The 144,179-nt window shown below is 36.1% G+C and overlaps 1 protein-coding gene and 3 non-coding genes across 5 annotated transcripts; 2 read left to right on the forward strand and 2 right to left on the reverse strand.

Annotated features, from left to right (window-relative positions):
- Window positions 1–29,576: 29,576 nt before the first annotated feature.
- On the forward strand, window positions 29,577–29,648 carry Trnaq-cug. The gene has a single exon. It is a non-coding gene; the product is annotated as a tRNA-Gln (tRNA).
- A 455-nt stretch (window positions 29,649–30,103) lies between these two features.
- Window positions 30,104–30,175, reverse strand: Trnaq-uug. Its single transcript has one exon. It is a non-coding gene; the product is annotated as a tRNA-Gln (tRNA).
- A 1,709-nt stretch (window positions 30,176–31,884) lies between these two features.
- Window positions 31,885–31,956, forward strand: Trnaq-uug. The gene has a single exon. It is a non-coding gene; the product is annotated as a tRNA-Gln (tRNA).
- A 3,174-nt stretch (window positions 31,957–35,130) lies between these two features.
- On the reverse strand, window positions 35,131–115,334 carry LOC123865201 (zinc finger protein Gfi-1b). Of its 2 annotated transcripts, none has more exons than XM_045906089.1 (6): window positions 115,099–115,334; window positions 86,067–86,177; window positions 68,642–69,287; window positions 67,984–68,153; window positions 37,809–38,066; window positions 35,131–37,285 (listed from the first exon to the last, which is right to left on the reverse strand). In XM_045906089.1, the coding sequence occupies exons 1-6, from the start codon at window positions 115,232–115,234 to the stop codon at window positions 37,200–37,202; spliced, it is 1,407 nt and encodes a 468-aa protein (XP_045762045.1). In that variant the 5' UTR covers window positions 115,235–115,334; the 3' UTR covers window positions 35,131–37,199. The 2 variants fall into 2 exon arrangements, with proteins under 2 accessions (XP_045762045.1, XP_045762037.1); XM_045906081.1 differs by having other exon boundaries at window positions 67,984–68,165.
- Between the last annotated feature and the right edge of the window lie 28,845 nt (window positions 115,335–144,179).

Genomic DNA, 144,179 nt, shown 5'->3' on the forward strand with positions numbered 1-144,179 from the left:
AGAAAAATATAATGAATTTAATGTTCTGAACTTTAGAACAAGTTACAAGAATAGGAAATTCAATGACCTCAATGTGTCAACGCCTAGATAAGTATATGTTTAGGTAAGTACTTACTAAGTACTTGTAGATAAAAGTATTTATATTTGTATTTTTTAGGTGTTAGATTTGCAAAATAGGTTGAAAATGAATTGAATTAAAATATTTTTCCAGCTAAGACATCACAATAGGGTGAAAAATTATAATAAGTAGATATCCTAGATTTTACTTTTGAAAATCAAGTGAAAATACAAAATAGAAAATCCTTGCCCTGCCGACAGTGTTGGAGTGAAAATCGCAATCTGAAAAGCTCATTAGCAACAAATCACCGAAAAGGTTGTTTAACATGTGAACGAAAACCGACGATTTGGGCAAAACAAATCCATTCTATTTACTGGGCAGGGTTACTAAAAAGATCCCAAATAAAGCATCGACGATTTTCCATTAAAGGCCTTGTCTGCTGAAATCGCTAACGAGCTGGGCCTACATCACTATCTTTTTTCACCTATGATCTTGATATAAATCCATCCCACTCACACCCCAGTGTGAAATCAGTCCAACAAATTAAATCCCGCCTCAGATTATTACATAGCTCAGTGACTGTTCATAAATAACCCAGGGGGTGGCGAAAATGTACTGAACGCGCGGCTCTCTGAAATTATTTGAATTTGGAATTCAACTTTTTTAATGTTAAAAAAGTACTTAATTAAATAGTATTAATATGTTCTTTTATATTATTCCCATACTATTATTAGGTAGGTAGGTATCAATTTTACGGGCAAAAATACGGTAGGTAGTTAGTTACAAATCAGATCAAAAAACAATGAATACTTAGGTACCTAATAATAGTACCTACCTAATCTTACTAAAAAGTGAGAACAGCGCTTGAAGTTGTTTCTAGTGATTTCAATTTTAATCAAAAACTAAAGAATTATGGAAGTATAAAAAAAAATTGAAAAATCCTGATCAGAAAATATAAAAAACTTGTTCTGGGGGCGCCATTAGTATAATTATGGTCTAATATGGTCACTAAGTTGCAATATGGCGACGTATTTTATTTTTCTGGACAGGCTTTAAAAATAATTTCTTTTAAATTAATTTCCACGGACAACCAAAAATTTCTGAACGGACGGCCAGTGGCACCGAAATCAAATAACGCAGCGTTCGAAATTCAAATTGTACGCTGGATTTGGAGCGTGCATTCCAGTGCGACGCTGCGCTGTTATATTATGCCAGTGATTTATTGCATCGAATTCTCTTCGGTAATTAGTGCGAGCTTACTCCCGTTGGAACGCTATATTGCTGGATTTACGTACTTACCTATACCTACTTTAACCAAAGCTTTTTAATCAATTGGATTAATCACTTTAATCAACAAAATATGAATTAATATAAACGGCTTAAATTAATAATAGGTGATTAATTTTTTACTGTCATCTGTGCACGTTGTTATTTGGGAAACATTGTATGATCTTTTTTAACCCCCGACCCAAAAAGAGGGGTGTTATAAGTTTGACGTGTGTATCTGTGTATCTGTGTATCTGTGTGTCTGTCTATCTGTGTATCTGTGTATCTGTGTATCTGTGTATCTGTCTGTGGCATCGTAGCGCCTAAACGAATGAACCGATTTTAATTTAGTTTTTTTTGTTTGAAAGGTGGCTTGATCGAGAGTGTTCTTAGCTATAATCCAAAAAAATTGGTGCAGCCGTTTAAGAGTTATCAGCTCTTTTCTAGTTTTCTTGTAGAAAAGAAGGTTACATAACCGTTAGGTTCATAATATTATGTCAATTGACAAGTGTCAAGCTGTCAAGATGGACGTTGCCTTGATATATAATTATTTATTTGAAAATGATGTTTTGGAAAACTCTGATACTTTGGATCGTAGGCGCGGAATAGTCCAAGAAAATCGGTTCAGCCGTTTGAAAGTTATCAGGTATTTTCGATCTTTTCTAGTTACTGTAACTATACTTGTCGGGGGTGTTATAAATTTTTAATTTACACTTGTTGACAATAATAATAATTAACAACGATTAACAGATTAGGTACATTGTTTACATTGTATTTAATTAAGTATCAATTTCGACCAATGATCGGCCGCAAATGCGATACCCTCGCAAAATACTGGCTGGACCTAGCTAAAATACAGGAATTTCAAACTATTTAACTTTATAATAAAGGTAACTTATTATAGGTAGATCCACAATGGCCTGCGTGGTTGACTATCATCCTGAGGAGACCAATATCTCAGACGTAAACTGGTTGATCATGGTGATGAAATTAGTTCTAATCTATGGCCGATTATTTAAAAAAACACCAGCCACCAAATTTGAAATTACGATTTAGGAACTGTTCGAAATTCAAAAATACAGTTGACCGGATTCAGGGTGTGCGACTCTGCTAGTCTGCTGGTGTATTATGGGCGTGATTTATTGCATGGAATTGTTGTCGGCAATTAGTGCGTGCCTCTCCCGAGCGCCGTGCTGCCGGGGTGGTGGATTAATTACTATACTGACTGCCTTACCTAGCCCTGTCGCTTTGATTACTGAAGCGAAACTTCTTTACTGATGGGAGATAGAACATATAAACTACCTACCCAACGAAACATTATCATAACATTAGAAGCGCTCATCAGAACACATGTGTCCAACGATTAGTAAAAAACCCCCAGTCACCAATATCAAAGTACGATCTGTTCGAAATTCAAATACTTAGTTGACTGGATTCGGGTGTGTGGCTCTGCCAGTTCTGCTGGGGTGGTGGATTAAATTACTATACTGACTGACGTATTTGAAGCGAAACTTCTTCACGTATCATTATCGTCATGACAACCCATCGCTGGAACACTACTGAGTACGGGTCTCCTTTAGAAGGAAGGTTTTGGTCAATAGTCAAGTACAGATTGTTTGAATGGAGAATTCTCAGGCGTGCAGAAATCCTCACAATGTTTTCCTTCAACATTGCAAGTGATATTATTATATGATAGTGATATAATTGCTTAAAACGCATTTAACTCCGAAAACTTAGAGGTGTGTGTCCCGGATCGAACCCCCGACCCCCGAACAGGAGGCCTTGTTAAAAGGGGATAGCCGAGTCGTTAAGAAAAATCTAATCCTGGTAACAGATACTTACTTACGAAATTCTTATAAAAGGTATCTTATAATATTAGGTACTCGTAGGAAAATGATAACGTGAAGAATTGCAATTTCCAATTTTTCAGCACTACTTTGTGGCGTCGGTATCGATCACCGACGTCGAAATTTCATCGGACGAGCGACAAAAATCCCTTTCAGCGATGATTATGTGATTGCGCGCAGGTGTGTACATGGCGTAGTGAATTACACGAGTGGAGCGCTAAAATGCTGCATGTACGGCCTTTATTTTATTCAGTTACAATAATATACAAGAGGATTAAGCCAGGTAAGTGATGATGCAGTCTAAGATGGAGGCGGGCTAACCTGGAAGGGGTATGGCAGTTTAAACTCATACCCCTTTGGTTTCTACACAGAATTGTACCGGAACGCTAAATCGCTTGGCGGCAAGGCCGGTAGGCTGGTAACTAGCCAAGGCCGAAGCCTCCCGCCAAACCGGATCGGTGATTTAGAAATTATAAAATTCCAAAGCCGGCCGGGAATTGAACACGGGAACTCCCACTAATAAAACCACAACGCTTTCCGCTAGGGAGGTCGTCAATTTTTACTTATAATTTAAATACTGTGACTTTTATTTCGTCTTTTTATGGAATACATTAAGCCTCTTAAGTATTCACTGATTTTATACAGCTTTCATGTGATATAGGTAGGAAGAAATTTGATAAGCAAATAAAATGCTCGACTGGAATAAGCAGCATTTTAGCGCCCTAGATCAGCCATCGCTTCCCAATATAAATCATTCGCTGTCGCAGCGTATTGGATTAAGATTTCGACCGATGTATTGGATGGGAAGGCTTCATCTTGCCGAGTGACAGCGGGAAATGTTATATTGATACCGAATTTCCCTCGAGGCACATACATCGATATGTAGATTGAGGTTTTACAACGCTACTTCGCGTAGCTATCCCCAATCTACGTAAAAAAATAAAAAACCCGGCCAAGTACGAGTCAGACACGCGCACTAAGGGTTCCGTACTCGGGTATTTTTTCCAACATTTTGCACGATAAATCTAAAACTATTGTACATAAAAATAAATAAAAATCTGTTTTAGAATGTACAGGTAAATCCCTTTCATATGATACCCCACTTGGTATAGTTATCTTACTTTGAAAATTGAAACACATTTTTTTTTTAAATGATGTAACCACAGATTCGAGGTTCTCAGATTTATTCCTGTACTTGTGCTATAAGACCTACCTGCCAAATTTTGATTCTAGGTCAACGGGGAGTACCCTATAGGTTTCTTGACAGACACAACGGACAGACGGGCAGACAGACAGACAGACAACGAAGTGATCCTATAAGGGTTCCGTTTTTCCTTTTGAGGTACGGAACCCTAAAAACAGCCAAGTGCGAGTCGGATTCGCACATGAAGGGTTCGCAGTTATAACAGTATGTACCAACTTTTTTTTAAATTTGCATCCTATGTCAGTCTTTGCATATTACACCATTGCACTTCAAACTATAGGTAAACCCCCCAAGGTACTACTTACATAGCACCTACTTAATAATTCTATGAAAAACCATTACAATTTTACTTTAGATTAGTCTAAAGTTAAATTATAAGGGGTTTTCATAGAATTAAATTAGAAGGGAATAAAAACCTGACAAAGCAATGGTGCCAACATGATGGCAAGGGAAAAGTTATAGTGAACGGTCTTGTACTCAGAAAGCTTGTATTAAATTACTTGTTCAGCCCCACTTCATAGCAACAAACGTGAGTTAAGTTGACACAATTGCTTTAATCCGGCCTCCCGAGGCATTGATTAATTGTTGCGCGACAATGGCGCAACTAGTTATGCGGATTCGCTCCTAATCTCTACTGTCTTAGAATATTAAATTACATCATAAGGGGAAATTATTATTTCTGCTACTAATAAGGCTTTTATGCAATTTTCATGAAATAAATCATCAATTATCATGATCAACCTATCGCCGACACACTACTGAGCACAGATCTCCTTACATAATGAAATGGGTTTAGACTTTAGGCCATAGTTCGCCACGCACGATGGCCCAGTGTGGATAGACTTCACATACCTTTAAGAACATTACGTAGAACTCTTATTCATGCCGGTTTACTCACGATGTTTTCCTTAATCGTTATAGCAAGTGGTAGGTACTTATGTAGGTACGTAATTAGAAGCGTACATAATTTAAGAGAAGCGCACTTGTTGGTAGTTCGCAGTGTCTACAATTATTACTGCGCCCTCACTGAAGTGCCAAAAGAGCCTTGTCGGACTGTAGTTAACTGTGAAAAAAAAGTTTCTGCTATCATATTCAAATCGCGTTGCAAACATACCACAGGATGTATCATAGCTTCAATATTGCGGAAAAATTTTGCGTTAAAAAAATAAACGGGTAAAGAGCAAAGGGCCGTTGAGACTTGAGGCCCAGGCTCCATGTACATGAACCCTTATTTTATGCCTTCGACACAGTTCACGACAGTAAGGTAATTAGTAACAAAAAGTCGACGCTTTATCTACACTGGCAGGCGTCAAATATCACCTACATTTGACGCTAGGTAGGCCATGAAACGAATCTTTGGTTTCACGTCACTCCTAACCTATTAATTGACAGGTCGATTCATGATCAAAACCGAGAGTTACCTCACTCTAGTTCACTCTGTCTTCGATTCTAGAATCTAGACTACCTATATTTTTAACCGACTTTAAAAAAAGGAGGAGGTTCTCAATTTAACGGAATCTTTTTTTATACTTTTCAAAGATCGAGCTCATGAATCCAACCCGCATAATTAAACATCCTAACGCAAACACAATTTGAAATTGGAACTCCATTAGTGATGCGACAGTTACACTTGTTCTGTAGGTGCTGTAGGGTTGTCGCCACAACGCGACCTAATGCCGGCCTTGTTCGGGATAATCCCGGATCACGAATCATGACACTATTGTTGTAAGTGTGAAACCGACACAAATAGGCCCGCGGCTTTACTACGCCCCGATGTAGGGTTGCCATACTTATTTAAATAAAGTATGGTAGGTACGTCCAGCAGGAAATAATAAATCGTCTCCATGCAAAATCCGTATGTAATTTTTTTAATCTCTCTCAGAAAATGCAAAGGTCGTAGACCATACAGCCTGTTATTTTTTTAGGTTATCGTTTCTGTTGTATTTTTGTTCGGTTTTAAAAGACGCGAAACGCAGGAACGCGTTCTTTAGCTTGTGTGCAAGATCAGGAGAACTTTTTTGTTCTTAAATTTTGATCTAAAAGTAAAGCAAAATATTACAAAAAAAAAAAATAAGTTTAATAGTCTCCTGGAACTTATAATTTTCCACATAGCGGTATTTTCATGTCAAGCGACACATCGAACTTTAGAAAGAGATAACGGTTTAGTAGAGTGTTGTCTCTTTTGTTGAGACCGACAAATCGTTACATGAAGCCTCTACCACGGTAATAATAGATAATATTACCGTGCCTCTACGAAGCCGAAATCTTTTTCTAGTTCCGCGTTCAAATCCCAGTTCATTGAGTTTTGTATTGCTCTTAGGCTCGTAATGCATCGGTATACCCTATTGACACTTTTACATAATATTTAAAAAAATATCTGATCTACAGAAGCAGAAAAACCTGGCCCTATGGTAACCCTACTATAATGTCACCCTATTATAGACTCTTTTAAAGAAAATTCAATTCTGTGTACGTATGAATAAAGTTACAGTTTATTTTAGCAATAATTTCGTGGTGACGTAGGTGAAATGAAAGCGTTTTATTAAAGATTTTCGAAAACATTACCATGAATCTCTATCTTAGGCTAAGGAACATAAGGTTAAATTTTGCGTAAATTGTGTTATGTATTTAGGACTGTTGGTGATTTGGTCGTTTATTTGTGGAACAAGGGCTGTGCTTTTGAGTGAGTTTTGTATTTTTAAACGTTCGTTGTAGGGGGCTAATAACGAGATTATTATTTGTATTTGGGGACATTGTTCAAATATTTCTGTTACTTGTTAAATGAAACGACAAAATTTGACCTTAGTTCGGCGTATGTCTTTATTTACACGGAAAATAAACATACCTACCTAGTAACTAACTTCTTACTTTGCAACTAACAAAGTCATAACATACCTAGTTAGCTACCTACATTCACCAATTGCCTGTAAGAGATTGGTTTAGCAATAAGGCCGCCCTTCCGCCCTTTTGTATAGTTTCTTCTGTATCTTGTATTGTTTTTCCTGTATATATTGTGTGTGCAATAAAATAAATAAATTTATAAATTTTCATACAATTCTGATAGAAATCTAGCAAGGTAGATAGATACTGTAGGTTTCTGTATATATGTAGTTCTATACTTTAATTTCCTTAGGTACAGGAGGTTTGCTTGAAAAACAAACGAATCGCAAAAATCTCGATAAATGCCTAAGCGACACAATTTGCCCAGTGCTTTAGACCTTCTGGAGTTAGGACTTTCAATCGTCTCATGGTTTCATTGTCAGTTTGCGGTGGTCGTACTATGGGCGAACAATGCCCTTTTACTTATTTCAGCGAGAAGCTCTTCTTACTTGTTTACCTTCTAAGTAAACTAAGGAAAACTAAAGTAGGTACATATATACCTACCTTACTTATAAAAATCGCGTTCTCTCTGAAACATATAATGTGTTTTTGTGTGCAATAAAGATTTTCTATCTATCTAAATGTTCTAACTCAGAATACTTCACTGTGGACACTTTTTCAACTTTGTTGTTTTATAATGTGTTTATTGTGCGAAATAAAAGAACTTGTGTTGCTCTGAAAAGAGAAACAACAATCGAAGCTGTTACTCCACACTTTAATCAGATTCCAATATCCAAATTACATTAAAAACATTCGGCAAAAATAACGTTCATTTTCAACACTCGCACAACTCTTGACAGTTGACAGTTGACACTTGTGACGTGTGCGCGGCAAATCCAAATTATGTTGCCATCTAAATGAAGATCTTCATTTACAAACATATAAGTGCCTACGTTTACAAAATAATTCATTAGGATGCTTTGTCTAATTGGCCACAAATCCTAATAAAAGTCTATTTTATTTTACCGGCAACAAATTAATCTGATGAATAGAAAGGGAACTTTACTCTCTTTAAATCTTCGTTACCTCCTCGAGATGACTTTGAGCACGCAAAGGCGTATCCAGTGGACAGAGCCGACGAGGGCCAGACCTTCATTATTTTATAAATAAATAAAATAAATAAATAAATAAATATATATAAATAAAAACCTTCCAAGTGCGAGTCAGACTCGCGCACTGAGGGTTCCATACTCGGGTATTTTTTCCAACATTTTACACTATAAATCAAAAACTATCATACATAAAAATAAATAAAAAAGTGTATTAGAATGTATACTTAAAGCCCTTTCATATGATACCCTACTTGGTATAGTTATCTTACATTGAAAATTGAAACACATTTTAATTTTTTTTTAATGATGAAACCACAAATTCGCGGTTTTCAGATTTATTCCTATACTCGTGGTATAAGACCTACCTACCTGCCTTTCATGATTCTATGTCAACGGGAAGTACCCTATAGGTTTCTTGACAGACACGACGGACGGACCGACAGACAGACAGACAGACAGATAACAAAGTGATCCTATAAAGGTTCCGTTTTTCCTTTTGAGGTACGGAACCCTAAAAATTACACTCTATACTTTGACGTAAGAATTTTTTCACCTTTTAAGGTACCTGTTATCTCCCAAAGCCACCATGATCCAAACTTATACCTCTATCTGAATATTGATCTTTAATTGAAATATTTCTTTGCAAAATCGAATCAAACCGAATAACCGATACATTGAGTATGTAAAATGAAAGCAATTCGTATAATGGTTGTCGTTGTAGCGAATAATAAAACACGGTATTAAAGTGTTCCGTCTACGCCACGGGGCCCGCGGGTGTCGTCAATGCGGTATTGCCGATAATTATCGAACGAATATCGTTTTGAGTGCATTGCTAATGTACGATACGATATCGATCGAACGATATGTCTATGCGACATAAATCTTAGTACTGCAACGTTGAATGGATTGGAGAAAAAGCTACCCGACCATGTCTGAGTGATTCAGATAAATTTTCGAAACGTAGACTAATCCAAAAGACTCCAAGCCAATTTGATTTATCTGTTTTTAATGCGAGTGTCGTTAAAACTCATGGTAACTACATATAGCGTAGAAATTAATCAGAGACAAGGAACCTAACAAATAAAGTTTAAACATGAAACAAATTCATCGTAAGCGAATAAGCGCGTCATGGAACCGGTCCTCTTCAATAAATTTATTTGAAAAATAGAAGCTGAAAATTATGGTTCTCTAAAATACATCTCTAATAATGCGCATGCTCAATACTAAACTACGCTACATACCTACTCACTCATTTATGCAGCTACTGTTTTAGCGAAACTGTAAAACACAACTATGTAATACCTACGATCGCACCTGATGTTTGAGTTAATTACACACAATGTTTCATAGATTTGATCGCAATCGGGTCGTGTACCAATCGTAACGTATAAACAGTTCCCCCTTTAGGCGTAGGCTAGCGTCGTAAACGTTGACGGTTACGTTATGGCCCATAATCTTTAGTGGTTGTTTGCATAATACTGTCAGTTGCATTTACAATTATATCCTAGATGCTACGCTGTATATTTTTATTGACCAGCTTTTATAAAAGTTGTCTTCAATATATAAAACAAATACGCGAGAATGAAGTGGTAGGAAAACTTTGTTGTCTTAGGGTTTTGCTGCGATATAAGTTCTTTTCAGATATAAGGTCACCTTTTTGTTCTGTTTAAAGTTATATTTATTATGTAAGTGCCTAACATTCATTAAAGTGCTTAAAATAAGTACTGTTAGATATTAATCTATCTACCCATTCATCAAACATTACTGCTTGCGCCTTGCTTCCACTGTTGGACATGCTAAGGTCTGTTAGAGAGCGCTCTACCAGACACGATAGCGCTGACTTCGTCATCCATTCACGTCCTGCCACCTTTTTAAGAGGGGTCTCTCCGTCACTTGCTCCATACAAACGTAGTTCCAATTTCATTTGAATATTAAGCAACCAAAGTCCATTAAATTTTGCAGACATATTCTAGAAACTAATATCTATGCCTGTGGTTTTCCAGATTTCCGTTAAAATATTCGGTTTCAAAGTTACGCGGTCTTAAAAATTCACATACGAATCTTTGAGCCCCTGTAATTTTAAAACTACATATTTTTAGAAAAATCTAAAACACCATAGGCACAGATATTAGTTTCTAGAGTATGTCGCAAAATTTCATGGACTTTGGTTGCTACTTGCTTAATATTCAAATAAAATTGGAACTAAGATTGTATGGAATAAGTGACGGAGAAAGCCCTGTTAAGATCGTCGATCGTCAAACGTCCCTCTACATTGTGCTTAGTGGGTACTTGGGCACCTATCGATACGCGGTCTACACTTCAGAACGTTTGTTCTGTATTTTGAGTTCAGAACGCGTCTACCCTAGCGTCCATCAGTTCTGCGATGGACATGGCCTGCCTACTGCCATTACAACTTGCTTATACTGTGGGCTATGTCAATTATTCGAAAGATATAGTAAGATGTAACCTGGGAAAAACTAAAACAAGTAAGATACTTGGGCTTTGCCTAAGATTAACGCCTGCGAAAATATACGATGCAATTTGTGCTTACTATGCTATGCCACACACTTTTGTTATCCTAATACCTCTACTTACGATTTTCATTTAAATACAAATTGGGTACCATTGTACACGTCTTTTTGATTGTAAGATAATGATGTTATGATGATAATTAATAACGCAAACTTAAAACTAATGCTACGAGGGTTTCAAACATTAGCCGTATTATTTCGTGTAGAATAATAATGGTTTTATATCATAATATATAGTATTGTAAAAGGGTTAAAATTAACTATTACTTCCTACTAGAACTAAATCAGATATCACCGACGTCGCATGCCACTACCCCATACCTCACGTCCCATGAGAGCTCCGCGCCGTCAATTATTCTCGCTAACTACCCTACCCCGCTACCTCGCTACCTCGCTAATACACGAAGCTCCACTGGCTATGTGTTTCAATTTTCACCCGATAACTAATTGTAAGTACCCGATAATTTATATTGATTAGTTTTGTGGACCCTTTTATTTACTTCCTAACTTCTAAAGTAACCTTGGGTCAATCCACATCAATATTCATTGGCTTAAATTATTAATTCGATAACATCTTGAGGCCCTAGCCTCTTGCGTAACTTTTAACGTAAGTATAACGTAAATAGTGCTTAAATCTGTGTGTTTGTATTGGCGGCAAAACCATAAATTTAGTATGTACTAGATCAACAATGACAGATTACCGGTGTTACAAAAAATGAAACGTAAATGTGTGCGTGAAATAGAGTTGTCCTGACTTTAGCATTTGTATTATCGATAGTCTTACTGGCGAAATCATAGGATACTAATGAGTTAGTTTAACGAAGTGAAGTAAAAAGCATCTTATAATTTTAAAAAAGTCAAATACATTTCAAATACACAAATAGTAACAAAGCTAAAGCTAGGTAACAGATTATTATTTATTAATGAAATGACTTGGTGCAGCTACTACGAAATAAACGATTGATAAATCTATATGTATAGGTATATAACGTTGTCAAGAATATAAATGCGTAAGTATGGATGTTTCTGTGTGTTTGTGTTTTTATTACCTCTTCACGCCTTTATTTTTTTAAAGGGTGCAAGTAAATTTAATTTGATTAATTACAATAACACTGTGATATAATGTCTAAGTGACAAGTTAATAAAAATAAATAGTATATATGGCGCTCAATTCATAGCTAATGACCTCCCCGATAAGCACTTAAATACAGTAAGTAATGTACGGGGTTACCCTTAACCCTGTATATGAAATCTAAGTCACGCTAAATAAAATAAAAATTAGTATAAATATTTATTTCGTTCTTTTCTTTTATTGGAAAGTAGTGTTTTATATTGTATTTTACATACATCACATGAAACCTATCACATCAAACCTACCGGTAGACACGATTATCGACTATCGATACTTGTGACGTCATTACTTTGTCAATCCCTATCGTAAACAAACGTTTTTAAATTTTACACAAAATATCCAAAAATTCTTCATTTAGCAATGTAATTTGATGATAAGTCTTAAGGGAAACCTATTATCTAAGCTTCCAATAGCTATTTTGCCTAATTTTCAAACAACAAATGATGAAATAATGATTATAAACAATAAGTATAAATAATCAGTAATTACCTGTGAAACGTGTATTTACGCGGATTATAACGTCTTGTAACGTCACATTCGCTCACTGAACAAGACACCATGGTGGCAGAACATAGATTTTACGTTTTAATCGTAAAATTATTTAGTAAATGCAAAAAATCACCTCGACTTGGAACAGGCCGAACTCATAAGGACCGACACTCACGTAAATAATGACTTATCGGCATCTTGTTTCGCTATCTCGCTTTCGCTCGCGGCAGTGGGTCTTATCTAACTACTCTCGCTCCCTCGCTTTGTCAGTCTTTGAGCGAAGCGAAAAATCATAGGTCTATGGGCAAAACCTTCTGATTTGACATTTCGACGGATTTACATGTCAAACTCCAATGTCATTGGAGTTTCAAAGTTAAAAGTAGGTATTTTATCGCATTTGAAAATACTTAAGTAATTGTAATATTGGAATACGTGTCCATGCAACATTTTGCTCCTTTTAACAGGGCTCTCTCCGTCACTCGTTTCATACAATCGTAGTTCCAATTTCATTCGAATATTAAGCAACCAAAGTCCATGAAATTTTGCAGACATATTCTAGAAACTAATATCTGTGTCTGTGGTGTTTTAGATTTTTCTAAAAATGTGTAGTTTTAAAATTACAGAGGCTCAAAGATTTGTATGAAAATTTTTAAGACCGCGTAACTTTGAAACCGAATATTTTAACAGAAATCTGGAAAACCACAGACATAGATATAAGTTTCTAGAATATGTCTGCAAAATTTCATGGACTTTGGTTGCTTGATATTCAAATGAAATAGGAACTACGATTGTATGAAACGAGTGACGGAGAGAGCCCTCTTAAACTTAGCGCTATTTCAGTTGCCATGTTATTAGTCTGTTATTAATTTATGTATGGTTGTGTGAAAATTGTAAAACTTTGTTTCCAACAGAAAAGATTTTGAATATAAAAATATTCAAAGGAAAATGGACTTTAATAATAAAAATATTTTCACTCTGGCCTGCCTGTATAAAAGTAATACCGAAAAGAAATTTGATATCACAACCTCACCTCTAAAATATCCCTCCATAACACACCCATATAAAAATATGATGATTGAGTATCAAGACCGAATGTAAAGTATCAAGAATGATTGATTTGTATCGCGGTGTCGCATAAAAAATTGATACTGTCATAAAAGGACCCTTCGCAGTTTGACCAGGCGAGCTCTTTGCATAATTTTCTGCTTCCACGCACCTTGATTCTCGAGGGTATAGCCTTTTAAGTGTCCTACTCCATTTGTGGGGTTTCCATTTCTTTCACTAGCATCTTGCCCGTTTCTTTGGCTATCAATGCTTTATAGTACCCGGAACCTGTAGGATATACGAGTAGATGCCACCGGCACTCTATTAGGTAGGTACTAAGCCTCCGCTATCCGTCTGTGTGTCTGTCAGCGGGCTGTACCTATCTCATGAAGCGTAATATTATAGGTAGAGGTCTATAGCTATGACAACAAATAATAAAAATTTCAAAATGGCCGCCATGCAAATTAAAAAACATTAAAGAGTACACAGTGTTAGGTATATCTTGTACGAAAGTGTAGAACTCTTTCTAAGCGAATTTGACCCGCCTTTGACTGGGTTTTTAACCCCGACCCAAAAAGTGGGGTGTTATAAGTTTGACGTGTGTGTCTGTGTATCTGTGTATCTGTCTGTGGCATCGTAGCTCCTAAAGTAATGAACCGATTTTAATTTAGTTTTTTTTGTTTGAAAGGTGGCTTGATCGAGAGTATTCTTAGCTATAATCCGAGAAAATCGGTTCAGCCATTTGAAAGTTATCAGCTCTTTTCTAGTTACTGTAACCTTCACTTGTCGGGGGTGTTATAAATTTTTATTAATTTACACTTGAACTAAGTATACCTAGATGCCGAAATCCTAATAATTATTATGACAGATTACTGGTCCCACGAATAAATTTAAAAACATAACTGAAAGCTCTCATAAAAGTTTATTTCGAGTACTTTCAATAATACAGCGAGTGGCTTTCAAAGAAAAAAGATATTTACTTTTAAAAGACTTTTACTCCTTTGACGCACGTTAACTGAAATAAAGTTTATCGTCGTATCACTTAATATTGAATAGCTTGTCATAAATATTAGGGTTTGTCGTATTTACGACGAAATATAAAACTGTGCGCGATCGACGTTTTATTTCAGTAATCACTTTTCATGAGAAATTCGTATGTTAAACTTTTTTCTTGGCCTTTATATAAGATCTAGCGATCCCCTCCGGCTTCTCATGGGTAGCTTAAGATAATCTAAGTAGGTATATTATAAACTAGCTGTGCCCGCGACTTCGTTCGCGTGGAATAGTGAATTTGAATCCTTATGGCAGCGGCGCGGCTCTCAGCGCGCTTTATATAGCCACGGACGCTCAGGCGCGAGGCGTGTAGTACGTACTCTGTACGTTAAAAATGTTCGGCGTGATTCTTTAAATTGACATAACTTTTTTATTTATGAACCGATTGACATGAAATAAACACTAAATGTTAAGTGAAGCTTACTACAATACATTAGTGAAAATTGTATCTAAATCGAATAAGCCGTTTCTGATATTAGCATGCACAAACACACAGACAAACAGACAAAAAAAAATTAATTACAATTTCGGGTTCGGCATCGATATAATAACAACCCCTGCTACTTTTTTTCATATATTTCCATTGTACAGACACCACTTTTCTACAATTTTATTATATGTATATAGATAATCTATCTCTATGCTTGAGAGGAACTACCAGGATACATCCCTTCACAGCGCACGGCACGGAAGATCTCAAACGGGAAGGGGTTTTCCGATGTAAAGCGGAATTGCGAAATTCGTCGTTTACACGTGCAGTTGAAAATGAAATAAATTTCGTGAAACTAATTTCATGCCACTAATTTCGTAATGTAAATTCCGCTTAATTCATAATTTTTGATCAATACCAACAATCTACATATCGCTATGTTATATTAAACGATGCGCTGCTAAAGCGAAATATCTACTAGTATTAAAACCTGCAACAGTCAACTTTAAAAATTCACTTGCATTACATTTGCATCGTGTAGGTAAATATTCAACTCGTCTTGGCGGGGGCACTTCCGTGCCCCCTGATAATGCAGCAAGTCAATTCCTGCTAGTTTTTTGTATAACTAGTGGACACTTCGCCTAACATTAACTTGAAAAGTTACTCTAAAATTCAATGGTCAGTTAAGAACACACAAAAAAATATTTAAATTAAAAATCATTTAAACATTCCAATATCGGAATCCGTAATTATTATCCCCTCAACCAAGTAGGTACTGTGCCTAAATAAAGAGCCATCTTCCCGTCGTCTCCATCTTGCCCCGATTTGATTTACAGCCGTCACGTTGGGCTGAGTTATATCAGTTTAATCACTCATTGAAATTCAGGGGGCACCGCAACGAATCAATTACGGGGGGGTACATTCAAATACGCCCACCGAAGTAGGGTTGACATGCGTTGAGGGGTTTGCTGGATCAGTCTTAAAAGTTCGATTGAGTTTGCAACTGGAAGGCAATAGGTGTGTTTTCGTATAGTATAAAGTATTACTAATTTGAGACAAATTTTGTCTTAAAATTAGTTTAAAACTTACTCATTTATTTTATTAGCTTTCAAACACCAAAGACATGACGTTATCAAGTAAGGTAACAAATAAAATAATTAATCAAACACCTACTTATCATGAGAAATAAACAGATTTTAACTTTAAAACGTAACTAAAATTTTTCGTTCCGTTCTAATCCATCAGCCTGTATGCGTCCACTGCTGGACATAGGCCTTTCCAAGAGCGCGCCACCAAACACGGTCCACCGCCTTCCTCGTCCACCCGCTTCAGGTTATCGGTCAGCGGTCCAACAAAACTTATATTTAAATTGAATTTAAAGTTCTTTAAATCTAATTAAAAAAATTATCCTGAATTTTCCAAACGCGCAGTAGCCCTACCTCCACTTCACTCCTGATAGAATTGTTATTAAAGAATGTGCGTGTGATAGAATGTCAGCCAATATATTCACCGACGTGTTCTCACTGCTCAGAGCTTGTCTTTAAATGTAAATGTGATGAAGGAAGCTAGTCATCATCATATCGTTCTAAGGGTGTGTTCGACTTCGATTTATAGATAAAGACAGAGTAATGTTCTTTTATTTTTACCAGCTTATGGCTGCAATTTCATCTGCGTGGACTACACAAAGTTCAAACCTCTATTTTAGCCCCGTGGGATGAGTATCCAAAAATCCTTCCATAGCGGATGTCTACGTCATAATATATATACCTACTCGAAGATAGCTACGAGTATATATTATTATATGCAGATAACTGCATGCCAAATTTCAGCCCGATTAGTCTAATAGTTTGAGCTGCGCGTTGATAGATCAGTCAACCAGTCAGTTATCTTTACCTTTTAAGTCCTCGGTTTAGATCGTCCTATATTGTGTTTTCTGGTTTCGACTTTGGAACGCGTTTATTTCACTGGCTGCAGACTATCGGTACGGTGGCAGGACGTGGGTTGATTTGCGTGAAGTGGGCGGAAGACCCGTATGTGGTGCCATTCTTTCGAAAGGGATTATGTCTATCAAATATAATATGTATGCAGTCTAGGATATTCTTATCAGTAGGTATTTGATTTTATTGCAGTAGATACTTACCTACTAAATCCAATCAACAATCCAGTTATAAGATATTAAAGTTAAACCAAGTCGTCTTTAAATTACTGGACTGGTTTCATGTGAATTGGGCTCTCTATAGTCTATACGTTGTTTCGTTTTTGTTTCTATTTGAGTTTAAGTAATAAGGTCCAAGTTAATTCAAGAAATGAAAAGGGTAACAGGTATAAAGGTAACAGAAATCCATTTATTAGGGAGCAATAGCAACAAACAGGAGCAGCGGGAGTGCCATTATGTAAATAGCAAGATTACGACGTCTCTGCAATGGATATTATAATGGCTTCGGTGGCAGCTTGATGCGATTGGACCGAGAGGGCGCGTAACTCAATACGCAACTTGGACGCCTCTAGAGGTGGCTAGAGATGGGACAAGGCTTCATCGAATATCAATATTATTTTTGGGTAAGGTCTGACGAAATCACAAACACAATCTTTATGATAAATTATTACACTTTTATTTCATATTTAAATTTATTAACTTTTACATTTGTGTCAAATAAATGTTGTTCCTCTTACGTTAGTATATTTTCGAATGTCGTCGTTTTAAAACCACTCTTACAGGTAACCTCTCCACGTTTATTAGCCACTCCCCTTTTTATCTTATCGTTATCAGCCAATCCAAATTGTACAATGAATAAACTTAGTAACTAATATACAAATCATCAAGCTCGTTTAACAAATCATCTAAGTAATAAAGATGTTTTCATCTTATATATTGATTACAAATATTATCCTTTATTATGCTACAATTCATCAACTAGAAACTATAAGAATTTTATATACAGTACGTTTATCGATCAGATGTTGAACAACTTCAGCCAATCAATGACGCCTTCTAATATGATGTTATGATTTGTTATGATTTGAGTGGCGCCAACTATCTAATCAGTAACTTCTACACGTTTATAGATAATTAATATGGGCCAAGCTTACAGCTCGGCCATCCTGTTTTAAGCGAGTCTCATCGCTTTTTTAAAAAAAAAAAAAAAAAAAAAAAATTAAAACTTAAGTAACATGTAAACTTCACAACCAAAATGACAAAGACTTAGTTCAACAAAACAAAAAAAAATTAAGATAGTAATTAATTAAATTAATATTCTTGCTAACCTTAACTAGAAGGAATATACAGTTTTATTGATACATTGGTATTGATTATGATTGCAACTTAATTTTAGAGCACTCGCAGCAACCCTTTCCATCCGATATAATTAGAAAATAGCAGATAAACTCAATTCAATTCCAAACTATTTACCCTCGCAACTTTACCTGCCAGTCTACAGTAGCACTCAAATTTAGCCTTTAATCTAAAATTCATTTTTCTGTTCTCTTCCGCTAATTAATTAAAATAAAAAGATGCAGACACTCTAAATTTATAAATAATTTTTCAAAAATCATAAAGATATCAAAAATTGCGAGACCAGTAGCAACTAAAGGAGGCCTCCATTTAATCAAAGAAGGTAGGTACATGCATAAAGTCCGAAGTATCAATTATAACTCACAAGCCAATATTTTACAGGAACACTCAATAGAGATTTGGGGATGAGCATGTAAAACTAATTACTAAAAACTACTTTAAAGGGTTTCAAGTATCTCAAAATAAATTGTTAAAAGTTCTGTTCCAACTAGACTCTCCTTCCCACTAAAGAATTATGTAAGAAAACTGATGAACTATATTATATAAGTCAATTATACAAATTCAAAATATGTCTATTTGTTAGGAAAATACTATTAAAGTCCGTACATACACGCATCACTTTAAAGCTAAATCTCATAAATATGGTACACAAAACGAACATACCTATTATGCTACAATTACATAAAGCTAGGACTAATTATGGTATGTAAACTACCTAGCTCTACTACATAATGTACTTGCCGAAACTCATACTGGAGGAAAAATCTTTTACAAAGTTTAAAGTTTAATCAAACAGTGTCAAACACCATAGATATCTTAGCTAGATGTAGGTATAGTTTGTTAACGAATATAACGTGTTTTGACTTTTTATATTATTGTATAGTCACCATACCTTTAAAGATTATGTTTTCTTCTATATTTATATTTAGAATTGGGAGCGATTCTTAATATGAATATGTGTAAGTGAACTTCTTGTCCTTTTGATAAAATAAACTCTCTAAACTTAAAGTTAATCGCCGCCAGTTCTCGATTTAAATCACAAAACATTTTCATACACTTTCAACACAATAGTTTTACGCACATATTTTCTTCTTCCCTTCTTATTGGAAAATCGCGGATTCCGAGCCTTGGCGCGTCTCTCTTCTACCGGGATACATATATGATTGTCCTTATTTCCCTCCAGATCCAAATTTTTAATGACCCTTATCCTAGGGTCCTTTCCCTCCAGATCCAAATTTTTAATGACCCTTATCCTAGGGTCCACCTCCTTCCTCCTATAGGACTTTTTGTCCATAGCCCGTAACCTCGGGGCTTTTCCATCCTTTCCTTCCTTGGGACTTTGTGTCCCTGACCCATACCTAGTTTTGGGTCTTCCTTTCCCTCATTTGTTCATTTCCAACATCCTTGGATCCTGCAAACATAAAACACTTTGAGTAGACCGTTCATTTAATTTTGTTTCATAAGCATCCATCATAATACAATCCGACCTAAGAGAAGTAATTTTACTTGGTAACCTAGAAAACCTATTATCATTATTTTAGTTTTCTCCAGTTCCGTACCCCTCGAAGGGTGCCTACGAGACCCTATTTTCTAAACCTCTGCTCTCCGTCCGTCTGTCCGTCTGCACGTGCGTCACGGCCCGAACCGCGAACGGCGTATCGTGAACCGTGATAGATAGAGAGTTGAAAGGAACGTGATTACGGATGTATGAAAATCCTATGCCTGGTTGCTTCCAATTCAAACTTTTTCTTTTAATGCAGATTACGCTTCCCATATTTCTTACAATTACCTATTGTTTTTTTTTTTCTAGCAAAATCCACATTCTGAAGTACTAATGGACAATGTTAAACAAACGCCAGGGTACAGTAGTTGCGTCACTTGTGCCTCTTAACCATATAATATCTACATGCAAAAAGAATCTTTGATTTATAATTTCACATGATACTTATATATTTTATTTTAGCCATAATATGCACCATATGGCGTACTTTGTCGTTTCGAGTAACATAAGCAGAACTACCAAATTCGACCCTGGGAACGACACAGTCGCGACTCGCCGCCGAATGATACCTATTAGTTTATCATTAATTCCTTTTCATAGAGAAAAGCGATATCAACATAATAGCAGGAAAAAAAATGAAATAAATATTCCGTTCGATACATCTCTATTCTCTACGACATCAAGATCTCTATCACAAGCTGATCGATCATAAAGATTAGAAGAAAGTAGGTACCTTATACATTATTTTATATGTTAATCGTAATGACCCGCATCTGTTCGATTTCCCTTTATTCGTTTCGTAAAAGATTCATCCTCGTACGTCCATCATCATCATCATCGTCATCTACATCGTCATCATCATAAGGTCACTGTTGAACATAAACCTTCCCTAGTAAGCACCACACGTACTGTCCTCAGCCTTCCTCATTCAACCCCTGGTTCCTATTGATACAAACCACTAAACCCCCCCCCCCCATCAAATGTGTACCTATCTACATCCATCCATCATACCCAAATGCCGTGCTGGTTGATGTGATGAGCGACAAAGTGTTAACCTCTTCAATACGTCATGGAACTGTAGGAATAGCCATGGAAGACCTCCAAACCGAACGTTGATATTTTGTGTAAGTGGTCCCACGAGTCAAAAAAAAATATTCTTGTCCATAAAGGAACAAGCCACGATATAGATTCTTCTAACGGAACTTAAATATTCCAATCACTGCATGCATTCCAACTAATCAGTTTGCTACTGTATATTTGAAGTTGATAATAAATAAAAATGTTAGCTTAATTAAATTCCTATGATAATTCGATTTTTGGTGCATCAACCAGCTTCACCTATTATGTAAAATTAAATGTATATATATATTTTTTTTAATTACCGGCTGTACATTTTAAACTAACCTAAGCAAAATATACTTTCTTACTAATAACTTAATCTTAAAAATTTTCAAGAGGATCCTTCCGCCTCAAATTAACTCAATGATAAAAATGAACAGGAAACTTTAAATGTTGTAAAATCCAGCCAATGCTTCGTACCTTGCTTTATTAATCCAATAGGTACTTCTTTGGATTTTGTCAAAACAAAATACTTTTACTTGTTGAGTGTATAATAAATAAATAATGTAATAAATCAATTAACTGTTAAAGCTAATAACTTTTACAGAAAGCGAACCTCATGATATCTCTTATGAGTTTTAAGCGTAAAATTACCACGCCGAAAACAAAACATGAGCTGACAGTATTCTTATTTGATATACGTAATCCAGTAATACTATATCTATCTACATAATTCGTAAATATGTATGTATAGTTTGTAAGTTACTATTTCACTTTATGCTGTTTCAATGCTTTAAGTTATTATTTTTATCTTTGTCTCATTTTTTTAGTTTAGCCTCATTCTATTTTTAAACTTACTATTTCGCTATAATATTTACAAGTAACCTCATCGAAGACTACACGGTCTTCTGATAACCCAACAAGCATTTATCCAACAGCTATCGCTTTCACCCGAACGGAGGTTCCCTGAAATATACTGAGATAACAAGCTATGACCCCCTCTAGTCATAACTATCTTTATGATTGTAACATTTCAAACAGTGAAAGTATGTATAAACGATTTCGTCCATAGGACATGCGCTCTAAAGAATGTTAATATAATTATCAGCAACTAAAAGCTTGAAGAAACTAATAGGTACAACTTGTCTTTGAAGTATGAAAATATGCACATTTATCAAGTATACCAGTTCATCAAACATTAAAGTACGCATTTATAAAATGATAACTCATTTATTAATCAAGATAACTACCTGTTTATCAAACCTACCCTACCAAATATAAATAACTACTCACCAAATGTAATACTTTATAACTTAAGTAAAAATATGAAACAAATGTGCATCAACCACATACATACACTCTTCAAATTCATCCATTTATCAAAATGTTATATAATATAACCATTCACCAAATCCATTATATACTTAGTTCATTAAATAGTTTAGTCAAACTTTATTCCACTTGCCACGATTGCAAATTTTCAAACCAACCAGTTTAAACCACTGTGCCTCCAAAATAATCGGCCGCAAACATTGCAGCTCATCTCACTTGATAATGCATCCCTCCCTCAGAAAAACAGGCATTAGGAATGTCTTTCCAAGACGCGCGAGAGACAGCCACCGTGGCTTTTCGCGAGATTTAATCCAAATTGAACTAATGCCTAAATAAACAATTTAATTAGAGGGCGATTGCTTTTGCAACCTCTAACCGTCCAATCAAACACCGAAAGTATTCAATAATCCGAGACGTAAATAAAAACCCGTCAGAACACCGTATTTAAAAAAAAAAGACAAGAAAAAGATTCCTCCTCGCAATAGATCGCGTGACATCTAACAAGTGAATTATCGACTTTATTACACAACTTATCCTCAACATGTTTTACATCATTTCCTACAATTGAAATCTTTCTATTTTAAATACCCTAACTACAACTTCATAATCCAACCAAAAATCACACTAGATTTATCCCTCGGTCCCACATCTTTAATGCTTTTTTTTTTTCTGTTTGGGTAACTAAAACAAAAAAATATATATACTCATGTTATAAAACGTTGTCAAAGCTTTCCTGAACGCGCTAAATAAGCAAAAACATAAAATCAGGCGAAATGCCAGACCAGCCGAAAAACCTTCAATGCTTAATCAGCCTAAAAAAAAAAAATTATGATCAATATTCATATTATTATCATGAGATACTACCGGCGCTCCTAAGCGAAATTTATAAGGCACCGCATTTCGATTTTATCAAACAGACTGATCAATTTCGAGAGCACAACAAACGTGGTTTCCTGAGAGTTTTGTTAACTAAATGCATATCGAACCTGAACTATCGCGAAGCGAGTCAAGCGAGCGTGAATTTTTTTTTTAAATATATTTCTGGGATAATGTCATGCCACAAACGCGAGCGTGTTGCAAAGATATTTGCCTAAAATTTCTTTCGTACAACAAAGAAAATAGTATTTTGGTAGTAGGTACTTATTATCGCGCCCTGCCCTAAGGGCAGTACTGTAGGTATATTACCATTAAAAAAAAAACTTACTCTAATTTTAATAGAACATTTGCCAGGAATTTAACCCGCCAAGCGATGTTAATCCAATAAAAACAAAATCATATTGCATTTAAATGCGGCAGTACACAGTTAATTGCGTGAATACAGGTAAAAAAAAAACCCCGCTGCTCATATACTATACCTACCTACTACTCGTAGTACTCAAATTATTGTGCCAGTATTAAAAGTAAATTAGCTGTTATCTAGCGTGGTAGACTACGGCCTAAACCCTTCTCATTCTGTGAGGAGACACTTGTTGCTCAGTAGTGGGCCGGCCATGGGTTGTTCATGGTGAGCTGTTGTCAACAAAGTTATGTTTGAAACTCAAACATTACGCGTTTCAAGTGGTAAAAATAGATAAATGAAAACATTTCTCCTCACTTTTGTAAAAAAAAACACTTATTTATGCACCCCGTATTTAAAACTATCTGACTACCTACCTACCATAATTTTAAATTTAGTTAAAGAATAACCAGATAAGATAAACCTACTTTTACACCCATTTTAGGATTCATATTTCTCAAAATGCTCAATTTATTAACCCTGGTCACTATTACTTTATTACAACGGATCACCTTCATTTTTATCAATTAACATTTTATATCCCCAATCATTTAGTAACCATTACAAGTAGAGACGGATTATTTCACTGGCAGGCGTAAAACGAAAAGCTATTTCATGTAACTTTTTCTACCTTATCCTAAAGCGGTTTACAAAAAATAATAATTTCACAAAACAACATTCAAGATGCCCAATGAGTGCTGTGTGATAATATCGCGTCACTGTGTGCTAGAAAAAGGAAAACATCTATCTATACAATGAATGCAGCAAACGATTGAACCTAAATCCAGAAATTCACCTTCCGTAAAACAAAACCACTATGTGAAAATAAATCCCTATCGTAACTCTTAACCAAACTAATTCGGCACACGATTACAAGTGTGAAGATTGAAATACCACGTTCCGTGAGATATTCACCTGTGAAATCATTTAATGAGAAATAAAACCCCGGCAGGACATAGTAGATACATCCTGAAAACTATTTAAAAGTAACAATAACGCCCATCATTAAGTAAACCACACTTTTTATATTGTTTAACACTATGTTCACTATCTATTCCATTGTACCCACGATACAGGATAACCTAGTGCGGGTACCACCAGACACAGGAAAATTGTACAAGACTGTATTTTGTAAATAAACATTTTTCATTTTTCATTGTAAAATAAGCCTTCTAAATACCTCAACGTTATTTAAACCACAATTTGAAGGTCGATCGCATTTGTATAACCAATATACAAGATGAATTATAAAAATGTGGGTAATTCTAGGTATCATAACGTTATATAATTTCCATTCCAACTCGGAGCAAAGCTTTTTAACAAAATGATAACTAAATGTAGAACAAACAAAACGAAAACCCACACAAATAAAAAAATAAAAAAAAAATTACCATTAATAGGTATCAATAAAAATAAAATCATGGAAAGATCCTACCCGTTTATCCAGAAATCCTTTGATGCCATGACTAGGTACTTTGATATATTGAGGCCCAAATATTGGCCTTGTGCTCCAAAATGTCTGTGGTCTACTAGACCTCCACTTCTTTCTCGTTCCTCTGTATATTTCCACTTGTTTCTCTGAGTCGTGAGCGTGACAAGAAAATATTATATTTTCTTGATATCCCACTTCTGACCTTTTGGGTAAGGTCTGACGAAATCACAAACACAATCTTTATGATAAATTATTACACTTTTATTTCATATTTAAATTTATTAACTTTTACATTTGTGTCAAATAAATGTTGTTCCTCTTACGTTAGTATATTTTCGAATGTCGTCGTTTTAAAACCACTCTTACAGGTAACCTCTCCACGTTTATTAGCCACTCCCCTTTTTATCTTATCGTTATCAGCCAATCCAAATTGTACAATGAATAAACTTAGTAACTAATATACAAATCATCAAGCTCGTTTAACAAATCATCTAAGTAATAAAGATGTTTTCATCTTATATATTGATTACAAATATTATCCTTTATTATGCTACAATTCATCAACTAGAAACTATAAGAATTTTATATACAGTACGTTTATCGATCAGATGTTGAACAACTTCAGCCAATCAATGACGCCTTCTAATATGATGTTATGATTTGTTATGATTTGAGTGGCGCCAACTATCTAATCAGTAACTTCTACACGTTTATAGATAATTAATATGGGCCAAGCTTACATTATTAACTTGAAAATTATTGAACGTCTTCGCATTGCATATCACAATGACGTCAGTGGGAACAATTCTGGATGCCTCTGGAGACAGCTTGAAATATGACAAAGTTCTATCACGATAATGGTATCAACCGAATTTTTGTTGAAACCAAATTCTCTTTTATATGCCCACTGTTTTTTTTTAAATCTTAGTAGTTTTTAGTTTCTTTTGTGCCGCATGAGGCAGTGCTTTTTATCCGACTGCTGCAAAGCCAAAATAAAGCGTTATGATTTAAGCAGTCTATGTACCTATTTTGATTTCAAGTTTTGCATCAGATACCTTGAGATTAGATTGAAATGACATTGAATTTTGTTCTCTCATACTGAACACGTGTCTTCTACCCAGACTCATCCTGAGCCGGCAATGGGTTGAGGTGATGACAGGGATGACTGTGGTTTTTTTTTTCAGCAGCAAAATTTACGTTCTGTAAAGTAAATAGAAATAGAAAGAACTTTTTATTCAAATAAACTTTTACAATTGCTTTTGAAACGTCAAAAGAATCTGCCACCTTGTACTGCGAACCAGTGCAAGTGGCAGATTCCTACCGAAAAGAACCAGCAGAAATGAAAAGATTTTCGATAAAAAGAAAGAAAAAGAAGGAAAATGTTGCCGATACACTTTGTCGTGGGACATCACTATATCTATCTCGTAACTCGTGAAAACTCTAAACGGATTCGGCGTCTCAACTAAGCGACAGTTTTAAAGTAACTCCGCCCCTAACTTGATTCCGATGCGTCGCAAACTCACCGTTCGTGCCATCTTTATGTAAATTCGGCAAAGTTAACTTTGCGAGCGTCGAACGTAAAATTACACTTTGCAGACGTTACAAAACTCGTTTATTGGCAGCAAAGGAAAAATGGCTGAAGCGCGCGCCTTAGGAATTTCATCTCATTGGTGGCGTGACGGTTTTTTTAATGTCAAAGCATGTGTTAGTTGATTTGCAATGGATGGGAGTGTATGTATATTTCTCAATAGGTATATTAGAATGTAATAAACAGGTACTGTATTTACTTAGATATAGGTAGGTATGAAACGTATTTTTTTAATGAATGTTTTGGGGACCACTGCTTATTAAAAACCCACAGATAAATGGATAGCTATAATAAAGGCCTGGAGAGTAACATAGGCTATGAACACAAGGGCTTTATTAAAACGTCTCCTGAAAAATTACGTTTTTGTAGATAGCCGTTTGTTGTTTGCGATCGTCGATATGATTTCATTCCAAATGAAATATTGAGGAAGTGTTCAAGATTCAAATAAATTAAATAACACTTTTCTTCACAAAAAAACCTTCCTCGCCAAGAGATCACGTCGCTAGCTTTTAGCAAAGGGCGTTGATACAAAAGACTCGCAGACATCTCCATTTTGCTTTCTCAAGACACTACGTATGCACTTAACTACCCACTTTTATGCGCTTAAAAATAAAGTCGAAAATCCCTTGACAAAAACGTGAACCACTGCTAAGAGAAAACGGATGTTACTTTGAGTGGAATAAGAATTCCTTATCCATAATCATATACCTATTGCTATGTTCGGAATTGAGAAAGGGCTTATGCAATTCAAAATTTTACCCTATTTTGATGGCTTAGAGTTTATTTTTGAGTGGCGCCATCTTAAATCAAGGTTGCCACGTTAGGAAAACAAGGCAGTTACTTTGCTAATAGCAACAAAATAAATAGTGCATTGTAATATTTCTTTAAAGTAATAATAGTTAATACTTTACACAATATTTAATTCATGAATGTGAAAGTGTGTTTATTTGTTGGGTTGTCCTTCAATCACGCTGTAACGGAGTGATTGTTTGTTTATATGTTTTTTGCCATTTTTTTTAAACTATTTACCCGATTTTGATGCTGTTTTTGCATTGCATAAGAGGTCTAACTACCGTAGTTTGCCAGTTAAAGTGTGACAGTCTCAATTGGCAGTTGCATCGCAATCGCTAAAATTGCGATTGTAGCATTGATTGATGCAGCTTTTTGGTAATCGACCATTCAGGTGTCACTTAAGAGCAATTTCTTAGACATACGTATCAACTGTGCATTATATTATGCTTACCCTACCTTTTTGTGTCTACACTTTAAGTTTTATTTTTTGTAACCTGTCATATGTGTTTCGTGGTGCAATAAAGTATATATATACATTATACATACATACATACATACATGTTCACATATTCTATCTGCACTACATGTACAGTGAAAACTAAGCAAAGTGCATTTTTTTTTTCACTTGGTTTTGTCTTTTTGTGCAGGGTGGCAACCCTGTGGCAAGCGCGACAAAATTGCGGCGACGACAAGGTACAATTTGAATAAATTTGATAGCTCTGCCGCTATTGTGGAAGGGTGATATCGGAAAGTGATATCGTGATGAAATTGGAGCCGACTGCGGATTATAAACCTTCATATTGAATTGACTTCGTGGTTTCATATCAATAGGGCAGGGTACCTGCCTAAGTGAGGCTGAAATACGTTACGAACGGGACCCGAAGCTTTCGTTTTAGGGTCCCGTACCAAAATAGTAAAAAAGATGCCCTTAAGCCGAATTCACATTACGAAACTTTTATGGTGCGACAACATTTTGTTTGTGTCTTTCACAGCTGCTTATTTCAGTACTAAGTTTTAATTTTAGGTTTATAAACCTCTTTGTTGGCTTATTCTAAAATATATTTTACAAGAGGATGCCCGCGACTTCGTCCGCGTAGATTTAGGTTTTGAAAGATCCCGTGGGAACTGTTTGATTTTTTGGGATAAAAATTTGCCTATGTCAAATAACAGGGACCAAGCTGCCTCGGTACCAAATTTCATACAAATCGGTTAAACGGATGGGTCTTTAGGAATCCCGTGGGAACTCATTGATTTGCCGGGATAAAAAGTAGCCTATGTCCATCCCCGGGATATAAGCTAACTCTATACCGATTTTCGTCAGAATCGGTTAAACTGTTGGGCCGTGAAAAGGTAGCAGACAGACAGATAGACAGACAGACACACTTTCGCATTTATAATATTAGTATGGATTTTGATTTTAATAATGAAAAGTTAAAAAAAAGTATTATTAGGTCAATAATAACAACCCTAGGCTAACCTACGTATCACTGGTTTTTAAAAAAAATTTACTCTTTATTTCTGTGTTAGGTACAATTTTCACAAATTTTGCAACATAATAAATTAAATAAAGTACAAGTGTAAATTAAAAATTTATAACACCCCCGACGATCCAGAGTATTTGAGTTTTCCAAAACATCATTTTCAAATAAATAATTATGTAGCTAGGCAACGTCCATCTTGACAGCTTGACATTTGTCTATTGACATAATATTAAGAACCTAACGGTTATCTAACCTTCTTTTCTACAAGAAAACTAGAAAAGAGCTGATAACTCTTAAACGGCTGAACCAATTTTTTTAGATTATAGCTAAGAACACTCTCGATCAAGCCACCTTTCAAACAAAAAAAACTAAATTAAAATCGGTTCATTCGTTTAGGCGCTACGATGCCACAGACAGATACACAGATACACAGATACACAGACACACAGATACACAGATACACAGACATACAGATACACAGATACACACGTCAAACTTATAACACCCCTCTTTTTGGGTCGGGGGTTAAAAAATGCAGTAAGCATTACATTTTTTTTTTTAATTTATTAAGAGTATAAGTATACCAGGGAATACAATAAATACTTATTACAGTTGCCAAATTCGTCTTCCCTAAAACCTTGTCTATAAAAAATGATGCTTTACAAAACGCAGTTTAATTAACCTAAATTAAAATAGTCTGTAGAGTATTGAATGTCTAGATTCAGATTTAGAATTTCGTCAATTTTAAATACTTATAGTTACCATGTTTTTGCATAATCAACTTTAAACAAATTGGTTGAACGGTTTCGTTATAATTAATTGGATAACTTTCTCATCGGTTCCATGGTGTAATGGTTAGCACTCTGGACTCTGAATCCAGCGATCCGAGTTCAAATCTCGGTGGAACCTGACTTTTTGGATTCTCGCACTCTGTTATACTTACAAAGTAGCTGAAACCTGAGTGCAGGGTTCGCTCAAATTGTCTTGGAGCCTGGAAATACTGCGTTTTTTACAAAATAAGTTTGTGGAGGTTTTTTCCATAAAATATAACATTTTGTAATACAAAGCTACGTAGATAGCATTTTATTCTATTGATCTAAATACCTACTTCAAAACTCAGCTCGATAGTAATAATATGAAAAATTACTTAATTACTTACGAGTAAATTAATGAAGTATTTGAGAGACTCACGCGGCTATTAATTAAAAGTAAAAAAAAAAACACAAAAAATGCGAATATTTTGATATCCGACATACGGTCTACGAAATATGTACGTATGTTTATGACCTATACTGTTCTAAACTTCAAAGGTACCAACGTATTTAATTCATGTAAGTAATTCTTCTAACTTCAATTAAAAAGTCAGGTTCCACCGAGATTTGAACTCGGATCGCTGGATTCAAAGTCCAGAGTGCTAACCATTACACCATGGAACCGCGTATCCATTCCGCCAAATTTATCGAGTGTATGATTCAGCCTTTCACTCGTATATCTAGAGTTTGATGGCGTCGTGTGACCCAGAGGCCAGAGCGCAAGGTTGGGAAAGGAGGACGCAACATGAATCTTTGCCTGGTGAAAGTATTTGGTAGCGGGTGACGTCGCTGTCTTAAGTTGCCTTCAAACTACGGAAATATATTATATAATGTCACTGTTCACACAGTTAGATGTAATAATATTACATCTAAGTGTGAACAGTGACAATTAAAAGTAGGGTGAGCGATATTTATATAGACCTATTATATTATATTCCGTAGTTTGAAATCAACTTAACGTGTCTACATGGTCTACACACTACCCACCATCTACACACCTTGTACTTTGATAACAGGACGTCATTATAGGCCGAATGTGTATTTTAGACGTAACTACTTATTATTTTATTATTACTAGCTGATGCCCGCGACTTCGTTCGCGTGGATATAGGTTTTTAAAAACCCGTGAGAACTAATTGGTTTTCCGGGATAAAAAGTAGCGTATGTGTTAATCCAGGGTATAATCTATCTCTATTCCAAATTTCAGCCAAATCCGTCCAGTGGTTTTTGCGTGAAAGAGTAACTAACATCCATCCATCCATGCATAGAAACTTTTGCGTTTATAATATTAGTAGGATAATAAATGCGAAATTGAGTTCCTCATTTATTATAATAATATTATAAAAAAGGAGACCAAATTAGCAGCATATAAGTTGTTCATTGTAGAATCATGTAGGTAGAAAAACATGCGTAATATATTTTTCTGTTACCCAAAGCTGGATTACAGTAAATTGGGGCTGAAATCTTCGTGAATCTCGCGAGGAGCGCAATCATCGTCCGCCGAACGGCGCATTTATTATTCACAATACTGATTGCGTACGGACGCACGTGGGTGATGCTGCATTATATATGAGCGGCGATCCTGACTGTGCAGGGATGGACTACCTACCTACAATGTGCACTGAAAATTTATTTAACAAGTCATTACCTACCCATCGATAGCCGACTGGATCCATGGATGGTCTGGATGGATGACTGGATGGATGGATGGTCAGCAGTGGGCCATCGATGGGTAGGTTATGACTTGTTAAATCTAGGCCATAGCACGCCACGCTAGCCTAGCCCGGATTGGCAAACTTGACATACCTTTTAGAACATAGAAAACTATCAGGTATGGTTTCTTCAAAATTATGTTTCGGGCAGTAAAAAAAGTTCGTTTTCATTCGTGAAACGTTTCTGTAAGATTATTCAGCCTGGTTCAATTGTGCCTAGTAATACCTAGGTATGTAAAGTTGGCAAGATTTGATGAAAATGAATAAAGGTTGTTGAAACTATTAAATACCTACATAGGTACCTAGTTTACCTATGTATTTCATGATTGGTCGATGTTTTACTTGACTAAGTACCTGCTTATGCCATCTTTCTTTTGTAATAAGACTCTGAACATGGGTCTACTAAATCTAGTCTAATACTAAATTACTTACTCAATTTTTAAAAATAATTATTATCTTCAAACAGCTGGTATAATCTACCTTATTGATGACGCACAAATATTATAATGAGTTATGAATTAAATGACGTATTCTATAGCGTAGCAAATGCTCATAGAAATTATTATAATATGTAAGTACTTAGTAGAAATGTAAGTAGTTATTTCTGTATCTACAATAAGCGGTTCCATGGTGTAACGGTTAGCACTCTGGACTTTGAATCCAGCGATCCGAGTTCAAATCTCGGTGGAACCTGACATTTTGTGCAAAAAATATGCAAATGACATTCAATTAAAAGTAATTAAAATACCTACCTGAGCGTAGAAAATTAATTTAATTCTGGATAAACTTAGAATTCAGTTTTTGGTTTTTTATGGCCATCTTATCGTATAATCATACCTATAAAGCATACTTATATTACAATCGATTAATGAACCTCGGAGTAACGGCATTAAATTAATAATGTAATAACTTAATTATTAATAATGTAACATTTTAAAAGTACTTGTAAAACTTTAATTATTTACTTACTTTACTTTTAAAGTGGTCAAAAGCATCTACCACTGGTCCGGAATGCCTTTCCTACTAAGAAGAACCAGCAAGAAACTCAACGGTTTTTTTTTAAGGTTTGATATACATTACTATCCATGTACGAGTATAAAAGTAATAGGTAATTAAAATCCCGCACATTGGTGGAGTACGTTACTAGGGTTACGAAAAAGTAAGTATCTGATTTTTCGCTTATTTCCAGGGTCCGTGCCTGTGGAAAACAATAGCGTGAACGGGTCCAATACGCAGCAGTGCGTGATAACAGGCGTTTAGCGGCCACCGCTCTCCCTGGGGGCGGGCGGCGACTCCTTGCTGCTTTATTGCCAAATCCAACTGTAGTTTTGTTACTTTTTAGGGTTCCGTAACTCAGAAGACTGCAACCTCGTACGGAAAACGCAGTGTTGAAGGACCACAGACGACATTAAGCGAAGTGCAGGGAGCCGCTGGATTCAGGCGGCGAGACTGTGGCGTGTAGAAGTCGCTACAAGAAACCTAGGCCCAGCAGTGGACATCTATCGGTTGCTAATGATGATGATGATGATGACCAGCTTGCTCGTTTGCTGCCTATTCATAATAGAATGTGAACGGGCCATTATGCCTACCATCAAGATGTAAACCTGTCATAGATAAAAGTAGCTATCCAATCATCCATTAGCATTTTTCAATCACCCAGCAGCGATATCGATTAGCGATCTGATATTAATCGAATAGGTCCGATTCTGATGTTTGTTCGTCCGCAACTATGTTTGCGGAGTAATGATCGATTACTCGTGTTATCTATGGATTACTCATTAGTTTAATGGTTTTATTCCACTATGTTCTACCTAGCTAATCGGTTTCTAATTGCTAGGTTTGCTGGCTTTAAAAAATTGCTGCAATGGACTTTGAGGCTTATACTTACTAGTTAGTACTAGTAAATTCAATTCAATTCACTGGCAGTGGATTATTATCTGCCAGGTGAATTGTGCCTTAATGAAAGCTTAGGCTGCCAGTCCTATGAACCACGGGAAGTCAAAGCGGAGCGTGGAAGTGTGTATTTCAAACAAGCTGATTTTCGAGAAATGATGGGATAAGGTTATGTAAAGTACTGTGGTGTACCTATGTAGGCGTGTTTCACTACAGGTACCTAATCAATAATTTGATTGATCAATCAGTGCATATCTCCACTCGCCTCCACTATTTTCTACTCTACAGAACATGCAGCCTTAACTGTATCATACGTAAAAGTAATAACATAAACAGACTGTTAGCCAGGTAGATAAAACTTATACTTAAGTACTTACTTAGTACTTACCTAAGTCGTAAGGAGCCGCTGGATTCAGGCCATTGCCGCCAAGACCGTGGCATGTAGAAGTCTCTATAAGAGAACTACGTCCAACTGTGGACGTCTATAGTTACTATACATATAAAGTAAGTATAGTAGTTTACTGATGATACATAAAATTGTTATAGTATTGAATGTCGCAGATTTCAGAGGTCCGGTCTTGTTTTTAACCTACTTCGAAAAAAGAAGGAAGTTCTCAATTCGTCGGAATCTTTTTTTAGGTTATCTACTTCTATAATAACATGCTAGCACAAACAAGGTGGACAGTAACAGTGTGTTTCAACTGAAGCGGAGCGGAGCGAATACGAGTGTTTTAGGCCAATGGGGTTATTGTTTGATGACGTGATAATCCTATCACGGCATCTCTCAATAATGGAATTGATTGAAAACGTGGTTGAAAACACATGTGTCCACTACGCTCTGCTTCGGTGGAAACGTAACCCTAATCTGTACATTTAGCCTATGTTCAAAGTTCAAACCTACGATCTTTTGGATTACATCGTACCATACTTAATATTGATCTTAGCAATGCCCACCAATGATAGGGCAAAAATATTAATTTAATTTTGCCAATACTAGAGTAAGTTATGAGATTTGAGTAGACTTCTCATATTACAGAGGGGTAGTAGCTAAGTACTATTATATCCAGAGCCAGTAATAGGATAAAGGAAACTATAATAAATATAACTCACTAGATGATGCCCGCGACTTCGTACACGGCGATTTAAATATTTTTAAATTCCGATGGGAGCTCTTTCATTTTCCGGGATGAAAAGTAGTTAATGTCCGTTCTCTGAGATGCAAGATATCTCCATCAAAATTTGTTAAACGCATGCGTGAAAGTGTGACAAACAGATAGACACATTTTTGCATTCATAATAATAAATTATGATTATGTCAGTATTCATTACCTTAAGGTTATTAAACCTGGAGTTATGCAACTCAATTTGTTTTTATGGATCGTCAGAGTTTAATGGTACTCTAACTGTAATTTTCTGTCATGGAACAGAGTTTACTCACAGGTTCTGTAGTTTCGGAGATATCGAGCTAAGTCAGATTTTTCTATTATTAATAACTCTATATGATATTTCTTTAAAACATAAGTAGGTAATAAAACATAGCACATTAGCAATCAGAACATTTCACAATGTTGAAAGAAGGGGTCTCTCCGTCACTCGCGCCGTACAAACGTAGTTCCAATTTCATTTGAATATTAAGGAACCAAAGTCCATGAAATTTTGCAGACATATTTTAGAAACTAATATCTATGCCTGTGGTTTTCCAGATTTTTGTTAAAATATTTGGTTTCAAAGTTACGCGGTCTTAAAAATTCACATACAAATCTTTGAGCCCCTGTAATTTTAACACTACATATTTTTAGAAAAATCTAAAACACCACAGGCACAGATATTAGTTTCTAGAATATGTCTGCAAAATTTCATGGACTTTGGTTGCTTAGTATTCAAATGAAATTGGAACTACGATTGTATAGAGTAAGTGACGGAGAGAGCCCTGTTAAAAGTTTTAAAATGGTGTAATGGAATAAAACAACGATATAAAATACATCATTATATATTTAAGTGACAGTTGCTTAAACAATAAAAGTTTTAATGACATTAGGATTGCACGTTCGTCTTAGGGTTTTGTTTACACTAATTTTTACATTATTTACAGACGTTACACAATAACATTGTACTAAATTTGTTTTAAAATCTTGACACATTAAATATATTTTACCCTAAATATACATAATATATTACATACAAACATCTTAATACTAAAACAATGAGAAAATTACGGAATAAACATTCAAATTTTGAAATGTGTAAAACTTGTAAATCTTATTAATGTAAGAAGTTTTATAAAGTCTATAGATAATGAGTTGCAGCAGCAAATTAAAAAGAATTAACACATTGCCAACATATTGGACAATTTATCTAATAAACCAAAAATTGGTAGGTACAGTTATTTTTTAATTGAACATATTGTATATAAATAACAAAGCATAACCGAAAAATAGCCTTATTTTGAATGTTTCACATTGTGTCACAAAATGTATTTATTTTAAAATGACTTGTGAATTTTTGACAAATTATAATATTTATTATGTAGTAGGTAAAGAATATCGTATACAATTTTACGTATGTAACTCAAACAGTATATTTAAAATATTGTATTTACAGAAATTGCCTATCTATACTTTTTTGGCCTAAGGGATTTCACAATATTCACTATAATAGGTATAGCTCACACAGATGCAGCGTAATTTATAAATCTGTTTATTCACAAGCATGTTCTGCATTTTTATTACAGTTACATTTAATTTAAAATTGTTTTGCCTTAAATGTTTATTCATGGCACCAATAATAATGTTACACAAGCTTTAAATATAAAATTCTTTGATCAAATAATTAGGCTTTGTGACAAATATTTTACAATTATATCGTGATATAATTTATGTCTACAATATTTTAATTATTATTTACATTTACTTTGTGTACATAACAGATATTAATTTTAGTGACGTATATTCGTTAGGGTGATATGCAAAAACAATATTAAATTGACTTACTATAACGTTTTCCTAAGTGCATTGAGTCATAAAATCTTGTATATTTACAAAATATTTCAAAAATAACAACAAAACTAAATTTTTCTTAACCAACGGAAAAATATTCTTTTTTATTCTTTGGAATGATTATTAAGGAATAATCTAGTATTTAATAAATTATTAAGTAAATCTGTCTTTGGATTGGAATTCTTGCCAGTTTTTATTACATCTGTAATAGTTAATACCTAATCTTCTTTCGGAATGCTAATAAACAATAATATGGTACTTAAGTAAATGTGAAACAAAAACAAGAGACAATGTATGGAAATTAACACAAATTTCATTATAATTTTAAATAACTGCATTAAATGAACTAATTATTACATTGTTGTTACATCTCTAATCAAGCCAAATGTCTTTATTTTTGAATGATCAGTTCGAATAAAACATTAAATATTACTGTCGATGCGTTAACACAGCAACTGAGATCAACAACTGAAGTTGTACAATAACTTATGATTTTCTTCATCATTTACATAATATCTACACTTGGAAAATAAAGAATAATCCCTAGAAGGATATTTTAAGACTATTAAGTCTTTGGTAAGGTAGCTATATTTAGTAAGAGAAGGTATACCTCCTACCTTTACTTAATCGTACTTTGAAATTATGCAGACAATATAAAATTTGGTTTAATTTATAACTGAAAATAAAATATTTATGAAGATTACACTAGTTTTGTAGAATTTACACAATCGTTACACTTTTTTAAAATACTAATTAAAAAATTCTTGGCATAACTTAAAAGTATATTAAATCACAAGTGTCTTTGGTATTACGTTTGGTATTTTGACTAATAAACAATTCACGATTCAAATCGTAATTTTGATAGTTTATTAATCTAAGGTGATTAGTTTTGAAATATAACTTGACAGTTCTTAAATTAATAGCAATCATTACAGGCCAAAAATCACTTTTATCTATGACTTTAATGCCATAGAGACCTAGGTCATGTTATATCACTTACAATAGATGGGTGATGCCTCAGCGCCAAGGCGCGAAGGCGGTTGAAGTTCAGGAGGGTAGAGGTTGGAGAGGGGGCACCGCATTGGACATTCTAAAATCAGGCTGCCGAAGATCGGGATGTGGGGGACGCATATCTGTAGAAAAAATATATTAGTGTAATTAATAGTGATGCTTTATTTAAAAAAATATTCTAATACATGTTTCAATTAAATGTTAGTTAAAAGAGCCAGATCCTATCTTCTTTTCCTACGTTTTGAGAATTGTTAAAGGTTTTAGAAGGTTTAAATAAAGTCAGATCGAAATATCTATAAGCATATTTTGTAAGCAGAGACGAGTCTCCGTGATGCAGTGGCGAGCGCTGTGGTCTTATAGCCTCGCACGGGATGTGCGGGGCTCGATTTATAATTATATAAATTGAGGCAGCGGTAATTTATAATTTCTAAATTGACTCTGATCTCGGAGGCCTCAATGGCGATGCTGCAAAAATTAAGTAGGCAGGGGTATATATTATGTCTTCCTAGTTAGCTCGCTTCCATCTTAGACTGCATCATCACTTACAACAAAGTAAAATTGCTTTCAAAGGTAGTTGGTTATATCTGAATAAAAAAATGAGATTTATCTTGTTGTGTTTAAATATTTATAATTTATAAAACTCACCTATTCGATCTCCAACATGCATGTCAGGGGGGTGCATTCCATGCACGTCCGTATGCGGGGGTTGCATGTGCTGTGGGGGTCTCAAGTCTGCGTGTTGCGTCTCTCGATGCCGTCTCAAGTCCACTTTCCTCTGGAAGGCTCGTCCACACAACTCGCAGGCGAACGGTTTGAAGCCGGTGTGCTTGCGTGAGTGGGTGATGAGATTGGAGCTCTGACTAAAGGCCTTACCGCATACTTGGCATTTATGTGGTTTTTCACCTGTGGACAAACATAAATTGGATATTAGATAATAATACAATTAATTTTATCGGTACAAGCGAAATGGCTACGTGTATATCTAAATACTTTGGATTGATGGATTTGACTTAAAACTTAGACCATTAAATACCTACTTCTAATTTAATTATCGGACATCGGTAATTTTTTGCATGAATAAGTATAGTTAAAAACCTGAATGTGGCAAAGACTATTTTTTTATCTCGGGAATGTTAGTCGGGATATCAAAAATTCCTCACGGGATTTGTTAACAAAACAACTAATGAAGTGAAGTGATTGAAGAAGATAAACATTTTATAAAATATTGTGATACCAAAGGCTATACACATTTTAGTTATTAGCGTAATAGGTAAGACGTAAAACTATAATAATATCACGGCTCCACGTGATAGGTCGCTATGTAATCTGAGTCTCAGATATCCGAGTATCGATCTGCTGACACGTGAGGCTAAGCGAGGATGAACCCGTCCTCACTCTGTAGGGTTGCGAATGGTGATTATACTAATAAAATACTCAAGGGAATGTGATTTATACTGAGAATTACAAATTAGATTGCATATGATAAATAATAATAATGTAACATTTTAAACTTTTCAACAAAAATGTTTAAGTACTATTAGGTACCAAGTTAATTATAATCTTGTACATTTACAAAAGTTACATAGGTAATACATTTTACGATTTTTACACAAAAATGTTTTGTAAGTTCTGTAAATATTTTAAACAATGTTTTAAACTGTCTATTTAAAATGCATATACTTTACAAAATATGACTTATAAGCTGTTTTTATTTAAGTATTTAGATAAAAATCAATTAATTCATAATATTTTACATTTACGAAAATTCGTACAGTTAAGTAATTTACAAATTGTGTACAAAACCAGGATTCCTAATTTTTGTAAATGTTAACCTAAACTGTCCATAGTTTTCGTAGATTTTTTTAATGTGAAATTAATGCTTATTGTAAAAACCCTAAAACGTCGATAAAAGTGCAAACCTTTTCGGTGCTGTTTTTCTTTTAATTTCAGCTTTCATAAGCTAAAACCAATTTTTTGTAGGCAGCCCTGAATATGTGGATATCGAAAGTCTTCATAGGTATTACACACCCGTAATCACTGCCAAGTACGGCGCCGCAATACGAATTCACAGCGCACTTCGCCGGACAAACATTTTAATAGTAGGTATACTAGGTTTAGATTTAGGTTTTTAAAGATCCCATGGGAACTGTTCGATTTTCCGGGATAAAAAGTTGCCTATGTCAATAACAGGGACGCAATCTACCTCGGTATCAAATTTCATACAAATCGGTTAAGCGGATGGGTCTTTAGGAATCCCGTGGGAACTCTTTCATTTTCCGGGATAAAAAGTAGCCTATGTCCATCCCCGGGATATAAGTTAACTCTGCACCAACACTGTTGGACCGTGAAAAGGTAGCAGACAGACGGACAGACAGACACACTTTCGCATTTATAATACTAGCCGATGCCCGCGACTTCGTCCGCGTGGATTTAGGTTTCAAAATCCCGTGGGAACTCTTTGATTTTCCGGGATAAAAAGTAGCCTATGTGCTAATCCAGGATATTATCTATCTCCATTCCAAATTTCAGCCAAATCCGTCCAGTAGTTTTTGCGTGAAGGAGTAACAAACATACACACACACACACACACACACACACACACACACACACACATACAAACTTTCGCCTTTATAATATTAGTGTGATTAAGTGTGATTAGTCTCTTATGTAATTGTATTGTTGCCAGCCCTGAATATGCGGCTATCCCACGTCCTCATAGGTATTAATACACGCCCGTAATCTCTGCCAAGTCTGGCCCCGCATTACGGATTCGCAGCGCACTTCGCCGGACTACAAAAATTTATAGAGCGTTATATCCGCGACCATTACCAGTTTATGTATCGTGATTCCAGATCAGGAATTTAATATCGCCCCTTTTGTTCTGGATTTCTTTGCCTGTGACTGGAATAGGTACCTACTTTGCGAGAGTTAATACCAGAAGTTCCCTTTTAATTAATAACGTGACACAGTATACTTAGGTAGTATCTACTTAAGTACATACTTTTCTTCCTATTATTTTTAACCCCCGACCCAAAAAGGGGGGTGTTATAAGTTTGACGTGTGTATCTGTGTATCTGTGCATCTGTGTATCTGTCTGTGGCATCGTAGCTCCTAAACTAATGAACCGATTTTAATTTAGTTTTTTTGAAAGGTGGCTTGATCTAGAGTGTTCTTAGCTATAATCCAAGAAAATCGGTTCAGCTGTTTGAAAGTTATCAGCTCTTTTCTAGTTACTCACTGTAACCTTCACTTGTTGGGGGTGTTATAAATTTTTAATTTACACTTGCTAAATAAAGTAATGTAATACCTACTTAGATACTCAGGTACCTATGCTTATTTAATATTAGCTATGTGCTAGCTCATGAGCTTTTACCAATTCATACCTCTAGGTATATCGTGTTTCCAGATCAGGGATTTAATATCATGTCTTGCTCTGGATTTATTCGTTTGGTAGGTTTTCGGTTCAGAATACTTTATGAGACAATATGAAGTTTGGTTATTTTTTCGTTTTATTAGACAAACATTTATAGATGATGTCCGTGATTTCGTCTGCGTGGATTCAGATTTTTAAAATACCTGTCCTGTGGAAAAGCTTTGATTTTCCGTCATAAAGAGTACCTAGCTTAGGTACCTAAGTACCTATCTCAGTCTTTGGGATTCAAACTTTCGTCAAAATCGGTTAAGTGAACCTACCTAACAGACACCTAGGTAGAGCGTAGTTTTATTGCTATTCTATTGTACCAATTTATCGGCAACTTTTAAACTTACCATTGATCTTATTTTATTTCAGGTTTAAAAGTGGATCTTACAGTTTTGATAGCGCTTTGATTCGATCTCGGATTTTCATACTAGATTTCAACTTCACTAATTTGAAGGGACCCAGGTTCCTTAAGCATTAGAAATATTGCCCACTGGGCAGTTGACCTCTCCAGCGAGCGTTAGATTTAATCTAAGGCTACCTATAATAAGTTAATGTAGGGTCAACACCTAAATATGAAGCATTTTATTAGGTAGGCTCAATCAAAACAATAGGTTCAGTATATTATAATATTATAATCAGCAGGAAAACGGGGACCGACCAATGCCGGCGCAACATCCTGTGCGGGCACAAATCACAGCACCGAACCGATACCTAGCAATTAAGGTGCTGCATTTCGAAAAAGGGCCGTAGAGTCCGTCAATCAAGGGGTCTGGCGACTGGCGACTTCATTAGAGCGAAAGAGAGGAAGGTAGCCAGTTTTATACTGGCATCTCTGTTACACATCAGTGTCGCGTTGGGAGACCAATTTATATCCGTCGTGCCATTGGCCGTGATTGCGGCGGCTCCACCCCAGCGTCGCATAGCAACGGGAGGGGGTTCCCCTTCCCCAAAACCCCCCCACCCCGTTATGGATCGCAATTTTCCTTTGAATTGGAAATCAGAGTTCGCAGCCCTCGTTAGTCGTCCATCTTTGAGAGCAGATTTTTAGTGAAGATGTTCCTTTTGCGAGCTTTCATTTCGTTTGAAGCGGTTCCGTTCGTTCGTTGAGGGGTGTATTTTTTTTCGGATGCGAATTGGTAATGATTGTGATGTACCTACCTATTTAAGGTCTACTTATATAAACGCAAGAAACTTATAGTGATTGTTTATAAGTTCCGTACCTTAATAGGAAAAATGGAACCCTTATAGGATCACTATTCGTTGACAAGTTATCACTAACTAGGAGTATTGTACCCATATTATCACTACCTAAGTAGGGTAGGTAGTAGGTAGATACCCATACCTATTATAGTTGGGAAAGTGTTTTTGTTTGTTAATTTATTAGCTTGTTGGTTTGTCCTTTAATCATGCTGCAACTGAGCAACGGATTGCCTTTATTTTTACATGAATATAGTTGAAGACCTGTTTAGAGTGATATGGGTTACTTTTTATCCCGGAAAATTAAAAAAAACCCACGGGATGTTTGAAAATCTGAATTTACGCGGACGTAGTCGCGGGCACCGGCTAGTAAAATATATACTTACTTACTATATTCTAACGACTATAGTCGTCATTACTACGTCTAATAAACGAGAGCATCCTAACGGTTATGCTCCTTGATACGAGTTTCTATAAAAATCTGTGAAGCTTCCAAGTTATATTGTAGCCTGGTTTATAGTTTATGGCACCCATAACGCCTTATGGAAACGATTTAGAATAAACCTTGAATATGCCTTTAAATCTTTAACTTATTTAATACCTAAAACGAAAGTCTGAAATTGTTTTAAAATTATTTAAAAATTTTAACATGATTTAACCCTTCCTCTTCCAACTAAGTACTTAGGTACCTACTTAAGAATAAGATAACATGTAGTGCCAAGATTAGGTAGAATTTTGTTTTTAGAACCTTATTTTGACAAAGGTCTCCCCTCAGAATGAGAAGGGAAGAGAGGGAATACCTATATAGAAATTGTAGGAAGGAAAATGAACGGATTTTCCAAAAATAATTTTTTTAGATCTCTAAACTTTCGGATCAAAAAATTCACAAAATTCGAATCGTTATTCGGTATCCGTCTACTTAAATTTCAGTGCGAAACTCTGAACAATTAAATACATCCTTCCTCACTTCGGGGTCGCAAAGACCGAAAACACAATTTAACGCACCCCTCCGCGCCTGTAATTACACTGTTAAGTCTCGGGACTCGAAGATTTTACGCACTTGGTGGACTTACGGCCGTTACAACTTTAGGTAATGGTTGCTTTGTTTTGTTTATGGTCCTATCGTGGCTTCGATGTTGTCTTTGGGACAGAGTTGAGACAAATTTTAATGTTATTTTTTTTTAAACATCTAGTCACACTTGAAGGCTCCCTCTGTTGCAGTGGTGAACGCTGTGGTCTTTTAACAGGGAGGTCTTAGGTTCGATTCCCGGCTGGGTTAGTTAAGAAATGGTCATTTACCATCTTATCGATAAAACCGTGCCGCCAACCCCACCAAGTTCCTTTTCGAAGTTAGTCCGCTACCATCTTAGACTGCCTCATCACTTACCACTAGGTGAGATCACAGTCAAGGACCAACTGGTACCGTACTTATCTAAAGGAATTTAAAAAAAAGAAAAAAAAGTAATTTAGCGTTTCGGTAGATAACAAGTAGAAACCGATTAGAGTTTAATAAAATTGACAACCTTGAAAAAGGTATTTCAGGTCAGCCCGCTTCCATCTTGAAAAGCATCATCACACCGCCAAGTTAAATGGTCAAATTCAAGGGCTCTATCAAAATGACTAAGTAGTCTAATAAATAAATTTACATTAGTTATTATTAAATAAATAAATAAATCAAACGTTCACTGAGAAAAATACAAAAACAAACCAAGAAAAATTAACTACTAAGTAGGTATACCTAACTGTTTTTCATTCATTGACCAATACTTTGTAATTTAACCAAAAGAAAACTAGGTATTTACTAATTAATAGAGCCTCAATAACTCAGCGGTTAAATGAGCGGACTGAAATCCGAAAGTCGCCGGTTCAAACCCCATTCGTTGCACTATTTGTCGTACCTACTCCAAGCATGCTCAGAGCACAAACTTTACGCTGAGTTGGATGGGAAAGGGGAATATTAGTGATCATGATGAACTTGGCTAATATAACTTTTATAAAAAAAAAATTAGGGATGGTCAGGGCATTAATTGTTAGGTATCCTCGGATTCACAAATGTTTTAGTACCTAATACCTAAGTATTTTACTAGATTCTTGTCATCTTTTTTGTGTTTCAACCTCGTCAATATAGAAAGTAATGAAGACACGAAAGTAGAGCTTCTAAAAAGTGGAAGTGCTTCTAGCATTAGGTATAAGTTTTGGTTGTGATTGAACGGAGCCGGGCGAGCTATAACCGTAAATCCCGGGTATACGGAACCCGGAAACAATCCACGGACGGATCGTACTGGTAGATATTTAAACTTTTTTTCATTCGTGTCTGACATGAAGTTTGTGTTATGGGTATTTGTGTTGTGTAGGTAACAAGTGTAAATTAAAAATTTATAACACCCCCGACAAGCGAAGGTTACAGCAACTAGAAAAAAGCTGATAACTTTCAAACGGCTGAAGCGATTTTCCTGGATGATAGCTAAGAACACTCTCGATCAAGCCACCTTTCAAACAAAAAAAAATAAATTAAAATCGGTTCAGTCGTTTAGGCGCTACGATGCCACAGACAGATACACAGATACACACGTTAAACTTATAACACACCTCTTTTTGGGTCGGGGGTTAAAAAATAATGTAAAAGCAACTCCCACAAACTGCCTCAGGAAGGTCCAAAAGTCATTTGTGGGAATGCGTCATTGGGTCATAATCTTTTATAACAAAATTCCGCAATCAACTTTGGACTTGTCTTTACACAAGTTTGAAAATCTATTAAAACTTTGCTCCTGAAAAAACACAAGTAGATAGGTATACTATACAATCGAAGTGGATTTGAGCTGAAACTCGCTCCAGCAATGTGCGGACTTCAAATATCTTTACACATGGCAACCTTGGCAACCTAATATTGTGTATCAAATCTTCAATCGGTGAACAATCACCGAGATTTTCAGGAAAGGCTTTCGGAACCAATGGTAAGTAGATGCAATTTACGATTCACAGGTAAGTACCTACTTATAATTTAATTGAATAAAAAAAATAAGTATTACCTACCTACCTGGTACCTGGGTTACCTGGGAGAGATCACTTTAGTGATAAGGTCGCCCTTTGCATTTCTAAAATTGTATCATTTAATCTTTGTATTTTTTGTGCAATAAAGCTGTTTAAATAAAATAAATAAATAAATATTTTGATTTTGTACCTTCACTTATAATAATAAATAATTATTGGCCTACAAAAAAGAACAGTCGCACTCAGATTGCTCCAAATCGTAGTCGTTATCGAGGCGGTTGCGAAGAGATTGCCAATAAAACTGACATTAATATAATGAGATTACCAAATTCGGCCCTGCGCTCATCTGCACAGCGTCACATGGATTTTATGGAGACGTAAATTAAATATAACTTCTCGTAGTGAGCCCAGATTTTACTAAACAACATTATACTGCTTCGATAATTTATTTAAGAAGGTACGAGTTGGTATGTATAAAGTTATGACATATCTACTACTAATTGATACTTTACTTTGTTTTCTTATGCTTAGTACCTACATATCTATTGTGTGTAAAGGAAAAACATTCAGCAGAGAGATGTCATAGAAAAATATGGCCCGGCATCCACCTAAGCGGAGCGGAGAGCTAATGAGAGCACACACACACACACACACAAACTTTATATTATGTGTGATGTGATAAGTTATTGTTGATGAGTGTGATATTAAAATTGTCAGATAACAAAAAAATCACTCGAAACTTTTAAACAGGATTGCCGAAAAACTATACAATTTCCTTAGTCAGTGATAAATATTAAAAGAAAAAATAATATTTAACATAATGTCTCCAAATCCGTCCCTGGTCTCATCTGCACAGCATCACGTGGATTTTTATAGCGACGTGCTTTTGCGGGCTTGAATTAAATATCACCCCCCACTTAAAGTGCTTCCGAGAAAGATTTCACGAAATATGGTTTTAGGGAGCGGGAAAATTAAAAAACCGAAAAGATGCGTAGATAGGTAGTACCTACTCATGCCTACAGTACTGTAAGTAAACCTATTTTTAACCCCCGACCCAAAAAGAGGGGTGTTATAAGTTTGACGTGTGTATCTGTGTATCTGTCTGTGGCATCGTAGCTCCTAAACTAATGAACCGATTTTAATTTGGTTTTTTTTGTTTGCTTGATCGAGAATGTTCTTAGCTACAATCCAAGAAAATGGGTTCTAACGTTTGAAAGTTATCAGCTCTTTTCTAGTTACTGTAACCTTCACTTGTTGGGGGTGTTATGAATTTTTAATGTACACTTGTGTAACGATGCTTTACTAAGCCTTGAAGGTTCAAGGAGGTTTAGGAAAGCATTTATAAATTCTTGTAGTAACTTGAACTACTTACTTTGTTACAAGGACTTGTTTCTTTATCGTACAGACCTAAGAGTAGCGTCGGGGTAGATTTAGGTTTTAAAAGTCTAACATTTCCAGGATAAAAGTAGGTAGCCTATTTTTTCTTTACTCCATTGTGGGCGTGATTAAAAGAAAAACCAAGAAACAACAACTCTTTCGCAATTTACAATAAGTAGGATGAGAATCAGACCCCTGACCAATAATTTTACCCGGAAATGTTGTATACTCCCAGAATCAACAATGAAGCGAAATCAAGCAGCTTGGGATAAACCGTACGGCACCCGGGACCCGCCGTTTTTTAGCGCTAAATTATTAACCGGAGGAGTCCCTCGAATTATTGTTATGGCCCTCCGACTCACTCCGATGCGTCAGATTCTGTTTTAACTGGCTTGAGAAAATGAGTTTTCCGAATTTTCCATCGCTACCATTTTATAAATGCGAAAGTGTGTTTGTTGGTTAGTTTGTCCTTCAATCAAGTCACAACGGAGCAACGGATCGACGTGATTTTTTTGCGTGGGTATAGTTGAAGACCTAGATTCCAGAAAGTGACATAGTAGGTTACTTTTAATGTGGCGCAGTTATTTGATAAGCCTTTTTTTTTTTTTATCGCTGGGAAATGCTTTTACGCATCCCTTTTGATAAGCCTACTGTATTCTATCCCAACTAGGTCAAACCGTACCTACGTTTCATTTTCTTTATAAAACTTTCAGTACTCAAGATGACATTTAAAGCAAAAAGCGCTTTACTGAACATAAATAAAAAGGTGTTACGCTTGCTAATTCCAGTAAACACTCTCGGTTCTGTGGAAAGCGCTGCAGCGCTGCACTTAGCGGGCGCAGCTGGGAGATTAAAAGTGCACTCATTACCAGCGAGTCATTCTTCGTTGTAGACTTACAACGTTTTGTGCACTTTTTCATGAAATTTTAATCAATATGGTACCGATTTAAAAGCACCTAAATCATAATAGAGCATACAGCTTAGCCTAAACTTTACCTAAGTTTCATTGCATGTAGAGGCGATATTATGTGCTTTTTTTTAAAAAAAAAAGAAGGAAATTGAAATTATCAAAAACTAAGTGTTCAATACAGCAAGAACATTATTTATGAGAGAATGCTGTTAATTTCAATCAACTAAACTATGACAATTCTAAAAATAGTGCTAAACTTTTCCGAACCGAGCATTGTGATAAGGATAGCAGAACTTTTGAAAGGGTCTACTTGACAGATCTATCTGTAGTTTAATCTATAATCTGTGGTTCATAGATTGTGTACTACTTCCTATATTCCTACTTACATCTCGAAGAGCACACAATTTTCGCGTTGTTTGCGTAGCTCTCAAGACAAGATTGCTTAGTTTCCATTTTCCATTACAGTCTCGAGTCGAGTCGAGTGTAGAGCGAGTGATTGGAGTCTCCCAAGTTTATGTTAGCCTGGTTTGTTTGCGCCGCTAAAATTCCGAAGATTGCCCCTGTTGAACCTTCTGATGGGTACCTTAAGAGCTTTTTGCTTTTATGTGCTCAAAGATTTTTGTCTTCGTGTAAATCTACGTGAAACTTGTGCGTTGCTTACTACAATCATGGCGATAGGAATAATTTTTGAGTTGAACACGAGTATGTATATGTATACATGTAGGTACATTGTACATCTAAAATTTTTATCGTCCCTACACCTGACAAATTTTAATAACATTTTGGCAGTTTTGTATCTTTATACATCAAAATAAGGTCAACTTGACATTGTGTAATTGACCTTAAAAGGTGTAGAAAAAAAATATGTCCTAATAAGGTCCTAATGGGAATATTAAACGACCTCTCTGGGGTCTTAGAAGTGAGGAATCGCTGATTCGTTTGCTGGTAGGGGCAATTTGGAAAATAATCAATTCTATGTTGTTTCTGGTCTAGTCTCATGCAGAAGGCTCGGCCTTGGTTTACTATTCCCTAAGGCCAGAGATTTAAATTCATTATGTTGCGTTGTAGAGCAGATCAGGCCGTTTCCATTTTGAATCGTCCGCATCACACATCAGTGAGTTAAGGACTAACTTGTTATCGAATAAAATATGAATGAAACCCACGAGTTTCTGTTCCAGATCGACCAGTAGATTGTACATGTATTTTTCCACGATTTTAATACACACACCAGTCGTACCCGGTCACAATTCACAGGCGTTCGGGTCACAGACGTTTACGATTCACTCCGCCAGTCGGAAAGATATGTGTTGTGTAAATGCCACTTAGGGGGGTGATTTATCGGACCCCACTACTATGTACGTCCTCTGAACCTCGTATATCATATCGTATATCGCTTTTTTACAGCGGTGGTTTTAATGACTTTTAATTTAATGGATTTTTGATTTTGTTCTTTTTAGCTCCCGACGCGCGACGCTGACATAGGCGTGTTATAATTTTAACGTGTGTACCTGTGTCTGTCTGTGGAATCGTAGCGCCTAAACTGATGGACTGATTTGAATGCGATTCATTTTATTCGAAAGCCTGTTTAATCAAAATTGTTCTTTAGCTATGTTTGATGAAAATCTGTTCAACCTCTTGAGGATTATTATCAAATGGGGCGTGAAAATGTAACGGACAGACACACTATCGCATTTGTAATATTATTTATTTATCATTATTAACATAATATCGTCTTAATACATCTGTTAAGCGAATAATTGTCTTTTATCTCACAGTAACTCTTGCGTCAGAAGATTTTCTCACAAACCTAAAATAATTTTGAAAGTACAAGACGTGTACAATGATTAGTCGTTTGTTACGCTCCGCTCATTTATCTATGATTTGAACCATATTTGAACATGAAATTTGTAACGCTTTTGATGATCCAAGATTAACTCATATAGGTCCAAAATGATTCTCAAAGGGTTTAACTATGAGAATAACGTGAATTTACCACCTGAGCTTGCTTTGTTTTGAAAGATTTTCAGTGTTTTTCTCAGTAGCACATATTACTTATACCTACCGCATATACATTTCAACAAATCCTCAGGCAGGCGTGATTCCGAGGTCGGTAGTGAAGTGCGGATTTCGTAGAGAATCCCGGTTTACGATCCAACGACCCGTCCTCCCATCTCCCTTCCGAGGGGGTGGAGGCTATAATAATGTATTAGGTGTATCTATATATTATGAAAAATATGCTGTATATACATACAGTACAGTTAATTTTGTGTAAATCATTATTATCGTCACTTTGCAATAGGACATTGTAAGGTCTACATCACCTAAGGATGCTCCGGTGTCGGGGCGAAACGTGCGACGAGTGGTTTTGGGATTTGCGTGGTGCTGCGTATTGCTTGCTAGGTGGCTGGCTTTCCCTGCATGTTTAGCAGTGGGAGGGCGGGCGGTGCATGTCGCATGCGGCATGTTGCACCATATTGTCTAGTTTAGCGGATTATAGCAAATTAAGCTTTTGGTTCCTTGTAATTTAGACTTCCGCAAAGTAACGCCTGCTTGCTTCTATACAACATTTTAATGCGATTAACGATGGTGATAATTTTATTCTGAAATGCATAATTTAATAATATCGGAAAATGCCACCCTTAGGTTAGGTTAGGTTAGGACATGAGTTGCAAGTGAGATATTTGCCTATTTAGCTACTATTGTAAAAATAGTAGGTAATATAGAAACATTAAGATGTTTTTTTATTCAAATAAACTTTTACATGTACCTACCTATTTTTTGAATTGTCAAATGCATCTACCACTGGTTGTGAAATGTGAATGCCTTTCCTTCCGAGAAGATCCATCCAAGAAACTCGGCTATTAGGTATGTGAATGCCTCCAAGACTCTCTACCCATGTGTTCACTTAGTCACTAATCTCAAAAAGCACTTAACGGAGTTGCAAGTTTTCGCTAAGTAATTCAGGAGATCCCAAATGCATACCTACTACACAGTACATAGTGCATACTGCATAGTATCACCTGATTCTTATGCAAAATCATAATAAGATCATTTCACTTTCCTGTGAAGTGGGAGGTTTCGGTCGTAGATGGAAAAAAAAATTGGAATTCGGCCATGGCTAATTACCAGCCTAAATTAGGGAAATAGGTTAAAACTATAGGCTTAAACTGCCATAAGTCTTCCAGATTAGCTCGCTTTTTAACCTGTCTATCTGCGTATATAAGCTGTGACTGACTAACTTACAGACAACGTGCGGCCTAAATCACTGGACCTAGAAATTTGACAGCATGACATCCAGTAGACACCCTAAGGGTGAACTAAGATCCTTAAAAACTTAAATCCACGCGGATGAAGTCGCAAAAGTAAGCTAAGTAATGCCTTAGATGTGAAAAACTACAGATGTTTATTTTAGGTCGAAACAGAAATAAAACAAGTGAACATCACGGTGAAATAATCGCCGACGTACCCTCCTAAAACTAATAAGATCCACACACGTTGACAGTTGACAAATTCGTTAATTCCGGACCCCAGGCAGGGTCGCTAAGTATCTCACATCGTAGGAGGGAAGTGTAGGTACCTATAGGTACGAATACTTTTCTTGGAGTCTTTGGTAAACATTTTCGACAAACTTACAGACTGAAATATCAACGTAAAACGACACATCACTGGTCTAGAAACTACATGTAGGTTCTCTTTATCAAATAGACCTCCAGTAAGCAAGGATTTTTTAAAATTCCACCCAAACAAAGTCGGGAGGCCTCAGCTAGTAATTCGTAGCTAGTATAGACGTCATAATACAGCTACGTGAAGTGTCTGACTATTAGCTACGAGGTTGTTGCTACGATGACTACGCATTGCTACGCTACATTTCTTTAGGTACTAGCTGACGCCCGCGACTTCGTCCGCGTGGATTTAAGTTTTTCGAAATCCCGTGGGAATTCTTTGCTTTTCCGGGATAAAAAGTAGTCTATGTATTAATCCGGGATATCATCTATCTCCATTCAGAATTTCAGCCAAATCCGTCCAGTAGTTTTTGCGTGAAGGAGTAACAAACATACACACACACACATACAAACTTTCGCCTTTATAATATTAGTGTGATGCCGTGTTCATAAGGCAGGCAAAAACTTAGATATATTTTTTGGTAAGATTGTCCAGCAGAATTGCCCTGGATTTCTCTCTTTGCAACAATTCTAGAACTGCTTTTTTGTATATAAAAGAATATTAGCCATGCTAATCATGATTTGTACTCCCCTTTCCCATCCAATTAAGCGTAAAGCTTGTGCTAGGAGTAAGTACGATAATAGTGCAACGGGTGGGGTTTGAACCGCTGACCTTTCGAAATTCAGCCCGCTCCTCAACCGTTGAGCTATCGAGGCTCTAATTTTTAACCCCCGACCCAAAAAGAGGGGTGTTATAAGTTTGACGTGTGTTTCTGTGCACCTATCTGTCTGTAGCATCGTAGCTCCTAAACGAATGAACAGATTTTAGTTTAGTTTTTTTGTTAGAAAGGTGGCTTGATCGAGAGTGTTCTTATAGCTATAATCCAAGAAAATCGGTTTAGCCGTTTGAAAGATATCAGCTCTTTTCTAGTTTTCTTATAGAGGTTTTTGTGTCAGGAGTTTTTAAATTTTGAGTCATCATTGCTCAGCTTATCACTAAAAGTGCAACGTTTTCATAAAACAAAACGTATTCGCAGCCCGTAATCAAGTGTAGGTCGTAACACTCGCGGTCAAGTATGCAGTAAGATTGTCCCGGCGGGATTGTCCCTGGATTGCTCTCAACAATTCCAGAATGTTCCAGTCACTTTGCTTATTGCGATATATTTGCGACGGGCGCGCTGGAATTCGGGATTTTCGGACAATCACCGGACGTTTATCGTTATTGTGTACCCGGATGTACGTTGCAGCTATTTTTAAATGGATAAGATATTTTTAACAAGTATCATGAGTAACATTCCCAGTGTCCTCTTCAACTAAGTGTAAGGTTTGTGCCTAAAGTATGACTGGCGTTAGTACTGTACTACCATTGTGCAACGGGTTGAGTTCGAACTACCGACCTTTCGAATTTCAGTCCGCTCTTTTAACCGTTGAGCTATTGATGCTTAATTATGTAAATTATTCGAATTTTCTATTTCGAATATATTGGATGGATATCTTAATAAATTAAGCTACGTGTATGTAGGTACATTGGGTCTATATACCCTTGCTGCTGATCCTTCTAACTACATAAGCTAATGTCAAATTTTTTTGTTTGTTTAATATTTATTAAACAAGGTCCTTAAAAAGTTTCAGTCAAAAGTCCAAGATAAAAGAATTTAAAGATTTTTTTTTTTTGATAACGGCAACGGGTGGGGTTGGAACCGCTGACCTTTCGGAATTCAGTCCGCTCCTCAACCGTTGAGCTCCACCTAAAATCATATTGTTTTTCATTTGTACCTAAGTATATATTGCCATGTCCAATCTTTCCTAGCGCAGCAAGCAGCACAGCCAAGCTCGCGTGGAATGCGACAGTCACCGCCCTTATTGCAGCGTGACAATTGATGTTTGTACTGCCCGCTCTTTGTCACCGTTTCCGTCCGGACCATAGTTTTTAAACTCCGAAAAATCGACTCAAAAGAAAAAGAATAGTTGACATGAGTCCCTCTTTCCCTTCCATTTCATGAATTAAGGTTGACGTTCCAAGGTAGTATCGCCTCTACGCAACTCTGGGGTTTCCTGTGCGATATCTCTATTATCTTCGTAGATGGACACTCTCAAACCCCAATATGCCCCTGATCAGCCTACTGATTTGTTAACTCAGTGTCTAACACTGAATGATAGCCACCGAGCTCATTTGACACTTATTTTTAATTCATTGAAGATTTTCGTCAAAGATTATTTTGAACCACTCAGTGAAGCAGCAATGTAGAACCGATCAATGTCAGATGAGTTTGATGGCTATCATTAAGTGTTGATCACAGAGTTAGCGCACCCAACAGGGCCCCATGCTTTCAACGCAACAGGGAGCCTTTAAAAGCATTCAAATTATTATTAATCGATAGTGGACATCTAAACAATGTCAAGTTGTAGTTGCTATCGAGTACTCGTACGAGTGCTCTTGAACAAGTGTGGCCCTTCTAAACTCTAAACATGTGAACAATCAAAACAAGCCTAAAATGGTAGCCATAGTTTGCTACGCCGCGCTGGCCCAATGTGGATTGGGAGACTTCACACACCTTTGGGAATGGGAAAATTATGGAGAACTCTCAAGAATGCAGGTTTCCTCACAATGTTTTCGTTCAACTTGAAATTGAAACAAGTGATACATAATTGCGAAACGCATAAAACTCCGTAAAGTTAGAGGTACGTGCCCCAAATCGAACCCCCGATCCCGATTACCGACTTCGAGGCCGACGACTTAACCACTAGGCTATTGCGTTTGCCATAGCACACGCGTATTAATAAGCAAGCAATAAGCAAATGAGTTTCAATAAAGTCTATAAATCCAAATATATCAACCTAGCTGGATATTATTTGGATTACGCATCACAAAATGACACCCCCAACATTAATATCAAATTCATATTCAATTCTAATAATATGACACCCTACACCACTAATCCGGACTATGCGCTATTACCCGAATCCAATATAAAACGATGACAAAATAAATTGCCACTCGACCGATGGAGACAATGGGAGAGGGTTGGGCCTATCATTTAGTCGGATTATACGTAATGCCAATAATAGGGCTTGTTCTATCATGACTGTTGCAAGCACGCAACTAATTCTGGTGAATGGTGATTACCTATTGCTTCGTCAAGAGTGAAACGCTTTTTAGGTTTCCATACCTCAAAAGAAAAAGGAACCCTTATACGATCACTTCGTTGCCTGTCTGTCTGCTTGTCTGGCTGTAGGGTCAATTCAGGGGAATCTTCTGGTTAACCTAGAATCATGGGCAGGTAGCAATGTTCGTGTTATAAAATATCACATATTTTTATTGTTAAGAAACACATACTACTGGTTTTACGTTTTACTCAATAAGAATATCTTTCTTATCGCGGAATCCGCAGAAAATCTGCCTTTGGGAAGCACGTTAGATACGTGATCGTACGTACAAAGTAATCTCGCTAACAACTTGGCTAAGGGCACAGATACACAATAAATGCAGACATTCTATAAAAACCTTTCTGTGATTGTGAAAATTCCCCTGGTTAAGCCAAACTTATCGGTGAACTAGCTTATGATCACACATATTTACACCCCCCTATGTTACCCTTACGGGTGGAATTTTCTAAAATCCTTTGTTAGCGGATGTCTACGTCATAATAGCTATCTGCATGTCAGCCCGATCTGTCCTGTAATTTGAGCTGTACTTTGATAAGTAAATATTATTTAGATCACAATTCACACTAATATTATAAAGGAGGAAGTTTGTATGTGTGTGTGTGTGTGTGTGTGTGTGTGTGTGTGTGTGTGTTTGTTACTCCTTCACGCAAAAACTACTGGACGGATTGGGCTGAAATTTAGAATGGAGATAGATTATATCCTGGATTAGCACATAGGCTACTTTTTATTCCGGAAAATCAAAGAGTTCCCACGGGAATTTTAAAAAACCTACATCGACGCGAACGAAGTCGCGGGTATCAGCTAGTAACTTAATAATAACAAAAGTGAATGGAAACTATTAGTTCTTATGTAATTTATTGCTCAGTTCTTCTCGATAAGGTAGAGCATCTACCAATATATCTACTTTTTTTTTTAAAATTCAGATACAAGTTAAATTGACTGCAATCTCTCCTGGTGGTAAGTGATGATGCAGATATCTACTCGATGAAGAAAACGTGTGTATTCTACTTGAAATTAACGTTATATTTTCATTGCAAATATTTTTTTTAACTCTCAAATCTAAAACGATTTGATCAAACAAATGGGAGAGACATTTGGCGCTGTTATCATTGCACTCGACTGCACCATCATGACCATTACCTAACGTATATCCTTATAACCTCCATTCTCACCTTTACCACCCTCGCAATAAGGGTCACAGTTTAACGTGCATTTCGGAGAGCTGGTTTAAGAAAACACTCAGCATCTGCCGCCATTGCTGTGAATAACACTCGCAGCGACCAATCAAAACACGGATAATTTGATTATTGCACACGTTTGTTTTCAAATGAATGTGTGAGCTTTTGAGTTAAATTTTCGTGGTGGAAAAGAGCGGAATAAATCCGGAGTGGATCCGTCAAATGGATCCACTGATAATTTTTTTATCAAAAACAAATCTTGATAGAAGCTGGTAATTTTATAAACTCGTATTTCTAACATTGAATTATTATGTATTGATTGGTAGCATGGTTTTGCCTATTGCATAGGACTAAATTGGCAATTTATTCAGAAACCGACTTTAAAGTAATGAAATAGTTAATAATAATTAAAAATTAAAATCCAATCAATTCAATACAAATTAGATGTAGAGTAATCTTTTAAACATTCGTAAAATTGATTGATTTGATGATAAAAATATATTTGCAAATCGGTCCAGAAACTTCGAAAAAAATCGGTTGCAGGACCTGTACCGATTTTTTCGAGGTTTAACCCGTTTTTTTAATGTATGTACTATGTATTATAACTGATATAATTTATTTATTTATTTACTATAGTACCGGCCACAGAGTTACACATTTTAATTATACATTTTGTTCCTTACTTTCTATTGCTCTTATGCAACTCCACTTACGGGCAGTCACAGCGTGCATTAACATAAACATAAGTCGTACAGTAAAATATAAAATATAATATAATAGCTAACCTAAGGACTATGAAAAAATACCTAAGTTATAAATTTTAAAAGAATATAATAAGATGAAAATTAAGTTAAAGTAAATTTAAGTTTAATTTAGTTAATTTAATACCTACATAAACGAGCTGAATTGAAAACCACCTTCTTTTTGGAAGTCGGTTAAAAAGTATTAGAAACAGTAAGCTTATTAAGAAAAGTATTGCAAAAGTTCAATAGAGTAATCTGATAATTGGTAAAAGGAATAGAATAAAAAGGTTAAAGCCACGCGCGGGCCGCGTGCCCCGCCCAGGACAAACGGGGAATTACGTTAATTACGACGGATACGATAAAAGATAGTGCAATCAGAAATCATACCAGACTTTAGCAGCTTATAAAATATTTCAATAAAATTTGTATTTTTTAGCATTATCTAAGAATGAGACATTTTCTGTTTAATAGAGTTCATTAGAGGTGCACATAAAAATATCAATTAAAACGGTTGCAGATAAAATAAAATTCAAGAACAATATATTGCATGTAAAGGGCTTTGTAACCTTTATCAAAACTTTAAAATATAGTTTACTAGGGGATGCCCGCGGCTTCGCCCGCGTGGATTTCGATTTTTTTAGATCCCATGGGAACTCTTTGATTTTCCGGGATAAAAAGTAGCCTATGTCCTTCCCCGGAATGTATTCCAAGTCTGTACCAAATTTCATTAAAATCGGTTCAGCGTTTGGGCCGTGAAAACGTAGCAGACAGACAGACAGACAGACACACTTTCGCATTTATAATATTAGTATGGATTACACCCTAGTGCGGTAATTAGGCCACCTTCAAACGTAGCCAAGGATTAATAAGACAGACAAATGATTTCTTTAACAAAGACGTAAATAAATCTCAACAAAGAATTATGTGTCAACCACCAAATAAAAACTTTCCGCAAAATAATAATCAAAGGTGGTTGCACGGGTTTTAAAAATGTAATGTTTTATGAGCCAAGTGATATCGCTATTGATCGCATCACATCACACTAATATTATAAAGGCGAAAGTTTGTATCTGTGTGTGTGTGTGTGTGTGTGTGTGTATGTTTGTTACTCCTTCACGCAAAAACCACTGGACAGATTTGGCTGAAATTCAGAATAGAGATAGATAATATCCTGGATTAGCACATAGGCTACTTTTTATCCCGGAAAATCAAAGAGTTCCCACGGGATTTGGAAAAACCTAAATCCACGCGGACGAACTCGCGGGCGTCAGCTAGTAATTAATATTCTAAATAAGTACCTATAGGTTTGAGAAGAAAAAGCGACTGACTGATTGATTGATCTATAAACTTTTTGGCATGCAGCTACTCGTATAATGACGTAGACATCCGCTAAGAAAGGATTTTTGAAAATTCAAACCCTAAGGTGATAAAATATGGAAATATAATTAATTAGTATAGTACCTACCTAGTCCACGCGGAAAAAGTCGCGGGCATAAGCTAGTCATCTCATAATCAGAAAGTGATTTAGGCCGCTCCACCAGATGGCGTTGCACGGATTAATATCTATAAAACGTCCGGGTCGGATTTAAAATCAAATTTATTGTTTAAATAATGACCGAACACTGATGCGTGGCACGCGTCGTGCACGCGGCGCGAACTTTCCGATTGGTGTTCTGTTTCCCACTCAAGTTCATCAAAAACCTCCCTCTTTGGACTTTTTGTAGCTTTTTAATGCTTTTACTGAGCTGATTGATTTTGATTTTGTGCTTGCTGTAAAACATTCGTAGATTAGGAACTCAAATTAAACCAATCCTATAACTACCACATTTTTTTTTCATAATGAAATTTTATTTTTTTCTATTTTTATTTTTACATTAGTTTCTTTTTTAACAAGAAGATTTATTTACAAGCAAATCGCTTTTGGTTTACCTACATATCATTTTAGCCACAAATGGATTATACTTTTAACCATTAGAAAATTAACATACCTTTCCAATACGTACAGTATCTATTTCGTGAATTTTCATGACATACATTTTCTAATAAACAATTATTTATATAGGTAGACATAGGCACATAAAATTTATCATATTGAAATATTGTAACTAGCTTAATACAATATTAGGTGTTATAGCAGGTAGCTTAATATTTTTATAACGAAAATCAATTATTATTTGTAATATAAAAAAGTGCAACATTGTTTATCGAATGAATCATTTTCCATATTTTTCTTACTTATCTATTACTTACTTACATTAAAATTTTATTATACCTAAAAATTCAAAATTTTTCAAATAAGTAAGTGGAAATAAATTGTATAAGAAAGTAGGTACCTAGTCGTAATCTGGGTTCAGCTTGTATGAATAAGTACTACAAGGGTTACTGGTATAGCTCATAAAACATTTCCCTATTTTTCGAAACTCATAATATTAACACAAGGGGTACCATTGAACATGAAAGCAAAATATAACCCTAAACTGGCACGGTCAATTTGAATAAGACCTCATGATTAATATCAGGGAATCATCCGTCGAAATCTGTTCCTTCGGGAGTGCTTCGGCCGGTCGTTCGGGCCCACTAGCACTATTGCTCGCTGGGGTCGTATGGACCCAGCGGGGTTCTCACTAGCTAATCGCGATAATGTGTTTATTGAATTAGCGGCGCGTGCGTCCGCGCTACGGTTGCACATGGGTTGATTCTTGTTAGGGTGATCGATGGTTCTTTTTTTCGAGTGGTTAAAAAGACCCGCGAACATGACACGGGTTAACATTGTGGCAGGTTAAAACGTTTTATGTTTGATGATCATTTTACCTTTTTTACATTATTATTGTACTAATTTTGTAGCTTTCTGGCATGCATGCAAGCTTTTCTTGCATCCAAGTTTCCTCACGATGTTTTCCATCACCGTTAAAGCAAATAATAGATATTTCTATGCTTAAAATACACGTAACTCCGAAAAACTAGAATTACGTGCTCGGGATCGAACCCTTGACCTCCCGAATAGGTGGCTATCACTGTTACAGTAAGTAACTTATAATATATTAATCACACAATAATATTATGTGTTTCATAAAAAAAAAACAAGCATATTAAGTAATCCAAGATAAAAGTAAAATAATCTCGAAAAAAGCAAGAGATCAAAAGGTGTTATCGCCGTCTCCAACCATTTCCCTCTAGTACACAGCAATACGTCACCAACAGTTAGGCATAGATAAAGAAAAACATAGATGGAGCCTTCGATAATAGTGTAGTTCATAAAAATGGAGCAAATAATGTAGGTACGCCCGCCTCATGCGTCCAAGCATTCAGCAGTAGGACATGCAGTTTAAAAATTGACTAGACCTGTTTGATTTTTCTACTAATAATTACATGCAACAAAGTAACAGCCTAAAATTCCTTCTGCTATGAAAAGGCCTGTCAAGACGAAAAATATAAATCTTAGACGAACTGCCTGTGCAAACACTCCATTTTCACAAGATTTCTTCACGATGGTGTGGTAAAGCGCGTCATGAATTATTATTATAACTCTGAGGTGTCCCAGAAACCTCCCAGAAATCGAGTCTAGTCTAGTACAATCTATCTCTATCTATCAATGGCTGTATAACTTTAGCTTTAATCATACTTTGATGTTAATTTAGTGTTTAACCACGAGGCTGACATATAAGTCACCTATAAAACCCCCCTAAAAATATCCGATTGAAAATCAATCTTGGGCTGGTAATAATGTATCTTCTTGCCAAAACGGCCTTATTCCTTAGTCTATTTTTTTTGTCTGTGTACGTCACCAACAGTTCCAAAGTAGAAACAATGCAGGTGTCGGATTACTGGAAACGAAACGCGGGGCAAAAGAGGGTAGGACATTAATTTAATTATGCCCCTCTCCCGGGAGCGGCTAATATTGTATAGGAGTGAAGCCGGCATACAAATTCGGAATGTCACTTTTTCGCGTGAGAAAAGGAATCGTCAACCTGATTTCTGTAACATCCCTAGCGAGTGGAGATATCGAGTTACGGGAACGCAAAATATAAATCTGGTGATATTTTTTTTTGTAGTTGCTATTCGGTTATTTCGCTTGTGCGAATTCGATTTATGTTAAAACATGTCACAATAGAAAAAAGAAAAAAGAAAAAAGAAGGATTTAGATAGAGTACCACATCGCCTCCACCACGTCAACATTGAGACTAAAAATCACCTAACAACAGATGAAGCGCCGTGGGAGACATAGATGCGTTGGTTTGATCAAATCGTTGGTCTGACCAACTCATACGTGTCCCTTCCTTCTGCCAATGTAGTCAAAGTAATCAAGGATCTTCTGAAGACGATTGATAGCTTTACTTTTTAGTATTTTAAGCTATTTCAGTCACGATGCGTTAGTTCTGCCGTCTATCCAAGCGACAAGCCTTTTATATAACCCTTAATAAATTAGGAGAGTATCAATAGACTACAATGAATCTGGTTATACTGTGCTAGTGTATTCTAGAATAAGTGACAAGAACCTTTACAATGGATCAATTTTTTCTCGCAGAATTACAGCTGATGTAGTTGTAAAGAATATGCGATGTATTCAGTGAGCATATTGTATTAGGTACTGCTAAAAAATTAATGTTTAAACTTTTACCGGCACACAGGTCTTATTCGACCTCATGAAATACACAAAGTCATTGTCCCAGCGAAACGTCGCAATTGAACCAAGAGCATTCAATAGGAAGTGTGTTTAAGGAATGGAAAGAAAACGCCACTAAAATCGAAGTATCTGAAGACCCTCTAGAGTCCTTAATTAAACTCAAGGCACGTAGCACTCCTTGATTCAGTTCCCCCGGGCGTCGACCCCCCACCCCCCCTTCCTTATGGACCGCTTAGATTTCCACCCAGCCGGTAGTGTGGACGGAATTCTCTAAGACTTGAATCTTGTACGAAGAATTGGTTTTGAGAGATTGGACAGTTACTTTTACTTTGTTTTTACTCTGCACCGTATGATTAACTCGTTTGTTCAGTTTTTGTTTTAGATGAATTAATACTATTAGGTACCTAATTTTTGCGCTTAGATTGCGATTTCATCTACTGCACGTAGCTTGAAGATTTATCGAAAATGGAACTTAATATATCGATCGATTTTAGACTTGCAAATATATAGACCGGTGATTGCCCAGTGGTTAACGCCGGCATCCTAATCGAGAGGTCTAGGATTCGATCCCGGACACGTATCTCTAACTTTCCGGAGCTATGTGCAATTTAGTAGTTATCACTAGCTTTCACGGTGAAGGAAATCAGCGTGAGGGAACCTGCATGGCTGAGAATTCTCCATAATGTTCTCAAAATGTGTGTGAAGTCTGCCAATCCGCACTAAGCTACTGTGGTGGACTATCAGCAAAACCCTTCTCATTTTGAGAGGAGACCTGTGGTTAGTAGTGGGCCGCAGATGGTTTGATGATGGTGGGTGTCATCAAAAATGTGTGTCAAGTCCCCGGGTAGTAGACTATGGCTTAAACGGTTCTCATTCTGAGGACGTGCTCTACGTCGGTCGCTAATAGGTTGATGATAATGCAGGTTTAATTTAATTTAGGTTTTGGTATGGGGTCACTGGAGTTAGAACGCGAATTTTTCCTTTATGGGGTTAGATATATTAATTACTAGCTGTGCCCGCGACTTCGTTCGCGTGGAATAGCTCTCAGTGCGCTTTATATAGCAACGGACGCTCAGGCGCGAGGCGTGTAGTACGTACTCTGTACGTTAAAAATGTTCGCCGTGATTCTTTAAATTGACATTACTTTTTTATTTATGAACCGATTGACATGAAATAAACACTAAATGTTAAGTGAAGCTTACTACAATATATTAATGAAAACCGTATCTAAATTGAATAAGCCGTTTCTGATATTAGCGTGCACAAACACACAGACAAACAGACAAAAAAAAATTAATTACAATTTCGGGTTTGGCATCGATATAATAACAACCCTTGCTACTTTTTTTTATATTTCCATGTACAGACACCACTTTTCTACAATTTTATTATATGTATATAGATTATATTGGCAAAGCATATCACCATAATATGGTGGCGCGCTCTTGGGTAGGCCTATATCCAACAGTTGATTGATTGATATCACCATCCAGCATATCGTTAGGTACTGTCAAATACAAGGTAGAGGCTAATGGTGGAAACCGAAACAAAAAATTAATGTCGAAAACGGGCATCTTCTATAAAACACTCATCATTCCTGCGTAGGTACATATTCAAAAGCATTTTTTTAAAAACGATTAACAAAAGAAATCTTGGTTTTCAGTCTAATTTTCGAGTAACAATCGTTTTCACTGCGAATTGCTCCTTACGAATCCAATGACGCAATTAGAATTCGCTTTGGGAACTCTTCAAAATGTCTTTCTGCTATTTTTACGTCGGGAAAAAGCCTTTAAAAGTAATCAGAGAGTTGAAAGGAAAAGTTAAGAACATTTGGCGCAAACGTGCAATTATGAAGTGTTTTATACTTTTAATTTTGCCCAGGAATCTTTATCCGATGCTAATTTCTCTACAAATGTTTGCAACAAAAAAATATTCGCTTACTAGAAGTTCCAATGATTGGTAAAACTGATTATCGACTTATTATTTCAAATACTTAATTTAAAAAAAATATGAGAAAATTATTAGGTAATAATATTCATCTGTATTTTATATAGTTATTCATGTTAATCTTGATTATTTTTACTGCAGTATTAAAAAAAATTATACATTAGCAAAAAAATGTATTAAATAACAATTAAGAGTACCCAACAGGCAAGCGCAGTATCGTAATCCCCTAATTGCATAACAATGCAAACCAATTTTGCAAATGCTTCTAAATTCTTCACCGCAGAACAAACCGCAGTCGGGAAGTAATGGAAAAAACCAAAAAAACGGGCAAGTGCAAGTCGGTTTTAGGGTTCCGTATATAATTATGTTTTGGTCACAGTTTACAAAATACTTGATGGATCGTTATTTTTAGTTGTTTAATGCAGTATATGGTAGGTACTTATTATAACCAACGGCAACGGCCGAACCAACGGCATTCCGAAGCAGTGGTAGATTATTTTGACGATTCAGAAGCACTTGTAAAAGTTTAATTGAATAAAAATATTTTGAATTTGAATTTATATACCGAAATATCATATTTCTAACTAGTTAGGGTTTGAGATAGAACCTGTCACTAAATTGGTCTAAAACTGACAATTTTGATGGCCTCCTATTTCAATATTTATTTTTAAGATAAAAAGAACAAAATATATATTCGTACTCTACTCAAAAAGCTCTAGTCACTGATACTCTACATGCTAGGGTAAGAAAAAAAACATTTTCCGGCTCCTTTTTCATGGTGCACCTCTGAAAAACAATTTAAATATTCGGTTCTGGGTCAACGTTTTACACCAAATACCAAAATTTTAGGTTTGTAATACATTTCGTCTACGAGCTAGAGACCTGTCTGTGAGACGTAGATAGACAGACAAAATAGTGACATTAAAATAGCTCCATTTTACCCATGGCTACGGAACCCTAAAAAGGAGCTAGAGGGAGAGAGAAAATTCAACCGCTTTGTAATTATAGCGAGAGCTAATGTGCCTCTTGTTTATTCCCTGACTAATTAAGAGCAGGAAGAGCGTTTAAAAAACACCTCGAGCATTTTGAAAATCAAACATTCATGAAGCTCGCCTAAGCACTTTGGATGATTTTGCTTCTACTTGTCTGTTAAAAAGCCTATTTTTATCTCTAATCCCTTTCAAAAATGGATTTGAGTTTTTTAATTTCTTTTTCTTTTGTAATTATGACTGGGGTGTTGCAGGGTGGCTCTGTTGCGCCTAAAATATTAAAGTTCTTTACAGATGGTTATATACTTGTAGTAATACATCTATCTAATAAATATTAGCTACATAGAGTTTTTGAAATACACTACAAGAATATTGATATTTTATAACATACTTTGAAATGACAGGAATATAACTATTAATATAGTTGAAGACATATCGGTAAAGATTTAGAAATCAGACATAGATATTACAAGCATTCATAACTTATGGATCTTAATATTATTTCTAAGAGCGATGAGTTTGTAGAATAAGATACGAAATTTAGTAAAACTAAGCAGTAAGGAAGAGATTTTGGATAGTAATACAAATGCAAAGGACGAGTATGTATGTAAATTGATTAAACCGAATGATTAATTAACTTAGAACTACTAAATTGAAAATTACCGTACTAACAGGTAGACAGTAGAGAGCAGGGGTAACAAAGTTCGGGGCTCAATTAGCGTCGAATTAAACCGGTTCGGAGAGAGGTGACAAATCGCGGGTCGCGGTCCTACGTCTTGACGTTGACTAATCGCTCCCCATTTAATTTAGCTGGCGCAATTATAAATAAAATTTCGACGATAAATTGTATGGTGGCACATTAATCAACAAGTTGAGACGCTGATTAAAATGCTGTTCGCGCAACTATTCGCTAAGTTGATATTGTTAATAATTTACACGTGGATCAAGGAAGGGGGACTGAGTTTGGAGGATGCGGTTGCTAATGGGTGGAATTATGTGATAAGTGTTATTAGGTAACTGTATCTTTGTTTGCTAGATGTTTTCAAATGATGTATCTATGGATTATGAAATTTTTATTCCATTCCATTCCATCAGCCTGTAAGCATCCGCTGCTGGACATAGGCCTTTCTAAGAGCGCGCCACAGTCCTGAAATTTAGTATATGTAAGTATATTAAAACTAGACAAAGTTAACTTAGCAAAATTTCGATCCCGGGCACGCATCTCTTAACTTATAACTTTTCAGTTTTGTGCGTTTTTAAGCAATTAAATATCACTTGCTTTAACGGTGAAGGCAAACATCGTGAGGAAACCTGCATGCCAGAGAGGTGTGTGAAATCTGCCAATCCGCTCAGGGCTAGCGTGGCAGAATATGGCCTAAAACCCTTCTCATTCGGAGAAGAGTGAGCCGGCAATGGGTTAATCATGTCATGTTGAAACTACTTTTTAATCAAAAGACTTCATAGAATTGCTGTGATTATATTTTATAGGAATTAAATCCATTTAAATATTTGTTTCGAACAACTCAGCGTTAAAGGTCAAGAAGAGAGTCTTATGCTTTAAACCGAACATATCAACACGGAATATTTATATGATAGTAGGTACACTATGGGAGGTTATATAAAGTAAGAATCAATGATAAATACGAGTGATTAAATGCTGTAAAATTACTCATCTATGTTTCCAAACCATTCTAATCTTTACCTTTCAGTTTCGCTTAAGTTACAAAGAACCTCGCCTGAATTTATTCACCGACCCATAACCTATCTACAAAACTCTATACCTCCGTGAACATGTGCCACGATAACTAACCCAACCTTAAATCTTATCTCTCAGTCACGCTCCATGTCTCAACTATCCCCATCCCTCTCCCACCCCTGTAAAGCAATGAAAAGTGAATCTACGCCTGAATCACGATTCCCACCCTCATCTTAAATGAACTGGGGTGCGGTAGGTGTTTTCATAGGTATGTTGAAAGCGTTCCCGGCGATCTCAAGTACCTTGTTTACGTTACATAAAAGGAAATTTCTCGATGAATCTCTGATAGTGCTTAGCGTTGTGAATTGCGGGTTATGGGCAGGACTGGGATGAGTTATGTTTCCACTTTCAACATAGGTGCTTCAACAAGATAATAAATTATTGCTAAGGTATTACTTCCTCCAAACTCCTCAGTGCTTGAAGACTAGTCTTCATACAGTGAGTGTTGCAAGTGATGACATAATAGACTTCAGACATGGCCTCAGGGTCACTTAGCGGACGATTGAGAGAGTTATACTTGGAGTTTCTCTACGTGATTAAATCATAAATGAGGAGATCCGTTGGATAACCAGAGCCATAACCATCCGTTGAAGCTGAAGTGACAATGGACACCGTACGGGTTACGTAGTTCGAAAACATGATAGACGATGGGGTCCTAAGGTGCTAGCAGCTAGCATGATGATCTCGCACTGAAAAGCGCAGCGTTGGAAGACTTCCCCACTAGGTGGACAGATTACATCAACAGTGCAGGGAGCCGCTGGATTCAGGCGGCGCAAGACCGGTGGCATCAGTTTTTTTTTAAAGGTACATTATGGATTAAAATTGTTCGAAGGAACCAAAAAAAAGGAAAACAAACTACGTTATATTAAAAAGATTGTTTTGAGTCGAGAGTGATTTTCATCATAGCACAAGTTGAAGTCTTATAATAATGTCGTCCTATATTGCTCATAATATTATGAAGAATTTCATCTAAGATTGAAGACAATTACTCAAGATAACCCGCCATTCTATTTAAGAGGCGGTGTTTATCAAAGCGGCAACACTGTCACAACATCTTAGCGCCCCCGCCATAATTAATGCACATTAACACCTAAGATGAGTTAGGGCGTTTTATAATAATCGCGGGAAGGGAAACGGGGGCGTTTGTGGTGGGTTATATAGCGATTGTGTTACTGACACACACGGCTTAAGTGTGTTGCGAGCATGAACATCAGAAGTGGGATAAGTGTAGTAAAATATCTTAATGCTAGGTTGTGTCTTAAATATACAGCTCTAGTAATTAATAAGATGATTCGCTCAGTAATAATTCTGTTAAGATTCAAGGGAGAAGAGAAGCGATGATCTTTCATCAGATTTCTTGTGAGGCTTACAATTATATTAATGCACCTAAGATCAGTTAGGGCGTTTGCAGGGGCGTTTGCAGTAAATTATAAAATTCTTATTCTAAGATTCGGAGAACGGATCTCCTCTTAGAATGATAAAGGTTGGCCTTAGACTATCACACTGGCCAAGTCCGAATGCGAAGTATACCATACTTCATACATGTTTGAGAATATTACGGAAAATGCTCAGGTACCTATGCTGGTTTTTTCATGATGTTTTTTTCTTCACTGTTTAGCAAGTGATTAAGTTTTAATTGCTTAAAACGCACATAACTCCGAAAAGAGGACTAGGTCTTCCGACTAGAAGATTAGGTTATCATCGCTTTGTATGATAATATACATCGGTTATTCAAACTCAACGACCGTGTGTAGCTGAAGCCCTTCATGAATACAAGATGTTGCGGTACAAAGTTTGTTGTTTCGTTAACACTTAAGCCGAAGGATAAGATTCGCCGAGGGTCATACCGAATCCACATACAAGATAACCCCAAAACTATTTGTGTGATTTTTATAACAATAGCAACTAGAGTACTAGAGGATAAAGGTAAATATGAATTTAGTTTCAGATAAAACTACAATTTGTAAACCTGGGTCATCCGTGAGGAATATTTTTATGCCCTACAAAAATAAATTAGCACAGATCTTTAAACGATATAGAATACACGTAATAAACAGCAGACTTATAAAATATGGCTAAAAAGATATTAGAAATTAACAAAACTTCTGTCGTCCGGGGTTTTACCCAAAAAACATCTCTAACTTTTCGTGGTCATGTGGTTTTCAAGCAATTAAATATCACTGCTTTACAGGTGAAGAAAACATCGCGAGGAAATCTTCATAATATCTAAGAGTTATCCACAATGTTCTTAAAGTTTTGTGCTCTGTAGTGGGCCGGCGATGAGCTGAGATGATGATTAACCAAACTACATACAATTTCAGCACAATTATGTAATACTAAATTACTAACTTAGACTGCACAAACTTTCAAGTTAGCTAACCCGACATTTTATTTATTCTTTAGTATGGACCAGAAAAACTCCTAATAATATGCCAAGTTATAACCAAAGAGACATTAATTTTAAAAAGCTCCGACTTACAAATTCGAAAGCTATAAGAAGTATAATAAATAGGTATCGTAAACTTGATAAAATATGTGAGTTAAAAATTCTATCAAACGACTCACTTCAGGGGGAAGAACGAATGAATAATTCAGAGTTCAGACCCTTGTTCCGTTAATAGTGACATCCAGTTTAAGGGATGAAGCCCTGTTAACATAGACTACAACTTCGAAAAGATCTAGGATTATATAGACCTATCTAAATTTAGATGGATATAGAACATTTCATATATACTGAAACAGAAAATAGTAGAAATGGCGGATTAATAAGTAAGTGATTTCCGAGCCAGTGATTTTTGATCACTAATTCCACATTTATTAAAGTTACCCGTACATTCTAATAAATAAATCGACTTACCAGTATGTATATATGTGTGTTTCTTCATATCAGACTTCTGGTGGAACCGTTTCCCGCAGTACTGGCAAGGGTACGGCCTGGTGTCCGAGTGGATCAGCAGGTGGGTGGACAGCGTACTGGAACGCTTAAACGTCTTGCCACACTGCTTGCATTCGAACACTTTCTCTACGCTGTGGACAGCCCTGTCGAAAGGGTTGTCAGTTTTAGTGCCTACAGGGATTTGATGCCACAGAATAAAAGTACAGTAAATCCAAATAAGATGAATGATTTTTTTTGAAGACCATAATATAATATAAATACACAGAACATAAAACCAAAGATAACAGAATCTTAAGTAGCTCTTTAGCTCTGGAATAGCTGTTATCTATTATTCGACTTGAGAATTCAGAAAAAAATAATACAGGAAAGTTGTTCGGTTTCAGTCGTAGTACATTTTAAAGTTAATCTTTATATGTATAAAGTAATTTGTTGCTGAACTGAAATAAATACATTACAAACAAATTGCTAGGAAATTGGCAATGGACATTGATTCTTGTAACTGTGAAAGAGTCATGATATGTCCCTGATACTTTGGGGTAATATATGCGAAGTATTGATGAGAATAATAGATACATGAAAGGAGATGAAATAGAATAATAAACTATACCAAAAGACTCACCGATGTTGACTAAGGCTGATTTCGTGTCCAAAAGTCTTACTGCACAGTTCACAGGCAAACGGCCTCTTCCCGTTATGAGATCTCCTCGCATGTACCTCCAATCCATGCGGAGTACTGAACATCTTCTCACACTTTACACACGAGTAAACATCTCCTATCGGCAATGGTCTGGACAAAGGACTTGGAGCTCCAAGAACAGCTGCTCTTAATCTTAACAGTTCTGGTCCTGCAGCCTGCACTGCATGAAGGTATAAGTTGCTGTAACTCCCCCATCCTGGTAAACCAAGACCGCCGTCTCTTAAGAATTCCGTAAATGGTAAAGTTGGGTACAGAAATGGTCTTTGAGGTTGCACTTTTGGGGCATCTGGTCGTAATAACGCACTGACGGAAAAAGCTTCGGAGCGTTTTAAAGGTGGGGATGAATCTGGGAGCCTTCTAGGGGACGATGGAGGGGAGTCGACTTCTAGTTCTGGGGATGTTGAGCGTATGGATCTGGGGGAATGTGAGGATGGTGCCCAGCAGGGGCTACCGCATCTGGATGTGGGGGAAACGTCTTCGGCTCTTGAGGTCTCGTTGTTATGTGATTCGTTGTCTTCTTCGTCTGTCCTTTCGCCTACTAGCCGGTTTATGCCGAATTTGATATCGTCTGAAAAGAATATTTTCTATATTAGGCCATCATCAAAATAAATAGTAGGTAAGTACCTATTATGAAGATTTTGTCTCGTTGATAAGTAATCAAATTTTATAATTTATTGATCTAGGTGGACGAACGACATTAGGCGAGTCGCAGGGACACACTGGATTCAGGCGGAACAAGATCGTGACTTGTAGGAGACCCTACAAGAGACCTGGAGTCTATCGGTTGCTAATGATAATGATTTTATTGATCACGTTATGAACTTTATAAAAAGAGTTACAATAATGCATTACGACTGTAATCTTACGTCTCTATTTTCAGTTTTAACATTGGCTGTACAACTTTTTCTTGAATAATTTAGTAGTAGAGGATTTATTGAATAAATAAACATACTTAGGCCAACGTGACGGAGTTGGTAACCCTAATGAACAGCCTCTTTACAAGAGAAACCAACAAAAAACATTATTTTAACGCGTAACCCTAAGGAACAGCCTACTTCCACAAAAGATCAACAAACAAGAACTCTTAGGGTTGTCACAAAAGCAGCTTGTGGGGAAAATGTAGCAGAACACCGAATATGTTTTGCAGTGGGCGCTTAAAGGGATACAATGCAATTCGCTATTGTTTGGCAAAAGAGCACAAAGGACCCTGAAACGCCCCTAGGCCAGTGAAAAAGCGCAGGTGCCACACTTGTCGCTCCCGGAGCAAGGGTTGCCACGCGACCCCTTTTTATGCGGACTTTTACTTTCAAAAGTCTATTTTTGGTAAGAACTTTGAGCAAACCTTATAAATAAAAATATGTATAGCAAAATGATAACTGTACCTACTATTTGAAACCGGCGTCTTTGTCCGTGTGGGTATAGATTTTTTTTAAATCCCATGGGAACACTGTGATTTCATGTGGGCATACAAGTAAAAAGTAGCCTAAAGTAAAGTAGTCCAGGCTGAAAGCTATCTCTGTAGCAAATACATGATTTCATCCAGTGGATATAGGTTTTTGAAAATTCCATGGGAACTCTGATTTGCCAGGATAAAAAGTAGCTTATATCCATCCTTGGGATTCAAACTATCTCATGGATGGGATGGGCCGTGGAAAACTAGTAGACAGACACACTTTTGCATTTATAATTTTTGCATGAAAACATACTAAAATTACAATGATATGACATTATTTTTTTATAACCTGGGCGCATTTGGGGCGTGTAGCTTTAGGTTGAATGTTACGTAGATGATAAAGTGGTGTTAATTATTATCACCACTATATCATCTTACCACTCCAACAACTGACTAATACATAGTGTAAATATTACCTACTAGATGATGCCCGCGACTTCGTCCGCGTGGATTTAAGTTTTTGAAATCCCGTGGGAACTCTTTGATTTTCCGGGATAAAAAGTAGCCTATGTGCTAATCCTGGATATTATCTATCTCTATTCCAAAATTCAGCCAAATCCATCCAGTAGTTCTTGCGTGAAGTGAACACACACACACACATACACACACACACACACACACAAACTTTCACCTTAATAATATTAGAGTGATTTTGAATAAATAATTTGAATTTTGAATTTTTATTTACTATAGTATTTTATACTCAAAATTTCCTAAAATGCGTAGTGTTTTTAAAAGTATAGTAACCCTAGTTCCGATGAAATGAGCCGTATCATGTCGCAGAAGCAAATTGACTTTCATCTGTTCTACCCCTCGCCCAACCCCAGTAATTAACACTTGGGGTCGGAGGGACCCCGGACCCCAATCTTTTTTACAATTCGCTAATCCGCGGGCGCGAGTCAACGAAACTAGAGCGTACAATGATCCTACATTGTTAAACTAAAGTTTATTTAGTTTGTACACCGCAAATTAATATAATAAAATATTTAGAGTTCAAGTTTACCGACGGAAGACGGTTAAATGTAATATTTTAATATATGTTTTAGTTTAAGTTATATTTTATTTTATTTCTGTTATTATGACAATTTTTTGTCTATTGGCATTTTGATGACCACAGAATTAGATGATCTGTAAAAGTGTCTTCCAAGAGTTCTCCACATAAACAGAGTTTAATTCCTATTTGAATGTTAACCAATTAATTGAAATTTTGTAGACACGTTCACAAAATTAATAATATGTGAGACTGCAACTGTGGGTGTATTTTGTAATATAAATACGGATAATCTATTTACGGAAATCTGAAAAACCACAAACACAAATATTAACTTGTAGAACGTGTCAAAATTTCATTTACTTTTAGGAGAATTTACTCCGTTTGTAAGGGCAGGCACTCTGAATACACTCTTATAAATTAGTGTATAACTCCTACATATACCTACTAGGTAATTAGTTTTGTAAATTACAGTACGAAATTGAATAACACTGAGGAACTTTCAATGGAAAAATATTTTCTTCTTACGAGTGGTATAAGGTCATAAAGGTCAGTGAAATCATTAATAAAAGCTCATGGGCAAAATGGTAAGTAAAATTGACTTACAATACGATCGCGTCATTTGCACAATACAAAATTATCATAAAATAGTGCAAATGACAGAATAATCGATTGTCGACAATTTTCTCCATGATAGAGCCTACCTAATAAATAATCCACAGATCATCAAGAAACCATCAGGGCGAGCTCACGCGGTCCCAAAACAAACATCCATCTCACCGAGACAAGTTCCACTAATGAAGAGCGACCCCTATGTCTGAAATGCTGCAGCTGTCCGCATCCGGAGCAGAACCAATCGAACTGTTACGGACTTTTTGACGACCTCTATAATAGCACAACACTGTGTGCTTACCATGTCATAAGTACGAGACTGGGTTTGAATTTTCATTTGCGTTGGATTTCAAATACAGTCTTTTTTCAAAATTTACTTAACAGGTTGTCATTTTATTAAAATAGACCATGAATAGACCATACGATTTTCAACAAATAACAATGGTGCTAAACAACCAAGAAATTACAGATAGATTAAATATTACAACCGCTCCTCAAATATTTTTTTTTCGTTTCTAGTCTAACCAAAACTTTTGTCAATAGGTATAGGTAAAATGCTAGATATGGCAAACTTTGTAATACTGAATTTGGTTTGAACTTACGACCTTTCAAATTACAGTTCGTTCTTATATCATTATTGAGCCTCCGGGGTTTAGGGTTGATAAAATTGTATTTTCTAAATTTATCGCAGTGCAGAGAACATGCTTTTGAATAAACAAAACTTGTTCAGTAAAGCTTGTAACGTTTGATTTGTACAGCATATAGTAATTTGTAGAGATGGTTTATACAGGTAGCATGTGAAAAATCAAATGAAAAGCCTTTTCGTATGTGACACTAGCTATTTTTAACCTAATTCATGTCCTGTGAAGAATTACAGAGCAAAATCTCACGAAGTTTAAAAATTAATATATTTAATTCCACTTAATTCTTTATATTTTTTAAATTTCGCGCGCCGATGGTCATTGATCTGAGCTAAGGGGCAAAAATTGCGAGCAATTAATGGTCGTAAACCAAAAACTCATTTTCCGTGAAAACCCACCTGTGAAAATATCAACTCTATTATTGATTATAATTCCTAATGAAATTAATGTAGCAAACAATTGTAAGCTTGTGCAAAAATTGATAAACCACTTTTCGCGATGAATGCTTACAGTATTTGTAAAAGAAAAAATAATTTCACCAAATGATATGAAAGTAGCAATAATGCCCATCTCTATTACTAAACATCAGGTGAATTGCAATATACCTGCCATATATAAAAAAAAAAAAAAACAATAAAAAGATCGGTGAATTCGGGGATGATTTTGTCCCATTTTACGCTCAGTCCCTTGCAACAGCCGCAGTTTAGGGTTGCCTCCGTACACTTGTTTGTTTGTCCCCCACGAGTTACGGGGCTTTATTACCCCATAGTATTTATTACATATTAATGGTTATTTAGATTCATTGTTCCCCGACAGTATGCTCGAATTCATGGCCATGCGAACTGTTGAATGGGACCCCATTCAGGGTAATGGGGTGAACTGTAAGGATGGTTATTATTGGGCCCCATTGTACTGTTTTGTAATAAGATAATTTAAGTTATTTGAAGTTTTGATTATCATGGGTTTTCTGTACAATGTTTGCGAACGTGGTGTCAATCATTTTATTATCATTATTCCAGCTTAAAAAATCAAAATATTGAAGAATCTTTCTGCATCGTATTTCTCGTTGCTGAGTTCATATAACCCTTTATTCATACAATGGTGGAAGTTTCCTTGGAATAATAATGCAGCGGGTTTCCAAATCTTTCCACACTCAAATAAAAGGACGAGATTTGTTTAACGCGGGGTTTTTTTTTTAAATTTTGAAGATTAGCGCTTGGCTGCAATCAGACCTGCTGGCAAGTGATGATGCAGCCTAAGATTATCGTCACATGTTAGTGATAAATAATAATCGGGACTTAACGTGCTATTGGGCGCGTTTGGAATCCTCGTAGCTTTAGTTTTAAGTAACGTAATTAATTATCACCACTATATCGTACAAGTCTAACAATTTGGACCATCAAAAGGAGTACAATTGTACCTACTTTGAATAAATGATTTTGACTTTGACTTTGACTTTGATTGGAGGAAACGAAATGACCAAATTCGGACACCCTAAGTCAGTCACCACCTACGTTGCTTAACCAGGCTGATTGAAGAATTTCTATTGGTGTTAGTAAATTCTTCTACACTAATTACACGTAGGTATAGTCATACAAGCAAATTCGAGTGACAACCCTTACAATAATTCACTGTAACACACAGAAATAGCTGGGCATCTAGTTATCTATACTAATATTAAAAATATAAAGAAGTAAAAGTTTGTAAGTTTGATTCTAAGGGGTAATCTCTGGAACTACTAAACCGGTAAAACTAAACTTTCACCAGTAGAAAGCTACATTATTCCTAAGTAACATAGGCTATATTTTATATTCAAAAAATTAGAGATCCCTATGAAAATTGTAATAAGCTTCGAACCGGGGCGGTTCGCTCGTATAAATATTGTACGCTAGTATAAAGTTGGTATTCCAAGTTAAATCCAATAATGGACGATTCCATTACAAGTTGGTTTCCTAACAAGCGCAGTCCATTCTAGGCAAGGCACAATCTAGTTAAGGCTTTTTTGCAAACTGCATTAGCACTGTTGCTTCACAGTTTAGTAACCATACAGTTCCGGAAATAACATTTTTGTGAAGAGCAATGGCTATGGCCCTACAAGCAAACAGGGTGCAGCAGGTTTGATTGGAGTCTCGGATAGTAAATATTTACACGAAGATTTATCGCAAAATTACCAGTGTCAGTACTGTATCACTGTTGCCAGTACGTACAGTCAAACACCGTAAGTCGCTTGGCACCTTAATGATCATATTCGCGTGGCACGGTTATGCACATGCGTTAGTTGTGTGTGGCGTGTTCATAGAAAAAGGTCATAAGTGCGACAGATTTTTGATGCAATAGTTTCGCGGAATTGCTGCTCGAATTCTGAGGCCGACCATACCTACGTATGGAAAATGAACATCGCCACATGGATTTTATTAAAAAGCTAAGCTATTGCTCGGAGAATGAAATGTTTAGGACCAACACATAATGAACTAACATAATCTAAATAAAATAGACAGTGGACAGAAGATATTTTGAACGCAGTGGTAGATTCACTTTTTAAAGCACTGTGTAAAAGTATGTTTGAAAAAGAAAAACTTTCTATTCTATCGAGGTCTATACTAAACATAACGTTGCAAATTGCGATGGCATGGCGATTCAATCAGTGGAATTATGACGATGAAAATAAAGAAGGGCTATTTCTGAACTGTATGATAGCTAAACCGTGGGTTGCATTTTATCCAAACAGTATACCAGCCACTAGTGTCATTAGTTAGGCGTCGTTATTTCTGCGGCTAATGCAATTTTAATTATAAGAGGCGCGCCCGCAAATTGCGCAATGCATTTTGAGTGGGCATCAAAAAAAATCCTGGAAAAAGATGGCTTTTATAAATAGCTAATGACTCTTGTACCGAAGCTTTCAGTAAGCTCTGGGCCTTGAGTATAAGTTTTTACTTAAAATATATTTGTGTACGTAGTTGATTGGACACGTATAGCAATTTGCTTCCTCGTTTCTAATAGGAACCGCTAGGATATGAAACGCCCTTCCGGCATCAGTTTTGCCCTCCACTTTTAATATGTGCCTTCAAGTCAAGAGTGAATAGGCAACTTCTAGGCAAGCGCGCTACATCTTAGGCTGCATCACCACCTGCTAGCAGATCTGATTGCAGCCAAGCGCTAGTCTATAAATTAAAAAAAGAAAATAGGTACATTAGCTTTAAACTGATACCTATTTGGTATGCAAATTGCAACTCGTGTTTCGAAACGCGACCGCGGCGTATTTTTAATTTGCTAAAAGCTCGATAGGATAACAATCTGAGGCTCACCGTGAAATTATTGGCTATTTTCTCTCTGTGTCGTTTATTTTACGTTTTTTACTTTTTACTTGACCATTTTTAGGGTACCGTATAAAAAGCAGTGAGCGGTGATAGCTTAGTGGTTAAGACGTTTGTCTTTTATTCGGGAGTTCGGGGGTTCGATCCCAAGCACCCACCTCTAACTTTGGAAGTTAATGTGCTAAATATCCTGAGGAATGAGGAAACCTGCATGCCTGAGAGTTTGTCCATAAAGTTCTCAAAGGTGTCTGAATCTGCCAATCTACACTGGGCCGACTATGGCCTCTAGTGGCCATACTCAGTAGTGGACTGGCGATGGGTTGCTCATGATGTGTAAAAATTGTAAAAAGGAACCCTATAGTCATTTAAGCTTATTTCAGTAACTACTAATGCTATAATCTGGAAATAGTTTTGAAATATTAATAGGTAGGTAGGTACTTGCCCTCCATATTATTAAGACGGAATAATTAAAAAAACTTTTCAAAAACAAGTTTTTGACTAGATCGAATGGAATATTTTATGAAAAGGGATTTATTTAGATTTATTTATAAGACCCTTAGTTTTTGAATTTTGATGAAAAATGTCACAAAATTCCGTTCGGATATAATTATCGATACCTATAAGTTTGCAAAGCGAACTTATCTTTAGTTAGGTTCGAAGACAGAAAGGTTTCAAGATCCTTACATAATCCTGTAAGGAATTTACCATGACACGTGAATAGATCGAGAGGGCTATAGATTATGAGTTAATATAAAAGATGCGAAGTCACGCTGTAATCGTTAGTCAGGATTAGAGGTTGTAATGAAATGTTTAATAATGATCCGACTTATATGGGGAGCGTGACAAATTCCATTTTTAATAAAGTGTTTGGGGTAACATAGACCCCCATCGGCACGACTGGTGTTACATTTTTAACCCCCGACCCAAAAAGAGGGGTGTTATAAGTTTGACGTGTGTATCTGTGTATCTGTGTGTCTGTGTATCTGTGTGTCTGTGTATCTGTGTGTCTGTGTATCTGTGTATCTGTGTATCTGTGTATCTGTCTGTGGCATCGTAGCGCCTAAACGAATGAACCGATTTTAATTTAGTTTTTTTTGTTTGAAAGGTGGCTTGATCGAGAGTGTTCTTAGCTATAATCTAAAAAAATTGGTTCAGCCGTTTAAGAGTTATCAGCTCTTTTATAGTTTTCTTGTAGAAAAGAAGGTTAGTAACCGTTAGGTTCATAATATTATGTCAATAGACAAATGTCAAGCTGTCAAGATGGACGTTGCCTAAATACATAATTATTTATTTGAAAATGATGTTTTGGAAAACTCAAATACTTTGGATCGTCGGGGGTGTTATAAATTTTTAATTTACACTTGTACCTATTGATTTTGAAATAAGCAACTGTATCGATTAAGTAGATAATTTTGATATTTAAAGTGAAAGATTTAAAAAAAAAAAAGTAAAATGAGAAAAAACCGGTCAACTGTGAGTCGGACTCGCACACGCAGGGTTCCGTACCATCGTACAAGTAATAAGATTTTAATTATTTTTTAAAATTTTCATGGCAGCCATTTTAAATTATTTTCGGCACTAGAAATACACAAAGTTTCAGCTCTCTACTCTACCTATTAGGTTCATGAGATTTAGACTGCAGATAGACTGACGGATGAACGGACTGATAGCAGAGGCTTACTAATAGGATCCCATGACACAATTCAGGTACGGAACTCAGACCTGGCGAGAAAACTCATTCGCATAGTTCCCTTCACATCTGTTGATCATTGCGCATGCTCTAGAGTCTAGGATTTACGTTAAGAGTATGAGAAACATAACAGGTACTTAGTGCGTGTATGGTGCGTGTAGGGATTCTTAAAATATTTAGGTAGGTAGGTACAACAATTTTATCACAGTTAGGTCCCTACTATCTAGCTACTAATATACGTAATTACGGTTGAAATGTTGCGCTATCAGTGAACTTACAAAAAATAACTTATAAATCAAATGTTATCATTCGGTTTTAATATCTTTTATCAGCTCTAACAACACAGCAAATCCTATTTATCGGCACGGATTAGCCAAATCTTAGATCGTAAATGACGAAACCATTTTTTTTTAAATCCTTGTTTATGAAATACTTGCCTAGGTTTCTAGCACAAGTTGAACTTACTCTAAATAAGCTCCATAAATTAATAAATATATTCAGTGCCCCTTGAAAACTCTGGTTTTCAAAGCAAATGACATTTGTTTTCTTGGAAATTGCCAGTGAAGCATCAGAGCGCTGCATAGGGATAGTATAAATCAATACCAGTTCACGACATTTCAGGAATTTGTGACAAAACATTGACGCCACAACGACACTGGCAGGCGTCAAGTGTTCCTACATTTGAAGCTAGATTATGAATCGCCTATTTTTCTTTGATTTACGTCACCCATAGCCTAATATTTGACATATCGTCGATTCAGGATCATACCGAGAGTTCCCTCACTCTAGTTCATCAGGCTGTACCTATTGTAACAAGTGTAAATTAAAAATTTATAACACCCCCGACAAGTGAAGGTTACAGTAACTAGAAAAGAGCTGATAACTTTCAAACGGCTGAACCGATTTTCTTGGATTATAGCTAAGAACACTCTCGATCAAGCCACCTTTCAAACAAAAAAAACTAAATTAAAATCGGTTCATTAGTTTAGGAGCTACGATGCCACAGACAGATACACAGATACGCAGATACACCGATACACAGATACACACGTCAAACTTATAACACCCCTCTTTTTGGGTCGGGGGTTAAAAAGGTAGTAACAGTAAAAAATAATATGTCTGCCATTACACTTAAATTCACGTTGGGTTAGTAAAGTATGCTAATTATATTAAGCTAGCTGATGCCCGCGACTTTGTTCACGTGGATGTAGGATTTTTAAAAATTCCGTGGGAACTCTTTGGTTTTCTGGGATAAAAAGTTGCCTATGTCCAATGCCCATCTCTATATCGGGATCTAACCTAACTCTGTACCAAATTTCGTCAAAATCGGTTAAACTGTTAGGCCGTGAAAAGGTAGCAGACAGACAGACAGACAAAAACACTTTCGCATTTATAATATTAGTATGGATTTCCACTAGAAATACAAAGATTTTTTATTTAAATTCAATGATGTACCTGTTTAACAAAAAATACTAATATTTTTGGTCATTTCATCTATTCAAATGTGCTTTTTAAAAAAAAAATGTATTAAAATCAACCGTTTTATTAACGCCGAGACAGAACTCTAAAAATCATAAAGAATTATCGCAAACCTCGGGTCTAATCGAGTAGGATTTCTCTCACTAATCCATTTACTGTGCATTAATCAAAGCTATATTTTGAAGGTCTTCGATAGGTGAGATTAGCGTACAACAGTATCAAAACTGATCCATTTATCTATACAGTTTTGTTTGGGAAGTGACGTTATTTGTTACTTGTAATAAAATTAAGACTGTAAGCTAATAAAAACTTATATAGATATCTACCGACCACTGGTATTTAAGAATGGAATTCAAAAAATATTGGCTGGTGTATTTTGAGATAGTAGGTAGGTACAGTAAAGAAAAATTATTAGCTACGGAATCTACGGATACAGAAAAGTCACAAGACAGCATCATTTTCAATCGGATTATTTTTAACCTACTTTATTTTGCAACTATGTCATTAGTAATTAATAATTATATTATATTTTATAGTAAGATGAATAAACTGCATTATTAGGATTCCGTACCTCAAAAGAAAAAACGGAACCCTTGTAGGATCACTTTGTTGTCTGTCTGGCTGCTGTGTCTGTCAAGAAAACCTATAGGGTACTTCCCGTTAACCTAGAATGATGATATTTAGCAGGTAGGTAGGTCTTATAGCACAAGTAAAGTAGAAAGTCCGAAAACTGCGAATTTGTGGTTACATCACAAAAAAAATTAAAATGTGTTTCAATTTACAAAGTAAGATAAGTTCTATACCAAGTGTGGTATCATATGAAAGGGCTTTACCTGTAAAAGATTTTCATTTATTTTTATGCATAATAGTTTTTGATTTATCATGCAAAATGTCGGAAAAACATCCGAGTACGGAACTCTCGGTGCGCGAGTCTGACTCGGACTTGGCCGGTTTTTTTTTGTCGTACATTACTATAATGGAAAACTCGCGGGTGGTTTATAGTCAGGAAAAAATTCATAAAAGCTAATATTTAGGTATATGAGTAAAATATGTGTATCTAGTGGTAATAACTTTATTTCGAATACGGTTGATAAACACACATTGCAAAATCATGAAAATTCATACTGTTAAAGCGGTTCCGCACTCATCCGATCCAAGTCCGTGATAGGTAATACGGATATGAAAAACTCGCACCGAACTCAGATATTGCTTACGCACTAATCCGATCTCTGACCCAAATCCAAGCTATTCAGTGGACATCTTTCACATATCTACGTCAAACGACCGAATAATCCGAAGCACATCTGAAATATTCACCGATTATTTGGAGAGAACTCAGATGACGGAAGTCGGAGCTAGTGCGTAAGCTGCCATACAAATAGTTCTATGAGAACTTCTTCGGAACGCATTTTCACGGATTCGGATCGGATGCAGTGCGTAATCGCCCTTAGTACTATTGCAAAATGGCTGCAGTCAGGTGATGCATGATTTAAAAAAGAAATGATACGATTTGCAAGGAATACAAACACTAATCTAAGATTTGCGCATCAGTTCAACAAGTCACAAGCATATTTGCATTGACAGCTTTTTCCCAGATAAGCTTGATAAATCTTGGAGCGGCGAGATCTTAGGGACTTCAAGTGTTGTCGAGAGCTGGATTAAGGAGGCCATGCCTTGCCTACGTTCGCTCACGTCATACGATTGATACTAGATATCGGGTCTTAGTTGGATCCTAAAATCGTTATATTGGTGTGAGATAAGCAGAATGGATGGATTTTGTGTGATATTTGGTTTTAAGTTAATTATTATTATTTATTTTATCGTCATATATGGGTTTTTCGTCAAAATATACCAACTAAGTATAACAGTAATTCGTAGTCTGTCAGTGAGTAACAGATTAAAACGTATAAGTACAAAGCAGGTAGTATTAAAACTGAGCAGGTGTTTATAGGTATTTAGTAGTAGGTAAATACGCTTTTAGGGTTCCCAGATATTAACTATTTTATCGTTTCTCCCTTCTAAAGCTTGAAAATCCTGTTGGGAACACGCCTTGCCGGTTTTATTTAATTTAATCAAAGGTCGAGGCACCTCTACATTATCTCGGCGGCGCCTTTGTATGCGCCCCGATTTCTCTCCGATGTTTCCACGAATTATTTGCTGAAACAATAGCACGTTTCATGTTTGTGACTGTTACCAACTTAGCGTCACCAATAACCCAGAAATACTCACTCCGTAATTTCCAAGACATAGAGTTGAAGGTTGTGCAGCATTTAGTTCCTCAACAGAAGAGTTAGGTTTGTAAGATTCTAAGCATTGACGAAATGTCGCCCGCGGCATCTTTGAGATTAAATTCTCCCTCAATAATCGTTAGGCTCGCGCCTAGATTTGTGATTATGACCACTTAACAAGGTTTAATGAGTTTTCTCAGTGCAAAGTTTGCTTTGTGTCAATATAATTCTCAAATCATTGCAGCAATTGACACCGTTTCTTCAATGTGCTTTTTGTGTTACATTGACTAGGAATTAACTGAAGGACTGTAAAAGCAATAAAACCTGTAAATGTTCAAACATGATTTTTTATTGCAATTGCGGTTTAATACTCACATAATTCTTTTTATCAAAGCTACTTTGACATTGACCTCTTTAGTTTTTTGGGTCCTAAAAATTGTAAATTCATATTGTTATTTTAACAAAATTTTCATAATCTTATAGGTACTTGTTATACAACAAAAAAAAAAAATAAGCGCGTTCCTAACAAATATTTATGAGCTTAAGAGTGACCACCCGCGGCTTCCTCTTCATCATTAAGGGATATACTTAAATCCTCTTTGTTCCTTATCCCACGGGAATTTTAGAAATTCTGATCTTACTACATGTCTACATTATAAAGGAAACTGTGCAAAATTATAAGTTATCAGGTCTAAAAGTTTGGGCTGGGCATTGGTGAGTCGGCCAGGGAGTCAGAACCTTTATATAGATTTCAAAACATAAGAATTCATAGAGCTCTGAAATAAAATTTTCGTATAGCTTGGCAATAAAGCGTATCGTTGTTAAACAAACTAATCATTTCATAGAAACAAAACCCCGTAACAATCACGAAACCCTTAACAATTCAGAGGGCAGACCCAACTCGATTGTCATACCGCCAAGTCACGCAAACTTTAAACAAGAGGACAATGTCGACTTTGCCACACTTGGCCAAACAAAAATGTGAATAACGAGACAAATAAAGTGCTGGGGCGATGTCGTGACGGTGCCACTTGGCAAATATTGACGGGACTTGGTGTGCACGAATAGCCAACTTTTGATTGATCGGGGTGTAGTTGACCACCTTATGTTTAAAGTTCTATGAACTTGCAGGGAGACATGCAGTCTATTTATGTTTGAAATATCCAGAACTAGAGGATGCCCGCGACTTCGTCGGCGTGGATTTAGGTTGTTAAAGATCCCTTGGGAACTGTTTGATATTCCAGGACAAAAATATAGGTACCTATGCCAATTACAGGGGCGCAAGCTACCTCGGTATTTAGGAATTCTATATATTCGGTCTTTAGGAATTGAGAACTCTTTGATTTTCCGGGATAATAAGTAGCCTATATCCGTCCCCGGGATATAAGCTAACTCTGTACCAAATGCCAGAATCAGTTCAACTATTGGGCCGTGAAAAGCTAGCAGGCAGGCAGACAGACACACTTTCACATTTATTATTTTTGTATGGATGAGTTAGTTATGGATGTCAGTAGAACAAAATCTTCAATATATCTGCCGGTAATAAGGTACGGAGCGGAAACGATGACACTGACATTTGGCCTCGACCACAAATTAAAAGTCGCTCAGTACTTACGCTATGGAGCGAGTTCTCTTGTGAATCTTATCTGTTTCAGGGATAAAATCCGGAACGAGGAAATTCGTAGAAGAACAGAATGGACCGACTTAGCTCACAGGATTAGCATGCTGAAGTGACAGTGGTGACATGTCTGTTGACGACCGATGGGGCAGATATTTTCTGCAATGGAGACGTACCAGCAAGCGCAGAATAGAATAGCTGGACCGATGACCGGAAAAGGGTGGATGGGGAAGGCCAAAGATCGTGTTTGGAGGTGTGTTCTTGAAAAGTTCTATGTCCATCAGTGGATGCAGTGCTGATGGATTGGATTGAATTGGAAGTCAGCAGAGAAACAGATTTTCTGCAGGCTTAGAACCAAAGTTTGACCGGTACAATAGGATGAGGCCAGTCTTTTGGGTTGTTTGATTCCGCCCACCTTTCCTCGTTTCATACATCTACTAACACCTTTTTGATTGGAAATGCAGTTCTAGGAACGAGTATCAATACTGTCTATTCAAAAATGAAATATTGGAAACTATTGCAATTGTTCCCATCTTATGTTTCAATGTTATGATTTGTACGAGTAGGAATTGAGTACTAATAATATTTTGTCGATTCGATTTTAAAATATCACCAGCCAGATGATAAGGATATGAGGTTTTTTAAATTGAGAGAGTATTTATCTAAAAAATTATACCTATTATGGAGATGTATATTTTTCGCCTTGTTCATAGGTTTATCTATTACGTTATGTTACATATTTTGTAGATTATAGTAAAACTGATTATATTGTACTTATATACCTAATCAGCTGATGGTAGCTGAGGCGATTATAAAACCATGTGCACACTAGCAACCAAACTTGCAAAAGTCTTCTTTGGTAAGATGTGCATGTCAATTGCCCTGTGTAATTGCTTTATTTATTGCAAGTTAGTTTTATACAAGTTTTAGAGCTAAAACATTTTTTTTAAATCGACGTTGCGATCATGACAATGACAGCTGACTCCTGCAAGTTTTATTGCTATGTTTCTTTCAACTAACAGATGGTTTGTGGAGTAGAATGCGGGTGACAGTGGGGTGGGTAAATTCCTTTATTTCATGTCAACTGTCAATCTCTCGAGGTGTCGCCAAGGTCTGCACGCGTACGTAGTCGAAATTCCATGGATGCGTACGAAGCGATTTGCTCCTCGTTTCTAATTTGAACAGCTAGAATATGGAACGTCCTTTCAGCATCAGTTTTCAATATGGGTACCTTTAAGTCAAAAATAAATAGATATCTTCTAGGCATACGCGCTCCATCTTAGGCTGCATCATCACCTGCCAGCAGCTCTAATTGCAGCCAAAGCGCTAGTCAATAAACTAAAAAATAACCGTCTCGTAACTATCGCCCTACTTCACAAGCTGTCTCAGGCAGGTATACCTTAAAGCAGACAATTAGTTTAACTATGATAAAACTTTATCCAATATAATATATTTCATTATTCTGATGTTAAACAACTTCCCAATTTTTTAGATTCAAAAACCGATTCCTGGTAACGGTTAGATATATTATTATAATGTTAAACAATCCATACATTTCAAACACGGTTCGGTGTTATCTCGTAAACTAATGTTTACTTACAAGCGTACACATGTCCAACTCGGATTTACAATGTGCCAAGACCAGGGCGGTGGAGGGTCAACAAATAAAATTTAGAAAATTCATCTTAAAAATAAGATGCATTATTTGTATAGACATGTCGCCATTTTTAAAAGGTTCCAGAGTTAAGAAGGTGAACTTTAAAATCTGTCAATATTATCAAACTCTTCAAACTGTTATCGCCAAAGCAAGTGGATAGTATTAGATAGCTATTTTTAGATGTTGGATTTTTGTCGATTTAGAAGTTTTCAAATTGTATATACTGCGTAGGGCCCTATTGAACGCTATTGGGGGTTGGAGGATATTTGGGAAGGCTTGATGAAATCAGGGGCAACAACTTCCTAAGAGTGATTCCAGTGAGGTTCAAACTATGGCTTTTAAAATGGTATGGATTGGTTGGAAAACTGAGGCCTTAGTAAGAATCCGCGTCCTTGTACGATGGTACGAAACCCTTCGAGTGCGATTCGCAACTGTCCGGTTTTTTTTTTCATTACTCTTCGAAGTCCCTACGTTACGCTCTAAATTTTTTTGCTAACCGTCCGCTTATCGCCGATAACGAAAATTTGTGTCCGATACATGAATTACAACCATCATAACACGAACGTTTTAACTGTCGCTATCGATACCCGCAGCTTTGTCGCCGCCGACAGCAAATCAAAGCCATAAAACAAACGCAATTTCGCCCGGCGATACGCGCCTCGCGGCCCAGATAAGATAGTGTCAGCCCAAATCTGAAGCCGTGGGATTTGTGGGCCCAATGTTATTGGATATTCTGTACGTGATCGTGTTTATGAGGTTTTTATATTAAATCGAGAATCCTTTCGAATGCCGCTAGGTGGTGTGGTGACGTCGTAATAACGTATTGCATTGCATTCCAAACAAAAATCGTGTTCTATGAAGTTTTGAACATCAAATCGTAAGGAAAACCTACGTGGCTGCAGTTCATAGCAACCTGCACAGTTTTTTTCGGAATGAGAGTCTAGTGCGTAGGAGCTATTAATTAAGTAGGTTAGCTCGTAGTAGGTAGGTACCTACCACACGTTGATGTATTGTATGAACTCAAAATTTGTAAAAGCCATTAAATTCGTAAACATAACAACAGGGGTTTATTACGACTCGACTTTGCCATGTCGTACTCACAAAAATGCAAAAAAAACTAAATTAAAATCGGTTTATTAGTTTAGGAGCTACAATGCCACAGACAGATACACAGATACACACGTCAAACTTATAACACCCCTCTTTTTGGGTTGGAGGTTAAAAACTGTCAAAACTTTACCCACTACTGAGCATGGGTCTCCCCTCAGATTGAGAAGCGTTTAGTCCACCACACTGCACAGGCCATGTGCAGATTGGCAGACTCATATTTTTAACCCTCGACCCAAAAAGGGGGGTGTTATAAGTTTGACGTGTGTATCTGTGTATCTGTCTATGGCATCGTAGCTCTTAAACTAATAAACCGATTTTAATTTAGTTTTTTGTTTGAAAGGTGGCTTGATCGAGAGTGTTCTTGCCTATAATCTAAGAAAGTCGGTTCAGTCGTTTGAAAGTTATCAGCTCTTTTCTAGTTACTGTAACCTTCACTTGTCGGGGGTGTTATAAATTTTTAATTTGCACTTGTTTCATATTATACTCGCCGACTTTCAATTTGACGATGGGTAATTGGAAAATGGATTGAAGTATTACTAAGTGTAACATTTTACCTCTAACAGTATAGGAATCTATCTGCTGGTGCGGAGAAGGTTCGGGGCGCGTAGCCGGCGCCCAAAGTGAGTGACAGAGACCGTTTCTTAGGGCTTCACTTGCTGATACACCTGCGAACAATACATTTTACTCTTGTTACTTTCACACTTAATTTACAAACAAATAAATAATGCTTTTTTTGGGACTAGAAGGTCTACTCGATAAACAGAAAAAATATTCAAGATGGCGGAATTTATTTTTCCATATGAAAGATATGACGACCAATCTATCAAAAATTTAGACAAGGTCCGTATTTTGAAAAACCAACTTGCATGCTCGCGGACCACATCAGTGGTCCGCGCACCCACGCGCCCTACTAGTATATTATAAGACTATATACCTACTATATAATTTCTAAATCTCTGGTCTGGTCTGGTGGGAGGCTTCGGCCGTGGCTAGTTACCCCGCCCTACCGGCACAGCCGTGCCGACAAGCTATTTAGCGTTCCGATGCCGTGTAGAAACCAAAGCTTAGCCCGCTTCCATCTTAGACTGCATTATCACTTACCAGGTGAGATATTAGTCAAGGGCTAACCTGTATCTGAGTAAATAAGTAAAAAAAATTAATGAAGGCCGAGAACGTCATGGGGTAAATATATTGAAAAAACACAGTACACACAGCTCAGTATATTACAGTTAGCTTCACTGAAATCCACAAAATACATACGTAATTGGCTAACCCAAAGTCCCACCCGTTTCAATGAGAGTGATTCACTGTTTTAATTGTTGAATGGAAATGAGGAAGGACTCGTTGTGGTGGTTTGTGAAATTTAATGATGTACGAGTGCATTCCATTTATTTATGCTTATGTTTGTATGAGTAATTTTACCATAGTTTACGAGCATCTCGTCTTAGAGCTATCACAGACCGCTTTTTCCCTGAAACCGATTTATTGACCGACCTTCGATGATAAACCATACCCGATTTTTTCCTTGGATCAATCCTACAAGACTGGGTTATGAAAAAAGGGATTTTTAATCACAATCCACAAAAATTCCACAATCAATTTCAGATTTGCTTTTACACTTTAAAAAACCGTGCTGCCAAGCGATTTAGCATTTCAGTACGATGCCGTGTAAAAACCGATTAGGGATATGATTTTAATAAAGCTGCCGCACCCCTTCCAATTTAGCCCGCTTCCATCTTAGACGGCATCATCACTTACCACCAAGTGAGATCACAATCAAAGGCTAACTTGTAATGAACAACTATCCAAGTATTTATTATATATACATTTTATCCCATTGATGTTGGAAGAACCACCTATGTCGATCATCACGTCGATCCGTTGCTCCATTGCAGCGTCCTATATAAGGACAAACCAACAAACAAACATACTTTTGCATTGATACTATGAGTACTGAGTAGTCAAAGTCAAAGTCAAAGTCAAAGTCAAAATCATTTATTCAAAGTAGTGATATGGATAACCAATTTCTCCTCAGGTACTTCTAATTACATAAATCCAAATGGAATTTCAAAATGATTAATCAAACAGTATTCGAGTGACAAAATCGAACTCCCGTGCCATTATCCTATCAAATAAACACGGCATTACACGCAATTACAGACGATAAATGTAATTACACTGCTGTTATCGTGTATCCGCAGCAGTGATTACCTAAATGGGTGTAACGATAAGATTTGATCTATAATTTTTGGTGTAATTCAAAATTTTCGTTTGAGTAGTTACTAATGGATTCATTTTATCGAAGTAACAAGTATTTTTATTGTAAGACTTCTTGTTGAATTTGTTTTCCAAAGCGGTGGTAGAGTCTTGACATTTCAAGCGCCATAACTGGACCTTTTTGTTTTTTTTGTCTCAAAATAGATTGGGTATCTCAGGAACAAGATCCTGTTCCTAAGATATTCAATCTCTTTGGGGATAGATCAGGGGTTATAACTAAAATCCTTTCATTGGCCATCCTCGGCGCATATAATTTGTATAGGATATAGATCGTTCAGAAATGATCGTTCAGAAACCAAAAGCGGGTTATTGCATCTACTCACTCTATTAAATCCCACGACGAAGTTTTTTTGTTAACACCTTTTTAATGACCTTTTATTATCATGATTAACCCATGGCCGGCTCAATACAGAGCACGGGTCTCCTCTCAGAATGAGAAGGGCATAGTCTACCACGCTGGCTAAGTGCGCATTGGCAGACTTCATACACTTTGAGAACATTGTGAGAACTATCAGATAAAACGCACCTTACTCTTAAGAGTTGAGGTGCGTGCCCGGGATTAAACCTCCGACCTCCAATCTAACCTTGTATACGATTATGTAAATATAAGTAGGTATACACTATACACTATATACACGCACGTGCAGAAAATTACTAAGAGAGATTTATCGAGTGTCGGACGGATTTGGGAACAGGATAAGGTCCATAACAGCCGGCAATCTCTGCATCCTCGAGGAAGAGAGCGATTCCATGGCGCCACGGCGACGACACTGGCTAATGAATATGGAAGTGAGGTTACTCAATTTTTTTAACATCAAAGTTTTTTATGTATCCCAAGATACAATAATATTTTTGGATTCAATCAGGCATCGTAAATTACAGCATTTTAGAAGGCCTGTGGTAGTCATGGGCAAATAATGATACATGAGGAAACTAAAAAATTAACAGTAAGCAGTAAGTCATGGAATTTTTTAAAAGTAAAGAGTAAAGACCTTAAAATTAAAAAAAAAGTAAATAACTTGGAAGAAGAATAATATAAACAATAAACAAAGTTACCTACGTTACGACATACATCTATCACCACTCCGAGCATTTCGGTGACGTGACCTTGAAGTTTTCATCCATACTACCAAAATTGCCCAACGTGCCTAAAGAAGTTTTCACTCAAAAACTGACGGAGTACTGCATCTACCTAATAGATAAATATAATACGTAAGGAACAATTTGCTTGGCCACGAGGAAGTAAGCGATTTGTTGGCGCCAGTGCGATGACCCATAGTTGACACTCAGAGGTCTTGTGAATTGATAAATTAGGACCTTGAATCAAAGTAATAGCCTATTTAGGGCATTAAATATGATGACGGGTAATCGGACCAATTGAATGCACAATATTGTATATTTATTATTAGGTCTTTCTTTAATATAATTATTGTAATATACAATAATATTGAAATTAACAAGTTTTTATGGCCTGTAATAATTTTGTAGATAGGCACATTGGTCGTATGGTATAAAATAGCTTTCAAAAAATTGATTTTGAGTCTATGCCCATCTACCTACCTACTAAACAAGTTTTGTCGTTTTGGTTTATTTATCTATTTTTAAATGATAGATTCTACTCATTTACTGTAAAGCTCATCATCATCATCAACCTACATACATACTTGAAATACATAATAATATAATCTTATTACCTATAGACACAGCAGATAAGGATTTCTGACTTGAGGAGGAGTCGTGCTAGATTTTTAAATCCATGTGACGGAATAAAGGTGCCCACGCACTTGAACTGAACTGCAACTGAACTGTGCGTCGCGGCAGGCAGCGCCCCGCACTATATTCTCTCCAGCCGCGAAGCGCGGCAGTGACGACGCCGCGACGCGCAGTTCAGCTGCAGTTCAGTTCGAGTGCGTGGGCACCTTTAATCGTGTTTTTTTTATAATTTTTGCGTACACCTATACCTACCTGGCTTTTGCCTCACTACTACAAGTACCATCATTGCTATTTAGATTTCTGTTTTGACTTGTATTTTACTTTTACCTACTATATAACATTATAGTGAGTGTGATCATTTTTGTTGCTATAACTGACTTCTTAACGACTAGCTCTAATGTTGTTTGATGTTTCTATTCAATAGATGAAACAAGTGGTCCTCGACGCAATTTGTTATAAGAAGTTAAAGCAAAATTACATAATATGTCTTGTTTACAACACCAACGCAAAATTTAAAGCACATTTTTACTATTTGCCCAAATGGGTCACATCCACACTGACCCTCACTCTATGATTCACTATCACAGCTCCTGAGTCACAGGTTTGGAGGATTCCATTTAGGTACAAGCGATGCACTACTTATATTGTAACCACGAGGTCCTGAAATTCGGTAAAGTACTGATACAAAGTTATTTTGCAAGACGCTCCTAATCCAAAAGTGGGAAAAAATCCTTGAATCCTGTATACAAAATTGACATTAGCTGATATGACTCGATAAATTAGCTATAGGTAATTAAGTTTGATAAGTCAGTCTTCAAGTACAGTCTAGACACCATTTTCCTGACTCCTGGTAAAGCTTACAGAATTACGGTTTGATTTAAATAAAATAAAACGTTTAGCCGCTATAGGTAGATATCAGTTGGAAATACTCATCTATGTTTGTTATATCACGATTTTAATTATAAGCTCAAAATAATGATAAAAAAATGAATGCAATCTTTAACGATCTATTTTTTTGTATCGCGGGAATTGCATTTGATTCCTATCTGGATGACAAGTAATGGTGCAGACTGCAGTCTAATATGGAACGACATATTGACCTCCATTCTATGATTCACTATGTCAACCACTGATTCACAGTCATCAAAAATCTGCCACAGTGTATAAAATGCAGAACATCGCGGTCCGAGGCGCCAGCACTGGTCAGGAATCAATGGCCGGCGTCCGGGCGCAGCGCTAATTTGTCGCTCGCTCCGCCAATTGTACTGTGCTTCCTGTCGCGTGCTGTGGTCCAAACGACCTTATAATAAATCCTTTATTGTATGAGGGATAGTGGGGTTTATATGAGCAGTATTTGAGAAATGCAGAGCGGTTCGAGCGGCGCCAGCACTGGTCAGGAATCAATGGCAGCGCTAATTTGTCGCTGCCATTGATGCAGCTTGGTGCTTATTGCTAAGTGATTTCATAATAAATGCTTTATATGATGATGGGTAGCAAGGTTTGTATAAAAAGTATCGGATAGTATCTACAGAGCACAGCTTTCCTCTCAGAATGAGAAAGGTTTTTTAACCATAGTTGGCCACACTGGCGAAATGTGGATTGGTAGACTTCACACACCTTTGAAAACATTATGGAGATCTCTCAGGCATGCAGATTTCCCTAAGATGTTTTCCTTCACCGTTAATGCACACTTGCTTTAACGCTGAAGAAAACTCAATATCGCTAGGAAGGTTAAGGGACTATATTTAATTGCTTAAAACGCACATAACTCAAAAAGACATACATACATTACTCCTTTTTTTAGGATTCGTGTAAAAATATCGAAAATATCGCTCTCGTTTATAGTTTGCACCAAGTCACAAACAGTCGCGTGCTTTCAAGGTCTAAAATTTAGTGGCGATTTTATTTATAATATATGATAAGATTGGCTAGTTGTTTAAAAAAATCATTAGTTTTGCTAGTTTTACAAACTATATGACATAAACAAAATAAATTAAAATATTTATATTATAGTATGATTAAAATATATTTAATTAAATCCTATACAGACAATCGTGGTTTAAAACTACTTGTTAAACGATTGTAACTGGCACTTACAACAGTTTAAGTTGTTTGAATATTATGATTTACGACGTAAACAAAGGCACGTGATAAACGGAATCAGAGCAAGTTGGAGAAAGGTTAATTAAAATTGCATCTATAAATAGCGTTACCAAGAACCAAGGAGAGCCAGATTAATCAACACTCCGCAAGTAACATCAGCCTACACCATCGATATACGATAACCAAGATACATACTAGATATCAAAAGTATTTAAAAAGGCGTGCAAGTGAAGAAGCATTGGTCTTGCAGTGAACTGTAACAGGATGATGATGATGGCGATACATTATAGGTGACGCGTGTAAAGACTTCCGGAAAATAATTGATTATAAAGAGTGCTCAAATGTAGATCACAAGAAAATGTCTATGTACAAAGTTCGCTTGTTGCACATTTTTATATATATTTATATTATAAGTTAATGAAAACAACAGATATTTATATGAAAGTCTATCGATTGACGATGAAAAATGGCGTACATCTCCTGTACTTGATCTTGACATAAATTGAGGGAAATCGCCCTTACGTCCCAGCTTTGACATTTCTATGGAACTATAAACTTCTCGTCAATTGCAGGAAAACTGCATCGACCATTTTTACAACCGCAATCGTTGTGATTGGCTGAATTTATGGTATTCTTGTTGTAACAATGCATTGTAGCCAATAGTGAGCGAGCGTCAACCAATCAGAGGTGATTGTGATCGTGACATTGTAGCTGTCATTCTACCGCAATCGAACCTCTGTGTATCTTTGTTTTATATCAACGGTGTACAGTCAAAAACAATAAAGTGACGAATGAAGATCTATCAGACGGCGCCTGAACAGTGGCGCCCTCTCGAATAACAACCGCCACTCCCCGATCGCGAGCATTCAATTACAATCGGCTTTATTGCAATTGTTATCGCGTAAACTGCAATTTTTTACATTCGCTTCCGACGGCTGAAGTGTGTAATAAATTGATGCTTGAGCTGATGAGATGATTGTTTTATTCGATAGGTACCTACTTAAGGTAATGTGGTGTTTTATGACCTTTGGTACCTAACGCAAAATTATTTTTTTCGTTACAGATGGTTAGATTTTCTTCTTATTTTCTCACTAGCTGACGCCCGCAACTTCGTCCGCATGGATTTAGGTTTTCGAAATCCCGTGGGAACTGTTTGATTTTCCGGCATAAAAGTAGCCTATGTGCTAATCCAGAATATTATCTATCTCCATTCTGAATTTCATATAACAAATAACATAAAGTAACAACCTCCTGAGTTTGTTGTGGGCTCTTCTCAGACTTGGGCGCGTTTGGAACCCTCGTAGCTTTAGTTTTGAGTTACGTAATTAATTATCACCACTATATCGTACAAACATCAAAAAAAGTACAATTGTACCTACTTTGAATAAATGATTTTGACTTTGACCTCCTGATATTTATATTTCAGGGTCATTTTATCGCTTTTGATTCGTCACAGAATCTATCACTGTAAAATCTCTATACCCAACCTTATACATAACATCTGAGATGCATTTCGAACGAATTCGCATCTCAAATGACAAAAAGTTGTTCACCGAATACCTTTTGCGATGTCAGTCACACACTGATAAAGGTAATGCCACCAGCGTTCTTATCAATATCAAAGCGCACCGAACATCATCAATTATTGCTAGTTGAGAGACAATCGACTCTTCATACCCATCAATGGGAGCGGACTCATTCATTGAATTGTTAGGGTCGGTTCATACCCATGTTGCAGTGAGTGTAAGAAAAAGTATTGTAGAGCCTAAGCCCAGTGGCTGCCTGCGACTCTTTTGATGTCTAAAGACTACTTACACTGCGCTTTTTGGCGCGAGGTTGCCATTCTACCACCTTTGTAACCTAAGGTTTATCAGTTCTCTGAACTATGCCCCATCTACTGCCAACTTCGCTACGCGTTGAGCTATGTCGGTTACTCTAATAACTCAACGAATCTCCTCCTTTCTGATTGGATCACGTAGAAAAACTCTGAACATTGTTCTCTCCATTGCCGACTCAGCGACTGTAAAACTTCTTATATGAAGCCCATATTTAGCGGCCATGTTTTGGAGCCTCTGGTGACATGCATTGTTATAGACTTTCGTCTTCACATAGTGAAGATTTTGGATGAGAAACGAACGCTGCATAGCCGAGTTGGATTCAGCAGTTACCCTTTTTCTCACCATCCTCCGCTCTCCATCGTCCGCTGAGTAAATAAACATGCAGTGACCTAAAGGTGGACTTTCGAGTCGATCATCCGTCAAACTAACGTCGAGAGCGTCAAATTAATTATATCCACTCAATGACGGGCTAATATCATTGGTTCGGGAGTTACTGCGGTACGCGGAGAGCATTGAATGAACAGGGTCAGTCAGTGCTCTTAACAAAATTCTAAATCCTTTATTTTGACATTTAATTTATTTTTACGAATTTTATCTCTTTTGTGTTTGTATAATAAATAATTTATCATTAATCAACTAGTTAGTGTAAATGGCACTGCCGTTCCAATTCGATGTAAAAAAGTATGTAAATGTAGGGAACGTCGTTCGAGCGCAGTGACACTGACGACTGTCTACGGCGGCACCAGATTGCGCTGGATAAAAATGTGGTATTATTGCATCACCAATGTGAATTGACCCTTTAAAACTACTGGACAGCCCGCAACGCGGATAAAACAATGCAAAGCAATTTCAAACGTATTACGTGGCGAGAAAGACAAAGATCGATTGTACGATTGATTGATTTCTACATATAATATAGGTGGTGTACAAAATCGTTCGATTGGAATTGCTAAATGAATAGGGAGGATTGTTTTAAATAGTTTGATAGCTATACAATATGAAGCGTTAAAAATATGATAAGTAATGCTTAGCTGTTTTTGTAATATTGATGGACATATTATGGGTGCATAATATGTACTTACATAGGATATTATTGTCATTTTAATATTGTCAATTAATATCTAGGTACCTAATGTGTTTTTGTAAATTGCATTAAAAGTACAAACTTTTAGGTTTAACAAAATAATTATTTAAATGATATGAAAGCTTGGGAATAAGTTTCTTAACAGCTTTAATAGCGTTTAGTATATCTAGTAGTAGGTAGATATACTAAACACATTTTTTCACTAAGTACCTACTACAATTAAATGATAGAGAAGATTTCTAGAGAATACAAGAATAGAACTTATGAAGAGATCAGGGGACACAACAGTTTTTTTTTGTTTATGACAGCCTTGATGACAGCCATCTTTTTAAAACTGGGGCAGGTCTGAGAAATTTGTTTGTATATGTAAAAAATAAAATAAATGGAAAGCTATTTAAGGCATTTAAATACTCTGAAATAATTGACAAGTATATTTTAAGTCTTAAAATCAATCGGCAATTGATTAGTATATATATATATATATATACTATATATATATATATATATACTAATCAATATATATTTAGTTTCGAAAATAGTACCTAACCGTCTCTAGAGATTTAGTTTCCTAATCCGGGTGTTTGATTACAGCTCGCCTGGGTGGTCATCGCACAGGAGCGTATTATAATTGCCCACAACGACCCACTCATGACAATCTAGAGAATTCAAACGGAAGCCTGAACAGATCGCTCCACTGATGAATTGCATGTTAAATAAAATATAATTATAGCGCATACAATTTGAGAACTCACTCGCCATATTTGCTCTGTGTCAAATGTCATGTCAGAAGTACGATTTTTAACACCCGACACAAAAAGAGGGGTGTTATAAGTTTGACGTGTGTATCTGTGTATCAGTCTGTGGCATCGTATCTCCTGAACTAATGAACCGATTTTAATTTAGTTTTTTTTTTGTTTGAAAGGTGGCTTGATCGATAGTGTTATTAGCCATAATCCAAGAAAATCGGTTCAGCCGTTTGAAAGTTATCAGCTCTTTTCTAGTTATTACTGTAACCTTCACTTGCCGGGAATGTTATAAATTTTTAATTTACACTTGTAGTCCTTAATTTTGACTTGAGAATTGACACAATATATGTAGAGCAAATATTGCGAGTGAGTTCTCAAAATGTATGCATTATACCAACCATTTTCTGGTGAAAAAAACTTTGAACGTACCCGCTAAGAAAGCATTTTTGAATGTTAAACCCCTAAGGGGTTAAATTAGGGGTTTGAAATTTGTGAAGTCCACGAGGACGAAATCGCGGGCATAATTTAGTTAGATAGATTATATATTATTATATAGTATATTAATTTGAATACTTACTTATAATATTTTTTATTAGGTTTTCATGTACGAATTTGTAATTAACAGGAAGGATTTCGTCAAAATATTATTATTTACTTATACTTACTTAGGTATTACCTAATTACATCTTTTTGCACTTCCTGTTTATAATTGGCATATATGATTTTCCTCCACGATCCAAATTTTTTTTGGCAATCAGGAATATAGGTATTATTGTTAAAAAATCTTAATTAGATGAAGGATTTTTTTAATTCTTTAGTTGCTGGCTTACATAATTAATTTACAACGTATATTAGAAGTTTGTAAACATGCTTTTATTAATAAAGATATATTTTACTTTTAAAGTATTTCATTTATTCCTTCTTTTAATTCATCTGTAAATAAATTAAATGATAAGCAGCCTCTAGGTACAATTAATAGTCTACAGTATGTTTCATATTGTTGTGCTATAATAACTTCTATCGACATTACCAAGACTATGCCTAATGGGCTGCCATGTTTTGAAGCATGCTCGTAGGTGCCGTTTTACAGCAAAGGTGCCAGTATCTTTGTAGTTTATGCCGCTACTTCACTATCTTCACTTTTGTATAATCACTTGCCCAGCTATATAATTGAGACCCGTGAACTTCCTTTATTTAAGAGAAAATTGAAAAAACTATTATTAGAAAAGACATATTACTCAATTAATGATTACCTCTCAGAAAAGTTATAACTATATTTTAATTTTGGACATTTTGCTATTATTATTTAAATGTTTTTTGTGTGACCTAAATGTATCTTAATTTTTTTAATTTTGTAAATTGTTTTTATTTAATGTAAATTTATGTAATTTAATTTAATGTAACATATTGCATGCTTATAAGCAGAATTTGGCTGTACCTTTTTGTCTTTGTAACATCTCCACTGTTTACCCAAATTCGCAATAAAGAAATTTGATTTGATTTGATTTGATTTGATTAAATACTAATGTACCTATGAGCTTTGCATATCTGGAATTTCATAGCGTCTTCATGCGTGAGGTGTTAACGTTTCAATGGAGACAGTTGTGGTTTGAGTGTTTTATGTGTTTCCTGTTATTTTATTATTGTGCTGTGTCTCCATAATAATAAAAATAAAACTAATAAAAATAAAAATACATAAATCTTTGCATAAGTATAGTGTTCAATACAAAAAAAGTATTTTTCTTAGCTTTTTTTCCCTCCGAGCTATGTTAATTGAGTCGCTTCTAATCGTCAATGTCGGAATGTCCTCATTATCTTGGTGACTCGCAGTCTACTAGGTACTCTTATCTCGATCAAACACAGGCTCTTTATAATCAACACAACACCACTTTTTATTTGTACAGACGGGTCGGCGAGGTCGCCTCTTCCTGAGTTCAGAATATCGAGTATTTTTATTAAACAAAGTTGCTTTAATTAAAACTGCAGCTTTATACCTAATCTGTTCTGTGAACACAATCGCGCTAATAGAGGAAGTTGTTGATTGCTTCTCTTAATTAGTTATTTGCTATAGGTACTTACCTAATCTTGGCTGGCAACATAAGCTCCGGTCCCATAGAATTGCTTTTATAACAACGACTTCATTATGACCTAATATTATAAATAACTAGAGGATGCCCGCGGCTTCGCCCGCGTGGATTTTGGTTTTTGTTAAATCCCGTAGGAACTCTTTGATTTTCCGGGATAAAAAGTAGCCGGTATGTATCCCAGTTCTGTACCAAATTTCATTAAAATCGGTTCAGCGGTTGGGCCGTGAAAACGTAGCAGACAGACAGACAGACAGACACACTTTCACATTTATAATATTAGTATGGATGGATTAAGAACTTAATTACCTATATGTATTTGTATTGAAGTGAATACTTCTTTAGGTGCGTTGGGCGGTTTGGGTACGAGTAAAAATTTCAAGGTACCATCGACATTCTATAATGCTTCGAATGCCGAAAGATGTACCTAAAAACTAAAAAATCTTAATGCTTTTAATTTACAAATAAAGAAATAATTCTTCATACTATTTATGTACAATTATTTTGAAAATCAGAACCTTTTTGTCCCGGAAAATCAAAGAGTTTTCACAGATGAAAAGCTAGCAGACAAACAGACAGACACTCGTCGCATTTATAATATTTTGTATATTATACATTATTGATCCAATCTTTTTTTTTCATTCTTTTTTTACTGTCACTATAAACAATAATGGGTCGTAAAATCAGCATAGCCTTGCTCCAAAAATATTGATTTATAAAATTAAATAAACTTAGCAATTTTTCCACTTTGTCAACGTATATTTTTAATCTAAAATTGGACTAAAAGTATATACAAATTTTGTCGAAAACATCCGAAAAATAGTTACCAAGTCACTCGAATGACAAAATCCTTCCGTCTAGCCCACGTCTAATCAAGAGCCCGCGGTTCCCACGGCACGGCTCCTACGCATGCTTACTCACAATGTTTGTCATATGCTCTAATTGATCTAAGATCTAGTTGTGAATTAAATCGTGGCTCATCAGTGGCTCTGTGCTTGTGTGAATATCGTTTTTTGGTGACTCATTTAGTTTTTTTAGGTCAAGATGATTTTATTTGTTGTGATGAATGGAGATTTATTTTTAAGTATTTTTTCAAGATTTTTTGATATTCATTTAGGTATATTGTTAAATAAGTAAAGGTTTAGAGCTAACTTTGCTTAGTTATAAGCAAATTACAAAAAAGAAAAAAAAATCAATGAAATCGAGATAGTGTGAATTTTTTCCAATTAAATATTTTACTTCAGTATTTTTATTCTATTCAAGATAAAAAAACAAAATATACATGTTATAAAATCACTTTCTTAGTTTTTAACGAATTCAACTGAAACAGTTCTTATAATGTTAAGTATGAAATATAAATTAAAAATAAAATTAAAGTAGTTAATGTTCAAAAAAAGTTAACAAAACACTTCTAAGCACAAAACTTAAAAGTTTGAAACTGAGCATTACATTTTAAACGATTGCACAAAATTACGGTGCAAATGATGCGGTTAGGGACTCCTCCGAACGGTCTTCATTTGCCAAACCGAGATAGAGAGAAAACCTTCAAAAAAGTTTTAGAAACAATTAAATTGTGCCCGATGCTGATTGTCGTGCGAACAACGGAACGGGTTAAGAGGTGTTAATTGCGCGTGATTGAATGTTTTCTCAGGGCAGAATTTCAATTGGACGCAATTGTTTGCCTGCCCGTTTTTTTGCTGTGGAAAACGTATAGTTGTCTCTTTCTTTCTTTATGATACAACGTCTTACCTTACAGAGACCATAATCCGTCTTTTACATTGAAAAACAGTGGTAGTATAATAGATAGGTATATTGACGTAATCCAATCCTATGTTTTTTAACCGACTTCAAAAAAAGGAGGAGGTTCTCAATTCGTCGGAATCTTTTTTTAATCCTACTAGGCCACCATCCGATATCAAGGTAGATGCAATCACGGTTTTAAATTAAATAGGTAGGTACCTACCTCAATTTAATTATAATATGAAAAATGCCATAAATATATATTTTACTGTAACATATTATAGATACATAAATGTGTTTGTTTGTTGATTTGCTCCTCAACTACTAACTAACTTGCTAAAACTATTTTAAGTATATTCAAGATTAAACTAAAATATAAAAAGAAATATACTTAACTAGTCAATTTGTGATGGATACTTTTATTGTAAAACAAATAAAAACCTACCTAAATTCAAAGTGGGTTATACTGACTGACACAATCAACAATTGTCATTGAAACAGCAAATATTCTTAATAGCCCAATTTACTTCAGTAGATACATCTGAACTACGGACTTGCATCGCGTTCGTCGAGGTTTTCAGTGATTCATTCTTATGCATCAACGTAGGCGGTCTCATGTTTTCTCGGTCACCCTAGAGCTTCGTATTACATGCTATAATTTGTCTACTACATACTCAACAAAAGACAGACGGACTGACATATCAATAATATAATAATAATAAATTCTTTATTTGAATAATGTGTGTTAAAAAGATGGTTAAATTATTATAATAGTACAACACATTAGCCGTAGCGGCGTACAAATATTATGTTAGTTTAACATGCTGTTCTTAAAATGCTTATACAAAAAATAAAATAAATCAGATACTAAAATTAAAAAAGTGAAACGTACAATAATAATTAATTATATCTCTATGTCAATACCTCATAGCTCAAATCACTGGATCTAGAATCTTGAATTTTTGCACGTACCTAGATATTTCTATATACAACTTAAATTTCTACTGTTAATACAGATTTTTCAAATTCAAAAAAATTACCGGAGCGAAGCTGTGGCGGATATAACCTTCTTGATCTTCGACTTTGACATTTTTGTAAGTGAGTGAGTGAGGCTAACTTGTATCTGATTTAAAAAAAAAACTAAAACTAAACTCTTACATAAACTGTCACATTTGTATTAAAGGGTTAATACCAATAGAATGACATTTTCTCTTATTCAGTATGCATTGTAAGTATCACATCACACTTCACACTAATCACACTAATATTATAAAGGCGAAAGTTTGTATGTGTGTGTGTGTGTGTGTGTGTGTGTGTGTGTGTGTATGTTTGTTACTCCTTCACGCAAAAACTACTGGACGGATTTGGCTGAAATTTGGAATGGAGATAGATAATATCCTGGATTAGCACATAGGCTACTTTTCATCCCGGAAAATCGAAGAGTTCCCACGGGATTTCAAAAAACCTAAATCCACGCGGGCGAAGTCGCGGGCATCGGCTAGTTATAAATATTTTTTCCCATTACGAAGTAGGTCTGTCTATATCCCACAGCCCATTGCTAAGGTCAGCAGCGCAAGTGGTCGTATAATAAAATCATTTCTGAAACCAAATCCCGTGAGACGACGCCTGCGCGAATTGAGGTCAAAGTCATCACGCCATGGCGCTATCAATATTTCACGTTACTATTTTTACTATTCATTGAGACAATACATGCTTTTAAAAGTACAAAGATACATTTATTACACAACTCCCAAAAAACCGGCCAAGTGCGAGTCAGATTCGGGCACCGAGGTATCCGCACTCGGGTATTTTTTCCGACATTTTGCACGATAAATCAAAAACTATTATGCAAAAAAATTTACAAAAATCTATTTTTGAATGTACAGGGAAAGCCCTTTCATATGATATCCCATTTAGTAAAGTTATCTTACTTTTAAAATTGAAAATCCTAATTATTATTTATTCATAAACACATTTTTTTTTCTTGTGGTGTAGCCACAAATTCACGATTTTTGGATTTTTTCCTTTACTTATGCTATAAGACCTAGGTACATACCTGCCAAATTTCATGATTATAGGTCAACGGGAAGTACCTTGTAGGTTTTCTTGACAGACGGACAGACCGACAGACAGACAACAAAGTGATCCTATAAGGGTTCCTTTTTTCCTTTTGAGGTACGGAACCCTAAAAAAGGAGTGTAATGGTTTCAGGGTTCTTTATTCCACCATAACTTCTAAATTAAACAGATTTGGATATGCGGGGTAGGTATATTATCTTGAGTAACACTGGCTGTAATTTTTTGTGAAAAAAATCAATATGGCGGCTGTATGGCACCACTATCAAATGACAAAATTAGTTAGTTTTTTAGCAGGACAGACCCGTTTTAGTTTTTTTTTTAATAAATTACGTAAGTTTTATTCAATAATAATAATTAAATCAACACTAAAGACAAATTGTGTCACTAAACATACAATGCAAGTACAAAATAATCGAAAACGGTGGCGTTTCAATCAATCCCATCGGCAGTTATGATTCACGACGCAACGCAGCGGTCCGAGTCATTGGTCAGAGAGCCGCCGACATTTGAAGTGCGCCGCTCATTTCACAACCTAATTCGCCGACAGGAAGATTCTAATAGGGTTAAGATTTACTGCTGGTTGGGTCATAGACAACGTTCGTTTGTTTTTTTCTGGGCGTGGAATGTTGATTTTAGTACTAAGTATTTGATTGAGAAGGTCGTTCTAATTTTAGGTATCATATTTGACATGATATTTTAGTTAGTTATTGCGTCATATTAATGTAAATAAAGTAAATATGGGTTAAGATTTAGTGTTAATTGCTTGCTGGGATGATAGTTCATAAACAATGTTCATTTATTTTTCTTTTGGGCCTGGAATGTTGATTTTAGTACCTACTAAGTATTTGATTGAGAAGGTCGTTCTAATTTTAGTTAAAACATAAATTTAGTTTGTATTCTTTTTCAAGCTTATTAAATACGGACACGAAAATTAAGGAGCGTTATAATATAGAATGATGATCATAGAAAATGTTCGTTGGTTATGTTTTTTTGACGTGGAATTTTTACAATCTGAATGGGAAAGAAGGTGGTTAATTGATTGTATTTAGTGCCTGGACCTAACTAATTTTAGTTTGTATTTTTTGCGATCTGCTTGTAATAAAATAATCTAGAGTCGATATATTTATGAATATTTACCTACTGATACCGAAGTTTCGATTGTTAGAAACATTTACCTATTCCCATCCTATTCCCCAATTATCGTATGTGTATTTTGTAAGCATATATTTTTCATAGCAAAACAATTTTTTCATACCAAGATAATTTTTTTTCATACCAAATTGTAACAAAAGTCAGTGTTACAGAATGTGCAAATTGGACCTTCGTCAGTTCTAAAAATCCTTGCAGTCAACCAATCTCGTTGAGCCTTCAAAGGAGCCATTAATAATGAATTCGGGCAGTAAATCGCCTTTTATACGGCGAAGGGATTTGCCTCGCCACGTGTATGCCATTACCCTAATGGGCAGTCTTCTCATCGTCGTGTAATCAGGGCGAACGAGAGCAGTGAGGTATACCTAGTACAGAATTTTAAACAGAGTAGGTACAAGTGTAAATTAAAAATTTATAACACCCCCGACAAGTAAAGGTTACAGTAACTAGAAAAGAGCTGATAACTTTCAAACGGCTGAACCGATTTTCTTGGATTATAGCTAAGAACACTCGATCAAGCCACCATTCAAACAAAAAAACTAAATTAAAATCGGTTCATTACTTTAGGAGCTACGATGCCACAGACAGATACACACATACACAGATACACAAAAGTACTACTAGATGGCATTAACAGACGCTCCAGAACTGAGTGAACTGGCATGACTGGCAGGGCTTAGCGGTCAGAGCGTCGGGTGCGAACCCAGAATTTTATTTATTTTATTAAGAAAATTCCTTGAAGTGTAGGTAAAAACACTATCATAAAAAACATATAAAAATATAATAGGTAAGCCCCTATAGAAAAATTATCCCTTTTTAAAAAGGTAATGTATGGCTTTACATAACATAATAATAAGTAATTCAATTAGCTTAAAAGTTGTAGCTCAATTAAATTCTTAAATGTTTTGTGCAACTTTCACGTGAAAAATAACAAATGTACCTATTTACAGGAAAGACAATAGGGCATATTAAAGATACTAAAATTAGTTTAAGAATAAGTTTTAATTAATAAAGTAATTATAAAATTTTCATGTTACGCATCGGTGTGATTGACAGCCGCGAGTTTTAATTTTTATTGCGCATTAAGATTTAATGCGTGGACGCTGAGTGTGAGAAGCGGATGTAGGATGTTGCCAAGGACATGCCATTTTATTGTTGTTTTGTGACAACATGTGCGCTGTACTGCGAGCGAACATTGCGGTTTTTTTGTTCGGTGTAATAGACGATCGTCGAGACATGACTTATGGGAATTAATTACAATGTATTAATTTTCTACAAACAAAGCAAATAATTTACACCGTCGTTTGTTTGAAAAAAATCTTAAAAAGCACTTTCTAAGAGCATGGCCTGAAATTTTCTTTTAGTTATGGTATGGCAAATAACAATAATCAAGTAAGGTAAGTACAAATAATTATTAATAACTTTTTTTAATAAATGTATATAATATAAGATTATTTTTCTTCTAAAGTTGTCTCCTAAAGTCTCCATGATCCAAACATCAAAGTCGTTGATCATTATTCCCTGTGTTGGGGACAATACGCAGAAAAACCTTCAGCTTTTATAAAATAACGAAGGTCTGGCACTCGCTAGCTCTCTCTCTATTTGTAAGCGTAATATAAGTAATAAAAAGTACATATTAAAATAAATAAGTACTAAAATAAATAAGTACTAAAATAAATAAGTAATTTTTCAAAAATACTCTAAAGCCAAATTTACACTATGCATTAACTTTCGTGCAAGAGCAGCTTAAACAAGACTATGTATAGAGTTGAGGTGATCACATTTCATCTGGATTAGTGGTTAAACGATTTTCACATGTTTCTGAGGTAAGTTTTCCTTAGTGAACGCTACTAAAAATCTTAAATTAAAGATTAGAGGATTGTTCGGACTACTAACTTGGCAATTCTTCGGTATTACTAGTAAATCTTAGGATTTACCTACCGTAGTTTGAGTTTTTACCTACTGGAAGGAGAAACTGATCAACTGACATAAATCAACGTACAGCTATAACAGCTGGGTTTGGAAACTCCTTATTAACCCTCGACCCAAAAGGGGGGTGTTATATGTTTGACGTGTGTATCTATGTATCTGTGTGTATCTGTGTATCTGTCTGTGGCATCGTAGCTCCTAAACTAATGAACCGATTTAAATATTTTTTTTTGTTTGAAAGGTGGCTTGATCGAGAGTGTTCTTAGCTATAATCCAAGAAAATCGGATTAGCCGTTTGAAAGTTATCAATTCTTTACTAGTTACTGTAACCTTCACTTCTCGGGGGTGTTATTCTTTTTTAATTTACACTTGCTTTACACTATAGATTTTCTCTAAACCATTCCTCTAAGAAAGGATTTTCAGATATTCTGAGTAAAGCCGGGCGGTTCAGCTAGTAATAAAATGTAAAGCTAGTCAGGTCAAAAGTCATGGACAAATTCAGCGAGTTCACAATACAAAGCTGCAAGGCTATTCACTAAAATACCATCTCGATATCGAAGCTCACTCAAGTGAGATAGCTCACTTCGAAAGCAATCTCACTTCACCTCAGATTGGTATTCTGTAAACATCTGCTACACACATGCGAAGTGAAGTGAGTTTGGAATGCGAACTCGAACGACTAGGGATGTGTTCTCTATGATTAGAGAAATCGGTAAAATAGTTAAATCCTTCTGTTTGAAAAATACGTACACATTTCTGATAAAACCTACGATTTATTGTTTTGTTACTAAGAAATGTACACATAAAAAAATAAATTTCATTTTTTAATGTATAAAATACCGAAATTACATATACGACGATAGACCTTTGCCGCAAAACGGCTGCGAATTAAAAAGTTAAAAGTTTGTTTACAATCCAAGTGACATTAGTGATCGAATTCAAATTGTGATTTGTTTACTCTAAGTTTTGAGTAATTTTTGGGCAATTTTTTGAGTATATAGTTTATAAAAAATGAAGTAAGTGTTGTAATGCTGTTTAGTTACAAATTATATAGAAATTTAACATGAGTGTCTAACAAGAATACCTTTCGTAATACATACAGCACCAGTGAAAGAGCATCACATCCTTCTCGGGCTCAAATTGAGTCTCTTTTGGAGTACCTTCAGAGAAACCCAAGCCTTAAGTGCCTAGTGCAAGGAACGCAACCAGAAGATCTTGGGAGGCACTGGCACTCCAACTTAACAGCCTGGGAGGATGTGTGAAAACATCAAAACAGTGGATCAAGGTTATTCATTTTATTTATTTACGTAGCAACTCATAATTAATTAGTTTTAAGTGCATACCTACCTAATAATATGCTTATTAAAATTGTTTTAGTATTGGGCAGATAAGAAGAGCGCTCTTCGTTATCGTGCTAGAAATAAGTGGTGGTGGGGCAAAGGTGGTGGAGCTAAATGAGTTGGAAGAAAAAATCTTAACTCTCATGGGCGGAGAAAGCTTCGCTACTGGTGATAGACATTTACAAATTAACCCATTTGAAGTATGTTCCATTTTATTACGTAGGTGATTCTAATGTGGTGAGCTTTAAACTGTATAATATACTTTAATTATTGGACAACTATAACAACTTCAGACAACTGCAAGCTCAAGCCAAGCAGTGGAGCAAGCTCCTGGAGATCAAAGCATCTCATTGTTGGGATCCCAATTGCTGGAAATTGATGCTCTGCCTCAAACAGAAGTAAGTCAATGTACTTGTACCTGTTAACAAGTACCTAAAAAGTATCGGAATTTGTTTAAAAAACTTGGTTGTGCTTAATGTGCTCTGATTCAGTTACATTAAGCTGTTGGTCCAGGTTATTAGCACTAGCATTTGATCTAAAGCTTTACCTCAATTGGGTGATACTAAACAAAAAGTATATAGTGTGACTAATTCTGTTGTAAGTACACAATGTCTAAAATTACAGGTTTAGACCTATCTATCTACCTATATACTACCTATATTGCTATCTCTCTCATAATGCTCTCTGTGGTAAAGGATAGCATTAAATTTCAATTTGTTAATATAAAACAACTAAGTACAACAGAATAGCCACAATGTTGTATTTAACATCTGTCAGTGACAAATAAAAAAGGCAAATACTATAATATGCATTTATTTACATTTTATTTGTTATTCACATTATTTGAATTTGTTTTAGGACCATCACATTTACAGAAGCACTCCGAGCACACTGTCAGATTCAGTCATTTCTACTAGGGTAAGGCTAATTTGCTATTGATTTGTGTTAATATCTAATTTTTAACCCCCGACCAAAAAAGAGAGGTGTTATAAGTTTGACGTGTGTATCTGTGTATCTGTCTGTGGCATCGTAGCTCCTAAACTAATGAACCGATTTTAATTTAGTTTTTTTTTGTTTGAAAGGTGGCTTGCTATAATCCAAGAAAATCGGTTCAGCCGTTTGAAAGTTATCAGCTTTTTTCTAATTATTACTGTAACCTTCACTTGTCGGGGGTGTTATAAGTTTTTAATTTACACTTGTATGAGATTGTTTCAATACAAGATGCCTATCCATACTTATAATAAAACTGTAACTGTAACCCCCCCCCCCCCCCCCCCCCCCCCCCCCCCCCCCCCTCCCCGATTACAAGTAATTATAATTTACCAGATAACTAGTCAATGCAATAGATTTAGATTACCTATCCCATAGTAAAATTATTGTTAGTGTCTGTAAATATACCTTTTACAAGTACTTTTAAATCAGATTTGAATAAGAATAGTTTGACTTAAGCTTTATAAATTCTACTAAATGTTATCTAAGTAAATTTTTTGTTATAGCGCCATCCAACCGTCGAGTTCGCCAAAGACGACTAACAGTGGCACCTCCATCTCAACAGCTGTCTCAATTCTCTAGAATGACAGAGAGATTGAGAGAACAGCGGGTTGAGGTGGGCCGCCCCAATTCGTTGCTGTTTGAAAGGATTGTCAACCATACGTACGAAAGGGATACGGCTAGGACAGAGCGATTTGGCAGTAGAAGAACAGCGGATTGAGGTGGACCGCCGCAATTCGTTGGCATTGCAGGCGATCGGGGATGGGTTAAAGCTATTGGCGGAAGCTTTGAAAAAATAATTAATAGTAGTAGCTTTATTGGATCGTTTTTTGGATCATTGTTCTTTTTCATATACATAAACAATATTGTTTTAAATCTATCATCCCTTTTCACTTTTAAATCAAATCAAATGTTATTTATTTCATGTAAGACAACTAGTATCTCTTAGGCTACAGCCTACAGCCGTGGCTCTATTATCTTAAATTAAATTAGGTAAAATTGTAAATATGTAATTATTTAGATAATATTATAGTGTAGGTATAATAATACAGGAAAAATTAGACTTATTTATTGCATGCATACTTCTAAGTAGGTACTGAAAATTTAATTTATATACAATCTCAGTTAAGTAATTCTATAAGTATATTTTTATAGTATAAAGTAAAATAAATTATTGAGAAAATAAATATTTTTAAACCAAAAATGATATTTAATAAACAAATCTATCAATTAAACTATGTTACGTGCACGCCATAAGGCGTTAATTAGTCCTTGTCTACTTGACAATCCCATGGCCGTTTCTCTAGACACAGCGCCACTGGCAGAAGCGCGTGCTCGTGCTGCAGAGCGGAACTGTGCCTCAACTTGCTAGTTGCTGCTCATGGCTGACTATTGTTGGAGCAGGCAGCCCTGCACGGTTGCAAATAATATGAAGCACACAACATGCAATCACAATTTTTGCGACCATGTCAGGGTGGTAATGCAGCACTCTATGCACTAATAAGCACCAGAATCTCCCTTTTAATCCATACTATACTAATATTATAAATGCGAAAGTGTGTCTGTCTGTCTGTCTGTCTGCTCCGTTTTCACGGCCCAACCGCTGAACCGATTTTAATGAAATTTGGTACAGAGTTGGGATACATCCCGGGGAGGGACATAGGCTACTTTTTATCCCGGAAAATCAAAGAGTTCCTACGGGATTAAAAAAAATCGAAATCCACGCGGGCGAAGTCGCGGGCATCCCCTAGTAACAAATAAACGAGCCATGCTAATAATTCTATACCAAACCAAATTCAATTAAGAAAGTAATTACTTTACATTAAATAACTTCGTATCACTTAAATCAAAGCTTAAATATCCATAATAATATTATAAATGCGAAAGTGTGTCTGTCTGTCTGTCTGTCTGTCTGCCACCTTTTCACGGCCCAACAGTTTAACCGATTCTGACATGTTCCGGTACAGAGTTAACTTATATCCCTGGGACGGACATAGGCTACTTTTTATCCCGGAAAATCAAAGAGTTCCCACGGGATTCCTAACAACCCATCCACTTAACCGATTTGTATGAAATTTAGTATCGAGGTAGCTTGCGTCTATCTACTTAATTGACTAGGCAACTTTTTGTCCTGGGAAATTAAACAGTTCCCACGGGATCCTTAAAAACCTAAATCCATGCGGACGAAGTCGCGGGCATTCTCTAGTTTAATATAAAACCACCAAAAGCAACAACTCACTCCTAATTCGATAGCTCTCGCATAACTTTATGTTTGACAAGTGGATACGAGCTTCGAGATGACGTAATTCGACAATCGAAGCTCGATTGAAGCAAGGAATGGCGTTACAGAATACCACTTATGTCAAATTACTCCTCATTTATTCTAACGAAGTAGTTTATCTCACCGCCGCATTCGTCAATGCGGCGCCACCTGTACTATCGAGTTTTACAGAATGCAAATTATCAAACTCATCGCGAATTCACTTGTCGAATTACGAAAATGGCTTTACAGAATAGCCCTACAGATTCGGGTTCGATTTCACCACAGTTGCGCTGTCAGAAATAAATCGGTTAGGCCAATAGAGAGGCGCGTGTCGCCGGTAATTCATTTAGGGGCGTCTAGTGCCAGTGCCAAATTGGATTTCCATCCGTGATGATGGATGGACGTGCGCCAAATCAGAGGTTGGGAGAAATGAGGAAAGGTGTAATTTGCTTTGAATCACCAATTGGTATGTATAATAAAGTTTTTAATGAACTATTATTGAAGTGAAGCTTCTTAACGGATGTTTGGGATGACAAAAAGTGTAAATTAAAAATTTATAACACCCCCGACAAGTAAAGTTACAGTAACCAGAAAAGAGCTGATAACTTTCAAACGGCTGAACCGATTTTCTTGGATTATAGCTAAGAACACTCGATCAAGCCACCTCAAACAAAAAAAACTAAATTAAAATCAGTTCATTAGTTTAGGAGCTTAGATGCCACAGACAGATACACAGATACACAAGTCAAACTCTCCCCTCTTTTTAGGTCGGGGGTTAATGAACTACGAGCATGAAGCGCACCTCTTTAGCTGGAAGCTTGGCTTCTGACGGATGCATAATACACAGTGGATTTTGTGAAATCATCTTAAAATCTTGCTTCAACAGGGAAGGAGAGCATCGTAGGTAACTAATATAAACCTGCATGCCTGAGAGAGTTCTCCATAATGTTTTCTAAAGGGTCTGAAGTCTGCCAATCTACACTTGGCCAGTGGGCTATGGCCTATCTCCTTCTTATTCTGACAGGAGACCCGTGCTTAGCAATGAGCTTGCGTTGATTGGTTAATTATGGTGAAAAGTTTTTGATATCATCTGTCCATCCATGCCGATCCAATGGAGCCGATTTCCCTCATACACCCATTCTAGAATATTGTGAGTTTGTATCCCAAGGACTGATGGTACTTCGCACTAAATGCTCTGCCCATTGCCACTTCAATTTTACAACTCGTTGGGCTATGTTGGTAACTCTACGGATCTCCAAATTTCTGACTTGATCAATTAGAGAAATTCGGGCAAAAGGAGTATGGAGAACCGTCGCCTGCTCAGCGACTTCTTATTCTTATGACGCTCATAGTTAGCGTTGGGTATGTCATATCTTACTATATAAAAATAAGTCGGGTTTTCCTTCCTGACGCTATAACTCCATAACGCACGAACCGATTTCCACGGTTTTGCATTCGTTGGAAAGGTCTCGGGCTCCGTGTGGTTTATAGCAAAGAAAATTCAGGAAAAATTTCAAGAGAAAAGCGTGAAAATATTTTCTACTATATAAAAATAAGTCGGGTTTTCCTTCCTGACGCTATAACTCCATAACGCACGAACCGATTTCCACGGTTTTGCATTCGTTGGAAAGGTCTCGGGCTCCGTGTGGTTTATAGCAAAGAAAATTCAGGAAAAATTTCAAGAGAAAAGCGTGAAAATATTTTTTTAAAGCATGTAATACAAACCAATATTTTAAGTAGATGGCGCCGGTGCGTGATACATTGTTTGACAGCTAATCATTGTACTCTGCTCAGTTAATTCCATCTGGTGGCGAAACGGAGTTCGCCGGGTTTGCTAGTTGTTTTATAAACATCATTCGCGGTCATCTAATGTAGAGCCTACTTATCTAATTTTGCTTTGTTGTATAAAAACATCATAAAGGTATCACTACCCTTGTGATATTATAAATGCGAAAGTGTTACATTATAAGTATTTGTCAGTTGGTTTGTCCTTCAATCACACCGCAACGGAGCAACGGATCGACGAGATTTTTTCCATGGAAACCTATACTTACCTACTCGTTACTTGTACCTACTTAGCTGTTAAAGTCCTGGAGGGTGATATAGGCTAAGTACTTTTCATCCCCGATACATTATAATAATAATAATTAGCGATTTTTAAAACAGGCAAATCCATCTAGCAAATAAATATAGGTATATTAGATACTACTTACCTATAAAAGGAAAACTGATTGACTAAAACTTACTTGAAGATTCTTTCTATACTTAACTCAGACCCCCATTAAGAAAATATTACGAAAAATTCCAACAGGATTTTTTTAAACCTAAGTAGGTAAATCTACGCAGGTGACGTCGCGGGAAAAATCAAGTCATATAAGTATATATTATATGCAATCCCATTAAAAATCAATGTATCCGATAGAGTCGCGTAGAGAAATAATGGACAAATTCAATAACGCCCGGTGTTCGATCAGGCAAATCGGATTATGCCCGGGATCAGATGTCTGCCCGGGAAATTATTGCTCGGGCCGGATTACAGCTGTTTTCCCGGATAATATTAATTGCTCTATGTAATCTCGCCTTGAGATTTTGTTTTCTTATTGTTGAATACTTTTTATACTCGTATCCACCCATTAGATACCTATCTAATAAATTTTTGATAATTATTAGGGTTCCGTACTTCAAAAGGAAAAAAGGAACCCATACAGGATCACTAATTCGTTGTCTGTCTGTCGTGTCTGTCAAGAAACCCATAAGATACTTCCCGTTGACCTAGAACCATAAAATTTGGTTTGGTAGGAGGTAGGTAGGTCTTTTTTTTAATAGCACACATATTAAGAGAAATATCTGAAAACGGTGACTTAATGGTTACACCACAAAGAAAAATTAAAATGTGTTCTTGAACAAATAATTAGTATTTTCAACTTTCGTATCATATGAAAGGGCTTTACTTGTAGGTACATTCTAAAACAGATTTTAATTTATTTTTATGCATACCTAATATGTAGGTACTTTTTGATCGTGTGTCAGATATCGCCAGGGGTTGTGGGATTAGTGTTATTTTGTAATTGCCTCCCCATTGTGAGCTTTTGTGCGTCGACCTCGTTCTAAATAGGGAGATACTTAATTGAATAAAAAACTTGCACTTCAAGTAGGTACTTGTTGCAGTTTGTAAGTAGGTACAACTTGTTTGCAAAGTGTTTTTATGTAGATAGGTATAATTTTTACCCGACTACGTCAAAGTCAGAAGGAAGGGTTATAATTTTAGCAGCCTATGTACCTATGCATGTATGTGGGTTTGTATTCCCACCGTAGCGCCTAAACTACTGAGCTGATATTGATGAACGAGATGCCAGTCGATTCGTCGAAATAGTCCAGGCTGACGGCCGCTGACGACTGACATACCTATGCTACATTTAAATTAACAAAATTAATATGGGGATGTGACATCCAAAAAACTGGGGTCTCTGAAATTTTCTTTTGCCATCGTATTCAGTGGGATGTTAAAATATGATAGAGGAAAAATTCTGACTTCATGAATATCACACCAATATTAGATTACCATTGTTAGGTAGATTTGTAAGATATTATAGTGGTAAGTAATAATTAATAACGTAACGTAATTATTTACGTATATATAATAAAATCCATGGTAGGACCTAGTTACCATAACATTACCTATTACCATTGTAACATGACATATTGGATACATTTCACCATATCATGATACCGGATTACAATTGCAATTTTCATTCAAAAGATCCGGCAATGAATAAAAAAGGAATAAAAATGAACTACCACATCGGTCGGGAAATGGGAAATTGGAAATTAATTTTAACTTGCACCGCGCATCGCTACCTCCTTTGTGCTAGACCTTTGACCAATCACAATTTGGGCAAGATAGCAATGGCGGCCAATTTGTTTCCTACTTTAATAAACTACATTTTGTACCTAAGTATTATATCTATACCTTTATATAAAAGACTAGCGATCTGCCTCGGCTTCGCCTGGGTATCTTATTATTTCGTAGGGATCTCTAATTAAAAAATATTATCGGTATATATTATAGCCTATGTCACATAGGAATAACTTAGTTTTCTACTGGTGAAGGAATTTTCGAAATAGGTTCAATAGTTTGAGAGATTACGCTCTAAGTACAAACAAAATTACAAACTTTACCTTTTTATAATACATAATATTATTAGGTAAGTAAGTACCTATAGATTAGCTTCTACATAATTGCTGATGCCTGCGAATTCATCCGTGTGGATTTATGTTTTTAAAAGTCCCGTAGGATCTCTTTGATTTTCCGGGATAAAAGTAGCCTATGTCACTCAGGTCTTTCTTTGTCTATACTCTATGCCCATACAAAATATCAGGCCGATCTGTTTCTCCCTTGCAACGTGATTGAAAGACTAACTAACAACCAATATACTTACCTAGACACTTTCCCATTTAAGTACTGATGAGTAATAGGTATGCGTAGTGAAAACGATACCTTCCTACAGATTTATGTAGAAACGTAAATCTGTCTTCTTTTAAAGTTTACTTACCTAAGTCTAAGCGAAGTCAAAGTACGCTTTCTAGATATGAGCCACTTTGCTCATACTAAGTAAGAACTTAATTGTGATACATCTACCTACCTACCTAACTTAAATTATGTTGAGCGTAGCAGTTTCCTTGTCTACGGTCTACGAGGCTTCTACGGCAGTCGTTAAGGGCGCGCGTGCACTAGGCCGATCGAAATCCGATGAAATACCTACGCATTCAAAAAACCTACTTTAAAACAACCGTTTTTTGGTCTGATTCGCATTCCTCACTAACGATAATCAGATTCAATGCAAAATTTTCTCAATCCGAATTTTCTCGCATTTGTTTTAGTCAAGTGCATAAGCGCCCTAAGCGCCCTACTTTGCTAAAAGGCGGCGAACCCTATATGTAAGTAGATTTTTATTAAACATAGGAATTTAACGAGTGATGTTTATTATTAAAAAGTATAACATATCTACTTTTTCTTTAGATATGCTTTGATAGCATTTTTTTGCAATCTAAGTAAGTACGGCTTTTATAATGAATTTATTGAAGGAAGGCCGTCATTTAATTTCTATCTTATCTTCAGATATGTACAGGTAGCTTAATTTTTTATTACTTAGACATATATCTATCTACATATTTTAATAGGTAACTAGATGGGTCTACATAATCTACGTTACCTATATTTTATGAGGGAACGATAACAATAAATAATTATTGAAATTATTTTCCACCAACTGTTTTTCATCAAAACTATGATCTATTTTTTTAACTGACTTATAAAATGGTGAACCTGTAGATTTTCGCTGAAATGCGTAAGAGCAAGGCGCACTATACGCGGCCCATAGACATTCTTGCCTCTACAGCTGTACCAAACTGTCAATGAAATCATGATACGAGTTAAAAACCTAACTCCAGAAGGTCTGAAACACAGAGCAAATCATGTCGCTTAGGTTCCCCGCGAAGGTTCTTGCGATTTGTTTATTATTTTGAGTCAGCGAAGGAAAACTAATGTGGACATAAAATATCTATGAGGCTATTCAATGTGCGTTTTAACTTTCTTATTAGCCGGCTACCTCAGTGTTAGCCGGCAACACATTGGTGGTTCCTGTAGTGTTGCGAATGTTCATGGGCAACAGTTACTTAGCACTTTACATGCTGCGACCCCTAGAAAAGGTAGGTAGGTACCTACTTAGGTAAGTAGATAGGTAAATCTCCTTTTTTAACCTGGCTAATGTCTCACATAACTAATCATTAGGGTAGGTGAGTGCTTTATTTTTTACTGAAACCTTTTCATTAAGTTACAGAAAACATAGATAATATTTACTTAAGTATAATTTAATACACGAGTTTTTCCACGTAGAATTCTGTTATTGAAAATGCAGTTTTCTCTTTGGTTTTCCGGGATAACTAGTCCTGTGTCAATCTTCAGGTCTTTAACTATTAGGTATGCATGGAAAAATCATGTCGATCCGTTTCGCTGTTGCGGCTTGGATAAAAAACAACCAAAAAAACCAACAAGTGTGTCTTTATACAGTTTTGCATAGTAATGAACCCTGTTTTTTGATATTTTTTGCATAGACAAAAATAAATGTCAAAACATCACTTGGTGTTAATAAAGCTCTTAACTACGTACTAAGTACCTATTAGGAGATGTTTCAGTTTCACTGTTCAGCCGTTATCAAAGCTAAAACATCCCTTATCACTTGCACAACTTACCTTTCGGCGTGACAACTCTGAAAGCGCTATTCGACACCGGCCTCGGCGAATTTTCCCGTAGACCTCTAGGCGACGTAGCACCACTACGCACCATTGAAAAGTCCAAAGGCATAGGCGGCATTGCACTTACTTCCATTTTCGAAACGTCCTAAACATTACACGCAACGTCCCTACACCGCGTGCGACCGACGCGAGCCGCGGGTTAATATTAAGGCTAAAGGCAGTCACACACTCGCTTCGGCTTCCTGCGGCCTTCTGTCCTCTAAAGCCGAATTCTCTAGGCCGAACGCTGTAATTTCGACCTTATCGCTCACGATGGGCGTGGTATAATATACCCCGCCCACTTCCCCCCGCCGCCATATGCCGCGTGACAATCACTTTGTATAGGTAACACAATAATATGATTCCTGATAGATTTTATTGTTCCGCCGATGCATTTATTCGCGAGCAATTTCATGGAAATGTCTTTTAGGGGTTTTTTCTGTTTTCTCTCGTGTTACGGTGCGCGGTTGATTATGTTTATGGCTTTAGATATTAGAATGTTAGATAGTAAATTAATTTTATTCTAAGGTCGATTACCCCAAAAGCCCAAGTCGATTAATTATTATTATCCATGTGCCAATTTTTATTGATACTTAATTAAAACTGGAAATTATGTAATTTAAAAAATGATAGGACCTCTTAAAGCATTAAGTAGCTCTACAAATTAGGTAGGTAGGGGAGAGGTGGCATGAAAGGGACAAGTATTGAAAGGGACAATTTAGATTACCCGAAATATAAAGACAGTTTCCAATCAACACTATTTTTGTTCTATGGCAACCCCAATGCATATCCATTCGCACCTAACTTCACGCTCCTGTCATAACAAAGATGGCGGTACCATGCGAGTGTTTGTTATTGCAGTGAAAAGAAAATTTTCATTTTATTGTAAAAACGTTCTGTCAGATGCTGTTAATGGATTATTTAATTGATTAACGTTGTTGACGATTTGATAGACATATACGGACACGAATGCAAAAGGTCAGTAAATTTTTTATTTAAATTATAGTTCTTAAGGTTATATTTTTAATTTGGGTGTGATATTTATGAATGGGACATAAGAAATGGTCATGAAAGGGACGTCCCCTTCATAACCGTCCCTTTCAAGACTAGAGTTTTAAGTCGAGTCTAAGCTTGATAAATTTTATCTCCTTTACAGTTTAACAATGCCACCTAAGAAGAGAACGCGAGTAGAAGCACAAAAAATCGCAGAGGCTGTAAACGAAGTCTTACAACGAGGTATATCTGTGAGATCGGCTGCCAAGGTATTCAAAATAAGTAAATCACACCTGCATAGACTGGTCTTAAAAGCTAAAGCTTCTGAATCTACATCCTTTGTGTATGAGCCGAACATCGGCAATAGGAAAGTTTTTACGACAGACCAAGAGAGTTCATTGGCAGATTATTTGAAGACATCAGCAAAAATGTGCCATGGCTTAACAACCAAACAAGTCAGGGAACTAGCATGTCAATATGCTATTCGTTTGGAGCTTAATGTACCGTCTTCATGGAAGGAAAATAATACAGCTAGTTTAGACTGGCTAAAAAGCTTTTTAAAAAGGCATAACTCGCTAAGCGTTAGAAAACCAGAAAATACATCATTAGCAAGAACTACAAGCTTCAATAGGCACAACGTGCAAAATTTTTTCAATAACTTAGAGAAATGTTATCAAAAACATAATTTCCCTCCAACCATGATATGGAATTTAGACGAGACTGGATGTGCTACTGTAACTAATGCTCCAAAGGTAGTTGCGCAAGCAGGTGTTAAAAGAGTTGGTCAGATTAGCTCTACAGAACGAGGCTCACTTGTCACTATGCTAGCTTTTGCCAGTGCTTCTGGAGGAAGTATTCCTCCTGTTTTTATATTTCCGCGTGTTCATTTTAAAGACCACATGCTCGAAAATGGTCCAACTGGTGCTTTGGGGCTTGCAAATATATCTGGCTGGATAACGGAAGACTGCTTCTTAAAAGCTTTGAAACATTTTGTTCACATCGTCAAGCCAACTGCTGAATCACCGGCATTAATTATCCTTGACAACCATAAAACTCACATAACTATCAACGTAGTGCTTTATGCCAGAGCAAATAACATAGTGATACTAACCTATCCTCCTCACTGCAGTCACCGCCTCCAAATCCTCGATGTGACCGTATTTGGGCCCTTCAAAGCTCGGTATCGAGCTAGCATGAATGACTGGATGACTTCAAACCCTGGAAAAACTGTCACGATATATAATGTAGCTCAGTTTGCTAGAGATGCTTTCTATGCTGCTTTTAATATGACCAATATAACATCGGGCTTCAAAAACACCGGTATATGGCCTCTCAACAAAAACGTCTTCACTGATGAAGATTTTTTACCCTCTTTCGTCACAGACCGTCCGCAGCAAACTCCTGTTGGTCTTGTTGGAAACTCAGACGAATCTTCGTCAAATGAAGAAGAAGTGCACCATACATCACTTCATTGTACTACGCCAGAAAATGATTTAGATAAACCACCTTCACCTTCTATTTTAAATGAAACACAGCACGAAACTTCTTTTTTAAACGAGCCTTCTGCTTTGAGTGAATCAAGGTCTGAAATTTCTACAGTGAACAAGCAACAAGCTACAAACTCGACTTTGAATGAGCCACAACTTCGAACTTCTACAATGTGTGAGCCACTAGCTGAAAACTCGACTTTGAATGAGCCACAACCTGGAACTTCTACAGCAAGTGAGCCACAAGCTGGAACATCTAATACCAAGTCGCCTAGAGTCAAAAGTTCTTTCTGCCTTCCAATAACTCCGGAACAGGTTAGACCATACCCTAAAGCTCCACCTCGTAAAACTACTGGAAATCAACGTAAAGGCAAAACAACTATTATTACTGAAACTCCCGAAAAAGACAGATTACTTATAGAAAACATGATGAATATCTTAAAAACCAAAATGCCAAAGGACAAGGATAATTTAAAACATGTAAAACAAATTTTCAAAACCAATTTAATGGATAAAGAAGCAAATAAAAACAAAAGTGATATAAAGGGTAAAAAGAAAAAAACAGAATTTAAGAAAAGCATTAAAACTACTCAAAATAAGAAGAAGACTACGCGAAAAATTTCAACTAGTAGCAGCAGCAGCAATGATTCGTTAACAAATACTGATTCTGATTCGATAAGCAACATTTCTGAGAATGAAGGTTCAAAATTAAGATGTCGCAGACAAAGACAAAATACAACGGGAAGTGATGACCAGTGTGGCGTTTGTAAAAAAAGATATTCCAAAAGTGTTGAAGACTGGTATCAATGCAAAATTTGCACAAAATGGGCACACGAAACCTGTGGCATTAAGGGTGTCTTTAATTTTTTTTGCTCACTGTGTCACTAAGTCGTTTGTCTTTTAACCAAAGTTAATTACTAAGGAAAGCAATAATAATTTTAAGTTTAATATTATTATTTATCTTTAAAAGAAGAAATTATAGATTATTATTTTCTGGTTTAATTGTTTACAGAGGTTTTTTTTCTGTTATTGAATATCTTTTGTGTTTTAGTGAAAAATAAGACTGATAATATTTCAAGTTACTTTCAAAAATTTGATTTAGAAAAATAAGTTGTTGCAAGCATATTTACCTTTTAATATTCAGTAATTCAGTATGTGTATTTCAAAAAATAAGGTGTAATTTTCCGTGATAATATGCACTGTCCCTTTCAAAAATCATTGCGTCCCTTTCAATACCGTTAATTTAAGAAAGGGACATAGTACACATTTTTTGAGACTGTAAAAAAAAACAACTTTAATTAAACAAATGTTAATTATTATACTGTATTTTAATAGTTAAGAAACTGACGCTTCCTATTCTGCTCTAACCGATTAAAAATATTATGTCATTCATTCACAAGAGCCTTTACTACTAAAACGTCCCTTTCAAGCCACCTCTCCCCTATATTACTTACTTAGGTACCTACTACTTAGATACTATAATTTTATATCTAAGTGTACCTATTTCTGGCTCAACACTATATTACTGGGACAATATTTTTACACTTAGGCCGAATTAACTTTGCTGGTAGATTTTACTGTTCTGTACCTAGGTAGGTATGTATACCTATTATTGGCGTTTATGTTTACCTATTATATATACAAATTAAAATATTTTTGAAATTCAGAAAATACAGTTTAATAAATCTGTATTTTCTGCTCTATAATTTTCTTTTACCTACCTATATCCAAAACAGTCAGTGATAAGTAGATATCATCTCTAAAACTTCAATTTAAATTAATATTAAATAATTAAATTAAATCTAAATTAAATTAAATCTAAAACCTCATTGAAATCATCGCGAAGCATTGTAACCAAGATGCTGGCTGCATTGCCCCTATTTGGATGGCCAAAAATTCTTTGGCCAAGGTAGCTGCCAACTACATAGGTCCCCAGTCTTGATTTCGTGTAAGTACCTATACTTACATAGGTAATATATTGAATAAAACATAGGTATACTTATTCAGACTATTATTTTTATATTAATAAAAATATCTAATATTAGGTACCAGATGCCTATTAGGTAGGCATTATTATACAATATGGCTGCGTGTTACGAATTTTATGATTTAGATATCTATAGCTTATCTATATCAGATATACCTACTTAATATTATGCAAGTATTTATGGTGTGTTATATTCACAGAAATTTATAAGTACTGTTTCTTATAAATTTTTTTAATGCCACTGAAAACTCACCGATTTGAGAACCTTTTGTGACCTCCTCCTTCCTAAAGTCGTTTTAAAAAATAGATAAATAGGGGCTTTCCCTATATACCTACCTATAGACTTTGGGGCTGTCCTTTAAATAATAATAATTCATAAGTATAACCGAAAAATCTTTTAATTGAATTTTCTTGCATTCATACCTAAGTATCTATTAAAAATAGCTACCTAGGCACCTAAGTAGCTTAGTACTAATTTAAACTTATTTTACTTAGCTTAAATGTACAAAACCAACTCAATTCAAATACAATCAAAGTTTTGTTAATATTGATTTAAGTGAGATATCTTTAGATTTTTAATTAAGTACTTATAGACTGTATGTACCTACCTATTCAATTGTAGAATAGGTACACCTACTTATTAGGTACCATATCCTAAGTACAACTCAATAGGTACATTCTGTTAAAAATAACAACTCTGGTAGATCAATCTTAATAGATTCCGATAAAAATTGGACCAAAAAATACTAAAACAAAACAGCATATTAGATTAAATTAATTAGGCCGTGTAATAAAATATGGACATAATGAATTTATGTATGCAAAAATGCTCCAGCATTAATTCGGCCTACTGCCCACGGAAGCCGGGCATCACGTTGTGACATTAAAAACAATGGACGCCTCAATTTTTCACCGGCCTTCCGAAACTCGTCCGCTAATCCAACCCACTGGCTTACTCTGTGAAAGTGGAAAATATTAGGTAGGTATGTTATTTTTTTTTATTATTTTAAAAGAATATTAGCCATTTTAATCATGAATAACATTCCCCTTATCCCTCCAACTAAGCGTAAAGCTTGTGCTAGGAGTAGGTACGACAATAGTGCAAGGAGTGGGGTTTGAACCGCCAACCTTTAAAATATAAGTAACTTAAATTCAGTGGAATGTATAAATTAAATATTTTTGAAAAGTATGTTGTTAAATTACCCATTTAGGTAGGTATGTACTTACTTATGCTGATATCATAAAAAGATTTGATTGTTTGTTTGTAAGTAATGGATAAACTTAAAAACTACTGAACCGATTTTAAAAATTCTTTCTACAACGGCTATATTCAATTTTTTTTTAAATAGAGATCATTACGAAAATTGTAATAATATGAATTAAGTTGAAAAAAAAATCCAATAAAAAATCCTTAAAATTCTTTTTCTATACCGTTTCTTCCAATAATTCCGAAAATTATTATCGGTGAAAATTAATAACATGAGGGTCGCCTAAAAATTTGCAATAAGTATATAGTTACAATTATTGCATTTCATTTTTATTTTGGCTCCTTATTGCACACGACTATGAACATCATTTTTTTCACATAATAGGTATCCTATTGCCCGATTTCTACTGTAAGGCTTATTTTGGGACCAAATTTTTTAATTTTAAGTACCTACCTACGTGGTACAGCTATGGTATTTCAAATTACAGTCGCTTTATAGATAGATAAGTTTTTTATTAATGAAAAAAAACGATTATTCCAGAATAAGGTTGTCGGCTAGCTTTGCGAAAACTAATTACACCCCAGCTTCGCAATGATAAAGCAAAGCCGTCGTATGGATATTTTTATTCCAACAAAATGAAATTCCCTCGCTCTATTCTCCCATTGTACTCTCAACTTTATAATGTTGAAAATAGGATTCCTTTTTGTGTGAAATGGTATGATATGACGGCCGCGTTACGGAAAAATTTTTAGTGGGTACTCAGCATAAAATAATCCGACATAATCTGGAGCTAAATCCCATTATTTCGATCATCCCTCCGATTGTAAGCGCGAGGCGAAACAAAAATCGAGATCGTATGGAAATCGTAATCGTAATTCTGGGTTCGGACGTTTGATTTGTATTTTCCGTTTGATTTTCCGGATTTCGTGCGTAAATGTTTACGCGGGTGGAATTGATTAGGGATAATTTTTCCCTTTTACTCGAGCCATGGTTAGATCAACCTTGTTAGGAATGTCTCACAGTTATTTATAGGAGGTAAGTACCTATTCCCAACGCAACATTAGAAATGTAAAAATTTCTCGGAAAAACCGGCCCTGATAATATTGTGTGTGTTTTTATTTACAATGTGGCTAAAAAAAGCGGTAAATAGTATAGCGGGCGAATGATTCTAAGTTAGAATCCTGAGTGTAGCAAGGGATTCAATGGCACAAGAAACAAAAACTTTGCTATCGTGTGATACATACAACTTTTCACCTCTATAGCGAAAAAATACAAGATGTAAACAACAGATTTTAATTATTGAAAGCCAATAATTTAAATAATAAAATAGAGATTTTAAAAAGTTTTATTAAATAGAATGTTGGCGTATGAAAATAGGCGTAGAAGATTTCGAACTTTTCTTGAGACAACACTTTTTCTCACTGAGTAAGAAGGTACCTAAGCAAAAACAATTTTTCCTCACTGGTTTTAGACAGAAAAGGTGCTCTTTTTGAGCTAGTGATGTGAAAAATTTGGCTCATACCCACCACTTTTGGCAAAGTGGGTCAGATTGTTATGCTCGTTCACCTTTCTAAATAATTTTTATATTGTAATTAAAAATTATTTATGAAAAATTTTCAGATAGGTAATATTATATAATGTAGCGTAAGAAAATAAACTTCGAAAGCTCAATGAAAAGCTCAAATGTGATAGTAAAATAACACATTATAAGGGCGGAAATCCGCTGTTCATTTTAATTCGTTTTCGGGATCAAACGTCATCAGCACACAAACGGCTGTGGACGGCAGTGTTGGAACACGGTGCAATTTTGCGAGCGGTCATAAACGCAAAAAGTAATTATGTTAGCATACCGGGTTTGAAAATTGTTGGGTTTTCCAACTATGTTTAGTCGACACAATGATTTAGGCTCACTTGCACAAAGACACTAAAGTCATTCAAGTAGTTAAATTTTTAAACCCCGACCCAAAAAGAGGGGTGTTATAAGTTTGACGTGTGTATATATATATCTGTGTATCTGTCTGTGGCATCGTAGCTCCTAAAATAATGAACCGATTTTAATTTAGTTTTTTTTTTGTTTGAAAGGTGGCTTCATCGAGAATGTATCGAGAATGTAATGGCTGAGTAGGTATAATCCAAGAAAATCGGTTCAGCCGTTTGAAAGTTATCAGCTCTTCTCTAGTTACTGTAACCTTCACTTGTCGGGGGTGTTATAAATTTTTAATTTACACTTCTCTAATTTCCGTCTCTAAATACCTACCCAATCTTATACGATATTGCAGACCATACATGCTACATACGTCTTCATCCGCGTGGATATAGTTTTTTTATTCCCGCGGGAACTCTTTGATTTTTCGGGATAAAAAGTAACCAATGTATTAAATCAGGGTATAAGTTATCTCCATCCTTTCAGCTAAATCCGTCCAGCAATTTTTGAGTGCAAGGGTAACAAACATACACACTACGAACTCTTGCCTAATATTAATATTAATATTAGTGTAAAGTGTGATTATTAATGTGACTATGCTTAGCTATGTGTGTGTATTTCAGATAAAGTACTTAGAAGGTGAAAACTCGGCCAGTATTTCGCACACCACTTTAATTATACGGAGTTAATTAATACAAAACATTAGTGGCCGGCCACGCAACCAGCGTGTTTTGTGTAGGAAACAAAGAAGTTATAGATACCTAATAAGTTAGTGAGAAATTAAAATAAAATTAAAATTGAAGTAGAAAGTGCATGACTATTTAAGTACGATTAGGTACGTCTTTTATATTTAAAGCGATTTTTAGCCCTGATTGTAACATTTTGAGTTACAAGTGTAAATTAAAAATTTATAACACCCCCGACAAAGTATCTGAGTTTTCCAAAACATCATAAATAATTATGTATCAAGGCAACGTCCATCTTGACAGCTTGACATATTTTGTCAATTGACATAATATTATGAACCTAACGGTTATGTAACCTTCTTTTCTACAAGAAAACTAGAAAAGAGCTGATAACTCTTAAACGGCTGCACCAATTTTTTTGGATTATAGCTAAGAACACTCTCGATCAAGCCACCTTTCAAACAAAAAAAAGTAAATTAAAATCGGTTCATTCGTTTAGGCGCTACGATGCCACAGACAGATACACAGATACACAGATACACAGATACACAGATACACAGACACACAGATACACAGATACACAGATACACACGTCAAACTTATAACACCCCTCTTTTTGGGTCGGGGGTTAAAAATGTGTGACACTGGAGTTATCGCCACGTCAACACCAACGTTTCACTTGAAAACTTCGGGTTTTTGAGGTTTTCATTTACTTAGTTCATTCATTTTATTTTAGATACTCGGGATACACCCATATGTATAAAATTATATCTCCAAATTCGAATTATTTCCACTATGTAGGGTTTGTAGGTATTTTATTAAGGTGTTTCGTGGCTCTACCGTTATTCTAAGCTTATCTACAAGCAGGTAGTTAGCTATCAAAAATCATTTGCGAGTTCGCCTACCAGAGGTGTTTAACGAAATTACCCTCGCTACAATGTTTACTTTTAATTCAAATTTTATTCCGACTACCCTCCGAGTTTCGAGCGGCGAGCGTTTTTGGAGTTTTTGTACATTTTTTTGAGGACCAGAGCCTGTAATTGTGTCTCTGTGGTGGATAAATGAAAAAGAAACTCCTTGTTAAAAATTGAATAGGAAAAGTTTTCGAATTAAGGGTTGTGCATTTTAATAGTATGTAGATTTTATAATACTAGTACTTTATAATTTTAGTTTGGGTTTTTCGTACACTGGGCCCGAATGGATAGTGGCAAAAATTTAAGTAAGACATCATATTATGAATCATCAACCAATAGACGCTCTCTGTTCTGAGTCTCTTAGGGTACTCTATCTACTTGTTGAAACTTAAAACTAATAAATAACGGTCTTTTTTTTTGGATTTTCAAATTGACTGTAGAGTCAAAAAGTAAAACTTCATTATTCCTAAATTAAAACCACTATCATTAGTTTAGTTTTTACATCTTACAGGTCGAACACTACTAACATGAGCATGTCGCTAGCGCGACCTTAAAGTTTTTAGCCATTCCAAAATCGCCCAACGCGCCCTAAGTTTTCATTTCAAAATAGCATGGATTTTTACTTAGTTATAACTTCAAAGTAAATTTCAATTAAAGTAAATTCAAGTTCAATTAAAGTAAATTTGCATAAAGCAGTAAACCAGTAAAATAATAAAAATATACTTCCGCTTATTAAAGTACCTACTAAGTATGTAGATTGTAGCAACATAATCTAAGATCGTATAAAATTTCACGAGAGTTTCAACCCTTGCGGTATTTACCGTGGAGAATTAGAGTTAAAATAAATACGCGGGCCGAAACAATTTGCATGTAGATGTGACATTAGGCGGGTTATCTTTTTCAACGACTGACCGTGGGACAAATTAGAGGCGGTCGCATTTTAGGGTTGGAAGACTCTTTAATTTGTTGGTATTTTTTATAGTTTAAAATAAAGTACCTAGTAAGATTATAATATTTTAGCGGCCAGGTAAATAGGTAAGTATATATTGCATTGAGGCTTGCATTAAATCCTTAATCCTGATGCTACAGGAATAGTGTCTACGTAAACCGTGAGGATATACGTATGGATCTACGAGTTTCGATTAAATTTTGATTTTATTGTCACTCTGATACTTTAACCACACTTCACGATAGCGAACTTCTAACAAAAGCCCCATTTCAGCCTTCTTTTTCTATAATTTCACGTCACCATAGACTAATATTGTACATATCAATCGATTCAGGATCAAACCGAGCTCTGCTTTAGTCGTGAAAGAAAACATCGTGACGAAATCTATCTGCCTAAAAGTTCTCCATAATGTTCTCAAACGTATGTGAAATTTGCCAATCCACACTTGGCCAGCGTGAAGTCAGCTAAGTAAGCCTTTCTCATTCTGAGAGGAGACCCGCATGCATTGTAAGTAGTAGGTAAGTAGATGTAGACCCTGGGTTAAGATGATGTTGATTGTGGATAATAATAACAATATAATAATAGACAATAATATTTATTTATTTAAGAAAACATTTACACAGAATATTATATACATAGGTATATATTTCTTCCCCCTTTACTAAATAATATTTATTGCAATCGACATATAGGAGTTTTTTTTAAATAAAATAAACTTATATCTAAATTAAAACCAAAAATAATTAAAAATAATAAAATTAAAAACTAAATTAAATCTAAATCCTCATCGAGACCACCGCAGCGAGGCATTGTACCCAAGATGCTGGCAGCATTACCCCTTTGGATGGCCAAACTAATTCTTCGCCCAAGGTCTCTGCCTTTCGGGTCCCCGGTTGACTCGATGGTGAAGAACTAGAATATTATATTGAACTCGAAAATTATATTATATTCATAAAAAAAATGTTTTTTATAGTTTTATTCTAGCCACACATTGCACTGAGTCAACAAATCATTCGACGTCGGAAGTCAATCATCACGACGCGCACATCTGTGGACAGCTCACACGCGAATTATTATGATTTATCCTTTAGCCCCGCCACTGTACTAATTAAGCCGTGTTTACATAAAGCTCTTACGAGCCAGTTTATTACATCCTCATAATACCCCGATCGAAAATTCCTGGTTATTAGGGTTCCGTGCCTCAAAAGGAAAAACGGAACCCTAAGGATCACTTTGTTGTTGTCTGTCTCTCTGTCCGTCCGTCCGTCGTGTCTGTCAAAAAAACCACGGAAACATACGAAGCGATTTGCCTCCCCGTTTCTTAATTCAGACCGCTAGGATATGGAACGCCCTTCCGGTATCAGTTTTTCCCTCAATTTTTTAAAGATTAGAAACATTTAAGTCAAGAATGAATAGGCATTTTCTAAACAAGCTTCTTAGGTTTCATCAACACTTACCAGTAGGTCTGATTTCAGCCAAGCGCTAGTCTATAGATTAAAAAAAATGAAAGGAAAGGATGGATTTTTACAAGCACTTAGTTAAAGACGTGGAAAATGATATGCTTAGGCTACTTTTTATCCCAGAAAATCACAGATTTCCCACGGAATTTTCAATTTAAAAAAAATCCACGCTATAAAGTCGTTATTATCATCTAGTTTTAAATTAGTACTTGACTTAAATACTTGATACTCGTATGTTCATTAACAAACATGTGTTGTTTAACAGTCGTGTATCGGTTATGCAACGCGAATTTATGAATTAGCAGTTTTTTGTCGTGTGGAGTCATTGTGGAGTATACAGCTTCCCAGATGTGGTTAATTCCTTACAATGTAATAGATAACCGTACAGTCAGAAATAAAAGTTTCGAGATCTGAGAAGTTTTTCTAACATCTCGATTTATTTTATAAAATAGAAGATCATCCAATCATAGAATCATCACCCATGGACAGATGGACCAGAGATTTAGAATAGAAGAATTCACCTACCTATTCACTTTTAAGACCTGGGTGATAAGAATTAACACGTACCTACTTAGGTTTTTATAGTTAGGTAAATTGTTACCTATGGGACGCCTGTGCTACGAAGATATAGAGATGAGATGCCTTCCTTTGACTATACTAAACTAAATCCCAGACATCGGACGAAACAAAAGAAAGTTTAACAGATTGATACCTAGCTACTGTGAAAGAGCCTATATAGAACCGAACCGAAAATCGGGGTTATTTTAAGCCTCTGGTAAAATAAATGTAGGAATCTTCAAATTTCCAGCAACTCATAGCAAAGCAGTAGGTATTATGGAATTGTGTGGGACCATTTACTGGTTCTTCTCGGTAGGAAAGGCATTCCGAACCAGTGGTAGATGCATTTGAGGAGGAAAAGGACTTATCTACTTGTAAAGGTTTAATTGAGTTATTCTTTTTTTAATGTAAAAATAATATTTTTGCCAATGATTGTACTATTTTATAACTGTCAAGCACAGCCAGTCCATATCAACTGTAAAGCACGCAGATGCAAATAATAAAAAACCTCGAGATGGTCGCAGGAAGTCTGCCGATTGTCATGTGTCGTGCCAAGTGTCGTTGACCCCACCATAGCCTATCTAGACTTGCGAAAATATGGCCATTAGCTCTTGTTAACCCTGCCATTTCACGTGGGTACAATGTGTGTACAACTTCTTCCAAATTATTAGCGTTAATTTGCTTTTACTGAACCTTCTTTCAATTAAATATTATGTACCTACTAGCCGATGCCCGCGACTACGTCCGCGTGGATTTAGGTTTTTCGAAATCCTGTGGCAAGTCTTTGATTTTCCGGGATAAAAAGTAGCCTCTGTGCTAATCCAGGATATATATTATCTATGTCCATTGCAAATTTCAGCCAAATCCGTCCAGTAGTTTTTGCGTGAAGGAGTAACAAACATACACACACACATATACACACAAACTTTCGCCTTTATAATATTATTAATTTATAATATTAATGTGAAATGTGATCACCGTAGCGATAGCCTAATGATCAAAACATTGACTTTCTACTTGGGGGGTAGGTACAGGGTTCGATCCCGAAGTTTTCCTATAACTATTCGGAGTTAAGTACATATATGCGTTTTTAACCCCCGACCCAAAAAGAGGGGTGTTATAAGTTTGACGTGTGTATCTGTGTATCTGTCTGTGGCATCGTAGCGCCTAAACGAATAAACTGATTTTAATTTAGTTTTTTTTGTTTGATTGGTGGCTTGATCGAGAGTGTTCTTAGCTATAATCCAAGAAAATCGGTTCAGCCGTTTGAAAGTTATCAGCTATTTTCTAGTTACTGTAACCTTCACTTGGCGGGGGTGTTATAAATTTTTAATTTACACTTGTAAGCAATTTAATGCCACTTGCTTTAACGGTGAAGGAAAACCGGTAGGCCTGAGAGTTCTCCATAATGTTCCCAAAAGTGTGAAGTCTGCCAATCCACTATGGTCTACTATGAACTATGGTCTGGCTCTTCTCATTCTGAGAGGAGACCCATGCTCAGTAGTAGCACTTAGTAGCCTGGCGATGGGTTAATAATGGTGATGAAGCAAAACTATGTAAGTTAGGTTAAGTTGTCTTGTGGATTATCTGCCTTACAATCCCTTCAGTACTTGTAAAGCAATCGTCAAAACGACGAAACCTAACCCTTGCAATGCGTCGGCATATTTCCGCCCGGCGGCGCTGTGTCTAAACGACCCCGTAATTGATAAGTAAAGGAAAAGAAGCACCGCCTTATACATATTTATGAGATCCCCGAAATTGCTACGGGACCCTGCGAACGACAGCACTTGTGCCTATTGCCGTCTCATTATGTTTTTAGGGTTACTTTGTTATTGCCTCTTTGATGTTCGCTTACTGAAATCGGTAGGAAGGATTTCTGTTGATTCTGACGACTACATGATCGAATTTTACTAGCAATAAGTACATTTGTTAGGTATTAGTATTAAGTTGGAAGTAACTATATTTTGAATTTTTTGTCTATAGATAGCCTCTAGAAACGTAAAAGTTCCACAATCGATTGCTAATCAAATTAAATAAAAAAATTTAATTGCCATAGCTCTATTTGATCTGGTTCTTCTGTAACTACGAATATATTAAAAGTTTCAGAGTTCAGGTACGATGCCGTTGAGTAGAAAAGTATGAGTTTTATAAACTGTTATAAGCTTCCATTGTAAAGTCTTCATCTATCTATGATTATAGAAAAGCTCTAACATGTTTTCGAACAAAATAACATTGCAACATTGTGTTAAGGGGAAGTGTTTCTTACAAACATGTCGTTAAACCTTAAGTTTACGCAGCTTAAAACTCATCCCAATTTATTAGCAATGTTTTAGGGGGAGCGTATTAAGAGAACTTCGCGACGTTCAGAAACCACAATAACCGCCATCTTTAACATCTCCGAGACGCCATTACACGTCTCTTTACGACAATAATCTATTGTTGAACGCTTTTGTAAACTCGCGCTGTGGTAAATCTTATTATACTCGTTATATTGGGATATTTTTATTGTATTTTCCCATACCGATTCAACAAAACCTTGGAAAACGATTGCAGATTAGATTGCATTAAAAAGTGACATTCAATTTGTTTTTAACAACCTTCCATTATCCGTATTTCCACCACAAAGAGAAGATTTATCATTGAAACTTGACTAGTTTGGCATAAACTAGCCAAGTTTCAATTAAAAATACGCGTTAAATATCAAGATTTTCAATTTAGAACGCTTTGCTTACCAAAAATAAGGTCAGTTGCTTTACTTAATAAAAAAAACTTAAGGAACACCAGCTCTTTTTTATTTCCTAAATTAGGAAAATCATTCCTAAATATAAACAATTAAAAAAATTATAACTAACTTTAGCTTAAAACTAAAACGACATTGAATTCAATGTCCATACGAGTTCTGGTCTAAAAAAACCCTGAACAAACTTAGCAGAGTTATTTTTATCACCACCTCGCAATATTATTATTATCATTGACATTTCGTAAACTAAAGTGTACTCAAAGGTTACCTATATTTACACATATCCCCAAAAACTATCAACCGTACGTAAGTATGTAACCCTTGAGCCCCAAGGCGACGAGTCACATTTTAAACTGGGGTGGATTTTATTGCAAAAAATACTCGGCAATTTTACGCGTACAAAACAGTCCCCGATGTCCCCGAGGTAGTTTCGATTCGTATTCGATTATTTTAGGGTTAAACGTCATTGATATTGCCCATCGGTGCCCACTGGAGGGTTATTGAATTTTTTCTGTCTATAATTTGTACGGGCCATTTCTACGGGCCATGTGGTGAGGGACGGGTTAAGATCGTATCGAATATTGATGGTTGATTAACGTTCTTTTATTTATTTAATTGTTTGACAATGTTGTTGTTTAAAATACTTTTTCATTTATCAAAAATGTGAGCCTATTGAAATGTGAGATAAATACAGGGCTGTTTTTTTTGTACCTAGGGTAATGAAATAGGTTGATTTGAATTAGAGGCAAAAGGGCCACTGTAGGAGAATAAATTCCTACCTTAGGAATTGCCTTAAATTCCTACTTACAATAATATCGTTCAAAGTATCGCCTCAGATATAGTATTATTAATATTGTATAGTTTGTGGTCAGAGTAAAATAGACGTTCGTATAGGTCGTTACCTATCATAGCAAGAGGCGCCGACAAGTAACACCATGATCTTCATTCAAAAACAGCGTAAATTCGAGAGCTTACTATCTTGACATTTAGGTTTTCTACTGAAATGTCAACACTACAAGAAAAAGGTCTACGAGCAAACAAATAAATAGACAAACTTCCTTCACTTAACAGTTTTAGGCATGTAATAGTAAAAAGGAAGCATCACATTTCCTACCATCATCCCAATCATCGTTATTAATCAAAAAATCGAAAACAATAACAGTAAAAAATCCGACCCGCATTCCGTAAAGGGCAATCTTCGAGGAAATCTTTAAACAACGTCGAATCAAACCTCCGTTTTAGCAATTTAGGGTAAATTTACTGTTGGGAGTTTTTACCAATTGTCCGTCGACAGGAGATCTCGGTAGATAAACAGTCGCGCCCGCATGTGCGCACACGCAACCGTTGACATAGACTAACAAAATAATCAATAGATATGGTAGGTGGATATAGTTCATTAAATCAATCTTAATACCTATCTACTGTTTCTATATTTGTATTTCAAACCAAAAAAAATTGGCTGTGAAGTTTATAGTTGATGACAGACTACTGCAGTGAGGTAAGTAGAAAAAAGTAGAGTAAGTACTGCAGCAGGTAGAGACAGAAAAAAGATCCAAGAACCAGATTTTTTTACCAGGAATGTAGTTTTAAAATGCAGAAAGTAAGAACGTAATATATACGGCAGAGACGACGAAAAGTTGAATGAATCTAACTACAAAAAAAAGTGCTAAAACAATCGCATCTACATCAAAAAATTACATAGTGACATTGATATTAAAATGATACTTATCTTATTTGACGTGAAAGCAAGCTCTAATGAAATTAAAATAAAACAACCTGAAAACTTTTGATTGTTACCTAATGCCGCTTCTGCTACTTCTGGTTATCTAATCAATTAGTCTTTGTTGCAGGATGAGGCTCGTTCAACAGCTCGTAATTAATAAATTGTTAATGCGGCGGTGCATCACTACCCAATTGTTTTATGGCAACGCTACGCTCAGTTCACTTGATTGGGAGGATTTCACAACTTTACTTATGTAGTGTTTTGGACAACTGATGGGCTTAGTTTTTTTGGACTACTGATAGGCTTAGTTTTCGGTATCTTTAATTCCAATGCTCATACTACCCATATTATAAATGCAAAAGTGTGTTTGTGTGTTGGCTGGTGCTTTAATCACGTGGTAATGGAGTAACAGATTGACGTGATTTTTTGCATGTATATAGTTAAGGACATTGAGAATCACATAGACATTTTATCCCATCAAAGGTCCAGTATCACTGGATTTAAAAAATCTAAACTCATGCGGCTAAAGTCGAGGGCATCAGCTAGTCACACTAATATTATAAAGGCGAAAGTTTGTGTGTATGTGTGTGTGTGTGTGTGTGTGTGTATGTTTGTTACTTCTTCACGGACGGACTACTGGACGGATTTGGCTGAAATTTGGAATGGAGAGAGATAATATCCTGGATTAGCACATAGGCTACTTTTTATCCCGGAAAATCAAAGAGTCCCACGGTATTTCGAAAAACCTAAATCCACGCGGGCGAAGTCGCGGGCATCAGCTAGTTTTCGTATAACTTTGATACCAAGAGCGTGACATTTTTTTTTTAATTTTTACAGGACAAAAGTTATACAGCCATTGGTTGGTCGAAACAACTTGCACCCAAACCACCCCAAACATCCGGTGATGACATACCCATTGACATCTAAGGTAAAATTCTGTCATGCAGCGAACCAAATGAGCTCACCCAAAGCCAATTGAATCAACTGGCACGCAATTCCGAACGTAACACAAATCCTTATTCAACTCTATAATTATGCTAATGAAAATGATCTTTTAAAATGGCTTCATCAGCCCCTGGCAATCTGACGCGCGACGGAATAATTAACGTATAATCAGTTAAGTGACGGTAATGACATGCGGGCATTTTGTGTCTGTTTGTTTTTTTGTTCCCCGTGCGTTCACCCTTTGTCTTAGTGACAGATCGATGTGTCAAGACGCGGGGGTCCTGTGTTTACTTTTTTATTTATTTTAAGTGACATTCAATGGAAGATTTTTGGTCTGTGGTCTACATGTTTTTTTTTGGTGGATTAAGTAACTCTTATGTGCATTAATTTGGTTTTTGAGATCAAGTTTGCTGCAAGGTTTGCTGTTGAATACAACAACGTCCATTTTTTGTTTAGTAACAGAAGACATAAATCAGTATTAGCTGTTGAAGTAGGTAGTTTTGTATTTCCAAACCCTATTTCCTATTGGCGCTTGTATTTACCTAACTATTCTATGCGGAGTGGCTTTAAGGGATGCCCCAAAACAATAGCGTGGACGTTATTGTTCGCCGACAAGAGGATCATCGTTAGTAAGATTAGGTGATATTATTCAGTACATAGCTTGTTATGAAGTGGACATCCCTATGGACTAGGACATAGCGAAATTAATAGATAGTGTACTACAAGGGTAAATTAAAAATTATAACACCCCCGACAAGTGAAGGTTACAGTAACTAGAAAAGAGCTGATAACTTTCAAACGGCTGAACCGATTTTCTTGTATTATAGCTAAGAACACTCTCGATCAAGCCACCTTTCAAACAAAAAAAAACGAAATTAAAAATGGTTCATTAGTTTAGGAGCTACAATGCCACGGACAGATACACAGATACACACGTCAAACTTAGGTATAACACCCCTCTTTTTGGGTGGGGGGTTAAAAACAGCAGCTAGGGTTAGCTTTATTACAGGGTACACTCGCAATTGTTGTGCTTGACCGAATTTATTGTATTTTTGTCGCAATTTGAATTTTTAACCGACTTCCAAAAAAGGAGGAGGTTCTCAATTCGTCGGAATCTTTTTTTTTTGAGACAGCGTCCGTCAGCCCATCAGAGTGATTGCAATCGTCACACAGCAACTGCATCAAGCAACAGCGATCTCTGATACTAATCGCCAAGGTGTGGAATGTCCTTCCGGCGTCCGTACTATTTCCTACCAGACCTGCCAGCTAAGTACCTCCAAAGCTTGACATCACTCTAGGCAAGCACGCTCTAACCTAAACTTCATCATTTCTTATTTAAGCATGATTTTCTAGCCTATAACGCAGTAAAAAAAAACTCGGATTGGCTGACACTTTCTCAATGATCCTTGCATTGGCTGAAACCACTAAAATGCATTGTTGCAGCAAAAAAAAACTCAGCCAATCCCAACTGCAGTTGAGATTGTAATGATAAAGCAGTTTTTTCTAGCGACCCGGTTACGTAATCTTGTCTACGTGTTAAAAACAATTCAATGCATTTTCTTAATGAGTCAGTCTCTATCTTTAACTTAGTTCAAGTTATAAATAGCCTGCAGGTCCCCTATAGGTCATCATTCGTTTATCCATTCGTCATCGAGCAGTCAAAGGCCCCGGCTAGAGAGAGTTGCCCTGGATCAGCTAATTACATGTTATTCCACTGATTAAAGCACAGCTTGGGTCTAATGAGTGACTCAGATGCCATGGTAAGACGTTTCAACCAGGCGACACGTGAACGATAAGACAATACCATTCATTTATTACTCTTCACCGAGACGTCAAAGGTCCTGAATTTGGAGAGTCGCTCCAGATCAGTTATTACATGCTATTCCACTGATTTTTAGCACAGCTTGGGTCTAATGAGTGACTCAGATGCTACAGTGAGATGTTTCTACTAGACGACACATGAACGATAAGACAATACCATTCATTTATTACTCTTCACCGAGACGTCAAAGGTCCTGAATTTGGAGAGTCGCTCCAGATCAGTTATTACATGCTATTCCACTGATTTTTAGCACAGCTTGGGTCTAATGAGTGACTCAGATGCTACAGTGAGATGTTTCTACTAGACGACACATGAACGATAAGACAATACCATTCATTTATTACTCTTCACCGAGACGTCAAAGGTCCTGACTTTGGAGAGTCGCTCCAGATCAGTTATTACATGCTATTTCACTGATTTTTAGCACAGCTTGGGTCTAATGAGTGACTCAGATGCCATGGTAAGACGTTTCTACCAGACGACACGTGAACGATAAGACAATACCATTCATTTATTACTCTTCACCGAGACGTCAAAGGTCCTGATTTTGGAGAGTCGCACCAAATCAGCTAATTACATGCTATTCCACTGATTAAAGCACAGCTTGGGTCTAATGAGTGACTCAGATGCCATGGTAAGACGTTTTTACCATACGACACGTGAACCATAGGATGTCATTCATCCATTATTCTTCATCGAGCAGTCAAAGGCCCCGTCTTATAAGTTTAGTAACGTAAAGCAATAACTCGTTTTAAGCTTTAAAACTCTGATTATTGTAATCAAAATAGTAATCGGTAGTTACCAGCTAATTAAAACGGTGTTTAAAAAGTAGTAAAGTGTAAAACGCCCTCATAATCTATGTTCTCACAGTAGCAGTCATCTTTCTCAATCAACGGCCCATCGGGGCACACGATTTTTATTGTTTTCCAACCAATTGCTACGGGCGGCGGTTATTTTTTTTAATTTCCGTCTAAAAACCGAGTCGATTAGATAATTAATTTTACGGTCACTTGATTAAACTTAACGATTGAGCTAAAAATCCACTAAAACGTGTTAGTTAGATGGTTTTTATAGTCAATTGTCCGGGGCTTTTATGTATTGTAACTTGTATTATTAGTTCATGGAATCGTAAAATTTAATCAACGGATTTAATGTTTTTTTTTTTGAGAATTAATGTTGTAAAGATTTTTACGAGGAATTAATATTTGACCTACAAATATTATAATGACCCGAAAAACTATAACCACAAAACCGATTTGAATAATTACTGCATTGTATTCTTTTTAAAAATAATTGATATAGGTATACCTACTAGCACTGAATATAAGGGAAAAAGAGTTTATGGGTTATTTTTGTATCACTTAGATTAACCTTACATTAAGAAGGTATTTGTTAACGTAAATGTGCACAAATTAAATGCGAAATGTGTATTACGGCACTTAATCAAAATTTTCCTTATCAGTAAAACTTTTTTGTACTTAGTTACTTATGTAATATTTTCAAAGCTTATTATACGTAGGCCTGATGACGCTTCCCTAAATGAGTGTGCTTCCAAATTAAACAGCGCGTGACCGACTCCTGCTAAAAGCACACCATTCAACGTAACTCTAATTTCTAGTTTAATTCACAGAAAACCAGCCCTTATTAAAATGTGCTAAAGGGCGTTAATGGTGTTAGGCTTTTTGTTTTTTTACTAGAAAAACTTTCGCGGTGAAGTGTATAGCAAATAAATACTAAAGCCGCGATACACGGCCAAGTAAACAGGGGGTGAAACAACAGTTAGTTTTACAATATTTTGATGTATTGCCCATAATAACAGGCGGACGGCTTTTCGCTTTAAAAAATCGGACGCCGGTGTTTGTGTTGCAGGCAAATTACCGTTTAGGCTTTAAGGATATTTGCTATTGGTCATTTTGTGACGTTACCACTGATTCTCACTCTCGAAAATTACTTATCCATTTTATAGAGGGCCGGTTCCTTACCACATGTGTCTTATGACAATAAACAATAAAGGAAATGAAAAAGCATTAGCTTTCGTTATTAATTGCTTATATAGCAATTAATTAATGATTATTAGATATTATCTGTCTAATTGACGATATAATGAAGCTATCATTCAGTTCCAATTTTCAGTAACTAAGTATTCAACGTCTTCCAAAATGAGCTAAACTCGGCAGGGCGACTTGGGTCAAACTTTTGAACATTTTTAATTTTGTTTCTTTTTCTTGTCAACCCGGGAATAAACTAAACAAAAAGTGACAGTGTTACAAAATCTAACTGAAATCAAGCAGTTTAGTTCAAATGGGCCTAAATATTTTTGATTCATAATTAAATAGGTAGGTGCTAAACATTGATTTTTTTATAATTAGTTTTTTTTTTTTAATAAGTAGATTTAAATTCGAAAACCATTGGTAACACTGCTATTTGAGTTTGGATTTTTTAATGAACCCGTGTGCTGCAACTGTAAACAGTAAACATTTGAATTTCGAATGATATTCGCGCACGCGTCGCTTTTATGGTTTGTGGACGATCATTGTTTTACGTCAATACAATAATGATTGGATCTAATAAATTAGTTCACCCGCATTACCTTTTGCTTTGAAGGGGTATATTTTTTTTAGATTTTACTGCTTTTTAGCCAACTTCAAAATTATAAAATGTTCTTAATTCGACCTGTACTGTACCTACATAAGCGCACATATTTTATGATTTTGTCGCTGCAGTCTTGACCGATTTGAATGCGGTTTATATTTTACTAGCTGATGCCCGCGACTTCGTCCGCGTGGATTTAGGTTTTTCGAAATCCCGTGGGAACTCTTTGGTTTTCCGGGATAAAAAGTAGCCTATGTGCTAATCCAAGATATTATGTACTCCATTTCGAATTTCAGCCAAATCCGTCCAGTAGTTTTTTCGTGAAGAAGTAACAAACATACACACCACACACACACACACACATACAAACTTTCGCCTTTATAATATTAGTGTGATGATTCGAATTTTCATTTATTCATATACCTATTCATTTATTATTACTAGGTAGAAGAACTAGAGTACGTAATACAATCATACATAACATACATAATATTCCTGCCTACTTAGTGATAGTCATAGTCGCACATAGTTAGAAGAGCCGACAGACATTAAGGTCCCAAGGGTTGAAATGGCGACTTCACAAAGGAACACCCAGTATTGCCAGATCCTCCACTAGGTAGATAGACGACATCAAACGAGTTGCAGGCAGCCACTGGATTCAAGCGGCAAGATCGCTTCGCGTGGAAATTCCTACAAAACCCCTACAAAATCCCTACAAAACTTCTGTCTCGCAGAAGGCGATCGACAAGGCATCTTGAAGAATAAAAATAATTACTACCTCAGCAATGGTCAAACAGGTCAAACACAAAAGCGTGACGCGATAACAACAAACAAAAAGAAAAAACCAGTGGCACAAAACAACAGCCACCCCCAAATAACATAATAACCTAGATGGCTCTATTAACAGAAGTTTGTTTACCTAATAGAATAACGACGTATCGTATAATAAATGGGAGATTTTCATACTCGATAGCCGGGTACGTAATACCTTCATCATTTTAATACTTGAGAGTGCTACGCGGCTATACACGAAAACTGCGTAAGCGACATTTTTGACAAAGTGGACTACACAAATTTCAAAGCCCTATTTTACCCCTTTAAGGGTTGAATTTTCCAAAATTCTTCCTTAGCGAATGTCTACGTCATAGTTAGCTTTAAATAAATGGATAGGTGGGTGGTCAGCAGGAAGGTTGGTGTGCAAACTGGAAAAGCTATAATTTTTCCATCCAGAGAAACGTTATGACAGAGAGTCCATCTCTCTGTTATAACGTTTCACAGCCAATCTCTACCAATCTTGACAAAATTGGGTAAAGAGATAGCTAGTATCCCGGAGACGGATATAAGCTACTTTTTATCTCGGAAAATCTAAAAAATATCTTGGAATTTTTAAAAACCTAAATTCACGCGGACAAAGCAAAGTCATCATCTAGTATTATATACAACTTAGGTATACCATAAAAGTTCGATGACTACATACAACTATAACAGCAAAACTAAGTACCTACCTAGGCAAACTGGCTTAACTTTGCCATGGTAAAATTGTAGTGTTTTTTTAAACTCTTTTTTTTAAATAACATATTACCTACTACTATTTAAAAAAATGCATTTACCAGGTTTTGAACTGAAGCTATCATGCTCAAGGGTGCTACATCGTCGTTAGCAAGCACGAAATGCAAATTGCCACAAACATTGTCAAACAACTTGACATTCGACAATACGTCTTATTTTTGAAGCCATAGGACTCTCAATACCCTTTTTTGATGGTAAAACAAAAATTAGCATTGCACAGAAAATCAAACATCGATAAAATACACTGTCATTCAATTAAAATCGTTATTATAAAGGCATTAAGATTGTGAAAAGACTTTTTCAACGGTTAAATGTAAGTTTGTTCTGGATGGAAAGTTAAAAAGGGCGTCATCAGGAGATTGACAGAGTACGTGTTATTAATTCGTGATAGGAACGACACGGAACGATGATTATACGTTTTATAAGGTTGTTACGTTTGAATTATTGTATTATGTCATTTATGACTTAATAACTGGTTGATGGAACTGGATGATGTGTAAATATGATTTTAGTCGTATGTTAGTATTATTTTTAATTAAGTAAATATATATTTAGAAGTGTTGTACTTACTATACTTACCTAACTAAAAAAAGGGTAGGTAGATTATTATCTAAACAAGTCATATTTCCGATTTAGCTATGCTTTTAATCTAAGTATGTATGAAAGGTAACCGGTACATACTACATAGCGTAGGTTAAGTACAACCTAGAATATTCAGAAAGGATTTAGAATTATTAAGTTCTCGTGAAAGTCGAGGTTTATATCTATTCAAATTCAAATTCAATGATTTATTCAATAAAATGTAGGTACAATATGTTGAAATAATGTCTGATGAGCCTTATACATTTTACCACTATAATTGGTGTTTGAATATTACCTTAAATTAAATCTAAAATTATCATTTCTTTAGTAGAAGTCACAGTAATCTGTTTATTTTTCCAAGTTAGACGAAATTTTAGACGAATAACAACGTCGCTAAGTAACCTATTGACAGAGACTGATTTGATTAATGTTCGTTTCTCTTTCACGCAAAAACTACTGAACGGATTTGGGTGGAAATGGAGGTAGAGTTTACCCTGGAGTTTACCCTTCTAACACATTAGCTACTTTTTATCCCGGAAAATAAAAGAGTTCCCACGGGATTTTAATAAACCCTATATCCACGCGAACGAAGTCGCGGGCAACAACTAGTTAAGTATAAATAAATGAAATAAAAAATGAAGTAATTAAAAAAACCAAGACGAAACAGTTTATGTTTGAATTTAGTTTTCCACAAAAAGTATGGCAATGTACAAAACGGCTTCACTCTCAATCGTAAACACAAGAGTTTCCATCAAATTAAACTTTATTCTCAACTTCATATGTTTTTGTTTTATCCTTCGTGTCTACATACGCGCCAGAATTGCAAATTCACTTGTAATTGTAAGAAATAAGTATTATGATATTCAAGTATATGTATTTATTTCACGGAGGATAACTTGTGCCACTTATGACATTATAATATCTTTGCCATTTGTTATTTACCTGCTGTACTGTCTTTACCAAAAAGAATATTTAACTAAATGCGGTGTTTCAAAACGTGATATTAACCGGACACTAAAATATCACTTTATATCTTCGGTCCATCGTGCCAGAGAGCGATAATGGATGGACCGACGATGTAAAGAGGCTAGCGGGAAGTGGCGTTCTTTAGCGAAGGCCTATATCTAACAGTAGGCGTGTACTGCAAGCTGATGATGATGATTATGATCAAACAGTAATTCAGTATTCGACCACTCCGACTTTCACGTAATTCACTTAATTTATGTATTCATTTGTATTTTCAAGACACTCCTCAGCTTGCAAGTAAAATCCCACAGCTTTCAAGTATACCTTTGTTATTTGTAAAGACAAATTGATTGGTGTAACAATCCGATAAGTACCTGCTATGCTGTCGCATCGCATCACATCACACTTCACACTTATATTATAAAGGAGAAAGTTTGTATGTGTGTGTGTGTGTGTGTTTTGAATGGAGATAGATTATACCCTGGATTAGCATATAGGCTACTTTTTATCCCGGAAAATCAAAGAGTTCCCACGGGCATTTTAAAAACCTACACCCACGCGAACGAAGTCGCGGGCTTCAGCTAGTAGTTGAATAAAAGCGGAGTTTCAAAACGAGATATTACCCCGTATGTTGCAACACCGGACAGTAATTCAATTTCGGCAGCGAGTATGTTTCAGCTCGCCTCGACCGCTCCGAGTTTCACGTGTAATTCACTTAATTGAAAATTTTCAAGACTATCCTCAGCTTGCAACTTGCAAGTTGCACACAAGTGGATGCGCTGTTTCTTTAATCTTTTTGTCAGTTGTTTCTTTTTTAGTTCATCTGTGAAGAAATAATTTTCATATTTTTAGGCAACCTCTTTTTGTGTGCCGAGTGGGAGGGTGCTGCCGGATGAAAACCAACTAGCCATGTCCGAAGCCACCCACCAGAACAGATCATTGCAGGTAACGATCCTCTCACTTAGGTAGGTACTTAGCTACGTTTAGTGGGGTGTTGCCGGACGGGCAGTAACTAGCCACGTCCGAAGCCTCCCAGTAGTAGGTATTAGGAACCTAGAGTAGACCGTGTCAGGTACCGATCCAGGATTTCAATTATGAAGAAACAAGCTGATGCCCGCGGCTTCGCCCGCGTGGATTTAGGTTTTTCGAAATCCCGTGGAAAAGCTTTGATTTTCCGGGATAAAAAATAGCCTATGTGCTAATCCAGGATATTATCTATCTCCATTCCAAATTTCAGCCAAATCCGTCTGGTAGTTTTTGCGTGAAGGAGTAACAAACATACACACACACACATACACACACACACACATACAAACTTTCGGCTTTATAATATTAGTGTGATAGTACACACCACGAGAGAAGTAGTAAGAAGTAGACCCTGTCCAGCTGTCATAGAAGTCGTCAAAATAATGACTTGACATGAAACCGATTTGCCCATCGGCTGGTGTGACGTCACAGCTCACTAATTAGGAAGGAATGAACCTCGACCGGGATGCGAGCAATTAGCGCGATCGTAACAAATCCCCCATCTGACAGACTGACACCAATAGGTAGGTACCTACGTTTAGTGTGGTGTTGCCGGATGAACAGTAACTAGCCACGCCCGAAGCCTCCCAGTAGTAGTACCCTGAGTAGACCCTGTCAGATATTGATCCCAGGACCTCGCATGAAGAAAAAACGCACATCGCTAGAGAAGTCGTCAAAATAATGAGTGGACACGAAACCGATTTGCCCATCGGCTGGTGTGACGTCACAGCTCACTAATGAGGAAGGAACGAACCTCGACCGGGATGCGAGCAATTAGCGCGATCATAACAAATCCCCGGGAAGCCATAATCAGGACGCGAGGACAAAACAACAATTATAATTGGCTGTGCTGATGCGTATTGTTGGACGTATCGATCGTAACTCACAAAGGCACCGATTACTTCGTTTTTCGAGACCTCTCACCTATCTACAGGTTTTCCCACAATATTATTCTTCACCGTGAAAAAGAAAGTGATAATACTTCATAATCATCATCATGAAAGACTATAACAGCCCCAGGGGTGGCCCTTGGCTTGGTCAAGCAAACTCCGTCAACGGAGCAGGTCAAATGCCTTCCAGCTCCGAACCCCCAACATCCTCATGTCCTTCTCCACTCCATCAACCCACCGACTTTTAATTCTTCCACGGCCTCTGCGGCCCTCCCGTTTGCAATATTTCATACTTCATATTATAAATGTGAAAATGTGTTTATTTGTTGGTTTGTCCTTCAATCACACCACTAAGGACCTGGGGAGTGACATAGGCTACTTTTCCAAAAAATCAAAGAATTACGACGGGATTTTTAAAAACCTAAATCCACGCGGATGAAGTCGCAGGCAAGGAACCCAAAGCTTAATTTGCTTTATCCCGCCAAACCAATGAAATCTGTATGGTACGCAGCACCACACAAATTCCAACACCTCTCGATGCGCGTTTCGCCCCGACACCGGAGCATCCTCAGGAGATGTAGACCTTACAATGTCTAATTGCAAAGATTGTCTTTGACTTCCGCAAAATAACGCTTGCTGCTATAATACATTTGAAGTCGCGGCATCAGGCAGTTACTTATAAGTTGCACACAGCTCCGAAAAGATAGAGGTGCCTGCCCGAGATCAAACCCTGGACCCCGCGAACAGAGGGCTGAAAGTTAACCAGTAGGCTGTCATCGTTTCACAGAAGAGACGAGATTGTAGAGAAGTACAACTTAGTACCGCTGTCACATTTTTATTTTGAAAACTTACTCTCGGGGCTTTACTGTTCTGGCAAAGCTGTTTCAAAGTAGTACATTATCTTATCGATTGTATCATTATGCTTAGTATGAGATGTCGCATATTATCTCCAACGTTGATGAATGTCGAGCGTTGATCTCCGTCGATACACTTCAGCGTTTACGTAAAATCGATCCTATCTATTTAGTTTTAGGGCTTAAGTCCTCCATATATCCACTACCGGTAGGCTTAGTATAGTTGATAGTATTCGACCGTCGAAATACTTCAGCGTTAAAAAATAGACCTTAGCTGGCTTGTTTTAAACTTCAAGTTTGTCCATATTATACTTACAGCCAGCAGCACTCCAAGCGAAAACGTTGCGAAATTATCTGATGATTAAGTTTGGTAAAATTTCATACTAAGCACACATTAGGTATAGCTCCAAGAGGACCACTTGTAAAATGAAAGCCGGTGGTACTGAATTTTTTACTATCAAGATACTTTAGGCCCTCTTTACTCTGACGTTATCGTTTCGACACTCGAATTCTATCATCTTTGGTTAGTTTTCAAATCTCACTAAGCACACAGATCGGATCGGAAGGATCCTGTCTCTACGATGCACCTGCGTACGCTAAACCCACGCTAAGAAATTGCTTCCTCGTGATCTGTTTACCCGAGCCATTGATTAGAGAAAATCAGTAGGTGCCACCTGCGACCTAGACTCATTCGGTAATGGCAGCTAATAGAATCTCGTGTCGCGAATTTCGTTGACATTTTTAACCGACTTCCAAAAAAGGAGGAGGTTCTCAATTCGTCGGGATCTTTTTTTTATTTTTTTTATTTTTTATGTATGTTCCCCGATTACTCAAAGACCCCTGGACCGATTTGGAAATTTTTTTTTGTTTGAAAGGGTATACTGTGCAGGTGGTCCCATATAAAGGAGAATGATCATACACGGGCCACGCTTGTGTCAGAAGAAAATTATTTTCATAATTTATGTTTTATTTTATAATTCAGTTTGGCATAAAAAATAAAGTGCTGACTATCCCGAGATTTTTTCCTCATTTTAAAAGTACTTCAATTGTTACTATACAGAAATCCAGTCTCCATTTTTATCGGTAGACATACCATAGTGATGCTATTTTACGAAATCGATGATCAAAATCGGTGGTGGTCGAGTTATAATCGATTAAAGACTA

Source organism: Maniola jurtina, chromosome 1, assembly GCF_905333055.1.
Source record: "Maniola jurtina chromosome 1, ilManJurt1.1, whole genome shotgun sequence".
Taxonomy (NCBI): domain Eukaryota; kingdom Metazoa; phylum Arthropoda; class Insecta; order Lepidoptera; family Nymphalidae; genus Maniola; species Maniola jurtina.

What these genes read in the sequence shown, in the direction of transcription:
- LOC123865201 (XM_045906081.1), bottom strand. Translation starts at nt 115,234, where the DNA reads ATGGAAGTAAGTGCAATGCCGCCTATGCCTTTGGACTTTTCAATGGTG. An exon ending in ACACACATATATACATACTG is followed by an intron (nt 38,067 to 67,983) that starts GTAAGTCGATTT and finishes GTTTGTCCACAG; the next exon opens with GTGAAAAACCACATAAATGC. An exon ending in GCATGTTGGAGATCGAATAG is followed by an intron (nt 37,286 to 37,808) that starts GTGAGTTTTATA and finishes TTTTTTCTACAG; the next exon opens with ATATGCGTCCCCCACATCCC.